The 143,637-nt window shown below is 36.0% G+C and overlaps 11 protein-coding genes and 2 pseudogenes across 18 annotated transcripts; 9 read left to right on the plus strand and 4 right to left on the minus strand.

Moving 5' to 3' along the window:
• The first annotated feature begins 2,745 nt into the window (after positions 1–2,745).
• Positions 2,746–5,840, plus strand: LOC132060408 (putative disease resistance protein RGA3). Its single transcript, XM_059453449.1, has one exon. It carries the CDS (start codon positions 3,175–3,177, stop codon positions 5,650–5,652), a length of 2,478 nt encoding a protein of 825 aa, XP_059309432.1. The 5' UTR covers positions 2,746–3,174; the 3' UTR covers positions 5,653–5,840.
• A 160-nt stretch (positions 5,841–6,000) lies between these two features.
• Positions 6,001–10,547, minus strand: LOC132060409 (sodium/calcium exchanger NCL-like). 4 transcript variants are annotated; one of them, XM_059453452.1, is made up of 10 exons: positions 10,008–10,547; positions 9,104–9,307; positions 8,827–9,008; positions 8,546–8,688; positions 8,146–8,389; positions 7,754–7,905; positions 7,064–7,301; positions 6,788–6,845; positions 6,522–6,697; positions 6,001–6,406 (listed from the first exon to the last, which is right to left on the minus strand). In XM_059453452.1, the coding sequence occupies exons 1-10, from the start codon at positions 10,411–10,413 to the stop codon at positions 6,176–6,178; spliced, it is 2,034 nt and encodes a 677-aa protein (XP_059309435.1). In that variant the 5' UTR covers positions 10,414–10,547; the 3' UTR covers positions 6,001–6,175. The 4 variants fall into 4 exon arrangements, with proteins under 4 accessions (XP_059309435.1, XP_059309437.1, XP_059309434.1 ...); XM_059453454.1 differs by having other exon boundaries at positions 6,522–6,845; positions 10,008–10,140; positions 10,215–10,353; XM_059453451.1 differs by having other exon boundaries at positions 6,522–6,845.
• Positions 10,548–25,893: 15,346 nt separating this feature from the next.
• Positions 25,894–30,534, plus strand: LOC132060412 (isoleucine N-monooxygenase 1-like; annotated as a pseudogene).
• A 6,403-nt stretch (positions 30,535–36,937) lies between these two features.
• LOC132060410 (mediator of RNA polymerase II transcription subunit 13) lies at positions 36,938–63,407 on the plus strand. 5 transcript variants are annotated; one of them, XM_059453458.1, is made up of 24 exons: positions 44,151–44,282; positions 44,603–44,715; positions 45,200–45,273; positions 45,364–45,503; positions 45,578–45,664; positions 46,312–46,399; positions 46,482–46,565; positions 47,117–47,194; positions 47,316–47,395; positions 49,123–49,201; positions 49,356–49,670; positions 50,438–50,497; positions 50,590–50,848; positions 51,745–51,993; positions 53,236–54,645; positions 55,387–55,660; positions 55,734–55,866; positions 57,001–57,088; positions 57,203–57,281; positions 58,185–58,480; positions 59,941–61,039; positions 61,390–61,521; positions 61,603–61,764; positions 62,453–63,407. In XM_059453458.1, the coding sequence occupies exons 2-24, from the start codon at positions 44,692–44,694 to the stop codon at positions 63,061–63,063; spliced, it is 5,901 nt and encodes a 1,966-aa protein (XP_059309441.1). In that variant the 5' UTR covers positions 44,151–44,282; positions 44,603–44,691; the 3' UTR covers positions 63,064–63,407. The 5 variants fall into 5 exon arrangements, with proteins under 5 accessions (XP_059309439.1, XP_059309441.1, XP_059309438.1 ...); XM_059453456.1 differs by lacking the exon at positions 44,151–44,282 and adding an exon at positions 36,938–37,023 and having other exon boundaries at positions 61,390–61,764; XM_059453455.1 differs by having other exon boundaries at positions 61,390–61,764.
• On the plus strand, positions 38,639–44,035 carry LOC132061647 (isoleucine N-monooxygenase 1-like). Its single transcript, XM_059454417.1, has 3 exons — positions 38,639–38,919; positions 42,194–42,236; positions 43,140–44,035. Exons 1-3 carry the CDS (start codon positions 38,639–38,641, stop codon positions 43,800–43,802), a joined length of 987 nt encoding a protein of 328 aa, XP_059310400.1. The 3' UTR covers positions 43,803–44,035.
• Positions 63,408–64,365: 958 nt separating the features above from the next.
• On the plus strand, positions 64,366–66,555 carry LOC132060413 (pentatricopeptide repeat-containing protein At2g35030, mitochondrial-like). Its single transcript, XM_059453460.1, has one exon. It carries the CDS (start codon positions 64,390–64,392, stop codon positions 66,292–66,294), a length of 1,905 nt encoding a protein of 634 aa, XP_059309443.1. The 5' UTR covers positions 64,366–64,389; the 3' UTR covers positions 66,295–66,555.
• A 2,930-nt stretch (positions 66,556–69,485) lies between these two features.
• Positions 69,486–72,062, plus strand: LOC132060414 (12-oxophytodienoate reductase-like protein). The gene is made up of 5 exons (XM_059453461.1): positions 69,486–69,590; positions 69,925–70,065; positions 70,159–70,322; positions 70,918–71,028; positions 71,107–72,062. Exons 1-5 carry the CDS (start codon positions 69,520–69,522, stop codon positions 71,673–71,675), a joined length of 1,056 nt encoding a protein of 351 aa, XP_059309444.1. The 5' UTR covers positions 69,486–69,519; the 3' UTR covers positions 71,676–72,062.
• Positions 72,063–72,219: 157 nt separating this feature from the next.
• LOC132061033 (uncharacterized protein At5g39865-like) lies at positions 72,220–74,287 on the plus strand. Its single transcript, XM_059453916.1, has one exon. It carries the CDS (start codon positions 73,170–73,172, stop codon positions 74,247–74,249), a length of 1,080 nt encoding a protein of 359 aa, XP_059309899.1. The 5' UTR covers positions 72,220–73,169; the 3' UTR covers positions 74,250–74,287.
• Positions 74,288–75,804: 1,517 nt separating this feature from the next.
• On the minus strand, positions 75,805–81,325 carry LOC132060415 (flavonoid 8-hydroxylase 2, chloroplastic-like). The gene is made up of 7 exons (XM_059453462.1): positions 80,724–81,325; positions 79,696–79,892; positions 78,818–78,907; positions 78,533–78,713; positions 77,156–77,353; positions 76,378–76,565; positions 75,805–76,140 (listed from the first exon to the last, which is right to left on the minus strand). Exons 1-7 carry the CDS (start codon positions 81,252–81,254, stop codon positions 75,885–75,887), a joined length of 1,641 nt encoding a protein of 546 aa, XP_059309445.1. The 5' UTR covers positions 81,255–81,325; the 3' UTR covers positions 75,805–75,884.
• A 3,399-nt stretch (positions 81,326–84,724) lies between these two features.
• On the minus strand, positions 84,725–91,275 carry LOC132060416 (protochlorophyllide-dependent translocon component 52, chloroplastic-like). Its single transcript, XM_059453463.1, has 7 exons — positions 90,701–91,275; positions 88,507–88,694; positions 87,949–88,038; positions 87,666–87,852; positions 87,389–87,586; positions 85,570–85,757; positions 84,725–85,069 (listed from the first exon to the last, which is right to left on the minus strand). The coding sequence occupies exons 1-7, from the start codon at positions 91,235–91,237 to the stop codon at positions 84,814–84,816; spliced, it is 1,644 nt and encodes a 547-aa protein (XP_059309446.1). The 5' UTR covers positions 91,238–91,275; the 3' UTR covers positions 84,725–84,813.
• Positions 91,276–93,089: 1,814 nt separating this feature from the next.
• On the plus strand, positions 93,090–107,000 carry LOC132060417 (DNA-directed RNA polymerase V subunit 5A-like; annotated as a pseudogene).
• Positions 107,001–111,148: 4,148 nt separating this feature from the next.
• LOC132061648 (AUGMIN subunit 1-like) lies at positions 111,149–111,848 on the plus strand. Its single transcript, XM_059454418.1, has 3 exons — positions 111,149–111,395; positions 111,491–111,626; positions 111,710–111,848. Exons 1-3 carry the CDS (start codon positions 111,149–111,151, stop codon positions 111,846–111,848), a joined length of 522 nt encoding a protein of 173 aa, XP_059310401.1.
• A 3,247-nt stretch (positions 111,849–115,095) lies between these two features.
• On the minus strand, positions 115,096–117,256 carry LOC132061649 (isoleucine N-monooxygenase 1-like). The gene is made up of 2 exons (XM_059454419.1): positions 116,300–117,256; positions 115,096–115,728 (listed from the first exon to the last, which is right to left on the minus strand). The coding sequence occupies exons 1-2, from the start codon at positions 117,254–117,256 to the stop codon at positions 115,096–115,098; spliced, it is 1,590 nt and encodes a 529-aa protein (XP_059310402.1).
• Positions 117,257–143,637: the final 26,381 nt, after the last annotated feature.

The following is a 143,637-nucleotide window of genomic DNA, read 5'->3' on the forward strand; positions in this document are numbered from 1 at the left end:
CTTATCACAGCTGCACTCTGATCTAGACAGTGCTGGGATCTTTTTCTGAGTATCTGTGGTATCTCTTTGGTATTACCTAATAGCATAAGGGGCCTATTGGAGTGCTGTCAAGGGCAGAGGATTTTGAACGGGGTGAAGCAGATCTGTAATACCATTCCTATATGCATCTTTTGGATTCTGTGGTTAGAGAGGAATAGAGCTTGTTTTGAAGGTCAAAGAGACCATATTTGTACAATTAAGGATAAGTGCTTACAAAATCTTATCTTATGGTGCAAGGGTAGTCCTATTGGTAGTATAAATCAATATATGGAGTTTTTTGGATTTGCTCGGGGGCTGTCAGTAGGAGCAGTTTTGTTGTTTTTTATGATCTGATTTGCCTTTCTTTTGTTCTTGTATCTGCTGTACCATCATGGTACAACAATAATATACCCAGTGTAATCTCACAAGTGGAGTCTAGGGAGGGTAGTGTGTACACTGACCTTTCTTGGGTTTCTCAGACTTGTAACTGTACATAAAACAGAAGACTGCATTGATTGAAGTTCTAACTAAAAAATCTAAAAATAGACTAGATCAGAATCAGCGCTCATTCCCCTTATGCTCATAACAACTTTAATTCAAGGCAGGGAAATTTCATGGCAACTTGAGGAAGATAGTACAGTAACAAAGAAAGTTGTAAACTCATAGTAAAATCTTTTTCCTTAATTTACATGCTATTCGACCACTTAGGCCAACAAATAATGCAAATATTTAATAAACATACCTGAACAACTCTTCATTCTGTGAAAATGGACGGTATTTTGTAAATACATCTCCAAATTAGTAATAGCGGTCTCTGATACTTATTGGCGGCATTCTGGTTTCACTGGGGATTGGAGTGCAGCCTTGAGTAACTGATTGGCTAGGCTCGTTATTGTTTGGGTTCTACTCTGTGCTAAGAAGGCTCACAAGTTTATTACAACTACATACCTAGAGTTTTTTCTAGTATAGTGAGACACTCGTATGTTAGTGTAGGGATAAGTTGTAAGATTTAGGGAACTTCTACTTTATAGTTGCCTTAAGTCCAAAGTATTTATAAGCAAAGTAGTATCGGAATGATTTGGGCCTGAACAGAGCAGAATAGTTGCATAGAATTCATGTAGCCGACCTTAACTTTGGTTGGAATTGGGTCATAGTTGCTTTGACTGATCTTAGGAGTGTCAAGTATGTTATCTTTGCATTCTAATGTGAATGCATTTGTTATATTGAGATTATAAAAGTGTTAAAATGGAATCGAAAGAAGGTTACTTGTTCCCCATTCCTATGATTTGTATTGGTTTATATCTGTTAGATGCCATTTTCAGGGTCTAAATGAGCTAGTCAGATTTGCTGCTCTAGTATGAAAATCTTTGTGTTATGATGTTCGGTGGTTGCCATAGCCGATGGAAAAACTGGCGACTGACTTGTTTCTACATTACTCTCTTCTTCAATTTTGGCGTTGCTGGCTACCAATCTATATCTGGTATTTTCCTGCTCAATCAGGAATTCATGATGGTATGATGGTTCTAAGTTAGAGGCGGCTTTTATTCTTGTCGCATCTGCAGTCCTTATCATTCCGTCTGATTTTTGCTTGCCTGAATTACGATTGCATTGCAATTAGGAGCACATGTTAAAGCTACATCTTTGGGAACTCATGATACTTTAGGAACCTCATTAACAAGAGACGAGACATGTGATTTGACTCGATTTGAAGGATCACTTGGCAAAAATCCAGGTCTCATGTTATGTCCTTTTTCCAATGATGTTGGCAATAGTTTGTTGAACTATATACAGCAGAAACAGTTGCTATACCAATTAAGACTGTTGGAGGAAAAAAGCCTGAGAGAGGCAATTTGAGTTATTTTATAAATCCGTGAGTCTAAAGGAATGGGAGACAACCTTAACACTATGGGTGCGTTTGGTGTGGATGAAAACATTTTCGTCATCATTTTCTGAAAATGTTTTCCATTTTTCCCCATGTTTGGTTGGCCAAAATATTTTGGAAAACATTTTCTCTAGGAAAATAAGGGTAACCCGGTACAGATGTTTCCCTCAAGCGATGCACGGGATCCTGGGCCGACCACAAGATCTATAAGACGCGTGCCTTTACCCCGCATTTCAAATGGTAGAGGTTGTTTCTTTAAGAAAATAAGCTCCTTAAAAGTGAGAAAAATTACTTCCCTTCTAATGAAAGTAGGAAAAACAAGTTTCACATGTGACATCTCAAGTTCATTGTCTTGACCATCCCAACCCTCACCAATCAACCCCCACCCTATCATACCCTTATAGTATTTTGCTGGATTACTTACCAAACACTAAACATTTTCTGCGAAAAAAATTTCAATGGAAAACATTTTCCCTCATAGCAAACACACCCATAATTTAAACTTTTCAATAGGAAAACGTAACTCAAATATATCATCAGCAATGCAGAGCTCTAAAGAGTAATCTTGAAATATGACTGTCATTAATCAGTAGTCTCCCAGCTGGTGTGAAACTACTATGGAGCAAGGAAAATAGGCATGTCCAATAAATCCATATTGATGTCTTTTCTAGTTAGCTCTCTTGCTACTTTTGTGGGCCAAATAATGTGTGGAAATGGTAGGAACGTGACAGTGAAATTGTCTCTTTCTCCATCAATGGGTCCTACTTGTTTTGATTAATTCTTGATTCTTCCAAGACTAATAGAATATTAATTGATGACTGAAGTCTACTAACACGCTCATATCCTGTAGGTGTAACTAACTTATCCTAGATGACACATAAAGCTATTTAATGTGTATTTACAAGAGTGGAGGGCGCGACTTTCTGATCAATAAATTTCTGAGCTAGTAGCTAACCTTTGTTTACTTCCACATATTTTCCTTGGTTGAATTATACCCTCATTTGGCTCAGACTAGGACTACCCTATAGTCCACCCACGGAGTTGATCAAATCTCCAAACCAATCTGGATTTCTTTCTTTTTTCTTATTATTCCTACTGAATATCACCTCTAGCTTTCTTATTCCCAGACACTGTACAGTTGCACAAAATAAAAATGGTAGTCCAAAAATGTTGTCTCTGTTAGTTGTTTGTGGTTCAGGATCCTTTTGTCAAAACCTGCATGACTTTTCAAAGAGCTGTTGACTTGGAGGATGTAGATCCTGCTCTTAGCATCCATGGCCGAATCTTTCTTGTTCAATATCATTGAAAGAGTTTTGGTTAAAGTTTCTTCAGTTGCTGTATATGAGATCAGTCTAGCTTGGAATGTTAAGAAAGAGCTAAGAAAACTCCAAAGCACTCTATCCACCATCAAAGCTGTACTTCTAGATGCAAATGAGCAGCAGACAAAGAACCATGAAGTGAGAGATTGGCTGGAAAAGCTCAGAGACGTTGTTTATGATGTCGATGATTTGCTGGATGATTTGGCAACACAGCTGTTACTGCAAATCCATTTCCAGAAAAGCTTTAGGAAGAAGGTAAGAAAATTCTTTTCAAGTTCAAATCCAATTTTATATCGATTCAAAATTGGCAGAAAGGTGAAGGAGATTAGGGAACTACTCAATGAGATTGCAGATGATAGGAAAAATTTCCACTTCACTGAACGTACTTGTCTAAATCCAGTTGAGAATACTAGTAGAGAACAAACACACTCCTTTGTAAGGGCCTCAGATATCATTGGTAGAGATGTTGATCAAGAAAACATTGTAAAACAGCTGATAGATTCTTGTGATGAGGAAAATATTTCTGTGATTCCTATTGTAGGACTTGGAGGGCTTGGGAAAACCACACTTGTTAAGTTGGTCTATAACAATAATAGGGTAGTTCAGAATTTTGACCTCAGAATGTGGGTTAGTATTTCCGAAGATTTTAGTCTGAGCAAGGTAATTGAGAAAATTCTGAGGTCGGCAACTGGAAAGAGTTTTGGCCACCTAGATATGGACCAATTACAAAGTTGTCTGGGCGAGGTGTTGCAATTGAAAAGGTATTTACTTGTGCTGGATGATGTGTGGAATGAAGATCAAAACAAGTGGACGGATCTGAGGGAGTTGCTAATGAATTGTTCTAGAGGTAGTAAAATTGTAGTCACTACACGCAGTAGGACGGTTGCTTTGATTACTGGAACAGTTCCGCCTTACTATTTGAGAGGACTCGCTAATGATGACTGCTTATCTTTATTTTTGAAATGTGCATTTGGTGGGCTGGAAACTTTGTTTCCTAATCTAGTGGAAATAGGAAAAGAAATCGTGAAAAAGTGTGGAGGAGTGCCTTTGGCTGTGAAAACCTTAGGAAGGTTATTGTATATGAAAACAGACGAGAAGGATTGGCTGCGGATAAGAGATAATGAGATATGGGAGATCGAACAGAAAAAATCAGACATTTTACCAATACTGAGATTGAGCTATGAACAGATGCCATCACATCTAAGACAGTGTTTTGCCTATTGCTCCATGTTATCCAAAGGTCAAGAGATTCCAAGGGAGGACTTTGTCAACCGCTGGATTGCTCAAGGATTTATACAGAGTTCAAACAGAAACAGGAAGTTGGAAGATATCGGTAATCAGTACTTTGATGAGTTACTATCAAGGTTTTGCTTCCTAGATGTGGTACAAGCTTTTGATGGAGAAATATTGGCTTGTAAGATACACAATCTCGTGCATGATCTTGCACAGTCAGTGGCTGGTGCAGAATGCTTAAATGTGAAACACAATGCTTTTGTGGTTTCTGAAAGAGTTCGCCACTTATTTTTCCATGCAGAAGATATGTCTACGGAACACTTCCCAAGATTTTTGCTACGTTTGCGAAAGTTGAGATCTTTCTCTTATTCCTTTAACGTTGGACCTGTAAACAAGTTCTTTGTCAAGACAATGTTGTCAAATTTCAAATGCCTTCGGGTGTTAGCCTTGAACAATCTAGACCTTGAGGCGTTGCCATCTTCGATAGGTCACTTGAAGGAATTAAGATACCTTAACCTTAGTGACAATGGTAACATCAAGTTTCTTCCGTGTTCTATGAGTAGATTAGTAAATCTTCAGACTCTTAACCTCATTAACTGTGAACAGCTTAAGGAGTTACCAAGAGACTTTGCAAAGTTAATCAGCCTGAAGACCTTGTATTTGACTACATATCAGATATCAGCAGGGATCAACAATCAAGATTCTTTCACTTCTCTTCAATTTCTGCTTCTATTCAAATGTTGTTTCCCAAAATTGAAGCCAGAACTGGTGCAACATTTTACTGCACTTCGAGTTCTGCGTATCTATGAGTGCCCAAGTTTATGTGCTCTTCCCAGCAGTATTAGATATCTCACTTCACTTGAAAAGCTATGGATCTGGAACTGTGAAGAACTTGAATTGATGGATGGAGAGGGAATGTCAGGCCTAACGAGTCTTCGATCTTTGCTTCTAATGGGGCTACCTAAGTTGGTTACTCTACCATTGGAACTCAAAGATACTGCTCCTGCAACATTGAAGTACTTCAGAATAGCCGATTGTCCCAATCTGGTGGTGCTTCCAGAGTGGCTGCAGAATTGCTCTTCACTTCAGAGGCTGTATATAGAAGATTGCCCTGTGTTGGCTTCAATACCTCAAGGAATCTACAACCATAATGTTGATGTCCATATAATCGACTGCCCATTGTTAAGTGGAGGATGCTAATGACACAGGTGCAAGATTTGTCCAAACATGTTTAACAAATTGAAAGTTGTGCCTATAGGAAGACTGTCAACAAAGTTTCTTGTTTTCAAGTCATATTTTCCTCTTTAGATTTCTTCAAAGCATGATAAATTCTAGGATCATTGTTCATTCCCTTGCTTATATATTGCAATTAAGTAACAAGTCTTTCCGACTGCAAGCATTTTCTTGCTTCTCTTGTTTTGATTATACATTTATACTAACAAGAACTAGCTGCATTAGTTTGTTCTCTTTTGCTCACTTGTTGCTCTCTTATGAGTTAGTGTGGACAAAAGCTTAAAGAACAATAACTTAAAAATGATAAATACTAAAGAGGCATAAAAGGATTTTGAAATTAGTGGATCTAAATTACAGCATCAAGCAGTTGTTGCTGAAGAATGGAGAATATTGTAAAGCAGTAACAGCACCACCATCTATATGCAACACTTCATGGGTAGAATAACTTTGAGACTAGAGGATTCTAATTGCGACAACAATTAGATTGTAACTATTGGAAAATATAAAGTAGTGCAAGTGCAATAGGATAAAACAAGAAAGCTACGATACAAGTCCAAAGTGGATAAGTGGTACGGATGAATGCAAAAAAGCCAGTTACAGCACAGATCACCATAGATACCAACACTTCAGCTGAATACTCCCATCTCAAGTCCTTCGCATACAATACAGTTAACACCGTTGACATCCCCATAATGTTGTTCAAGATCACCCCCACATAGATCTGCTTGTAAATAAATTAAAGAACAGAGTTGTCAACAGTCGAGACAAACTTCCAAAGAAAAAAGGAAGTACTTTTGGAGGTTTCGCGAGAAAATGAAGGGAAAAAAGATGTAGACCTCAGAAAATGTCAAAGAAGAAGTTGTGGAAGTCTGCTGGTTTGCTGAAGATAATAAAGTTATTGCTGTTATTGCAGTTCTTGCATTGATAGCAAGAGGAACTATCACAAATGATAGGAAGAAAGAAGGCACGCCAATTGCACGTGCTAGTCGGATAATATTATCCATGATTGGATCTGCACACAATGTTAATATAGCAATGCCTAAAATCACTTGCAATACAGACTTGCAGAATTCCCATTTTAACACCAAAGAGTAGTCGAAACCTTTATTGTTTTCTCTTTCTGCCTCATCCAAGAACTTGTCGACTTCCCCCCACATCACCTGCAGAAAACAAATTCCAATAAACCTTATCTGTCAAAATTTCTAGTTCTGCTAAAAGGTTCGGTAGCTTTATATGTAGTAATAATTTATCCAGAACCCAGTAAGCTTCCTTTTCTAGGGTCCAAAACCCATAAACTCAAAATTCTAGTTCCACCTCTGCAAGAGCATACATCACACGCAAGATAGGAGCATTTAGCTAGTGCCTAATATATGTTTACCTTATCATGATGTTCTTTGGTAGTTTGCTTGGCATTATGAAGCCAATATGTCACACCACGAAGAAACTCATTTTCATCAATCATATGATCATCATTTTGATCGAAATCCTTCATAATTTCCTTTACAGAGGTTTTGCGATTTAAGCGTGCCTCTCTGAATTTGACATTTTCTGTTAGCTTCTCCAGTTCTGATGGAATTAAATAACTGTTGTGATCACCATCTAACTTACGGAAGAGCCTGTAACACAAGCAGATGACAAGGATTAATGAGATAATGATCCTTAGGAACTTGTGAAATTTCTCATTTGGGGCAGACTTAAGCTGAGATGTACAGATCAAGATTCTGAGTTCTTTGAAAATATGGGTTCAAAACTTAATACTACTTTTCAGAATCTTTCACGTATAGATATATACATGTCAGAAATGACCGGTTTTCAAGTTTAACTTACTCCCTACTCCTTCCATCCCAATTTATGTGAAGGTGTTTGATTGGGCACGAAGTTTAAAAATAAAAGAAAGACTTGTGAGACTTGTGGTCTAAAACGGTCTAAAACAAGCCATAGATATTTATATGACTGTAAATCATCTCATTAAAGGTAAAATAGGAAGCTTGAAGTCAACTATTAATATAGAAAGTTGTTATTCTTTTGGGGACTGAGGGGACTGACTAAATTGGGACCGAGCGAGTACCTTTTAATGGATTCAATCTTGGGGCTGCCATCATCTTTTAGAAGGTTCTCGGATTCAATTGCCTGGTTCTGAATTTGCTTCAAGACTCTTGGCACGAGCTCCTGAATCTTAACCATCTCTTTTCGTTGCCCCTCCGTGTATGCTTTAATTACCTGCATATATATATATATATATATATATATATATATATATATATATATATATATATGGAGTTGCAAAAATGAAATCCATCGGTTCGATTCATTTACTAGCTCATAGTTATGATCATATTCCACCTTCTTTCTATCAACATGCTTTTATTTTGACTATGTAAAAGTGATCCTTTTTGTTATGAAATGAGCCTCTAGTGTGTATATCAGTGAAAGAGAGCAAAAGGAGATGATAATATTTGCCTCATCAAGAAGTTTCTTTGAGGTGGAATCGTCCTTAGCTTCCTGTAACAACTTCTTGCATCCCTCAATGAACTCTTCTTCGTTTATCCTTTCATCTTTGTTTTTGTCGAATATTCTTGACAGTGTTGACAAGGCAAAGTTACCATCCACTTTAACCTTTCCAGATTCAAGTTGTTTTACCAGTTCTTCTAGTTCAGTGACTGTTATTGAGTGGCTCCTATCTTTGTCTGTTTTGGCAAATAATCTGCAAAGTGAAATTTTCTCGACTTATTATTTCCTTAGTTAAGCATTAAATGGATCTCAATACTGTAAAAATGCAAATGAATCAAGAGTCACTTCCATATCACTTAAAAGTAAGAGTGGAAAATTTAACTCATTATAAGGGTGTCAACAAATCTACCTTTTAAGCGCGTTAATGTCAGGACAGCCTCCTTTAAAGAGATTTCCTCTTGCTTGCCTTTGGATATGCTGCACAAAAACTTGCACCAGTTGTTCGTGTTTTATGTACTCTAAACTCTTTTGTTGAATCAATGGATTCCACATCTACAATATCAAAAACATAAACTTGGTGTTATTACCAATTGGTGCATATTTTGGTTTCACTAATTCTGTGGACAAACTTTATTATTCTATCACTTTGGCAGAAATGAACATCAAAGGAATCAAGATTTTGTTGATCACCTGATACGAGAAATATGACAGCAAAAATGTGACTGATACAATAAGAGCAACAAGTATGGTGATGCGCTTTCCTACTGATGAGCTGATGATATCGCCGAATAGCATTATTGTGAATGGGGCAAGCGATAGAAACATGATTCCAGCTATATAACCAGTAAGATTGTTTGTTATGATTCCTTTACCTGTAAGTACAAAAAAAGACAAAAAGTTCTGATTCTTATGAGGCTGAAATTTTTCTTTTTCCAAACTTCAAATTATGAAAAGGAAATTAACACACTCTTCAAGTCCTCCAATTTCAAAGTAGAAGAAGGAGGTTCCGCACTACTTTGTGTATTTGAATTCCCTGAGATATTTTGTCTCCCAAGTATTACACATATGCCCCAGAGCACAGTAAGATTCAAGACACTAGAACCAACATTAGAACCAAGTGCAGAAGATACTGATACTTGAGCTTGCTCTCTACTAACCAGTAATCCAGATACTACAAAAAGAAAAAGGGTAGTTAGAATTTTCCTACAAAGAAAGAATTGGCTAAATCCCCTATTGGATTTAGAGATTGTAGGTATCTTGCTCCAATGCTTAAGGGAATTTAGGGGGGATTAATTCACAACTCTTTGATGACAGTAAATGAATAAGAGTTCATGTTTATGCATTGACAGCGCCATCAGGTTAGTAATAGCAAACTTCATATGCTACTTTTGAAAAGACAAAAAGGGTCAAATTTGCCCTTGTACTATTCAAAATTGAGTAACTTTGTCATCCGTTAAACTTTTGGTCTAATTTTACCGTTGCCGTATATTAAAGTCTTATTTTCACCTTTGACATCCAAAGGAGCTCCAACCTGAGGATAATTTAAAACAATAGTCAAAAGTCCTTTTTTCAAAGAATTTAGACATACGGAGTCCACCCATTTCATGTTGGAATTTTGTTAATGGTTAAGGTCAAATACGAGACGATTTGCTAACGACATTGGTATGAATGGACCAAATGTCCGACAAATGGCAAACTCAAGCAATTTTGGATAGTACAATGACAAATTTGGACCTATTTTACCCTTTGAAAAGTAGGGTAATACCCTGCTATAGCAATGACAGTGCATATAACTTAAATTCTATGAATAAATGTGGTACTTAGACATTTCCTTTGGAGAATGAAAAGGTAATTAAGTACCAGATACTTACCAAAGGCCATAACAATTCTTGGCCAAGTTATGAGTGTTGGAAATACACTTGCACCAAAAATTCCAGTGTCAAGAATACTAAAAAGCCTGTTGCTTCCAATGGCCAGTACTTTCTCACCAAGAATCAACAAGTACTGAAATGTGACAATCATAAATAAGTACCCTCCAATATTCTCTGCACATGGAAAAAAACCATATATATGTATACATTTATCCCCTGTAGAAAGTTCCTTTGAGCTGCCTAGACTTAGATAATTTGATTGATTCTTGAATTTGTCTTCAACAACTCCATCTGAGATCCATTGAGTACTGATTTCTGAACCTTCAAGTTTAAGAACACGACCTTCAACTTTGGTGAAAACCAAGATCAAAATTGTGATAAAGAAGAAAGAAAATCTAGCAACCATTCTTAAGAAAAAATGAATTCGAAAAGATTAATAATTATAGTAGACCGGAGAAAATCAAGTTGCAGAACAGCTCACCATGCTCACATCAGGCAGGAAGTTGCATTCTTCAATTTTATATTAAAAAAAAATTGAAGACTTAGGGTAGTTTTCTAGTTTCCATGCTCGTTTGGTCAAAAAATTTGAAAAATATTTTTAATAGGAAAACAAACTCCTCAAAAATAAAGAAAATGGCTTCTCTAATAAAAATAAAAAAATAGGAAAAATAAGTTCCACCAACCACGCAGCTCACCCCCCAATCACTCCCATCACCCCACGCAACCCCATGCCTACGCCACCCCCTGGCACAAAAAAAAAATTGTTTTGAAAAAAAAGTTTTAAATTTTTTTTGATTTTTTGTACCAATCCACCCCACCCCAGGGGTGGGTTAAAAAATTTAATAATAATAATGAAGTACAATTTAATATTGATAGCATGGTTGCTACTTGCCAATGTAGATTAATAACATGGTTAGGTGAAGTGGTCCATAGAATATTCACTTAGGGTGTGTTCGGTATTCCTGGAAAATGTGTTCTTGGAAAATAAGTGAATTTCTTCTTATTTTCTCATGTTCATTTGCGTAGCGAAAAATAAGTGAATTTCTTACTTATTTTCTCATGTTCGTTTGGTTGGTAGAAAATATTTTCAGGAAAATACCTACCTAAGCCCCACAACTCCACCCCAATCCCACCCCCCACCCCTAATTTTTTTTTGGATTTTCTAAACCATCACATGCCCCCTTCCCCCCCCCCAGTGTGGACCCATACCACACCAACCCCCACAACCACCCACGCCCACCCCCACCCTCAATTTTTTTTGGAGGGGCTGGTGGCGTGTCGGTAAAGGGGTGGGTGGGGTGGTGCAAAAAACCAAAAAAAAAAGTCAAAACTTTTTTTTTCAAAACAAAATTAAATTTTTTTTTTTTTTTTTGGGAAGGGGCAGGGTGGGTGGGGTGGAGTGGTGCAAAAAACCAAAAAAAAAAATCAAAACTTTTTTTTAAAACAAAATTAATTTTGGGGTGGGGGTGTGGGTGGGGGGTGGTGCAAAAAACAATAAAAAAAATTAATTTTGTTTTGAAAAAAAAATTTTGAATTTTTTTTTTTTTTTGGTTTTTTGCCCCATCCCCACCCCCCCTTTACCGACACCCCACCACCCCCTCCAAAAAAAATTGAGGGTGGGGGGTGGGCGTGGGTGGTTGTGGAGGTTGGTGTGGTATGGGTCCACACTGGGCGGGGGAGGAGGATGTGGTGGTTTAGAAAATCCAAAAAAAAAAAAAAATTGGGGGTGGGGGTGGGGTTGGCGTGGAGTTGTGGGGCTTGGGTGGGTATTTTCCTGAAAATGTTTTCTACCAACCAAACGAATATGAGAAAATAAGTAAGAAATTCACTTATTTTCTGCTACGCAAACGAACATGAGAAAATAAGTAGAAATTCACTTATTTTCCAAGAACACATTTTCTAGGAATACCGAACACACCCTAAGTGAATATTCTATGGACCACTTCACCTAACCATGTTACTGATCTACATTGGCAAGTAGCAACCATGCTATCAATATTAAATTGTACTTCATTATTATTATTAAACTTTTTCACCGTCACTGTAAAGAACTTTTTCCAATTATCAGGTAAGATAAGTTATCTGCTGCTGAAATAAATGGAACATGATAGTATAAGAATTCTTATAATCACTGAGGGTATAAATAACTTAAACTTTTTCTTTCTGTAATCGAGATATTCATGAAGGAACAGTGGCTCATCATGGTTAAAATTCATTGATAATGGGCTGCTCCTTTTTTCTTTTCTTTTCCCTTTTTTTTTTTTTTTTTTTTTTTTTTTTTTTTTTGTCAACGTTTTCACTAATTGGAAAGTAGTGCAATATCTTGACTATAATATAGACAAATGGGGTTTTTCAATATGAGGTAGTTTATGTTTATACGTATTTTATCTTTAATAAAAAATTGTAAAACGACCTCATGGGTTTGGAGAATGTCACTTAACCCCTTTTGGTTTTGGTAAATGGAAGATGCGGCCCTTTTCATGAAAACGTCAAATTAAAGGAAGGCCACTTTCTAATAATTTCATTTCCTAGAGAAAAAGAAAAATTAAAAAAAAAAATACGTAATGATATCCATATATTCTTGTACTTAATAGATTGTATCAAAACCCAGTCGTACGAGGAAATACTGAATGCCCTTTATATTTTATGCTACTAATCATGTTGTTAGGAAAAACTTATCATTTCATTATCTGTTCTTTAGTTGTTGTAAACTAATCTTGTAGTTGGTGTCTGTAAAACTTTCCTCCCTTGCTTAACTCTTATTAAAAGGGCAGTTCAGTACACTAAACTTCAGTTAGTACGGGTTAGTAGTGGAAGGGCCGGATAATATTAGATAATTATATCTTTAATTTGCATTTATACAAGAGGCTCCACAGTTTGAACTCGCGACCCTTGATCGCATAGTGATGTTATTGCGCTAACATAATCTTTGTTATCGCTAGTAAATCTGATCAAATCCTGAACTCTGGAGAGCCTAACCTACTAACTTAATGGAAGATAGTGTCGATTAAAAAAAATAAAAAGAAAAATAGATTGTTATATTATATAGGTAATATCTTCTTACGAGAGAAAAAAAGTTAATGTTCTTTTCCTAAATTAGATCACCTTTGTGGTGCAAAATCATGTGATGGCGCATGTTCCAGAACATTAATAATCTTTAGATCGGTGATTAGATCTAATGCCTCCAAAAATATTCAAAGAACAAAGTTTAGTAGCTATTTTAAATAATAAGCTAGATTGCGCATATTAGATTAATCACTAATTTGTCTTTGTCATTGCATTTGCTGTAAAACAGATTGGGAGATATAAAACTAAAATTAAAAAGACTCTTAGATTGGTATACATTTTTAATCTTGGGGCAAAAAGTACCAAAACAATTAAATATATAACGGAGAAAAGCAGAGGCTTCACAGGAAGGTTGATCCCAACTTATAGATACTTTTCTCTTTAACCATACCTGACTAACTCGGATTAATCGAGTAGGCCATTAAGGAATTGAAACATTTCTTATCAAGAAATTTTCTTTTCAGGCTAGAATTCAAGACTTTTGATTAACGGTGAGATAATCCAACAATTTCACTATATGTCACGGTAGTCATCAACTAACTTATTTTAACTTATTCGAGTATTCTACTTCATGATATGTACACATGGAAAATGTAAAGCACTTCAATTTGCCTTTTACACCTTACATGGTACAAAGAAGGGATAATCCTTCTTTCCTTTAAAATCAAAATCCACTTCACGAACTCAAATGTGATATAACAATTAAGCTTTAAAAGTAGGTAGGTTAGGGAAGGATTAGGTCTTTTTGAAATTAGCTTAATGACCCGCAATAATAAGTTTTGTGATTGATTTGTTTGAGCCAGCTTCTTTTCTGTGCGTGATGGAGCACAAGGTTCTAGAGTGATGACTGATGAGATATAGCGTACAACCCATGCACTAAGCAAGCAACAAGCATTTTATACTTCACCAACTTCTACTTAGCTGTTTTGTCTTTTAAAACAAACTGAAAACTGTAATTAAATGCTTCTAATTACTTGAATCTTTTTTAGATTAAAGTATTTATAGGTCACTTTTGTCAATTGCGATCTAAAACTCTCGTTTATCTTTATATAACTCACGCATATGATTGCAATTTATCGTTATTATGAGATACGATTTATGAGTTGCATTCATAATTTTTGTTTTAAGTCCCGTTTGTCAATTGCGATTTATAGCTTGCATTCATATTTATAGAGTTTCTCAACTGCGATTATAAGTCGCGTTTATCATATGTGATTTATAATCCGCGTTTATCAATTGTGATATATTTATTATTCCTGTTTAGAGTCCAGATGTGATTTATTTATCAATTGTAATTTATAAGTTTGATTATAAATCGTGATTTATACTTTACGTTTATAGCTGCGATTTATAAGTCGTATGCCTGGATCAGACGTGATGTATAAGTCGCGTTTATATATATGGTACTACATCAACACGTCCTAGTTGTAGAATTCATCACATGTACATGCTTGGATTTTACTTCTCATTTGTTTATTCATAATATAGTTACTAGTTTATTTTAACGGAAAAGGGCCAAAATACCCCTGAACTTTGGAAAATGATTTATGTATGCCCTTCGTTATACTTTTGGGTTACTAGTGCCCTTAACGTTATACTTTGGGACAAATATACCCTTATGTATAACGGCGTGCCGCGTGTCAAACTCACAGTCGCCAACCCATTTCCCCCTTATATTTCATCCAGATAAAATAAAATCGGATCCGACCCAGCCAAATTAAATCACCAAACCCGTTAATATGTTTTCAAACCCACGTAACCCTAAATCAATCCTACACTCTCTCTCTCTAAAATACACCGCCTCTGACCGCAATAACAAACAACAGCAACAGTCTTTATAATATTTTGGAATGTCGATGAGATCAGTGTCGAGTCCCCCCACCAATAATTGCTGAATAATACGATAAGGGGTACTAGCTATACTACACTAGTAGTGGGAAAAAACCTTTAATCTTAGTTTTGATGATTTTGGCTCTACTCAAACCACCAGCTTTTTGACTTGGTCTGTTTTTTTTGTTCTACCTTATAGTAGGAGTACTTGTTATTGTTTCATAAATTACTATAAGACTATAAGACTATAAAATTACTATAAGACTTAATTATTAAACTGAACATAAATAACAGTTGTATATAGTTCATGCATAACCAGTACTCCTATTTAACTAGTATGTGGAACAAAGTCAGGCAAAAATCTCTCCACACTATAAAAGTAAAAGTAAAAACAAACCTTCCTTCTCATTGGCTTAATTTCCCTATTCCACATACTTTTTTTTGCTTACAGCTGTAAAGGTAGAAAATATAGCATAATTAAGGGACCCATTCTATGATCATCTTCCTTTACGAAGAAAAAAAAAAGAAAGAAAAAAGAATGTGCAAATTTGACCATTAACGTGAATTCTTATGATATCTACTGCTCATGTGGAAAAGGTAATTCTAATTTGACCTTTGGAGGGAATTTGTAATACTAACAACTCTTTTGTCCATGTCTACGTAATATATGAGACTCAACAGTTAGTGAAAACAATCCAAGTGAAAAGAATGATCAAGTCTTACTGTTACCTTTTTCCAGAAGACAAAAAAAAAACAGTGAGCATTATGGGGACTGCTAAGGCTGATGTTGCTGCAATTTTATCAGTCTTTATAGTTCAGAAATCCAGTGAACATTATGGGAATAATGGGTATTGTGCAATCTTTAACTACAAGCTCAAGTTTTAAAACTGCAATCTTTAACTATCAAGCACCCATGAGAAGTTTAAACTTAAATCAGGCACCAAAGATACATAAAGAAAGCTACAAACAGAACACATAAAGGGTTAAGTATTCAGCACCCATGAGAAGTTTAAACTTAAATCCAGCACCAAAAAAACATAAAAAAAATATCTTGAAACAGATTAAAAAAACAGTGTAGTTTATCTTCTGCATGTCTGATATGAAGGTTATTCCTTCACCCAGAGGCGTATGTAGCCTGCAAGGTTGGGGTTCAACTGAACCCCACACTTTGGACGCGGAGTCTAAATTTATGTGTAAAAAATTATTAAAATTATAATAAATAGTAGATATGAACCCCTAACTTTAAAAATATAATGGGTTCAATGCTAAAAATCTATAAATTGAACCCATAAAATTTAAATCCTGGATCCGCCTCTGCCTTCACCATTCTGGAGTTCAAGTGAGTGTTGCAAATGCTGTACAAACCAGGTCCAAGTCCTCTTTGTCTCTTTATCAACAACTGCCGATGCAAGAGGGTAAAATTGGTTCATACTGTCTTGACCAACAACAATCAATACTTGAAACTTGGCTTGTCCTTTAAGGAATGTACCATCTAACCCAATTGATGGTCTTAATCCTTCCTTAAAACCCATTTTCAATGCCTTGAAACAAATATACATGCATTCTCAGAAATTTCCTTTTACCTTGACCTGGTGCCTCCTTAGACAAAGTAATCACAACATCACTTCCTGGATTTGATTCTCTCAATTCATTTGCATAAGCCTCCAAGTTTTTTGTAATTATCTATAAAACTACCTTCCAGAATTTCCAGATCCATTCTTTTGGCTCTTTTGCATTTTCCTTCACTTGCATTTAACTCAAAAACTCTCTGTAAGTCAGCTCTCATCTCTTTAACCTTGTATTTTGGGTTATCTTGTAACTTACCCTTAAAATATTGAGCGATGGTGCTATGATCAATCAGTGGGTTATCAAATACTTTAGCACATTCATTATGAGGAGTTAAAGTCTTAACAATCACCCCAACAGTGGTACCATCATCAGATATGAGGCATATAAATGGGCAGCCTACAGCAGCACGTGAATATCTCACCCTATGAGTATCACTTTTTTGAACAACTAACTCTATCTTGTTTGCCATCGCATAAAGTCTACAAAATTTCCTTGCTTCTGGTGTGTCCTTGAATGTCATACCCTTAACTAACTCCCTAAAATCATTCAAATTTTCAGTGATAGTCTTTCTCTTATGGGTAGCAAGTGTCACGTCCTTAGTCTTCAACTAAGCACACGTGCGGCACTTGACAACTCGCTCACGTTCTTGCACAACTTGCTCACGATCTTGCTATGCCAAGTCAGCCTAGTTTACTATACTCAAGATCGCTAAGGGAATAGTAATTGAGAAAGACAAGAGAAATTTGCTAGAAGGAAGCTTTTTATTATATAAGAGTTGGTTGATTTTTGCTTGATGGTTTTTTACAAATGTATGCCCCTCTATTTATACTACTCACCTAGGGACTAATATGTAAATAATAATTATTATACAAATCCCTACATATTTACTAATAAGCCCCTATTCTAGAAATCTCTATACAACTAGAGTATTCCAAGGACCTTCCATGAAAATCCATGAAATTCTAGGTCTTCCAAGGGAAACCTCCCTATATCTCTAAATCTTCCCATAATATCTACTCTTCCTCTTATGTAATCATTCCACATGGCAAATATATGTGCCAAGTGGCACCTATGTGGCATGATGACATGGTGGGTCCTCACACTCTCCCCCACCTGATGGTGCGACGACCGCGGCGCACTGCTGCTGTGTAAACTCTCGAATCTTGTCTTTAAACTGCCACAAGTCTTCATACCGCCCCCATGCGGCCTCCTCCGATGAATTCCCCTTCCAATATATGAGGAACATGGCAGTGCCTTTTTGCCCTTGTTTCCACCTGGCCTAGTAGTCAATGATAGCTTCAATCTCCCTATCGTGTGAGGCGGTGATAGTAATCGATGCATGACTTGACCCTTTCCCGGTTCATGCTCCAACTCAATCTTGTGATCCTGCTCACGCCTAAGAGGCAAGCTCTTAGGTAGCTCTTCGGAAATACCATCTTTGTTTTCTTCGAGCAAACTATCTATCCAAGGCGGCGGTGTCTCTTGGGTACCATTATCTTCCTTCAAACTTGTAATGGTTGCCATGAATGTTGGCTCCTCTTTCTTGAGCCCCTCGACAAGCTGCATAGCTGAAAGTTGTGCATGGCCCTGTTCATGCGACATAGTCACTGTAGGCACCATGCAAGCGCCTTCTCGCTCCATGACCAAGAGACGTTGGAGGTAGGGATCGATCATCGCGTGGCAATGTCTAAAGAATTCTTGCCCCAAAACAATGTCAAAGATATCCATATTAGTGGCGGTAAAATTTGTCGTACCTTTCCAATCGCCCAATTTGACACTAACGCCATTAGCTACACCACGAGCATTTTCTGGCTTAGCATTCACGGTCTTGACCAAGGCGTTATTGGAGTGAGCTTCAATTCTAGTCTCTTCGCTGCAGCCTCGGTCACAAAATTATGAGTTGCCCCAGTGTCTACCAGTGCACGAGCGGGCTTGTTATTGATGGTGAGATCCACGTACTGGTTTTTATTATCATTGGTTTGACTATCTTGCTTCGCGACAGCGCCACATAGTCTAATCGTCCCCCGACTGTGCGATTCCCATACTCGGTGTTTGCGTCTGCTCATGACTCGCGCGTACCATAGCGCTAATGCTCTTCAGGTCAGGGCAATTTTTGAAGCTGTGCGGCTCTCCGCATAAGTAGCATCCCTTCTACTGGTTCTGCGCCTTTTTTTCGACATAGCCCTGACGACCACTTGACTTCTTGCCGTCGAACTTATTCACATTTTGAATCTTGGAGTATTGTTGTTGCGACTCCTTGCTCTCGCCACGGTCTCCCCCACCTTTGGCATCACTACACGTTGACTCATTGCCTTGGCCTTTGTCATGCTTGTCATGCTTGAAGTCCATCAAAGACTCGGCCTCCACTATGGCTTGGTCTATGTCTGCGACTTGACGGCGTTGTAACTCCTGCTTAGCCCAATTTTGCAACCCGTCTATAAAGTGAAACAATAAGTCATCATTGGTAAGGTTGGGAATTTGAAGCGTAAGGGTGGTGAATTCCTTGACATAGTCTCGTATGCTCCCCGTTTGCTTCAACTCCCTTAGTTTGCGCCTTGCCTCATACAAGACATTACTTGGTAAGAACTGCCGCTTGAAGTCATTCTTGAACTGATCCCACGTGTTGATTGTGCAGGCATGACCTCCGTCAAAGACGGCGACCTTTCTTCTCCACCAAAGCATGGCAGTCTCTGTTAGGTACAACACAGCGGTGTTGATCTTGGCCTCATCGTCCCTCACTTTGCCATGCCTGAAATAGTTCTCCAAGTGCCAAAGAAAGTTCTCCACCTCTTGTGCATCACGAACCCCTTTGAACACTGGTGGCTTGGGAGCCTCGATCTTAGCCTCCCTCGTCATGACAACATTGTTGGCTGCCTCGGTCACACCAACGTTGACCTGCTCTTCGAGTGCCACTATCTTTGCCTTCATGGCATCGATAGTACTCAACGCCTCCATGAGTCTGCACTCTAAGGCAGTGATGGTTTGCTTTACCTCAATCTCAGCCTGCATACGCCCCTCCAAGTCATTTCGGATGCTTTCAATTTCTTCAAGAGTATGCCCCTCAAGAATGCTAAGAGTGCCCTCCACCTTCCCAAGACGTTGGCCAAATATGTCGATGGCGTCTATCCCCACATTAACCTTCATAACCCACTCTTTACCGAGCGAGACGTCCTCGGACAGGACCTCCACGTCATCCTCGCTCCCCTCAGTGGTAGATGGTTCTTGGGATGTAAGCTCTTCATTTGGCACAACCTCTGGCGGCACCTCCTGGCTCTTGTTGGCGTCATTCCTCTTTCTGTTATGGCCCTTCTTGCCAGCAGCATCCTGGATAACGTTGGCTTGGGTTTTAGCAGCGTTGATTTCTCCGTCGTTTGCCATTCCCTCAGTCGTAACCTTCGCTCTGATACCACGTTGTCACGTCCTTAGTCTTCAACTAAGCACACGTGCGGCACTTGACAACTCGCTCACGTTCTTGCACAACTTGCTCACGATCTTGCTATGCCAAGTCAGCCTAGTTTACTATACTCAAGATCGCTAAGGGAATAGTAATTGAGAAAGACAAGAGAAATTTGCTGAAGGAAGCTTTTTTATTATATAAGAGTTGGTTGATTTATGCTTGATGGTTTTTTACAAATGTATGCCCCTCTATTTATACTACTTACCTAGGGACTAATATGTAAATAATAATTATTATACAAATCCCTACATATTTACTAATAAGCCCCTATTCTAGAAATCTCTATACAACTAGAGTATTCCAAGGACCTTCCATGAAAATCCATGAAATTCTAGGGTCTTCCAAGGGAAACCTCCTATATCTCTAGAATCTTCCCATAATATCTACTCTTCCTCTTATGTAATCATTCCACATGGCAAATATATGTGCCAAGTGGCACCTATGTGGCATGATGACATGGTGGGTCCTCACACAAGTCTCTCTAATTCCTCACTATCATAATCTGGACAATCAAACACCATACCATTCTCATCCTCCTTGTCACTATCACTACAGTCTGTCCCAACTTCATTAACCAAATTAGGTACTAAGAAAAATGTTTCATCATTAAGTAGAATATTTGGAACATGCACAGCTATTTCACATTCATCAGTAGCAAAGAAATGAATGACATGGTATTCTTCAGACACAAATGACAATAGTTTCCTAATACCTTCATCATCTTCTAATTCGAAGTACTTTCCAAATGGTCCAACAACAATTAATTGCTGGACACCTAAAAATCCTAACTTGGAAGTCTACTCATTTACAATGTCAAAATAAGATAGGAGATCGGGATCATACCCTCTCCAATTGTCAACCCATTTCTTTTCATACAATACATGTGGTTCTCTAATCCAATCACCACCATGATGGAAGAATAAATTGACTTTTATTTCTATTATATATAAGAGCGGTGGAGGGACGAACACGGCTGTCCCTCCTTGTACCAACCGCTTCAAAAATTGTACACTTAATGAATTCTTATACTAAAAGCTATATAACTTGTACTCTTTAACCAACTACTTTTTTATCCCACATAGACATATGTCATAGTACTTAATATTTATTTTCTTTTTATGCATACACGTATGCACTTATTTATTTTCTCGTGCACATTTACTTGTTCACTTTTGACTTTTCACGGCCAACCGCCTCAAAAATTGTACACTTAATGAATTCTTATACTAAAAGCTATATAACTTGTACTCTTTAAACAACTAATTTTTTATCCCACATAGACATATGTCATAATATTTAATATTTTTTTTTTTTTATGTATACACGTATGCACTTATTTATTTCCTCGTGCACATTTACTTGTTCACTTTTGACTTTTCACGTTCTTTAGGAATTAATAAATCCCACGTAGACATATGTTATAGTGTTGAATAATTATTCTCTTCTCATGTATAGACGTATGCACTTCAATTTTAATTCTTCGACACATATTTATTTCCTCCGTGCACTTTTACTTGTTCACTTTTGACTTTTCACGTTTTTGCTGAATATTTATTTTCTTCTCATGTATACATGTATGCACTTCAATTTTAATTTTTTGACACATATTTATTTTCTCCATACACTTTTACTTGTTTAATTTAGACTTTTCACGGTCTTTAAGAACTAATAAATAAAGTACTCCCTCCGTCCCATATTACTTGGCCAATTTACTTGACTTTTCACGTTCTTTAAGAATTAATAAATGAAGTACTCCCTTCGTCCCATATTACTTGGCCACATTATTATACTCGACTTTTCACATTCTTTAAGAATTAATAAATGAAGTACTCCCTTCGTCCCATATTACTTGGCTACATTACTAAAAATATATGTCTATTTTTCGATTCTATATTTTTCTTTTTTTCTATCTATTATATATAAGTGTGGTGAGTGGACGAAAATAGCATAAAATGCTTGTACCACAAGCTTTACAAATTGTACATGCAATGAATGCTTGTATCAAGAGCTATATGAATTGTACACTTCAATCAACTACTTTTAATTCCATGTGGACAATAAATTGTACACTTAACATCAATTAAACAAATACGCATAATGAATGGACTATGAATTCGGATACGCAATTTCTAAATTTTATGAAAAGTAATTTATATATATAAAAAAACATAAAAAATAATATAATATAAATTATAATAATTGAGAATTTTAAAAAAACAAATAGATAGCGGTCAAAAAAATTCTTGCTTGACTCTCAAAATTCAAACTGTATCACATAAATCGAATAAAGAAAGTATTAATTAATATAGTACATATTTTCAGTGTATTAAATTATTTAATTAATATATTGAGTTAATTTAGTGTAAATATATATAAATATTTACTCATGTGACCCCTTAGAGGATGTACTTTTCCAGAAAATACGAGCGTCCCCTAATTAGGATTAGTTAGGATGATAAGAGCAATAGGTAAACACATATCACACGCTGAGTGTTTAAACTAAATCAATGTACTGCCTCTCTTCTCCCTCTTATTACGTTCTTTAAGAATTAATAAATGAAGTAAAATCAGTAATTAATGTGAAGGGTAAAATAAGAAGAAGAAAATTTCTTTGTCTTGATATGTTAACATGGACAATTACTTTTATCCCCAGTTTCCTTCTTTGTCAATACTTTACTTATCTTACTCTTCTTTGTATTCTCTGATTATTGTTTCTTTACATTTATAAAAATGGATAATTTCATATTTTCATTTCGGAATTAAAATTTGGTGATTTACGATATATATCTTTCTAATTTTGATTTCTCTGTAACAATTCATTTTATCTATAATTGTTAATATAAAAAATTATAATGTAACTAATTTTTTTGATTAATTTAATAAAAATATTTTATTAGTTTTGCTTTTAAAAAATTCAATATATACAACACAATGGTTCTTATGTTTGGATCTCGAAAGCTAATTAATTGAGATAGATATTAACTTGTTTGTATACATATATAACATATTAAACAATTTAAAAGAAAAAAATCTAATCAAAATATTAATTTTCCCTCACCTTCATAATAATTTTATTTTTCACATCAACGAACAACTTTCATTGTCATGACAATGAGAAATTTTTAAAAATTATTTACAAATAAACCTTAAAGACTAGTTAATTAAAGCGAATAAATATGTTCGCTACAGATCACACGGGCATATATGACTAGTCATCTTAATAACCTGTTAGCAGGTAAAGCAGTTAATTAATAAGGGACCACATACAATAGTATAAAAATGAAAAAAGAATTCAACTACTTTGGGATCACACGCAATAATTTAATGCTTTTGTTTGTATTGTCCAAGGACCACAAACTGAAAACATGGAATTGTTTATAAACTGAACAATATAAAATTCTGGACAAAGTATAAAAAAATATGGAATTGTTTATCCCAAAACACACACACTCAGAAGCGTATGTAGGCTTAAACGTGGGGGTTCAATTGAACCCCTAATTCTCGACGCGAAGTATAAATTTATATGTAAAAATTATTAAAATTATAATAAATAGTAGGTATCAACCCGTAACTTTTAAAATACAATGGGTTCAACTAAGAATCTTAAAAGGTTGAACCCCTAAAATTTAAATCCTGAATCCGCCTCTGCATACAGTTAACATGGAATTGGGTTCATTTTTTAACATAAAACAGCCCAAACCCTTACGAATATGACAAAAAAGATAAAAACCACCTTTCAATATCAGCACACAAGCTGGAACCAACCCTAAAACAACTAAAACAAAACCCCCTAAAGCAAACCTTATATTTAACCGTACCCACTTTTCAATATAACCACCAACCCCACATTAATATCAGGTCCACAAGCCTACAAAAGCTGAAACCAACACTAAAATCACTAAAACATAACTCCAAAAGCAAAGCTGACGATTTAACCATATCCACCCATTTCGGGACCACGTTAAAAATTGTATGCAAACACATTAAAAACGAAAAAAACAACTAAGAAAACAGAGAATCTAAGGAAAAAGTTGTAATGGGAACCCATAATTCAATGAAAATGTAACAAATAAAAGAACTTAAAAACAGAAAGGGACAATATTTTAATGATGAAAAACGTACCTTCAAGCCTTCAATTCACAGAAATCATGACAAATGAAGTTAGGTTTACTGTAGAGAGAGGTGGGTGGCGATTTACTGTAGAGAGAGGTGTCGGCCTTTTTTTTTAGAGAGAGAGATAGTTGGGTTTGATTTAGGGCTACGTGGGTTTGAAAACATATTTATGGGTTTGGTGATTTAATTTGGCTGGGTCGGATTCGATTTTATTTTATCCGGATGAAATATAAGGGGGAAATGGGTTGGCCATTGTGAGTTTGACACGTGGCACGCCGTTATACATAAGATATTTGCCCCAAAAGATAACGTTAAAAGCAATGAATTCAAAAGATAACGAAGCAAGATACATGAACCATTTTTCAAAGTTCAGGGGTAATTTTGGCCCTTTTCTGTTATTTTAATGACATATCGTACAGACCACAATGATGATGCTAAGAGCCGCCACGATCGATGACGATGAACTTATGAAGTATACTATGGGACTATGGGGTGCGTACTGGTAAGTATATACAGTATATACTTGTAAAGGAAATGGTGAAAATTTAGCAGCAGTTTATTTTATTTTAGATTTTTGCTATAAACAATATACAGGCAGCAAATCCATCCGTCAGGCCAAGCAAGAAGAACTGAGTTAGCTAAAAAAGATACTACTACTAATTTCGTAATCAATATAAACTTCGATTGTGATCTTCGAATTTTTGGTTTCGAATTTTCAGTTGCAAGCCTATAAATTAAGCCTTTTTTTTTTCTCATAAAAATGAACATCCAAAAAAACGTATTCATGTAAAATTATCTTAATAATCCCTTATTCGCACTAAACTCTTAACCGCAATTTTTTTATTTTTATAAAAACAATATACTACTGAGTAAGTTATATTAAACGGAAAACCCAATTAATGACACCATAGCTTCCACAATATGAATAAATTTACATAAGGAGATACTTGAGTCATGAGGTTCTTAATATATCTTCCAATATATTATTCTGCAAAATGTTAGATCATGTGTTTCTCAACCATTATCTAATTAATATAAACAACGTCATCTTATGTAAACAACAACGTTGTAATAACAAGACGTTGATGCGTTACCTAGTGATAACGTAGATCTGCATCGGGAAACATGACTTACACCTGAGTTAGTTGATGATGATCATCATCTTGATTTATTATTCAATTAAATTAAAATAACTTGTTGTGAACACTAAACTAACTCAAGGGAAGTGGAGTTAATACGTAAACGTTCCCGACAGGCTGTAAACCGTTGACAATTATTATCCAAAATAAAGTAACAGTAAAGTCGTCTTCTTCTCTCTCTCTCTCTTTTTTTCTTTTTTTTTTGTGCGACTAAGTCTTTTCAAATTACATTTTCCACGTCCGCTTTGTGTTTGCCGTTATCCAAACGGTTTTTCGTCGGGAATATGTTTTGGAATTCCAGCCTTTTTTCTGTAAAAAATATGTGTAGTACCTGGGGCTGAGCAAGAAATCTGGATATGCGTTCAACGGAACTTAGTAATATTTATTCATACAATTTGTTTGTGCTAGAAATTCATTAAATATGTAGAAATATTAAATTTAATCACGAATTGTTACAATGTAAAGTCATTGTTCTAAAATTCAAAACCCATAAATTAGAAATAATTGCCCCATATGTACATATCATGAAATTAAACTAACATCCGCATAGTTGAGAGCACTGTTTGTGTTCAATTATAGCCTATCATTTTCCTGTCCCTATGTACTACAAAATACTGAAAGCTCGTGGGGTTGTCGGGGGTGGGGATATATATATATATATATATATATATATATATATATATATATATGGCAAGGAGTCTATATGTTGCAAGCTATATATAGAGGAATCCTACAGACACCAAATATATCTGCATGCCGAAAATACTTAGCTTATCATTGATCTTATATTCTAGTTGTAACATGACAACATCGATGACAAAGTCCTTAAATTCCTTTGCTTTTCTCATACTACTGCTCACTTTCTTCTGGCTATTTCCCATTCTCATATCAAAATATCTCCAAAATAGAAAGTTCAATAATTCATCATCATCATTCCCACAACTTCCTCCTGGTCCAAAACCATGGCCAATTCTTGGATGCCTCCCACAAATGATTCTAACAAACATGTCGAGGTCTCGATGGATACACAAAGTTATGGACGATATGAACACTGATATTGCATGTATCCGTCTAGGAAATAATGTCCATATTATTCCTGTTACTTCCCCTGAACTTGCTTGTGAATTCTTGATTAAACAAGACTCAATTTTCTCATCAAGACCACAATGCATGGCGGCTAGTCGTCTTATAACTAGTGGCTACTTGACAACAATTTTAACAAATGGTGATCAATGGAAGAAAATGAAAAGGGTTATCACTAATCACATCCTTTCGGCCACCGCTCATCAGCGGCTTCATGATAAAAGGTATCAGGTTAAAAAATATGGATAAAATTGTAAAAAAGTACTCGTGTCAAAGTTCGCTTTGGATTTTACCTTCTTTTTTTTTTTTTGAGAAAAGACATCATTTGACCCCTGAACTTGCGACGAAACTTAGTTTAAGAACTAAACTTAAGTTGTATTTATTTACCCCCCTAACAACTTTCAAGTTAATTAAATACCCCCTTAGCGGGTGACGCGTAAGCAAGAAAGTGTACCAATCTCTGCTAAAAGCGCGTGGGAGGAAAAAATAACACTAAAAAAGTCACCAACTCCTGGCCCCAACTGTAGATATGTCATCTTCTAATTGGATGATATATTAAGATTTTCTTAATATTTTATTTTCCATTTTAAATTAACTTTTTCCTTTTCTTTCTTATTCTTTTCCCTTTCTCCTTCTTCCAACCCCCCCCCCCCTCGCAAACCCGCCCTCCGTCTCCTTCTTTCTTCTTCTTTTTTCCCAGATGTCTTTTCCCCAAATTGCAATATTTCTTCTTATTCTTTTTCCATTTTCCTTGGTCGTTTTTTCTCCCTCTTTCATGTTTGTCTTCTTCCCAAATGTCTTTTCTCCATTAAACACATAGCCTCTTTTAGGTATTAAATGAGCAAAAGAGAAAAAATGCAAATGAGATTAAAGGTTGAGAAAAAAAAATTCAATTGGCAGGAAAGATTAAAGTTCGCCGGCACCATTTTTTCCGATGGGGTGATTTTTTATTATCTTAATCTCAATGGGTGTCCGCTGGATTATTTTATCACTGCTTCCTCTTGTTTTTCTGTAATTAAGAATGTTATTGATAGTTTTGGAGTTCCATGGTTGTTGATTTTTCCTGATTTTTGGAGTTCCATGGTTGTTGATGGAAAAAGAAAGGTAGCCATTGTTGTTGATGGAGCGTTGATGATAATGGAGGTAAATGACAATGAATTTGAGTTTTCTTTTTCGTTGCGGGCAGGGTGGGAGTGGAGGGCGGAAGAAGGTGGGTTTGGTTGTTTGGTTGGGGGTGGGGGTTGGCGTGGTGGTGGCGGCGGTGGTGGTGTGGTGGAGGCGGCGGTGGTGGTGGCGTGGTGGTCACGGTGGGGTCCATTTTTAATAAAATAATAAAATAGGGAAAGAATGAAGAAGAAAGAGAAAAACTAAATAAATAAAAATAATTAAAAAATATTTAATGACGTGGACCAATCACAAAGGCGAGTGGTGAACAAAACACTAGATCTCAATCGTCCAGGGGCTAAGTATTTAATTAACTTGAAAGTTGTTAAGGGGAGTAAATAAATACAACTTAAGTTCTTCAAAACCCAAGTTTTCGTCTGAGAGTTCGGGGGGTCAAATGATGTCTTTTCTCTTTTTTTTTTCCCCTTTCTAAAAAAGACAAATAGTTTATCATAGTTAATTTTTACTTTGTAAAAAAAATTAAAATATAAATTTTCCATATTTGGCTAACATTTTTCTTGGAAGAAAAGGTTTTGCGCTTTTATTGATTGAAGATCATTTTTACACAATAACATCCATAATATAATCATTAAAAAGTCTCGTTTGAAGGAATAGATTATTCACTCGATAGTTTTTACGTTTTTTTTTTTTTTTTTTGGTAATATTAGTTGTCTCATATAAAAGTATGAGTTTAAGTTTTATACACTATCAACGTAAATAATTATTTACACTATCAAGGTCATCCAAAAGATATCTACAAGGTGAACCTTCTTAAAATGTGAGATTTGAAATTTTTAAAATAACAAGAAGTAAAGACTAAAGATGACCTGAATCCTGATGGTTAAAAATTATTGACACTGACAGTGCATATTACTTAAACTCTTAAAGTATTATGCCTCTTTTACTATACTTCTTTTTGTTGTCTGATTTATCATCATTCAAGGTTTGTTTTCTTAGCTTCTGTATGACGTCTCGTTATTTTGATCCCAACAGAATGGAGGAATCTGACTATCTTATTAGACATGTATATGATCAATGTGCTTGGCCAAGGCTTGTAAATGTAAGAAGTGTTGCGAGACACTTTTGTGGAAATGTAATGAGGAAAAATATTGTTCAACAAGAGGTTTTTGGGAAATGGAAATGAAGAAGAGCAAGTGAATGCATGTTTTACGGTTCTTGATCATATATTTGGGTTTTCAGTCTACATTACTTGCCATCATGGATAAGTAAATTGGATTTAGATGGCGTGAAAAGATATTAAGAGAAGCATTGAGGTGTGTGAAAAAGTATCAAGATTCAGAAATTGATGCAAGGATTAATATGTGGAAGGATGATATTAAGACCAAAGAAGAAGATGTTCTTGATGTTCTTATTCAACTTAAGGATAGTGAAGGGAACCCTCTATTGACTGTTGAAGAGATCAAAGCAGAAGTTATTGTAAGCATCTCAAACCTTAAACTACACTACTCTAGTGATTAATATGCCTATAGCTGATTACTACTATACATAATAAATGTCATTCTAAATATATTTAAACGTAAACCTATACCAACTATAATCTTCATGAGCCAACAACTATAATATCTTTAGTTGAATCATATATATGTTATCTTGTTATAAAGAGGCCGCGTTTAGAAACTTTTAGATGAAATTGAGACGTTTACAAAGATGGAAACAATATCTCAACTCGCTTATTGAATGTTCTGATTATTTTTTCTAACTTGTAGTATGTCAATTTTAAAAATAATTATTATGCCTCAACTTTGAGTACTCAGGCATATAAATCTTCAATATCTGATTGGGTCCATAATATTTCAGTATATATGTACCCAAGAATTATCTAACATCAAGAGTTCTCTTGTATACTCTCTTACTTATGTAAATTTCTAAAATATACTAATTGTCTTCTTATTGGTATCACCTATACAGATTTTCAACTTCTATTTTTTTAAAAATCTCTTGCTAGATCCGTCTAAATTCCAGGATATTCTAAATCTTTTGTGATATGTAATCCATTACAAATGTTATTCTAGTTATATGATCATGTTGACTAAAGATTAATAAGAAAAATAACACATAAGATTAGTAAGGTAATAGATTTTTGTAGTCAATTTCTTTTGCTACATTATAACTAGTCATAAAAGATCATCATATCATGTAGCATGTTAATAGTAATTTAACGTAATAGAAATAACTCTCATACTAAAAGAAAAAGATATCATAATTAGCCACATGATATATCATGTCTTCTTTTTTCATGCATTTTAATCGATTAGCTAATCATCTAAAATTTTATTGCACAATTACTAAAATTGTGTGTGCATGCACATATATAGGAGGTAATGCTAGCAGTAATGGATAATCCATCAAATGCAGTTGAGTGGGCACTAGCGGAAATGCTGAATCAACCAAAAACTCTTGAAAAAGCTAAACAAGAACTCGACACCATTGTTGGAAGGGACAAATTGGTCCAAGAATCTCATTTCCCAAAGTTGAACTATGTCAAGGCATGTCTAAAGGAGGCATTTCGGCTCCATCCAGTTGCACTCTTCAACATTCCTCATGTCGCTATTTCAGACACTATTGTTGACAACTACTTTATTCCTAAAGGTAGTCATGTGTTAATAAGTCGTTTAGGCCTTGGTCGAAATCCTAGAATTTGGCCTGAAGATCCTCTTATGTTTAAACCCGAACGACACCTCATTCTCAAGAACAATACCTACAATGAAGTGATTTTTCAAGATCCAACTTTAAGAATGTTCACGTTTAGTGTGGGAAGAAGAGGATGCCCAGGAGTTTTACTAGGTTCTGATATCACAACCATGATGTTTGCTAGGTTGCTTCAAGGATTCAATTGGAGTTTGCCGCCCAATCATGTGCAACGAATTGACCCGATTGAGTCCCCCAATAACATGTATCTTGCTCAACCTCTTATGGCTCTGGCTGAACCAAGATTGACTGAAAATATGTACCCATTGGTATGAGGTGTTGTTTTAAACCAGTCGAGTTTTATCCAAATAAGTTGGTCAAGAACAAAAATTATGTAATGATGTTATACTTTCTACTACCTATTGATTTTCCAATTATATATTTGGATTTTGATTAATTAACGGATAATGTTTTCTAGAGAGTCTTGGTCATTGTTTAGTTTTTTAAACAATTAACTTGACATGTGTATTCGCGTATCTCAAACCGGATGAACCGCTCCAATTCAATTCAAGGACAAATCTATATATAATATAAAGCTAGGCATAGACAAGGTGATGTGGCACCTCTCTATGATCAGCATTGACATTTATCATTTTTCTCCTTTGTTTTGCCATTTTCTCCATAAATTTATTTAACACAATGAAATGATAATAAAGATAAAAAACTGATCCGTTTGCTGACTATGCCTAATAAAAGCCCAAATAACCAATAAAGGCTGCTAACTTAAATAGGGAATCCGTTTCTTTAAAACAGAGCCCACGTACTCATCACGTAGTATAGCTCCCATTTGGTACTCGATTTAGTGTGTCTGTTATAAAACCCAATTAAGTTACACTTAATACCCATTCAATTATCATCACTCAAATATACGTTAGTTTTCATTTCATGTTATGTTATAATTCTATTGGATACTATAAATACTAAGCAAATATTATCCGATGCATGCATAACACTCTTCATTTTCATTCCATTATTTTGTTCTCAATTCTTCGTTATTATTGTTTCGTTCCTTTTCATTTGAAACTCTTTCCACAAAGAAGTTTCTTCTTTTTTCTCATTATTGGTGTTTTTGCCAAAATTATTGATTTCATATATAATTCTGATGCATATTTTTTGTCTGTTAGAAAGTGGCGGAGAATGACATATGACTTTATTTGTAAGCAGAGGCGGATCTAGGATTTAAATTCTAGGGGTTTAACATTTTAAATTTTTAGCCCTAAATCATTATATTTCTAAAGTTATGGGTTCATATCTACTATTTATTGTAATTTTAGTAAATTTTTACACATAAATTTATGCTCCGCATCAAAAGTTTGGGGTTCAATTGAACCCCAAGTTATAGTGCTCCACCCGCCTCTGTTTGTGAGAAGTATTCGTCAAATTCAAGCTTGAAGAATACGCTATCATTATAGATATATCATTATCGAATTCAAATGTAATAATTTTATCTTTACTCTCGTAAATATCTTATTTTAAATTTTAGAAATAACTGTACTAATTACATATTGGAGTTTGGTTGTTTTTTCATTATTTATAAATCTATATATAATATAAAGCTAGGCAATAAAAGAGTGATGCGGCACCTCTCTTTGGCCAAGAATCATATTTATCTTTTTTCTTCTTATTTTGACTTTTCTCTATTTTTTTATTATTCTCTCCTAATTTTTAATGTATCTTATTGTTACAACATTAAATAGCTCAATAATTAATACTCCACTCTCCCAATACCTTTTAGTAACAGAAGAACTTAAAAGCCTCGATTTACTAATTCAACTTTTTGTATTCCCGCGTTACTATTTCATTAACTACCAAGATTAATTTAAAATCTAGATAACATGACACAAAAGGTGGACATTTGAAGTTGAATATTAAAAAACCCAAAAAACTCTACAATTCACGGGTTCACAATTCTATTGCTCTACGATTCACGGGGTTACAATTCCCTATATCAAAACCCAAATATAAACAAACTTTCATATAAATCAATTTGGAGGTTGCTCTTTGGATTGTGACAAATACTATCGCTGCAAGTTTGCGGAAGTCCGAGGGTGATGGTCATCACTTACGTGGTATTCTGCTTTAAATAAAATATTTGAAACCTATCAAGTTATTTTCTTGCTATTTTGTTGGTGTAATTCTTGACATGTTGAGAGTATTTTATTTTACCCTTCAGTATATTTGTTTGGGTATGTTTGGTTCACTAAGTAACATGGGGACGTACTACTAGATATTACTGTGGTACACATTGCCAAATACGCGTAGTCATGAGATAAATACTGAGTCGCATTCTTGATGATCCAAGTGGTTTGAAGCTTGTATGACAAAGACTTGAGAATTTATTCCTCTAAATCAAGTTAATTTCATAAGTTCTTACTCGAAGAAAATGTACTAATCACTACTAAAAAAGGGGCATTTTCGACCACAATTTTGGTCGGAAAAAAATCGACCACAGGTGGTCGAAATTTGCAGAATTTAATTTTTGTTAAACTTTTTATAGGATTTCGACCACACTGGGTCGATTTTTTAACTGGAAAAGTGAATTTCGACCACATGTGGTCGAAATTAATTTTTGTACAAATAATAAATGAGAAAAAAATATTTTATACATAATTAAATTATATAAATATAAAACAATTAATTTAAAAAAAAAAAAAAAAAAACTAATTTCGACTGCAAGTGGTCGAAATAATTAAGTCAAATTTGGTCAAATATGACTTAATTATTTTCGACCACATGTGGTCGAAAATTCAAACAGATTTAGACCCCATCGGGTCACTTTCTTTTTATTTTTCTCCTTCTCTTTCTCTCTCCTTAATTCCTCCTCCCTCTCCTCTCTACGCAGCCCACCACCCCACCTCCTTAGACGCTCAACGCCGCACGCCACCGCCGTTTCCGACCAGCAGTCGAAAATCCCAACCAGACGCCACCGCCGTTTTCGACAAGCTCAGGTATTTTTTTTTCTTTTTCAATCTTATGAACACAAGCCCCAAATTGAACTAGTTCTCAAGCATGTATTTCAATACCATGTTGTTAGTTGCATTACCTTCTATATTTAGTAGATTCCCTTCTCGATCTCAGTTAAATGTTTCAGTCTTTATTCCATTGTAGAATCAATCCAATTGTTTGTTGATTTTGTGGAATCGAATTTTTATTTATTCATCAAGTAGAGTATTTGAGGTTGATGTGTTGAAATTTTGATTTTCTCCTTTGGTTAATTGTTTAAGTGGGGTTTATGTTTTGTGGATTTTTCTATGATTCTCATATTTGATTTTCATTTATCACTTCCCAAAGTTTGAGATATGTGGTCAATGACTTTAGGGTTTTAATTAACAGATGCGTCTGATCAGAGTTTGGAATTAATTCATGTTTTCTTTTCGATGCCATTTTGATGGATTTTCTCTTTCGATTAGTCCATCAAGGTGTTGAAGTTTGCTTCTTTTCTTACTGTAGGTTTATTCAGATCCTACTGTCGTGTGAATATTCTTGGAGGGAGTTATCAGAGAATCATGGCTTAGGGGTAATTAATTAATGCTTCTTCACGCTTTTGCTTCTTTACCAAAACTCTCTTTCTATGTTTATCTTTATTATCTGTTTCTTTCTTGTGTTTTTTATTCCTGCAGTTGGTGTATTCCTTGATTTAGATTGTGAGTAATTTGACTGTAGTAGCTCGACACCATTTGAATAAGGTAAGCTAAGCCTACTTCTCAGATAAAATTGTCATTTAGACATTTTATTTCCAGTGTTCTGGAAATAAGAGTGCTAATGTTGTCTCTACATTAGAATATGTAGTGTCATAAAAGAATAAAACAAGTGAAGGACTGCTTGTATATAGATTCGCCAAACTGGTAGAACTAAAGATAGCAGCCTATATATGAATTCTCTTAATCTATTCCTAGTACTTGAGGGAAGGAGTTTCCATTTCATGGCTGTCTAAAATTCAAGCAATTTAATATTGGCCATTAGCTTCTTATCATCGAGTACTCTGTAAATTTGTTGACCATACATGCACTAAGACCAATCCCTTAGATATTCTGTGTCAGGGATGATTCTTAGAGTGCTTAGTTACAGTTATTTTTTAATGAATTTAAAAAGATCGATTAATGAATAGACATGCTATGAATAGTTGGAAATGGAGAGGGAATACGAATAGATGCTGTGCTCTCTGACTAAGAAGATAGTCAATAAACTCTTTATAAATATTCTTTGATAATATTTTTGCATCTAGATTCTTGCCCTTAAGCCCTTCAACTATAGCCCTGCTTGAAGGAACTTGTTCATTGTTACACTGTGATACAAGGATCTCTTTTCATTACTTTTTTAAGAACTGAAATGAACCAAGGACCAAAATAAACAACTATAAGGACCAAAATATTTATACCGGCAAACGAAGGGCTTTTATATTTCCTAGCATTTATACGTGTTGATCTCATTTCCTTCATGTTTGTATTAGCGGAATGTAATTAGCAAACCACATGGTAATACTTCGATAATGAATTACTTATCCTCTTCATGTACACTAATTTTTTAAGGTGTTCCTTTTTTCTCTTTTGGGTTTCTTGTGGACGGGTTTGTTTTCCTTTCTCTGAAGTTTGTTATGGAGACATTCTAGGTGTTTCAATAGATCAATGCTTGAAGAATCCTCATAGAGATGACAATTGGTCCAGACTTCTAATTTTGTAATAGTTGTATTTTTGCAAATTGGATCATGTTGATTAAATGCCAATGAGATCGCATAAAGTTAGCTTTGTTGTGTTCTTAATAATAAGAGGTTGTATTGGTAGTCTTTAGTGAGAATTTTTGTTTATTTTCCTCTCATCTTCAAGTTATCCTTTTCTCAATTAACAGTAAATCCTTCTTCTTTGGATAATTTACAATAAGTATCTGGAAAAGAAGTTCCATATTCATCTTGTAGTCACTTATCACATCCTTTCTTTTTTCCTGTTAATAGATTATTTTCATTCTTGATCAATGATAAAACTCTGCTATATTATTTTCATTCTTGATCAAAATTAAATTGGTCTGGATGTCACCTTTATACCCGTTGGCCCTTGAAGGCATAGATGCTGCTGATGATGGCGCAGTTGATCCTAAGGAGTATGAAGCTATGAAGCATCAAGTTGCTCAGCTAACAAGAACACTTAATTCCTCGGAGGCTAGGATGTTGGGTATGCAAGCCCAAATTAATAGATTATGATGGATATGTTTAAATGGATATGTATATTATCTTTAAGGGTTTGAATGTAGTTTTAGTTCGAATTAGAAGTACTTTTAAGTTTATAATGTTTAAGTGTTTGAATGATGTTTATGATGTTTAAGTGTTTGAATGTAGTTTATGATGTTTAAGTGTTTGCATGTAGTTTTAATTTTAAGTACTTTGAGGTTGAATTTGATTGTTTATAAGTGTTTGAATGGACAATGTTTAAGTGTTCAAGTGTTTGAACATTGTTTATGGTTGTTGTGTTGCATTGTTGATGAATTGGATGGCTGTTTTGGTTGATGAATTTGGTTATTTGGAAATTGGCAGGTAGGCTGCCAAAAGCAGGCAAATGCTGGAAAAAATATTCCAGATTCATAATTTCGATCACATGAGGTCGAAATTGTACCCAAAAAAATTCAATTTCGACCACATGTGGTCGAAATTGAATTTTTATTTTCTTTTTATATTTAAATATAAATAATGTTTTTGACCACACGTAGTCGAAAAAGTTAAATATAATTTAATATAAAAATAATTTTTTCGACCACATGTGGTCGAAAACAAATTTTCCCTTAATTTCGGTAGAATGTGATTTCGACCACGTGTGGTCGAAAAAAATTTCGACTAAGCTGTTATCGACCTACGCGTGTGGTCGAAAAATTGGTCGAAATAAAGGCTTTTTCGACCTTGTGTGGTCGAAATTTTTTGTCGAAAATCCCTGTTTTTTTAGTAGTGAATTTCAATGTTTAAACAGTTTTCTTTTTTCTATAGCCTCCTAACATACAAAAAATCAACAAATTATGTTGACTAGAGAAATTTTATTAATTGGTTACGGTTAATATATAAGTACCTAATTTCTTCAATTTTCTATATATTCAAGCCAGACGAGTGTTCTTTATATTATTTTTAAAATATCAAAAGTCCCTAATACATTCTCTAATAAATATTATTTACATTAATTAATATTATTTATGAATAATATTTAAATAATAATTAAAGATGAAAGGAGCTGCATATATAAGACCAAAGGTCTTCAATAAAAATTATTTCTTTTAGTTTTACAATAATTAATAATATTGATGAATAATATTTAAATTACAATGAAAGGTGCGAGGAGTCACACAAGTGATAAGACCAAAGGTCTTAAATAAACATTAGTAATTTTATGATAATTAATGAAGTTTTTTTTTTAAATGGTAATATATAGTACATCTACGTATTATGAAGAGGACTGCACCTCGAATACTCTACAAGCTACAAATTTTGTGATGCTTTAATTCAGATCTGTTTCTCTATTTTAATTTTTCATATGTATTTGGGTATACAATTGTGCTTAGATTGTCGTGTTATGCATATCTTACATTACATATTTATTTATTTTTTGTACTATGGATTTTTTTACACTTCGCGCGGATAAGTTAACTAGTTTATATTATTCAAGATCATTTTTTCCTTTATTATTCTTGTCAAGATTTCAGTAACTAAAGAAAATCGATATTATTAAATAATAAAATAATACCACTGGGTGGGGGTAGGAGAAAAATGTACGTATAATCATCACACTACTAGTAACAAGTGAATAGGAATAGGGATATTTAGGTAAATTCGTGATAGAGAGGCCTAAGTGTTATTCTTCTTCTACTACGCGAGGCGAGGCTAGGGTTTTAACATCATTTCCCTCTTCTAAAGGTTAGATCTGTCGAATTGCTGGTTGAGATTGATTCATCATTTTATATTTATTTTTTCAAATTCGTTTCCGCTTGCTAAAAAAACACTTAACTTTGAGCCTTGAATACTCAATTTCTCTCCTTGTTTACTTGTAATTAACTTAATTATTATTCATCTCGAAATCAATATACTATGATGCAAAAGTGTATTTTGCTTTTGTTTGATTACTGGAATTTTGGGAGACACTGATGCATACTTTTACATGGAATATTGCTCAAAAAGAGTTTTGAATTGTGTTCTCACGCCTAATTTGTTCTACCCCAGAAAGACAGAAAATTACCCTTTTTTCTTGTTGATATTCCTTTATTGTTGCCTTACAAACACTAATCTTTTGCTTCATGTTTTTTCAGCCCTTTTTGTGGGTCAGGCGTGGGGGCAGAATGGGTGGGGTGGTGCAAAAAAACCAAAAAAAAAAAAAAAAAAATCAAAACTTTTTTTCAAGAAAAGTTAATTTTTTTTGGGGGGAGGGGGGGGGGGTGGTGCAAAAAATAAAAAAAAAAATCAAAACTTTTTTTTCAAAACAAAATTAATTTGGAGGGGGGGGGGGGGTTGGGGTGGTGCAAAAAACAAAAAGAAAAAAATTCAAAACAAAATTAATTTTTTTTTGGGAGGGGGGTGGAGTGGGGGCAGGGGTGGGTGGGGTGGTGCAAAAAACAAAAAAAAAATTCAAAACTTTTTTTTTCAAAATAAAATTAATTTTTTTTTGGGAGGGGGTTGGGGTGGTGCAAAAAACCAAAAAAAAATTTAAAACTTTTTTTTCAAAACAACTTTTTTTTTTTTGCTAGAGGGGTGGGGCAGGGGTGCGTGGGGTGGGGTAGGCATGAGGGAAGGGGTGGGGTGGTGGGAGTGGTTGGGGGGTGGGTTGGGGGGTTGGTGGAATGCACTTATAGACTTGTTTTCCCTATTTTTATTAGGGAAGTCATTTTCTCCATTTTTGAGGAACTTGTTTTCCTAAAGAAAATATTTTCCAAAATTTTTGACCAAACGAACATGGGAAAATTGGAAATTCCTCCATATCGAACACACCCTTAATTGGAAAGTAGTGCAATATCTTGACTAAAATATAGACAAATGGGGTTTTTCAATAACGTATTTTATCTTTAATAAAAAATTGTAAAACGACCTCATGGGTTTGGAGAATGTCACTTAACCCCTTTTGGTTTTGGTAAATGGAAGATACGGCCCTTTTCATGAATTTAAGTTTTAATACGTTGGCAAATGTTTGTACGAATTTTTTTTTGTAATATTAGTTGTCTCGTATAAAAGTATGAGTTTAAGTTTTATACACTCTCAACGTAAAAAATTATTTACACGATCAAGGTCGTCCAAAAGATATCTACAAGGTGAACCTTCTTAAAATGTGAGATTTGAAAATTTTAAAATAACAAGAAGTAAAGACTAAAGATGACCTGAATCCTGATGGTGTAAAAATTATTGACACTGACAGTGCATATTACTTAAACTTTTAAAGTATCATGCCTCTTTTAGTATACTTCTTTTGTTGTCTGATTTATCATCATTCAAGGTTTGTTTTCTTAGCTTTTGTATGACGTCTCGTTATTTTGATCCCAACAGAATGGAGGAATCTGACTATCTTATTAGAAATGTATATGATCAATGTGCTGGCCAAAGGCTTGTAAATGTAAGAAGTGTTGCGAGACACTTTTGTGGAAATGTAATGAGGAAAATATTGTTCAACAAGAGGTTTTTGGGAAATGGAAATGAAGAAGAGCAAGTGAATGCATGTTTTACGGTTCTTGATCATATATTTGGGTTTTCAGTCTCTGATTACTTGCCATCATGGATAAGTAAATTGGATTTAGATGGCCATGAAAAGATATTAAGAGAAGCATTGAGGTGTGTGAAAAAGTATCAAGATTCAGAAATTGATGCAAGGATTAATATGTGGAAGGATGATATTAAGACCAAAGAAGAAGATGTTCTTGATGTTCTTATTCAACTTAAGGATAGTGAAGGGAACTGTCACACCCTAATTTCCGATAGGGCATGACGGGCACCCGACCCTTACTTAGGGCCGAGCGAACCCGCAGACTCTCGAATACACACAATCATACTGGGCCCGCAAAACATGTAAACATGTGTAAGGAAAATTTTTTCGGAAAACAAACATGCCTCTCATCTTTTTCAAATCAAATAAAACACGTACCCACATGAAATTCATAACACATACATAATGATACATGAATATAGCGCTTACAAACGTACATTCATACACACGACAGCATGCTCGCAAAGTCTCTACCATAACTCCGGATACGATACAAAAGTACCGACTCGACAAAGACTGGTCGGAAGCTGCTCGCCAATCGGTAGCATCTTCTCTGGCATCACCTACTCATCGGTGGGTGACTGCACGTGGCATGAAACACAAACGAAGAAAGGGGGTCGATGCGTAAATATGTATCGAGTACGTAAAGCATAGCATACATCAAACGAGGTCTTAACCGAAGTAAGAAATACGTAAAGTGAGCACAATAACCGAATACCATGGCTTATATATCCGAAACACAAATCGTATCCGCCCCGTAACGGACCGAAGACACACGCAAATAATCATCATACTCATACCGTACACGTCATATCCTGTCATACGAGATAACATTAACCGATGTGGGATTTGCCTAAACCAGTGTGGGATTTGCCTAAACCAATGTGGAATTTTGCCTCATCATTGGGTTTGCCCCACCACCAATTTGCCCCATTGGGTTTGCCCACCATCTCGGTAAACGGACTCGTCATATCATCATACATCATCACATATCATATGCGGTCCATAGTGGGACCGGCGGACGAACGTGGTCGCCGCCCTATCCGGCGCCACAACACGGATAACACCGAAGTTTCAAATCTCCGTATCCCCGTCACACATCATAACGCCAAACACAAGATAACACCAAATATAAATGGAACCCGGCCTACAGTGAGAGGCTCGGTGAACCGTAACACAACATAACACGGAGTATATCATAGTGCGCACGATCACATACTGGTTCCGGATCCGGTGAAAGAGGTAACAACGAACGCACGAGCGGATCGTAAGTATCCATAATCATACAAATCATCATTTCAAACTCAACCGAATAACCAAAGCGAACTATTAGTTCAAACCAAAACGATGAGTCAAATCAGGTTTTTTCTTAGAATCTCTCTTGAAGCATATCAAAAACCGAACTTCAAAAACCATAGTTGCGTATCAAAATCATAGGCATAAAATCCTTATTTCCAACTCGACGGACAAATAAATAATCATGCTTGGGATAGGAAAAGTGGTCGTATTAAGTCCCTTTTTAAAAAAAATAGGTCATTTAAAACCAACATAGAAAAGTCGCGGGACCCACGGACGAGCGTCAACCCAATCCGGGCCCGCCTATAAAAATTTAAGTCCTTACTCGTCATGAAAACCTTTGCGAAGAAATCGAAGCGATCCGAGCTCTCTCTTGAAAGTTACGGTCGTTCGTAGTTTCGAAATCGTTTAGGAACATATCTCTTTTGAAAACAAAACTCTTTTGAAACAAAATTCTTTTGAAAATATAACTCTTTTGCAACCTTAGAATTTTAATCATACAAAAGACGTAAGGATCATAACTCGACCGCATTAAGGATACAAATAACAAGGAACATATAAGAATCGTTTACACAACATTTCAAACTCAATCATATCAAAGACATACGAACCATAGCCCGACCATACTAAGGATACCAACATCAAAAGCAAATACGAATCACAAACATACTCGAAACTTAAGAATGGAGTTACCCCGAGGCACAAATCATGTCATACCTTAATCCCGTCTAAGACATGCCAAAAGAAAAGAAGGATAAGCTTCACATACCTCACTTGCTTCCTAAGCTAATCCAAACGTAAGTCTCGTCTTCTCAAAATCTACAACAACATCAATAGGCATCGAACATTAGCCATAAGCATCGAAAAATTCAATTCCAAGCCATTACTTTTATCTACAGAAATTTGGGCAGCACTTCCCCTATAAATTCAACAACCCCGAGAATTCAACTCGGCCAAATCATCAACAACAATACCAACAACCAAACTACAACATCAACAATCAATTCAAAATGCATTTCTAACATTAGTAGCTCTTTACATAACTTCACAAACATTCATAATATTCCGACATACTTACTTCCCTCACTCACATTCAAACCAATATCAACGTTTATACATTCGATTACTAATCCAAAACAATACGGACAATATTCAAGAACGCTTTAAACAATTCACACGATTTTTTCAAACAACCAAAACCATATCCCAACCACTTTCGAAATTGTCTCCAACCCGAGAACAACACCAAACACATTCTTCTCTTCCAAATTCATAATTTACACCAACAACAATTCCAACGATACCAACATTAACCATAATATTTCCAATTTCAAAATACATCATAAACATTCCATATGGTATTTGTCCCATATTTCCATCACAGAACCATTTTATAACGATTTTACGACTCATTCTCCGTAAATAAACCAATATTAACACAAATAGAAAGAGATTCATACCTTCCCCTCGATAATAATGCTATATATTTACTCCTCCACCTTGAACTTAAGCCACAAAGCCTCACTCACGCTTAGTTTTTGAGCCGCAACTATACTGTTGTACGGACCGGAATTTGAGAATTATACCCGGTTTCGGGCTAAAAGTTAGTGGTGAAAGGTTGGGGAATTTTCTAGAATATTTGGAATGTTTTTGGTCTGATTTTTTTGGTGAAAATGAGGGTTAAACCCTTTATAAAGTCGCCCCAAGTCACCGTAGCATTAATGTAGCGATCTTGTGCTTATTGACCTCTTATGCTTCGATCCTTGTTCATCGCGGAAATTATTTCGAGACCTAAAACTTTTATATACCGATCTCTTTATTTGCATACCTGGATATGTCCAAAACTTCATACAATCTGTATAACTTATTCAACATTCCAAACTTTTCCTTATTCACAATTTACCCTTAACACTCCATACCAATGAAAAGATGAATATGCAACTTGTGCATTAAAACAAAAATAAAATCGGAAATTAAAAGTCTTATCCACAACTTGTCGCAATCCAACTTAAAATATTCCAACGTGCAAAATACGGGATATAACAGGAACCCTCTATTGACTGTTGAAGAGATCAAAGCAGAAGTTATTGTAAGCATCTCAAACCTTAAACTACACTACTCTAGTGATTAATATGCTTGTAACTGATTACTACTATACATAATAAATGTCATTCTAAATATATTTAAACGTAAACCTGTACCAACTATAATCTTCATGAGCCAACAAGTATAATCTTTGTAGTTGAATCCTATATATGTTATCTTGTTTTACAGAGGCCGCGTTTAGGAACTTTTAGATGAAATTGAGACGTTTACAAAGAAGGAAACAAAATCTTAACTCGCTTATTGAATTATCTGATTGGTTTTTCTAACTTGTAGTATGTCAATGTTAACAATAACTATTATGCCTCAACTTTGAGGACTCAGGCATATAAGTCTTCAATATACTCTGATTGGGTCCATAATATTTCAATATATATGTACTCAAGAATTATCTAACACCAAGAGTTCTCTTGTATACTCTCGTGGTTATGTAAATTTCTAAAATATACTAATTGTCTTCTAGTTGGTATCACCTATACAGATTTTCAACTTCTATTTTTTTTTTAAATCTCTTGCTAGATCCGTCTAAATTCCGGGATATTCTAGATATTTTTGGATAGGTAATCCATTACAAATGTTATTCTAGTTATATGATCATGTTGACTAAAAATTAATAAGAAAAATAACACATAAGATTAGTAAGGTAATAGATTTTTGTAGTCAATTTCTTTTGCTACATTATAACTAGTCATAAAAGATCGTCATATCATGTAGCATGTTAATAGTAATTTAACGTAATAGAAATAACTCTCCTACTAAAAGAAAAAGATATGATAATTAGCCACATGATAAGTCATGTCTTCTTTTTTCATGCATTTTAGTCGATTAGCTAATCATCTAAAATTTTATCGCACAATTTCTAAAATTGTGTGTGCGTGCACATATATAGGAGGTAATGCTAGCAGTAGTGGATAATCCATCAAATGCAGTTGAGTGGGCACTAGCGGAAATGCTGAATCAACCAAAAACTCTTGAAAAGGCTAAACAAGAACTCGACACCATTGTTGGAAGGGGCAAATTGGTCCAAGAATCTCATTTCCCAAAGTTGAACTATGTCAAGGCATGTCTAAAGGAGGCATTTCGGCTCCATCCAGTTGCACTCTTCAATATTCCTCATGTCGCTATTTCAGACACTATTGTTGACAACTACTTTATACCTAAAGGTAGTCATGTGTTAATAAGTTGTTTAAGCCTTGGTCGAAATCCTAGAATTTGGCCCGAAGATCCTCTTATGTTTAAACCCGAACGACACCTCATTCTCAAGGACAATACCTACGATGAAGTGATTTTTCAAGATCCAACTTTAAGAATGTTCGCGTTTAGTGCAGGAAGAAGAGGATGCCCAGGAGTTTTACTAGATTTTGATATCACAACCATGATGTTTGCTAGGTTGCTTCAAGGATTCAATTGGAGTTTGCCGCCCAATCATGTGCAACGAATTGACCCGATTGAGTCCCCCAATAATATGTATATTGCTCAACCTCTTACTTTGACTCCGTTGAACCAAGATTGGATCAAAATATGTACCCATTGGTATGAGGTGTTGTTTTAAACCAGTCGAGTTTTATCCAAATAAGTTGGTCAAGAATAAAAATTATGTAATGATGTTATACTTTCTACTACCTATTGATTTTCCAATTATATATTCGGATTTTGATTAATTACGGATAATGTTTTCTAGACAGAGTCTTGGTCATTGTTTAGTTTTCCGGAACAATTAACTTGACATGTGTATTCGCGTATCTCAAACTGGATGAACCGCTCCAATTCAATTCAAGGACAAATTTATATTATTCAAGATCATTTTTTTCTTTATTATTCTTGTCAAGATTTCAGTAACTAAAGAAAATCGACATTATTAAATAATAAAATAATACCACTGGGTGGGGGTAGGAGAAAAATGTACATATAATCATCAGCGAATAGGACTAGGGATATTTAGGTAAATTGGTGATAGAAAAGCCTAAGTGTTATTCTTCTTCTATTGCGCGAGGCGAGGCTAGGGTTTTAACATCATTTCCCTCTTCTAAAGGTTAGATCTGTCGAATTGCTGGTTCAGATTCATTCAGCATTTTATGTTTATTTTTTTCAAATTCGTTTCCGCTTGCTCAATTTCTCTCCTTGTTTACTTTTAATTATTATTCATCTCGAAATCAATACACTATGATGCAAAAGTGTATTTTGCTTTTGTTTGATTACTGGAATTTTCATGGACTATATATTTGTTGCATATTGTGTTCTCACGCCTAATTTGTTCTAGTTCAGTTGTCCTAGAAAATTACCCTTTTTTCTTGTTGATATTCCTTTATTGTTGCCTTACAAACACTAATCTTTTGCTTCATGTTTTTTCAGCCCTTTTCGTGTGCAAGGAAATGCTTCATGCCTTGGATACACGTCATCTACACTAAATTACACTCGTCGGCCCTCAATATTATCTAGTCATGTGGACAAATGTGTTCAAGATCGTACGTTTCATATACTTCTATCACTCATTACACTTGCCTTTGCCTGTCATATTAGAATTTCTAAATTCAAAGTTTTTATTGTTGATTTCTCATTCTACTTGCTAAATTTTACAAGTGAGTAACCCATTTTTATGGATTTCAAATAGTTAAATTAACATGCCTACCACTCCTACTAGAGTATAATATTTTTTTGGGTAGAAGCCCACAATTGTACTAACCATCCCTCCCAAAATAAATAAGAAAAAAGAAAAGAAGAGAAAGAGCAAAGTGGTGATGCTTATTATGATTGGATATTCCTTTCCTGTTGGGGAAATTTATCAGTCCTCCAGATTTTGAGGAACTCTCTGCTGCTTTGATGGTATATCCTAACAAATATGTGGTTCTTAATGCCATTTGTACTGATTGGAGTTATTGTACTCTACCTGAAGTTGTGATGCTTATTATGATTGCATATTTCCCCCTAAACTCATCTATCATTTTGCAGGGTGGCTTACATCAAATATCTTGGTTTCAGTTTCTTCCTCACGAAGCCGATGTTAACTCTCTAGTGGACAAGAGGTTTGATATTTGAGCAGTTTAAAGTCTATCTCCGTTGAAGCAACAACCTGTAGATCATAATTAATTGTGTGTTTTTCCATCTGTTTAAAGTGTGAAGCTGGATAAGAAAGAAGCTGCCACATGGCTCGTACTCTCGTCGCATCTACAACTGCAGAAGGAAGGGTTTCTCAGCACATGGACCAATTCCTTTGTTGGACCTTGGGACCCATCTCAGGGTCTTTACAACCCTGGTATAGATGGTCAGCAAAGTAAATTGTAAATCCCTTTCTTAGTTTTCTAACTTCTGCTTGCTTTTAGTTTTCAGATGAGAAGATCAAGCTCTGGCTTTTTCTCCCTGGGAAGCATTCATCCGTTGTTGAAAAGGCACACTCAGCTGTATCCAAATTAAGAGGTATGTTGAAGGTTCTAAAGAGGGCGAGGTAGACCTAAAATTATATAAAGAAAGTGCCTACAATCTCTGGGAATCAATGCGGGCTTGGCCAAGAGTAGCAAGCAAAGGATCCATGTAGGCAAAGAATATAGTTATTGTTGTTACACTTGTGACTTGACTTAGGTCATGCCAGGACAAGTGTAAAATTTGGTAGGAATTGCACCGGGCATCCGCTTTGAGCACCCCTATTTAAAGCCTTGCCAGTTTTTCTAAAAGCATCTAAACTTTAGCCCAAAAGAGAAATTTTTTGACAAACTGCTGCTGCTGCTTCTTTATTATAACGGGTTGTGTTAGAGAGTGTCTCAAGGGTCAAACATCAAGACAATCAGCTGTGATAGTCCTACTACAACAAGGCTATCTGCTGTGAGTCTAAAACTTAGGAATTCAAGATGAACCCGAATACAATTTCTCATCTTTTTTCTATTATGTAGTTGAATGAATTTAAACAGCTCAAACTCTCCTCTAATATTAGGTTTTCTTTGTGTTAAGGATCTTTTACTTCATCTTTTTGGCATAACTCTCCTCTAATTAATGGTTTGTTTGTGGAAAGGATCTTTCACTTCATCGTTTTTGCGTAACTCTCCTCTAATTAGTGGTGTATGTTACAGTTTTGGCATCTGGTCTCTGGGTGGCTCCTGGAGATTCAGAAGAGGTTGCTGCTGCGCTATCTCAGGCCTTAAGGAATTGCATGGAAAGGTAATGATTATTATTTCACGTTCTTAGAGTTATCCGTGATCTATTGATTATTTACCTGTAAATATGCTACTTGATATGACAGAACGCTCAGAGGACTTTCATATGTTAGATATGGAGATGTATTTACAAAACACCGTCCATTTTCTCAGAATGAAGAGTTATTCAGGTATGTTATTTTTACCTACATTATTTGTTGTCCTAAGTGGTTGAAATGATTTTACGATGAGTTTACAACTTTCTTTTTAACTGTACTATCTTCCTTATGTTGCCATGAAATTTCCGTCCTTGACTTAAAGTTGTTATGAGCATAAGGCGACTGTGCGCTGATTCTGATCTAGTCTGTTGTTTAAATTTTTTAGTTAGAACTTCAACCGATGCAGTCATTCTGGTTTATGTACAATTACAAGTCTGAGAAACTGCAATTCTTTGTCTGGCTTTTCTGGGTGTGGCACTTGTAGCAGCTATATCTTTTTTCTTTGCCTACTACTTTTTCATAGCTTCGCTGTACCTGGAATTCTTTTTTTGGATTGGGTACTTATCATAGTCTAAGTGTTATTTGTGGTATTACTGGTGTCCTCAGTGTAAGCTTGTTGCTGAAGGTATTCTTCTGGCTTTCCAAAAGGAAGATTGTATCTTGTGTTGAATAAGCCAGGGGTCCAGTTTTATTATGATTAGCTCCTATGTATGTCTGATATTTAATTGGTTCTTTTCTTGAAGAAAGGGACAGCCAGTGGTTGAGTTCATATTTGCTGCTACGGAAGAGGCTATCTTTGTCCATGTTATTATATCTGCAAAGTAAGTTTGATTAGCCCTTGATTACATTCTAAATTTGAGGGAGGAGGCTGAAATCTGTCCTTCTGCTTGACAATCTGTTATTGGCCCCTGTAATAAGTTTTTTCTTCATTTTTTTCTCTAGGCATATACGAGCACTTTCAAGTGGTGACATTGATAAAATATCAGAGAATACATCTAATGTCTCCGGTGAGGGGCTTCCAGGTTGGTTTCTTTGCAGAACTGAATGCAACAATTAAAGGCTTGGATGTTGGATGTACATTCAGATACTGAATTTTGTTAATCACCCAATAGGTTCTTCCAGAACCTGTGCTAATGGAATCTAAGAGGAGCTGAAGAAACACATTGATCCTAGAGATTGATTCTTGTAGTTCTAAAAACTAGGAAATTGGGCATAAACCCAGTGGCAAAACATGCACATTATTGTTGCAACCCATTACGTGATCTTATATAAAAATCAGTTTTAACGCCTTCAGCATTTTGGAGAGTTACACATTCTTGACTATTTAATTTGTTATTTGTGATTACGTTAATTTGCAAAGTTTGCATTTTGGGATTGGAGTAATGCCTTGTTTTCTCTTGGTTTTTAGTCATTTGTAGACTCGACAGTAATGACATCCTGATGTTCCGAAGGCTCTACAAATTTCTAAAAATTGATTCATGACGTGCAAAAAGGAGTGGGGTGGGGTTGTGACTTTTCTCTACTGTGAAGGTTGTGAAGGTTGTGGCACAGATCGTTTAGGACTTTTATGATCAACTCTTCAGTTTTGCTATATGGGATGTACTTTTCTGGCGGTGGCACAGCTTTTATGGCTTATGAAAAGTGGTAGAAACCTTTCAAGATAGATATCATCTGTATGCCAGATTGTCAATTGCTTAAAATGGTATAACAACAACAAGAAGAAGCCCAGTAGAATCCCACCATGTGGGGTCTGGGGAGGGTAGAGTGTACGCAAACCTAACCCCCACCTTGAAAGGTAGGGCGGCTCTTTCCAAAAGACCCTCGGCTCAAGAGAGGAAAAACAAGACAAAAGGTCAGATAGGGCCAAGCATATCAAAAACAATATGAAAACAAGGAATAACAAAAGCGAGAAAGTCATGGTAGAACAGTCCGGAAAGAAAGGAGCATTAACTACTATAGATAAATAAGATAATCAAAGTACAAAGGCCCAACAAATATAAGCAGAAATCAAATGGCAATAAACGAATGAGCAAAACTACAACTACTATGGTGAAAGGGTAAGCAACCTAGCCTTCTATTCTAATCTGAGTCCTCCACAACCTCCTATCTAAGGTTATGTCCTCGGTAAGCTGAAACTGTGCCATATCCTGTCTAATCACCTCTCCCCAATACTTCTTCGGCCTCCCTTTACCTCTCCTGAAACCGTCCAATAGCCAACCTCTCCCACCTCTGCATTGGAGCATCTGTGCCTCTCCTCTTCACATGCCCAAACCATCTCAGCCTCGCTTCCCGCATCTTGTCCTCCACCGATGCCATTCCCACCTTGTCCCGGATATCTTCATTCCTAATCATGTTAAAATGATATAACATGATTTATTTATAAATTCAGTCCTCTCAAGAATGGTTTTTTTTTTTTTTTTTTTTTTTTTTTGGTTTTGATCAAGAATGTTTGTTAACCCTCCTGAAATTGTTGAGCTGTTCTTGGCAACACGGTCAGCAACATGTTCCTTATTAGCACATAAAAAAGATGGGTTAAAGAAAATCCACATTATTAATTAGTTTACTTATTGTTTAACTAACTCAACCAAAAGTATGAGCTTACTCATGCATCAAATTTCAACTTAGTTTCAACCAATTAAAAGCCTTTTGGCACGCATTGCTATGCTCCTTAATGGTTTGGTATAAGTTTTAATACGCGATAGTCATGGTATGCTGGTATTTTCATTTATCCCGTTTTTCCCTTTTCCAGTTATTGTCTCACCTCATGGAATGCGTGGGAGGCTTACTGGATGTTGCCCAGCTGATCTTGTGAAGCAAGTGTATCTCAGGTCAAATTTGCCCCTCTAGTTCCTTCTTTTTTGGCTTGTTCTTAACCCATCCTTCTCTCTCCCTCTTGTTTGTGAACAAAATTCTTTCAAAGTGATAGAGGTCATGTCTTAATGTGGTTGCCTTACTTTGATTCATATTTGACTTGCCAAGCAGTTCTAGCAAGCTTAGTGCTTCAAACGGCGTTGTTGGGCTACCATGCAATGCTTCTCAATCTGCTTATCAGCTTAAGGGCCAGAATTGCTATGTTGAAGTTAGCCTTGGTTGCACTGCACCGGAAAACAACAATATACAAGAAAGTTCAAATGTACAGAATAATTCATCCAGGCCTACCATAACTGAAGCCTCTGCAATGGCCAATGTTGTTCAGAGTAAAATACCAGATAACTGTGGAAAAATGCTTATTTACCCCCCCGAGGCTGTTCTTGTCCCAGTGGTGCAAACAGCATGTGCGAGATCATCTCTAAAAAGGTAAATCTGATAAATTCTGCTAAGTTTTTTTCTCTCCTTTTTCTTATTTCCAATTTCAAAAAAAAAAAAAAAAACAAAAAAAGCTAAAGAGATTACACTTACTAAAAAAAGATCACAGTAAACTTGTTCTCCTCTCGATCTTGTTGAAGGTCCGTCAATGGAGTGCTGGAAGATAAGTCACAAATCTGCTATCTTCCACATCAATGACAGGAACACTACAATAATTAATCTTTGATCTTTTCACTATAATGGCCAGATATCCATTCCATCCCTACATGGTTATAGAAATAGTGTGGTCTTCAGTCGTTTGAGGTTTCTGTAATAGGCTCCGTCTCTTATATCTTTTTTTGAGAGTCAGTTCGAGTGGCTGATGGATTATGGTTAATAAGTTCTTTGAGGGAAGTCTTTGTCTGAGGCTTCCACTATGTTAGGATATAGTGAAGCCCAAGTTTCTATACTGACTTCTCTTCCGTGGATCTAATTGGTAAATACTGGGATTGGAATTATTGCTCAAACTGAAACTTGGCTGATTATTTTTAGTGTTTGTTTTGTTTAGTTTCTTTGTCCTTGATCCCTTACTGAGGATCAAGCTAACAAATTAATATATACTTGCTTAACATCCATGCATGTCAATATTTACTCAAAAGTGCATGTTAGTGTTTGTGTTGACTAGGGTGCTTTTCTTGTTCAAACTTGCTTGAGAATTAATATCCATTCCTTTTTCTAAGAGTTCTGGAAAAATAAATATTTTTATGTTTTATTCACAGATTCTGGCTGCAGAACTGGATTGGGCCCTCATTGTCCTTTACATCCTCCTTTATGCATTGGTACTCTCAGCTTATTCTTACTGGCAGTTCATTCCGTATCTTTCTTTTTTGGTTAAACTTGCATCTCATACGTCTAATCCACAATATTGCAGTTTTGATTTTCATAGTGATGCCAAAGTCAATTCGTTGGATGGTTCTTGGCTTGAAGCAAATGTCATACGCTCTAATCGGCGTTATAACAGTAGTAGTAATAGCAATAGTAGTAGTGTTAGCAGCATAAGTACTTCGTCTAGTGATAGCGATTACAAGACCTCAGGAACTGGTGATCTTGAAGCAGACGCTGATTCTTTGATGTGTAGACAGTCTGGATTATCCTCTTTGGATCGGTCTCAAAATGACAATCTTAAGACGGTATGCTTCCTATATAAATTTTGAGTTCTCTCTATAATTTGCATCTGTATGGTATGGACTGTATGCATTATCTTATATTTGAATGCGTAGTCCTTGATCGATCTTAACCTTATTTAACTTGCAATGACTTGCTATATCCTCATTTTAAAACATTTTCAAAGAGGTATGTATGTAAGTCTTGTCTATCATTTAAGAGTCCATCATATAGGCTTTGCTTTCTCAGATGATAGCGTGTAAAGAGGGACCTAGATCTCTAGCTAATTGTAGCAAGTAAATTAAGAACTTCTGGTTAGCTTTCTTCTATTTTCACTTTTATTTTATTTAGTATGATGATGATATGAAATGAGCTTAAATGAAGAAGTGGGGATTCATATAGCCGACTCCAACTTGTTTGGGACTGAGTTATAGTTGTTGATATGGTTAGCTTCCTTTTGATTTCCCATGCTGTTGAAACTGGACTTGACTATAAAGTACAAATAATAGAGTTTGAATCCAGTAAGTTTGGCTCAGACCCTATATATGTGTTAGAAAATCCATAAAGTGCAAATAATAGAGTTCGAATCCATTAAATCAAATGGGCCATGGTAGAACCCCGAACACGACCCCATAATGTTCATATCTGGGTCTGCCTCTTATAATTTTTGGCATGATTTTTTTGAAAGGAAAAAAGGAAAGTTTAAAATAGGAAGCTATTTTCTTTAAGTTTCCTACTTGCAGGTTAAAGGAAAGTCTCTTGCAGGAAAGTTTTGCATTGCTTAGTGCTTCTTTTCTTGCATGCGGTTATCCATAATGATAGCATGTGCTAAGTGTTCTTCTGTTCTTTTCCACTCGATTCTTATTGTGTGTGTTTTTGTTTAAAGGAATTGGCGAATATGACATTTCAAGTTTCTTTGCAGGGCTTTAAGAGGTCGAGAACTGGGATTTCAGAGTCATTTAGTCAGGGAGGAGCAGTGATAAATTCATCAACAAGTGACTATGCCTCAATGGAAGTAAATAATTCTGCAATTACTGGAGGAAATGATCAGAGCGGGCTTGAGTGGGGTTGGGATGATGATGATAGAGTAGGCATGGATATTCAGGCACTTCTGTCAGAGTTTGGAGATTTTGGTGACTTCTTTGAGAATGATGCTTTGCCATTTGGAGAGGTAGTTATATTATCCATAGATGACAAATTGCGGTCACATCATCTCCATCATCATATATGTTAAAAGTATTGTTAAGACCCTGATTATTCCTCGACTTTGAAACAAGTTAAATATCAAAATCTGAGAATTATCGGAGTTTAATGTAATGCAATTGATTGACTTATTTTTGTGAAACTGTCAACCTTCTTGTATCAGATGGAAGGCTTTGCTAATCTATGAAACTGTGCAAACCAAAATACTTTTCTCAGGTTTATGAATGATCCAGTAATTTCATCGCAAAAAACTCAACTAATTGATTCCTCAGTTGATATTCAAATACAAGACTATGAATTAAATGGTAGAAATAAAACACAGTGGATCCTTAGAAGGATAACACGGTCAGGATAGTCAGAAGGGTTGTCTTATTTTAAAAAAAATTCTAGTGGAAGGTCAATCAAACCTACCTCACGTAGAGAGCTCATTTATTTTATTTGCATCCTGAGGAAAGTGGTTTCTCATTTTCTCCAATTGTGGGGGGGGGGGGGGGGGGGGCATCCCTCTTGGATCTGATAAAACAGACTATGAGTCTGATGATTGTACGCAATTGTATCTGGCTACCGTAGGAGCACAGTTTCATTTTGACTAGGAATTGCTTCTCTTATTTTTTCCTTCGTCTGATATAATGTCCATAAGATTAATCACATACCTTATTTCTTGCCATCAGTTACTTTGTCTTGGGTCCCAGACCCCACATGGTGGGATTATACTGGGCTTCTTGTTGTTGTTGTTGTTGTTGTAGTTACTTTGTCTTTGGTCCTGAACTAAATATATCAGTCAATCTCAAGTATACGGGCTGCACACAGGGTGTTAATCTTGTTCAAGAACTATCTATATATGATTCATTTTGTTTTTGTTTTCGTTGAGTAGTAGTCATGCCCCCATGGGAGATAGTAATTCTACATACGACTTGTATGCAGTTTTGAAAATGTTGAACTGCATCAAATTATTTGAACGCACTGCTGTTTGTGTATAACTTATTAATTGGAGGTACGGAAGTTTACTCAATGCATTTAAGAGATGAATGGGCTGTTTTACTGGATGATATGGAACTATGAATAAATTGCTTTTAAGAGGACACCATTGGTGGCTAATAGATGCCTGCATCTTGCAAGATGAATACGAGTTACCTCGTTGCAGTAGATATTCTTCTTCTTTTGCTTTCCTCATCAGGAAATAAGCTAATTTCACCTTTTATTCTTGAAGCCTCCAGGAACTGCAGAGTCTCAGGCTCTTATGTTTCCTGCAGCAGATAGTGTGGATGTTGGTAGCAGCTCTGGTCCTTCGATGATGGATGTGCAAGATCAGATGCTTTTACCAGTAGGTTTTCCATCGTTTGATAGCTTTAATCAACCACCACCGCCAGCAATTCTGGATGATTCACTGAGCAAACATCAAGAAGTTATAAAAAGCGCCACAGTTGCTAATCAAGTAAACAGTGCTTCCGCATCTATTGCTGGTGAATTCGATCACTTAATTAAAGCTGAAGCTCTGATATCATTCGCTCCAGAGTATGGAGCAGTTGAAACCCCTACAGGTGAGAACACCCATTCGATTTTCAGGAATCCCTATGTTCCGAAGTCCCGGGAAGTGGAGACTGCAAATTCAAGCTCAAATAGCTATGTCTATTCAGCAACCCCACCTTTGTCGCCTTGCTTTGATGCATCTGAGGAGAAGTCTGGTGTGACTGTAAACCTCAAAACAGGCACTGGAAGGCATGATACAAGCTCCATTCTTCAATCAAAGAAATATTACACTCATGTTGAAAGTGGAAAAGAGAAAAACGATGATAAGTTGTCTGGCTCTGTACATAGTGGCGCTACACATGAGGCTCAAGTAGGACAATCTCCGTTTTCTGGTTTTAATTCGACAAATTCTGTTAAATGTATCCACAATAAAACCGAGAAAGCCAATGAAGGGCTACTAAAAGCAGGCAGCTCCGGTCAATCAATGAAAACTGTGCTAGCGACAGAAGTTGAATGCCTTATGTGCCAAGCATTTATGTGTAAGATACGGCATACTCTATTATCTTCAAGCAGCTACCTTCCTGTTGGCATGAGCAGGATGTCAGGGTGTACCGTTATAAATCAGTCACAAGGTGAAGCAGTGGTTACAATGGACAATATGTCAAGCAAATCTGAGATGAGGAAGAAAGAATTAATACCAGTTAGGATAGCGGGTGATATTGATGGAGGATTACTGGATGGAACCCTTAATGCACCAGTTGCCGCCACTAATTCACCAGTTGGCGTTTGGCGCTCTGTTGGAGTTTCCAAGGGAATGAAGCAACCATCAGCTGGTTTAGAACCTGGCCACTCAATTCAGCATAATTCTTTCATTGAGGAAAGTATGCTAGCTTATGGGCTACGTCAACCGCTTCAAGAACTTCTTGATGGGATGGCTTTACTTGTGCAGCAAGCTACATCTCTTGTTGATGTTGCACTAGATGCCGATAGCAATGATGGTTCTTATGGTTGGCTCGCACTGCAGGAGCAGTGGAGGCGTGGCTTTTCATGTCGACCATCCATGGTTCATGCAGGTTGTGGGGGAGTATTGGCTTCCTGTCATTCGCTGGATGTTGCTGGTGTGGAGCTTATTGATCCACTTTCAGCTGATGTAAGCTTTTGTTTTTAAGTAGAGAGCTTTTTGTATGAGTTTCAGATTTGATAGAACATAGCCTTCCTCAAAAAAGAACATAGCCCTCCTCTCCCCTTTCAGCTGAGGCACCTCTGGCATACTCTTAGCCTGCTTTGTGTACTATCCTAGGCTACAGTGGCTTGTTTATGCTGGTGGTGTGAAGTCTCGTAAAAATGCAACAATACCACAGATGACCTGTTACTCATCATTGTGATACTGTGGATAGATTGGGTAGTGCTCTCTGATAATCTTTAGGAAAATAATAGTTAAATGAGATTTTCATAAACATCCATGAGTGTAGCTGCATGGGGATGAATGACTTGCAGTCTGCTATCTGTGTATTGTCACCTCAGTGCTCTCCTCTTGATGAGGGTGATTGTTTTTTATTAAAGATATATGGTGTAGAATTTGTAAAGATATATAGTGTAGAATTTGTTGTTTTCTTTAATAGTTTTATCTCCCCAATGTATACTTTTCTTTTTTATTAAATTTAGGCGTCACATTTGTTACCATCTGAGTCAAAGGGCAGTTATTTCTCAGTTGTGTTTTGTCATGTGACTGCCCTTATTGTAGCTTCCATGGGTAAACACCTGAAACAATTTTGTAGTTTGAATGGGTAGAAGATGCATATTAACATGTTGCTAAGTCTTGCACATTACATATCTTCGGGTTGCTCTCTGCTTTCACAATTATACTTAATATGGGAACCTGTTCGTTCAGGTTCAGGCATCATTTACCCTCACTCTGCTGCAGAATGATATAAAAACAGCTCTGAAATCTGCTTTCGGTACTATGGAAGGTCCTTTATCTGTTGTTGATTGGTGCAAAGGTCGCAGTCAATCAAATGATGGGGGAATATCTGGTGATGGTTTTTCTGCAGAGTCCACTGCAAGTGCAAGTGAGTGTCGAGATTCTTCAAGTACCATATCATTGTCTGTTGGAGAACCTATAAGTCCATCTCAGTCCTCCGCTGGTGGATCATCTAGTTTGAGGGGTATGAATTATCATGGTCATACTGTCATTATCCTACCACGGGTGTATTTGATAAATTTCTTTTCTCTTCTCAGATGGAATTAGGGTGGATGAGGCAAGTGAGCGCAGATTAAGCCAAGACACTTGTCTATCAGAGTCAGAGCAGCTACCAGGCTCAAGGCTTAGGCCAACATTGGCTGCAGTACCGTATCCTGCTATACTTGTTGGGTAGGTTTTTCATTCTCAAGTTGGTTGATCCTTGTCAGTTCCTCTTTTTGAATTAGTGAGCATTAGAGGTTGCCTTTACCCCATATATCTTAAGATGGGAAATTTCTTTATTTTTCATTTGCTGGTCTATTTAACCCTGCTTTGCTATTCACAATTATAAGAAAGGCATCCCTTTTTCGTTGTGAGATAACTTTTTATGCTGTGATTTTTAAAATTGACTTCCGTGGAATGATTGCTTATTTATCAACCACATACCTTGTTGTGCTGCAACTTATGAAAGGACTTTAATACAAAATTCCATATGTCCTTTGGGATTGCTTTTCCCAGAATCAATATTATACTTTGTGCCTTAGAAGTTTCTTAATTAACACCTTCCAGTTCTGTAGTTTTCTCTTATCTGCCTTATGATATAAATTCATAAATCACTGTTTGTTATTTGCCTTTTAATATCAAATAGGCTCAGAACAACAGATGGAACCCCTTGGTATTTGTCTCAAGCATTTGTAATCATCAATTAGAGTGTTTACAAAATGCAGGGCTTCACTGCCTTGACATGAACTGTTTCCACTTTATTCTCTTTTTTGATTGACATACTAGGTTGATATGAAGTCAGCTTCACAACAAGCAGGCTCAACTTGTTCATCGCATTAATCAACTAATTTGATGGAAACTCCTCACTTCTTTCTTGTATATTTTATTATTACTCCATATTTCGTATTCGCTGTGTGTTTTAGGACTGAGGCATAGTTGTTACTGTTGTATTTCGTATTCACAATGGGGGGTGAGTGGCATATAGCTCTACAATTGGCTGAAGCCTTAATATGTGATGGTGCTAGTTGAATTATTAAGTTGCAATTTGTCACTACTTACTAGTTCTAGAACTTTTTCCATTTGGATTACTTTTAATACTTCAACCTTGATAACTTAATTAAATAAAAGCATGCTGGAGCTGCATTTGGTTCTTCTATTCACTTTTAAGTGAAAGGGGCTCACTGATCAAAACAACAAGAAGTGTCGAGGACTCGCATGGACATCGTAACGTTGTATTTGTGACCACTCAGTTTGCTTGGACTACTTTTTCTGGCCTTAATTTTGCTACTTTAGGGTAGGAAATAAAGTCTTTTGACAATGCAGATACCAAGACGATTGGCTTAAGACATCACCTAGTTCTCTTCAGCTCTGGGAAAAGGCACCTTTTGAGCCTTATGCAATGCCCAAGCATGTAAGTTTAAGATAGATAACACAAGTAGCAGGTTTTAAATATCTTCAGGCTGTTGTTTTGCCTATCTCCTTAACTGTTTTTTTGCCCTAACCATTTTTCCCCAACATTTTTCAGATGACATATCATGTTGTCTGCCCAGACATCAATGCTCTAACAACAGCTGCAACTGATTTTTTTCAACAGCTTGGAACTGGTTAGTATTCTTAAGTGTCATGACTAATCTGCAGATAGTATATTGGTTCTGTCTATGTTACAGAAAATAATACAATAGCTGCTTTGGTTTTAAGAAGATAAGGATTCAGGTATTTTGTAAATCCGCATTAATTTTACAATTTCGCTGGTTCATTTTTAATGTTGCTGCATCTAGTGTTATCAAAAGCGAAAAGCGCAAAAAAGCTCTAAGGTCAGCTGGGGCTTTAAGCGCGAAGCGCAAATAAAGCATGGGCTTTAATGAAAAAAAAGTGCAATAGTGCAAAAAAACAAATATATATATGTTTAGTCCAATATTAATAATAATAAGCATGAATAACAAATATATGACAAAGAAATTGTAAAAATATTACGATAAAGTGAATTATCAATCATCTAGTGTCACCTCCTCGAGAGGCTCATTGGCAAGGAAAAGTATGTCTTAGAGCCTTGATGACGACGCTGAAGCGCACATAAAGCGAGGCGAAGCGCTCAACATGTTTTGAGCCTCGCTTCAGGGCTTAAGCGTGCTTAGCGCGCGCCTTTGATAACACTGGCTGCATCTTTAAACTGAATCAGCATGTCTCTTCCATTCTGAAGATGTGGATAAGTGACTAATCTGAAATCATAAATTTTTTTAATGCACGAAAAGATGAAATCAAAATTAGAAAGATTATGTTAGTAATTAGAAAAAGATTAAATTACGGCTTGCTTCTCCTATACTCCTGCTTTGTAACTGTCCTTGACTTGGATATTTGTAATGTAAATATGACCACCTCTATGTTTGGGGCATGAAATTTTGTTAGATGATGTTTTTCGAATGATTTATCTATTGTCCAATAAACTGCCAGTTCCGTGTTTTTTTTTGCCCCCTCTCTATCTGATTGATTATGCTTTTATCTTTTAGTTTATGAGACATGCAAACTTGGAACTCATTCACCTCAATGTATGGGAAATGAGATGGAGATAGATTCCGGCAAGAATGCATCTTCTGGTTTTGTTCTGATTGATTGCCCTCAGTCAATGAAGATAGACAGCAGTGGTGCATCTATGCTGGGATCAATCAGTGATTATTTCCTATCCCTTTCCAATGGATGGGATTTAGAAAGCTATTTGAAGTCTCTCTCAAAAGTTCTCAGAAATTTGAAGCTTACTTCATGCATGACCATGAATCCGAAAGAAGGAAGTACTGGTCCATGTACAGTAAGTTGTGACTCTTTGTTTGTCTTTTTTATTCCTCTTCTATTTTGTCCTCTCTATAACGCTTTTGTTTTCTCTTTTTCCATTTTTTTTTCTCTATTGCACTATAACTGGAAGATGCATCATTAAAGTGAATTTCGTTGAGTCCATTATGGATTGGTGGAGATAATGTACCCTGTTGATTTATTTTAGATGTTAGGACAGTCCACCCTATAATGACATTTTTATATACTTAACCTTCTTTGGCAAAGCAAAAGGGGAAGAATATATTGAGAAAAGAGTCATCCCATGTTAATTCATTGGTACATGTAGTTCGTAAGTAATTTTTTCCTGGATAAGAGAACGCGAAAGGAAAAATGGAAAGTACTGTCAAAGTAGAACTTTTCCCACTGCCTCTGGTGCCTTCACTACATAGCGTTTGTTTTACTATGATTGGGCTTACCAACAGTGTTTATGATGCTAAACCTTGGGTTGGGGAACTGTCAAGTTGATAGTGAAAGAATGACTTGCACAATGACCTGTTGTCTGGTCTTCTATGATATAGTTACCCCAATGTGTATTTTCTTTCCTGCTGGTCGAGTAGTTCTCAGTTGCTTGAGGCTAGTTAAATGGTCACTAGTTGGATAAGCAAATAGAATAAAGACATTTATAAATGTTTCGTCTTAGACAGGGATCAATATTTTATAGTAAAATACATCTGTTAAAAGGGATTAGTCTACTTTAAAAGTGATAAAAATCTAAAGTAGAGCAATATTTTATACTAAAATACATCTGTTAAAAGGGATTAGTCAACTTTAAAAGTGATAAAAATCTATAGTAGAGCAGCCGAAGAAGTGATTGGATTCACTAGACATGCCCATGGCTCAGAAGTTTTCTCTATACAAAGAATTTATTCTGACCAGTTCAAAGTTTGAGATGCTTAAGTAGTACGGGAGAGTTTTACTTGGAAAACTGAGAAAGGTAACTTTGGCTAATGCTAAATGGCTCATATACTCCTGAACTCCTGGTTGCATTTCTGAAACAATAATTACGGATGGTTTTCTTTTTTCTTAGTTGAGGATATCTACTTATTTCATTATTTTTGTCTTTGAAATCCCCTGATATCCTTACTATAACCCTGTCAACTTTTATGCGGAATCAGTGCAACATTGCCTTGAATGAGAATTTGAGATTCTGTTCTGTTGGATCCAAATGGGTGGAAAGAGATAATGAGAATTCATATAGCCGACCTAAGTAGTTTGGGATTGAGTGGGTAGGTGCTCTTGTGTTATTTTGCTGCTCTCCAATTGTTGCAGATTTCCATAGTCATAAAACCTTAGAATATCCGATTGTAAAAAGAAAATTAATTCTCAAAAAAAAAAAAAAAAGAAAACTTAGAATATCTGATTTAAGCAAGAGTATTTATATGGATATGGTATTTCAGAGAAGCTGATATCTTATTGTATACTTGAATGTCAAATCAGGTGATATACGTGGTTTGCCCTTTCCCTGAGCCTCTTTCAGTTCTACAGACAGTGATCGAATCTTCTATTGCTGTTGGATCAGTGGTTCTTTCTTCAGACAAAGAGAGGCGATCTACGCTGCACAATCAAGTCGGGAAGGCCTTAAGTTACTCAGCAGCTGTGGATGAGGCACTCTCAAATGTTTTAACACTTTCTGGGTTTTGTATCCCTAAGTTGGTATTGCAGATTGTCACTGTGGATGCAATTTTTAGGGTTACAAGCCCTGCTCTGAGTGAGCTTGTCATACTGAAGGAAATTGCTTTCACAGTTTATAACAAAGCCCGCAGAATATCTCGAGGGTCCTCCAGTGACATGGTTCAGTCGTCATCCATGTCTGGTAGATCTCATCCCGGCCTGATGCAAATGACTTCCCCAGTTCCAGGGATGTGGAAGGACTGTCCTCGAAGCATAGGAACCTCCCTTCAGAGAGAGGCTGACCTTGATGCAAGCCTAAGGCCTGGTAGTTGGGACAACTGGCAAACATCTAGAGGGGGAGGTCTCGGATGTGAGCCAAACAGAATTGGGGATTTTTCTTGTCAAGATGAAACTCGTTATTTGTTTGAGCCCCTTTACATTCTTTCTGAACCAGGTTCGTTGGATCGTGGGCTTTCATTCCCGATGTCGGGTAATCCAATGGCTGAATCTTCAAAGCTTTTATTGGATGATGGTACAAGTGGAAGTTTTATGCAGAGTTCAGCTTCTTCAGGTGGTGGTGACACTGGACTAAACACTCAGTCTGAAACATCTGAACCAGATGGCTTTGGATCTGCACATCAGAAATCACTTCCAAGCTTGCATTGTTGTTATGGATGGACTGAGGATTGGCGCTGGCTGGTGTGTATATGGACAGATTCCAGGGGAGAACTGCTTGATAATCATATATATCCATTTGGCGGAATAAGTAGTAGGCAGGATACTAAAGGTCTGCAATCTTTGTTTGTGCAAATTTTGCAACAAGGATGCCAGATACTTCAGGCATGTCCTCCTGAGGCTGCCATTGCCAAGCCTAGGGATTTTGTCATTGCTCGTATTGGATGCTTCCTTGAGCTTGAATGCCAGGGTAAACATTTGTTATTGATATCTTGTGCTTATTGTTTACTTCTGTTACATCTTGATCCTCAATGGTGTTAAATTTTGATGAAACTGACTTGCTGGCTCTGTACCTTTAATTGCAACAGATTTTCAGCTGATCTCGTTGTTATTCTTTTTTGTTTGTCTGTGTGCCACAAACAATTTAATTCTAATGTATCTGTGTGGGATAAGATTATATGACACTTTGAACGTCTTGATATATTGCAGCATTTATTGGTTTTATTTGGCGGGACTAGAATGAAGTTTCTTCTTGAGTTATCATTCATCTGTAATGTTGCTGAAGTTGCTTATCTTATTAATGCAATTTTCTGGATGCAGAATGGCAGAAAGCCCTGTATTCAGTTGGGGGATCTGAGGTGAAGAAATGGTCTCTGCAGCTAAGGCGATCTGTGCCTGATGGAATGACTACTGCAAGTAGTAATGGTACATCCTTGCAGCAACAGGAAATAGGTCTGATTCAAGAAAGAGCACTTCCTTCCTCCCCTAGTCCATTGTACAGTACTCACTCAAAGGCTTCCTCTTTTATGAAAGGTGGCTTAGGTCAACCATCAACAAGGAAGCAGTTAATTGGTGGACAGGGTATAGCGGACAACTCCAGGGGCTTACTCCAATGGGTGCAAAGCATTAGTTTTGTCTCTCTTTCTATTGATCATTCCTTACAGCTTATGTTCCAAGCGGATTCAATGAGTCATGGTAGGATTCCTCTTTTCCCTCTTGTTTTTTGGGTTTTCAGATTCCCTGTTCTCTGATTGAGTTGACTCTCCTTTGGCTTTCTTTTGGACCACATGGACTGTAAAGGAGATGCTATTTCTAAATACTTGACCAATCAGAGATTAAGAGGCTGTTTGGATTGCCTTTTTTTTAAGTAGCTTAAAAGCTAAAATGCCAGGAGTTGGGGTTAGCCAACTTTAGCTTATTTTTGTTACTTTTTTGGCCTAAAAGGAAGTGCTTAAAAACACTTTTTACATTTCCCAAACACCACAAAAGAGTTTAAAAGCTGTTTTGGTCAAAAAGCACTTAAAAAGGCAATCCAAACACCCTCTAAATGCATTAGGCCACTTGTAAGCATAAAGTTCTTCTAAGATTAAGATACACTCCGGAGGAATTGCTTCTCTAGTTGGAGGTGTTGAAACTATATTTTGAGAAAGTCAAGGGAGGAATTGCCTAGTTTTAAGGAACTGTGGTTGGGGTACGGGTTACCAAGGGAGCTTCTGTGTTGGTTTCTTTGGGGGTGGTGGGGGTGATGTCAGGGTTTTTAATATGAAAACATATCCTATGAAAAATATTCTCTATGGATCCTGTCATCAGTTCACATTTTTATCTCTGGTTATTTCTGTTTCATACTTGTCTATGGTCGTATATGATTATGTAAATTTTGCAGGGACAAGTCAAAGTAGTGGCATTATGAGCCAGCCAGGTTATCTTGAAGGTTATACTCCAGTTAAGTCCCTTGGTTCTACGTCCACCTCCTACATTCTAATCCCGTCACCCAGTATGAGATTCCTACCTCCTGTCAGTCTTCAGCTTCCCACTTGCCTGACTGCTGAATCACCACCACTTGCCCATCTTCTCCACAGCAAGGGATGTGCCATTCCCCTTTCAACAGGTTTTGTCGTTTCAAAAGCAGTACCTACTATGAGGAGAGATGCAAGGAGCATCTCAAAAGAAGAATGGCCCTCAGTTCTTTCTGTCAGCCTCGTTGATTACTATGGTGGCAGTAACATCATCCAAGAAAAGTTTTTGAAGGGTGTCAGTAAGGTTGGGGGAAGGGGTACAGGCTCGGAAACAAGAGACGTTGAAATAGCGACTCACTTGATTCTTGAGAACATAGCTGCAGAGCTCCATGCTTTATCATGGATGACTGTAAGTCCGGCATACTTGGAGAGACGATCTGCTTTGCCTTTTCATTGTGAGATGGTATTAAGGCTTCGAAGGCTGCTTCACTTTGCCGATAAGGAAGTTTCTCGGCAACCTGAGAAAAGCCAAGTTTAGGATATGTGAAAATTGCAGCATACGCACAAAACTTGTTCAAGCCGTCCATCTTGTGAGCTTGGATCTTTGTTTCACTGTAGAAACGACTGTAAACACGAAATACATATACTAGTTTGCTGTTAGAAGACATTCTTTTTGAGAAGTGTAACCTTAGGAAAAATTAGTAGTTGTAGGATAGTAGAAGATTGTTAATTTGTACATAATGTTGTGTAAACTATCACGGGGATCCAAAGAGAGTTGAGTACACAATTCTTTTGCCCTTGTTTAAAAATTATTTTGAAGTGATTGAGATCTCATTATCTTTACAACATTCTAAGGCAGTTGATGACAGGATGTTTTTACTAGATAGCAGACTTGACTGTTTATTGATTCTCTTTTCTTCGTTAATAGCAGTGTTAGTGAACGAGAAATGTGATCTGAAGCTAGTATTGGTGCTTTATTCAAATTCAGACATTTCATTGGCATAAGCTAATTGTTAAGTTATTTGTTTGGAGAAATTGTCGTGCGTCCTCTGTATTGTAAATCCTTAAAAATGGCAATGTATTGCCTTCTCTTTTCTCTCGTCTTGTTTTTCAAGTTTTGTTGCCAAATATGAACAAAGGAAGGCAGGCAAGAAGACTACCAATTCCATACAAATGCGTTGTATGGGAAAGTATCTGCTACTCCTTCCCTTTCATTTTATTTGGCATTAATTTTTTATTATTCTATTGTAAAAAGAATGATACGTTCCTATATATTATGATTTACGTATTTTAATAGCCATTCACATGCTTTTTCATATTGTAGATCACAACTTTTAAAGTTGTATAACAACAAATATTTAAGATCGCAAGTCTGAAATGTCTTCATTCTTTGTTAACTTTTTTGTCAAGTCAAATTACGACAAACAAAGTGAATATAGCAGGAGTATATATATATATTACTAGTGGATTAAAGTATATGTTTCGTTTATCTAAAAAGATCATATTTTACATGAGGTTATTTGGGTCATTTTAGTTGTTTTAATTCATTCATATACTAACCCGACATTTTTACTCCTCATGTTATCCCCACAAAAAATACATCAATTATGCAAGTATCAATAAGGTAACCAACAACAACATTACTAATGCTAGATTTTATCAAAGGAAATTATAGTGCCTTATACATACAAACAAACAAGCCCTCACTTATCAATAAGCTTATATTTTTTATTTCGGTTTATCACTTGTTGTCCATATCATTATTGAGTTTTTTATTAAATTTGGAGGGATCCATAAAAGGGACTTTATAGTTTATACCAAAGGCTTCTTTACTATAATAATTTCCAATGTTCCAAAACTTGAGATGCTGAAACTATTCCTAGCTCCAGTAAAGCTCAGGCCTTTCTGCAACTCAGCTATTATTAAGCTTCAAACTAAACTTCACTTGATCAATCAACCCATAAAGCATTATTCTTTACTTCCCAGAATAGATTACACATGTAACCAACATGTTTCCAGGTCAAATAAGATTATTTCCAAGCTAAGTAAAGAGGGTCAGGTTGATGAAGCGAGGAAGTTGTTTGACAAAATGCCTGAACCAGATGTCGTATCATGGACAGCGATGATTTCGGGTTATATAAGATGTGGGAACATTGATAAAGCAAGGGAATTGTTTGACAGGACTGATGCAATGAGAGATGTTGTTACTTGGACAGCTATGCTTGCTGCTTATGCGAAGGCGAATCGGATTCTTGAGGCTGAGATGCTTTTCAATGAAATGCCTGAGAAGAATGTTGTTTCTTGGAATAGTATGATTGATGGGTATGCAAGAAATGGTAGAATCGATGAGGGTTTGGAATTGTTTAGGAAAATGGGAGAGAAAAATGTGGTTTCTTGGAACATGGTTATAGCAGGATTGGTTCGGAACGGGCGGATCAACGAGGCAAGAGAGTATTTTTATCAGATGCCTGAGAAGAATGTGGTGTCTTTTACTACAATGATAGTAGGGTTGTCGAGAAATGGGAAAGTCGATGAGGCTAGAGTACTTTTTGATAGGATTCCCGAGCGGAATGTGGTTTCCTGGAACGCGATGATTACTGGGTATACACAAAACTTGAGACTTGATGAAGCGTTTGAACTGTTTGAGATGATGCCAGAGAAGACTGTGTCTTCGTGGAATACAATGATCATGGGCTTGATAAAAAATGGGGAACTAAGCAAGGCTAGAATATTGTTTGATAAAATGAGGCAGAGAGATGTCATTTCTTGGTCAACGATGATTAGTGGCTATGTGTTAGAGGGGAGAAGTGAAGAAGCGCTGAGAAATTTCTGCGATATGCAAATGGATGGTTGGGTGACACCAAACGAAGGGACTTTTGTGAGTGTTTTGGGTGCTTGCAGTGACTTAGCTGGTCTTAGTGAAGGAATGCAAATTCACCAAGTAATTAACAAAACAATTTATCAGGAGAATGAAGTGGTTATATCAGCACTTATAAATATGTATTCAAAATGTGGAGATGTAGTAACTGCAAGGAAAATATTTGATGATGGCTTGAGAGGCCAGAGAGATTTGATCTCTTGGAACGTTATGATTGCAGCTTACGCTCACCATGGGTGTGGAAGAGAGGCAATCAATCTCCTCAAAGAAATGCTGCAAATGGAATTTAAACCAAATGATGTGACTTATGTCGGATTGCTTGCTGCCTGCAGCCACTCGGGCTTGGTGGAGGAAGGGTTAAAGTACTTTGATGAGCTTTCTAGAGATGATTCGATAAAATTGAGAGAAGACCATTATACATGCCTTGTAGATCTATGCGGTCGAGCAGGGAGACTCAAAGAGGCATTGGAAGTTATCGAACGACTTCCAAGAACAGAATCAGCATTCATTTGGGGTGCTCTTCTTTCGGGTTGTAATCTTCATGGTGATTCAGAAACAGGAAAATTGGCTGCAATTAAACTGTTAGGGGTCGAAGCAAAAAGTTCGGGGACCTATTTGTCGTTATCGAAATTGTTTGCTTCGAAAAGGAAGTGGAAAGAAGCTGCAACAGTGAGGACACAAATGAAGGACAGAGGATTGAAGAAGCAACCAGGCTGTAGCTGGATTGAAGTTGGGAACAGAGTTAATGTATTTTTAGTTGGTGATACATCTCATTATGAAACTGAGGTTATTCGCTCAGTACTTGGAATCCTTCATATGAAAATGAAAAGGAGGGGTTGTGCACCAATAGATGATTTTGCAATGGAAGAAGAATGTCCTATCATCTACTAAGTTTTTGTTTCCTCCTCTTCTTTCACTGTTCAAGTTTTGAATATCACTACTAGTATTTTTCTCCTAAGATAGACTGTCTTTTACAAATGTTTTTTTAGTTATATGATTCCCTATATTGTAATGGTAGGTACACTGGTACCCCATTTTTGGTTCATCCAGGGCACAAAGAGGGACGTGTTGGGCATTGCTCATTGTAAGAAAGCACTGATGACTTTTTGTAAGTGATCAATAACACAAGAAATTTGTAGATAAAACAAAGAAGATTTTTGTAGAGTCAATTTCCTCTATTTGTTTTTTTATTTCCTTCTATTCAAATTTTAAGGATGTATAGGAGATCATTTACTTGTTATTTGTTAAGACAACTAGAAAACTGTGACTAACAATATTAATGAAACAAATCAAATAAGGAGAAGGAGAAACGTGTATAACATCCTTGAAAGAGACCTGACTGATCAAGTGTCACAACTTTGTAAAAGTTTGTTTGCTGACTGGTTTTTATATTTGCTGCCACTTGTTGGTCTTTGTTTTGGCAATATAATGTGTATCTTTGTTGGTTTTTAACAAAGAAACATAGGAAATAACAGAGAAAAAAATATTGAGAGAAAAATATACTCAATGCAATTAAAGGGAATTATATTATATAGCTATGTTTAGCTTTGCATTTATAGGAAAAAACAATAAAAAGATAATCATAAACTAGTCTAGAATATCTCTGCAGAGTATATCTTTAACTAATCTGGCCTAAAATATCTCTGCAGAATGTATTTCTAACTAATTAATTACTAACAGTAAAACAAAGTTATTCAAAAGCAGTAAAACAAAGTTACTGCAGTCCAAAAGCAAATATTCTAACACTCTTCCTTGGTTTTGGATCTGCAAACTCTAGACTTGGCTGAAATTGACTTCATGAACAAATCTGCCAATTCATCTTTGGTCTTGCAGTTTTCTGGCATGTGTTCATCTTCTATTGGATTAAATGAGAAGTTTTTACTCCTTATTTTAACTCGTAAAATCTCCTGCTTAGTGGCATCAAAGGTTCGACAGTACTTGTCATCGAATCACAATTTAAATCCTTTTTCCACTAGCTGGCCAACACTTGACAGATTTTGATCAATATCAGGCACGTAAAGAACATCTGAAATTATTTTTGTACCTAAACGAGTTTTGATTGCAATAGTCCTTTTTCCTATTGCAAGAACATAGTCACCATTCCCGATTCTGACTTTCTTGTTTTCCATTGACATAAATTCTTTAAAAATATTTCTGTCATATGTCATGTGATTTGTACAACCATTGTCAATCATCTAAAAATCAGATTTCTTGGTTGAAAAATATGTTGCCACAAACAAGTGGTCTTCTTCTTCTTCTTCTTCATTGGCGACTTGTGCATCTACTTCATAATTTAGAGATTTGTTTTTACAAATCACTGCTTTATGATCAAGTTGGTTGCAGATCTTGCACTGTGCATTTGGCCTCTTCCAACATTTAAATGGATGATGACCTTTTTTGCCACAATGCTAGCAAGGTGGATAATTTTTCTTTGAGTTATCGTCCTTGCTTTGAGTCTTGTGGTTGGCTATCAAGGCTCCTTCAGCCATACCATCTTGCCTCATAAGCCTCCTTTGCACTCGTGCCTGCAATGTATTTAGCAGTTCTGCCAAAGTAATCTTGGACAAATCTTTTATATTTTCCAAGGTACATAAGGATATTTCGTATCTTTCAGGTTCCGTAACAAGAATTTTTTCAATGATTCTTGAATCCTTAAACTTAGTGCCAAGCAACCTTACCTTGTTAACAATGCCCAGAAGCTAGTCGGAGTACTCTCTGACGGTCTCAGATTTCTTCATCTTTTGCAATTCGAATTCCCTTAGTAAATTCAAAACCTGCATGCCTCGTATTCTTTCATGTCCTGTGTATTCTTCCTTCTGATAATCCCAAATTTCTTTTGCTGTTTTGAGAGCCATAACTCTCGCGAAAATTGTTGCAGACACACCAACAAACAAAGTTGCTTTCGCCTTTTGATTTTTTGATTTTCTTTTCCTTTTGACTTTTGATCCGGGCCACGGTGGGACTATTTGGGAGCGAAAGAACATCTTAATCCTCTTCCACGGCCTCCCAAAGATCTAAAGCCTCAAGATAAGTCTCCATTCTTACTACCCATATATGATAATTTTCACCATCAAAGACAGGAGGAGCTATTTGAGAAAAACTATTTTCAGAATCAATCTCACTCACAGGTCCCCCAAGAAAATGGCTCTGATACCAATTGTTGGTTTTTAACAAAGAAACGTAGGAAATAGTAAAGAAAAAAATACTGAGAGAGAAATATACTGCAATACAATCAAAGGGAATTATATTATTTAGTTATGTTTAGCTCTGCATTTATAGGAAAAAAATAATCATAAACTAGCCTAGAATATCTTTGCAGAATATATTTCTAACTAACTAATTACTTACAGTAAAATAAAGTTATTCAAAAGCAAGAAACAAAATTACTGCAGTCCAAAAGCAAATATTATAACATATCTTCCCATTGAAGAGACGACAAATTAAGAATTAATTAATGATGATGAAGACACTTTGCTTGCTTAAGATTTTGTTAGTATACTACAAACTGATTCAGCTATTTTTACTCTTCATATTAACTCAATTATGTAGTGGGAGTCTTTCAATTTTATAATCAACCGCCCCTCATGCATGTTAATCAATATAGAATATAATATTGCACGGGCAAAGACCAAATATGACCATGAAGCACACTAGGGCTGCTAATTGAAAAAAATTAAGGTTTGCTCTTATCCACTTGAATATGGATTTTTTTTTTCTCTCTTTAACATATATGAGTTTACGTTCCCAGTGAGTTTATGTTCCCAGTACGGACACAAAAAGAAACAGAAAATAAGTTGGATTTCACAATAGGGCGCTTTATTTGATCCATTCTTGAAATGGTAAAACGCACTTAAAAATCAAGCATCTTTAAACCATTCCGCAGTGTTACCAAGTTGTCATACAAAGTCTTTTTAAAATCCAAGTTGTAGAAGTCATTATACAACTTTATATTAAAAATACCATTAGAAATAGTACTAATATTGTTAGTTGCCACAGCCCACATGAAGTTAGCATAATTATAAGAGATACACATTTAAATATTGATCAAGCTTGTCTATAAATTTGGATATTTGCTAGTTTTATGAAGCAAACAAGAAAAGAAAATCATATTGAGAGATGGCAGCAAACTCAACCCCATTTCCTCTCCTTACTCCTTACAAAATGGGGAGTTTTGAGCTCTCTCATAGGTACTGTGTAAAAAGCATTTTCTGGTGTTTTCCTTGCAAATCATTTTGGTAACCAAACACACGAAAATAACTTTTTCATGAAAAATGATTTTCGTCGTATCAAACCCGCCAGACTAGACTAAGAAGTAAATACTGTGTAAATATTCATCTATTTACATGAATTTACTTCTTAGTCTAGTCTGGCGGGTTTGATACGATGAAAATCATTTTTCATGAAAAAGTTATTTTCGTGTGTTTGGTTACCAAAAAATGATTTGCAAGGAAAACAACAGAAAATGCTTTTCATTTTATGTGTTTGAGCTGTTGAAGAATATTGTGTATTTGCATTATGCAGAGTAGTGATGCCACCAATGACAAGGAACAGATCATACCATAATACTCCACAGCCACATGCTATTGAATATTATGCACAAAGAGCCACTAAAGGGGGATTTCTCATTTCTGAATCAACTAGTGCTTCTGACATCTCCAATGGGTAAAAGACTGCAATATTTCCTGTGTATGTTTTTCTGTTTATGAAAACCTTCAAATCTTGGGATTGAGATTTTGATTGTTGTTGTACCTGAAGGTCCCCAAATATGCCTGGAATTTGGACAGAAGATCAAAAGGAGGCTTGGAAACCCATTGTTGACTCGGTTCATAGCAAAGGTGGTATCTTTTTTTGTCAGCTTTGGCATCCAGGGCGACTATCGAACTCGAGCCTCAACAATTTCCTTATAGCTTGGAATGCAGGTAATAAATTCATTAAATGAAATTGGATTTGATATATTTCTTGCTAGATTCTCATGTTTACACGGTATTAGACAATCCTTATTATCTCTCGAGCTAGCATTTACGTTTGAGCTAGGCACAAACTCAAAGTTTTAGACATTTCCGATAATAAGTTACCCAATGTTGGACCTTTATCACGCTCTTGAGCCTCAATCGTGGCGAGGAAGGGTGGGAAGACGTGCTAGAATGTAACATTAGTTGAGGGTATGGTGTTGGACAATTTTCACCTCTTGAACTACTACAGGGGTAGATTTGGCGTTTGGACACCGGACTTACCCGAACCCAGTATTTTCGATGCCCAACACATATTTATAAATAAAAGTTCACTAAAATTGCCACAAATATTGTATTTTGAACCCATAATTTTAAAAGTAAAATAAGACCAATGATAAGAACCTTTATCTTAATTTTGTGATTGAATTACTATACTAATATCTACTTTCTTAGCACATATTATTAATGGATAAAACATAATAAATGCTCTTGTTCATGTATTGTTTTATTTTTTTCTTACTGATGGTATCTATTTCCAATTACTTGTCTTCACTATGTGTAGTACCTGATGATGGTGAGTACTTCAGACCAACATCAAAACAACTAGGAGCTAATGATCTCCCTCTCATTGTCAACGATTTTAGAATTGCAGTCCACAATGCCATTGAAGCTGGTGAGTTTTCCATTAATTTGACAACTTTTACTTGATAAATGGTCATTTATTAAGATGTTGATAATCCTCAAACTGAAGGATTTGATGGAGTCGAGATCAACTCTGCAAACAGCTACATAATTGATCAATTCTTGAACGATCAAGTCAACGATAGGACAGACGAATATGGTGGAACCATCGAGAACCGTTGTAGACTTGCTCTCGAAATTATAGGAGCAGTTGTGGAAGAAATCGGAGCAGACAGAGTTGGCGTAAAGCTCTCTTTGTTTTCCGAAGTGTACTTGAAAAAGGACTCTAACCCAGAAGCTCTGTCGACTTATTTGGCTAGTGAACTTACTAAGCTCGGAGTTTTATATCTTCATGTGTTCGAGCCAAGGGATGAACCTGGTTGCCTCAAATCAATTAGGAAGGCTTTTGAAGGGACACTTATTGCTTCTGGTGGATACAATAAAACTGAGGGAGATGAAGCTATAGCTGAAAGTTATGCTGATTTGGTCTCATTTGGACGTTTGTTTTTGGCAAATCCTGATTTGCCTAAGCGTTTTGAAGTGAATGCACCATTGAACAAGCATGGTAGGAGCACTTTCTATAAGACTGATCCAGTTTTGGGTTACACTGATTATCCATCTCTTGAAGTTGCTTGTTAGGTTTTAATCTTTGTGAAAAATAATGGAGTTTGCAGCTTCTAGTTGATAAAGGGGGTATTGTTTTCTAAACAATGGGAAACTTACTTTGTATGATGTGTTCAAGAAGTTGTGTAATGTTATCCTATGTTGTTCTGGGAAGCTTACTTTGTATGATGTGTTCAAGAAGTTGTGTAATGTTATCCTTATGTTGTTCAGACTCTTTAAAATGGTCTACGAGTGCATGCCGAATCCTCCAAAAATAGTACATTTTTTAAGGATACGACATGAGTGTGGCAATATTTTTGAAGAATCCGAACAACATAGCTTTTATCTTCTAGTTTTGGTAAGATAAATGATGATGATTTACAAGCTAGCTTCTTGGATTCGGAATGTGTCAAATTATGATGTAATTTATATGAAACAGTTAAATGTGCCCACTCATATTTGCTTATAATCTTGACCATTGTCGAGCATTTATATTATGTTTTTTTCGTCCCGGACTAGCATTGGAGTTTTGACTAATCCGAGCTGCGTCCCATTAAAAGGGAACACTCCCTATCATAATTTTTTTTATATATCCACAGAGTGAAGAGATCCTATGTATCCACTACCTAAGAACCAAGTCTTCTATTCAGAGGAACAACAAAAAGATAATGGTCATGTATATTTCTATTGAAGTATTCTTAGCACAAGTGGTAGGCCTTCACCCTTGCATTTTCCAAGTATACAAATCAGCTTTTCTGACTTCCAACCGCTGCATTTGTTTCATTTTTCTTCTGTACTTAAGATCGTCTTCTCCCAACTGTAATTGACAAATGACAACCCCTTCCTCACCAACCTCACTATATGTATATACACAAACGTATACATACATACATACAGTGGGAGAGCTAGAATTTTCACTAATGGGATCAAATTATAAAGAGGTAAATGCAGGAAAAAGCCAACGGGTGTCAATATGTGTGTCAATATGTATATATATACATAAAAAAAAATTATTTACCTAGCTACGCAGTTGTGAAATTTTTCGACGAAGGGGTTGTCGGTTGACACCCCTTAAGTACATGTGGCTTCGCCACTGTATACATACCCACGTTGTTCGTTTCAACATAAACTTATGTCCTTATTATACAATCCTATATTTATAAATTAATAATTAGTTCGGAGTACGTGTAGTCTATTGACTAGATACACATATGTGCTTCGGTTACACTGACTATATATAAAGAGCTAGATCTTCAATATCTTTACTAATTCTCAAAAAAAGAAAAAAAAATCCAAAACAAAACTCATAACTTGATCTTCGTTCCATATTAGCAGTTTTATCAAACACGTCAACTGTTTAGTGCTAGCTTGTAGCACTAATATTCAAATGTGCATCGGTTTTATTACTTGTACTTCTCAGCTCATCAGCAACTTTCAGTCCATTAAAGACTAGATTTTTCTTGGTGTATTTGCACAAAGATTCAATTTTTTTTTTTTTTTTTTTGTTGGTATTTTTCTGTGTTTCCATTCATGGGTTGTTCTGTTTCTCGTTCTTATGACATTGTTACCAGAGATCTACAAAACCAATCAAACTCATTTTCATCTACAACTTCACAGTCCCCATATTCCTTCTCTGATTCTTCTTCAACTCCAATTTCAAGAACACTCTTCCTACCGACACCTCTAATTCACCATCCACCTCTTTGTAAAGGTGACACCAATCACTTAGTTTCACTTACTTCCTCTACCTATGGATCACTTGTGCTCGATGATCAACAAGACCCTTTATCTCCTGATTCAGCAATCAACACTTGGGAGCTCATGGAAGGCCTTGATGACTTAGATTTTCATATGGTTCAGTCCCCTGTGGAAGAGTCCCCTAGAAAGTCCAAGTGTAAAGTTCATGATAATCAAGAATTAGACACAGAGTTTGTTAAGTCGTATGAGATTGTTGAGCATTCAGATATGAAGCCGTTGTGGAAGCATTTGTCTGAGGCAAAAATGGATCCTAATGTAGCTTTAAGTTATAGAAAAGCATTGTCTACCAAACAATTTGAGCATCAAGTATCGGAAACAGTTATGTCTGTGGAGTCATCGAATGATAGTTCGAGTTCTTTGAGCTCGTTGTTGCCTAATAGTGATATCTACTTAAGTGGTATTGAAGATAGGATTGTTCTGTATTTTACTAGTTTGAGGGGAATCAGGAAGACTTATGAAGATTGCTGCTCCGTGCGTATGATCTTTAAAGGATGTCGGGTAGGTGTAGACGAAAGGGATATCTCAATGGATTCATCATATAAAAAGGAGTTACAAGATGTTTTGGAAGGTAAAGCAATGAGCTTGCCTCGAGTGTTTATAAGAGGGAAGGACATTGGTGGTGTAGAAGAGATTAAGCAACTTCATGAGACTGGTGAATTGGTTAAGCTTTTGGAAGGTTTTCCGGTTATGGATGATGGATTTACTTGTGAAAGTTGTGGTGAGGCGAGGTTTATACCGTGTCTTGGTTGCAATGGAAGCCGGAAATTGTTTGAAGAGGAGGAAGGGAAGTCACTTAGGTGTCCGCATTGCAACGAAAATGGATTAATTCGTTGCCCTGGATGTTGTCCTTGAATGCGGCTCTTGATTGATCAAGTGCATGATTCACTGATTTATTTATCTGAGGTTTCTTAGTTATTACTGGTGTATAGTATATGGATATGTGTAGGTGCAAAATTATACCTTTTTGTTTCAACTGTCTATATTATGTAGCTCTGGAGCAATTCATGTTCATTTTCTCTTTGAGCGGCTCATAAGTAATAAAATCCATATATGCTACTTGTTTGCTTACCCTCAAACAAGTCTAGTTTGTAAGTGTTCTCCCTCTTTGAGTTAGTGTGACTGCTCTTTCCTTACTATTGATATACAGATCGAAATTTACGAATATACAGATCGTGAGACTCACGATTCAATTATTCTTTTTGTTTACTCATCTTTTATAGTCTCAGCATGAATGTGCTAGAAAACGCTACGTATATGTAATTTAAGCTAGCAAAAAGGAATTGATGTGTTTTATATGCCATAAGAAATTATGATTCCTCTGGCTGCTGTCATGAAAGTAAGTGGCTCTGGCTTCAACTATGATGCCTTGGAGTGAACTTTATTATTGTTAAGTTTTCCTTAAGTGAATGCTTCACTGGTTTAATACCTTATGCAACATGAAAGTTCACTTGACATGATGAGTTGCTTGGGGCATTACCATATTCTTAGTAGGTACATGTTTAAGTAAGTTCTGTACTCTCATGTTGCTCGGATTCTACAATAATATCGACAGGTGGGTGTTGAGTCCTTCAAAAGTAGTGCAAGGATCCGATACGAGTGTGACAACATTTTTTGGTTAGCTTAAAAAGTCACCTAGATGGAGATGATTTTTATTTAGTGTAACAATATAATAAGCTGGCAGAACTAGTCTGCATCATTCACTGTCGGTGGCTGCTAATCGTCTTGCCTTACAATGAACCAAGTGGCAAATGCAAAATGTCAAATCACAAAAGAAATATTTAGTTATGGTCCATTCCTTAATAATGATAAGGATGTTAGCCGGTGGTTATGCCCCAACTTTTCCATTTTTTGACAAGAGTGACATTATTAAGTAGAGATGTTGAAAGAAGCCCATGGATAGTTACAACACAGTATTGGGGCATCTTAATAGCAGAAATTTTCGTCGGTTGCCTCATTTTGAAATAGCTATTTAGTAAATGATACTTTTTTAAAGTTTTCTTGTAATTTATGGACTTTTTAGATAACAGTTTAAAGATCCTTTTGGAGCAAATTTTTTTTTTTTTTATAAGAAAACAATGGACAATGATCTAAAATTTTATAGACTGATGTTTTGTCAGTTTCAAGAGCTATATTTGCACATCTTTTAGAAAATGGGACAAAATCTAAATGGTGACCAAAAAAGAACATTTACGTAAATCCCCCTTAATCAGTTATCTTGAGCCAAAAAGAAAGTACTAGTATTTACTTATTTATTTAGTTAATCATCCAATTTTCTGTATTACTGATTCGACTAATCTGAATTGGCCGCATAGGGTCCATGAAAGGGGGGAGTTCTTCAATTTCTCCATTTCCAGGACTCAAACACGAAGCTTTTTTGATTAGGAACGGAGGAATCTCGTCCACCATATCCTTAGTAATACAAGTATCTCATTATCCAAATACATATTGTTTACAAGCTCCAATACAACTTATATTTATATACACCATTTAACGAAAGGCATGATCATAATCATGGTAATGGAAACTTTTGTATATAAATTTAGATAACCATCTTGAACCCACGAAGCATAGTAATGCAAAGAATACCAAAAAATACCTTGCACCTATTGATATCACACTCCCTTTTGCTGCAGCAGCAATTCCAATTGAAGCAAAGGAGATAATTTGCAGAATGATTTCAAGTGCATTCAAACTTTTATATGCTTTGCTGCAACTGGTGCATTGCACTGTATGTGTCCAGTACCTGTCAAAAGAGGTATTCGTGCACTTAAGTATTATGTTACGGAGTTTGGCTGGAATACCGAAATTTAAAAAAGAAAAATAATATTTTTTGAATGTGTGGTGTTAAACATGTCACGAGGTTTCTATGGCGGTAAAAAAATGTCACTAGAGGTAAATTGAGAAGTTTAAAGATAAATTGTTTCCCTATGATTTAAACTTTTGAATGAAACGATTTACATAAATACTACGGAAAACATACCTGTCAAGAAGTTGTTCCCTAAAAGGAGTTGGTGGGAGGTCACCAGTGAACTTTGTGGCCCAATCAACTTGGCCACCTCCATATTTGCTCAACCACTTTCTAAAACCAACCACAAGTGCATCTGCCTTTGTTGGCACATAACAGGCTTTTTGCCAATTGTGTGCACCCTTTTCCTTTAGCTTGTGCTCCTTCAAAAAGAGAAAAAAATGGATTAATTAAAGATTACAAAATTGTAAAATAAATTTTTATATGTCATATTATTCAATTTGACATTCAAAAATAAATTTTAAAAATATTGATCAGAGACAAATTATTTCTTTAACTGACAAAAGCGCTTTCCGATCATATTGGTTAAACAAATCTAAAAAGTAAGTGGTTCATTTTATTTTTCTTGAAAAAAAAATTGTTTCTCTGAAATGCCACTTTTGACAAAAGTACATCTCAATATAGCAACTTTTTTAAAAAAAGTTTGGCTAAACGAACTCTAAATTTATTGTCGTTAACATTTACTCTCTCCGTGCCATTTTATGCGATGTGTTGGATTGTATACATAGTTTAAGAAAGAAAGAAAGATCTTTGAAATTTGCGTCCTAATTAAAACAGGTCATGGAATCATCTCATTAAAGGGTAAAACAAGAAGTTTAAAGTTAAATAGTTTCTAAATACAAAACAATATCATTCTTAAGATTAACGTCACATAAAATGGAACAAAGAGAGCGATAATCAATTTCAACGGAGAAACAACAATTTATGTTAACAAAATTGTAAGAGGATTTACCTGAAGATGAAGTAAAAATAAATCAGAATCAATGATTAGGTTAACTTCGAGGTGAAATATCCATGGAGGAATTATTTTATGCTCCCAAACAGCAAAGTTTCTGACCGTTGTTATTATCAATCTGCTTTTACCTGGACTAACTGGAACACATATAAATACTAGAAATAGTCTCTTTATCTTATCTGATGATGATTGTTCCTGCATCAAATATTCACATAAAATATAAGCTATAAATATATACAGACGAACATTAAATTGTTTTTTGGAATGTAAATGCACTTTTGGCTACTCAATTATTGGTGAATTTTGATTTTTTACTCTTATTATATTTCACTAATATAAGCATATTTAACCTTGAACAAATTTAAACGGGTACATTTTGTCCCTTTAAATGGACTCTGCTATATGCATTATTCTCCAAACTATATTATCCTCAAGTAATAGTACAAAACTACAAATTTGTAGCATAATGAGAAATTAAATAGCTGAACCGTAAATAATTCTTTAAGTTTGTGAAGATTTACGAGCAGAGCGATAAAAATGTACGTTTCAATTAATTGAAGGTTATATATGCTAAACTATATATTACAAGGACCATAATTAAAATTAATTGATATTTCAAGGACTAAAATTGTAAACTTCTCTCTTTTCTAAAATTCAATAGGGCAAAGGTGCAAAAATATATCTCCTAACTTTGCGATTTAGAGCAGATATCTTTATCATTAAAAAAGAGGTGCATATATACCCTGTCGTTACACAAATGGTGCAAATATACCCTTTTTGCTAACAATTTTTTTTAAAAAATTATTTAGCTTATTTTTTAACTAAGAAAATATTACGTGGCTTTAAAAAAATTTACAAAATAAGTCTACACATTTTTTTAGTAGACTTATTTTTTTAAAACCATGAGGCAATTTTTTTCTAATTGGTTGTCTGGTTCGTTTAAAAAATATATCTCCTTGGCTTTACAAAAAATAAGTCTACTCATTTTTATAATCGAACCAGACCCTACCCATCAGGAAAAAAATTACTACGTGGCCTTAAAAAAATAAGTCTACTTAAAAAAAGGGTAGATTTTTTTTTTTTAAAGTCACGTGGCATTTTATTTTATTAAAAAATAAGCTAAATGATTGTAAAACAATTATGTTAGCGAAAAGGATATATTTGCACTATTTGTGTAATGGCAGGAGTATATATGCATCACTTTTTAACGAGGGGTATATCTACTCTAAATACGAAGTTGAGAGGTATATTTGCATCTTTTCTCAATTCAATATAATTAAAGGGTTACCTATAATTGCCTTTTAAATGACGATATAAATATTGTTTAAATACAACTTAATTAATTTTTTTTTTTTTTTAAAAGAAGATAATTACCTCTGATTCTGAAGATTCCTTATCGAAATTGTCTTCAACTGCAAGACCAAATGGACCATAGTACACACAAGGGGCTATAAATTTGTGGTCACCAGTCCCTTGCTTTGCAGTAAATCCATTTAAATCTAATTTTGCAGGGCTTATATCAAATGGCATTCCTCCTTCTCTATCAGCCTTTACAGTGCACATTATATGTATGTTGTTAGTTGGGTATATAAAATATAGATACAAATAAATATCACAAATAACCATCGTATATATAAGGGTTTTGTAATAGTTTCTTATCTGTCTGGCAGTTCTGGAACTTTCATTATGCGATAATGTGCATAGTTGATATGAGAAGGGTCCATGAGGTTTTCAATCAGAATTTCATACCTGAAAAAATGGTTAGTTTGCCACATTACATTTCAAAGACGGCTAAATATTAATATGCGAACTAATTTTTATGAAGTTATAACAATAGGTTGATATCACTTGTTAAAAAGAAAAAAAAAAACAACTTATACAACTTATCATAAACAAGATTAACATTCGAACTTTTCCTTAAATACTAGCCAAATATCTAATGTTTAGAATTGAAATAACTGTGTAGGAAAATGTTTTCCGCCGAAAAGTGAGGAAATTCATTTTTCCTCTTTTGGTGGAAAGTATCACTATTTCTTAAGAGTATGATCATAGAGTATCATGTTCTTATTTGTTACATTCTTGCTAGTAATAGTAGAGGTGCTTGACCTATTTGTAAGGTAATGCTTACCCCCTTACTTGTACTTATTCTTTTTTTGAGGTTCTTTTATTTTTAATAAAAAGATTATTCCGGGTGAATACCTGAGTGGTCCAGTACTCACAAAAAATAAATAAAATATTTCTCTCAAAAATACTTTTTGATAACCAAACATTAGAAAATAAGTTTCCTTTTTTTTTTTTTTTTTTTTTTTTTTACAACAACAACATATCCAGTTAAATTCCACATGTAGGGTCTGAAAAGGATACTGTACGTAAACCTTACCCCTATCTCCTAGAGGTAGGTAGAGCTGATGTTAAGATCCATTTTTTTTTTTGTAGAATTAAAATGACTTATTTTCTTACAAAAGATTTTTTTTTGGTCATACTAAATACACCAAAAAAATCTTCACAAGGATATATGTGTGTGTGTGTTTGCTTACCCATATGGGATATCTCTAACTAATGTGGATTTAGCATTCAAACTATATGAAGTATCATCAATAAGTGGAATATAAGGTGGCCTTTTTGTTAAGTGTATGTCCTTGTGTAAAGGATCAGAGTTGGGCCAAAACCAAAGAATGTAACTTTGCACAACACTTGGATACACTGCTAAACATGCTCTTTTGGAAGTGTGAACCTGCAAAAACAATACAGAAACAAAATAAAGAACTGTTAAAAAATACTAAGGTCTTGAATTTAGGCAATATGGAGGGCAACAAAAAGCATAATCTTCACAGTTAAACAAAAAAAAAGTTGCATTTTTACAGATAGATCTACTGCCAGTTCCTTAATTATGCTCTCTCATCCACTTCTTTTTATCTGTTACTTTAGCAAAAAGAAAAAATATTTAGTCCAACTTTAGCAAAAAGAAAAAAATATTTAGTCCAAATATTTCTTACTTTGAAAAACCAAGAGAGGATAACTTCTATATATATATATATATATATATATATATATATATATATATTTTTTTTTTTTTTTTTTTGTTTTTTGTTTTTTTGAAGCTTGCAGTTTTTTGATATGCGTTGACATTTCTATGACTATAAAATAAATAATATTGTCACTAAGTGTAAAATGACAAGTTTAAAGTTAAATTATTTTTTTAATATAGAAATGCATCATTCTTTTTTAAATAGACTAATAAAAAGAAAACAACGCAAATAAAATGGAAATAGAGATAGTAATAATGCTATCAAATGATTTTCTTAACAGATGGATATACCAGAAACTTAAACAAGAGACAAAAATGACACCAGTAAAGATTTTGGTGGAGTAGTACGTAAGCATTCCTTAATTCTTAATCAGATCATGCTCGTGTTCAAGCATCGAGAATAGATTGGAGTCGTTTTGGTAGGAAGCGTTTTACGCTCAAAGTGAGATTTTTCAACGAGAATTCAGATTGATCGAGCCCCAAAAAAGATATCGAACACTGAGGGGAGAAACTAAAATAACAAAACAGATTAATTACCGGAGGCTTATCCCTAGGAGCTTGGGGAATGAACTTGCAATCACCAGAGCCACCAAAACACCAGCCATGATACACACACTGTAATCTTCCCCATTGATCAATTCTTCCTTCAGAAAGTGGAGCCAATCTATGAGGACAAGAATCATCCATCACTTTCCATTCTTTCTCATTTTTATCCCACCACACAACCACATCAATTCCCATCACTTTTTTTCCACGTGGCCTCCTCTTATCAAGTTCACTAATTGGCATTATGGGGTACCATTGTGCATACCAGTCAAATTTCTCTTCTTGATTTTGAAGTAGTTGTGGTTCATTAGTTGAGATAGTTGAATTAGAAATATTGGATGTGAAAAGATTGAATCTTGCATTTTGGTGTGGCTGATTTGAGGAGAAATATGACTTGTCGGGTTGTTGTTGATTTAGAGGAAAATAAAGTTTTGGTTTCTCACATGTGATTCTTGAAAATCTAGATGTGCTCAAGTTGAAGTGAAATGGTGCAAAACAAGTAGAAATTGTGAGAGCTTCCATAGCTAGTCTTAAAAGTATATGATATCCTCTATTTCTATATCAATCATTTATATTCTTCAAAGTAGATGAGTACTACTCCCTCTTTTTCGGTTGATGTGGCAGTAATTTATTTTTAGTTCGTTTAGAAAAGAATCACAAATTTAAATTTAGAGACAATTGGAATTAAATATTTTATTTTATAACTATACAAAGGTCATGATATATTTAAAACCACAATTAAATTTAGAGACAATTCGAGTTGAATTTTTTATTTTATAACTATACAAAGATCATAAAATATTTAAGACCACAATTTCAGAAGTATTATAGTTAGACAGATAAATGTTATGTCATATTTAATAACACAACTTTTGAAAGTCTTTTTTATTTTTTAAAACTCGATGCTAAATCAAACTTTACCACATAAGTTGAAAAGTAAGGGGTAAATTAATAAAAAGAAAGAAAGAAAGGTAGAAGAAAGAAAAGCAAGCAATTTAGTTTCTTGATTTCGTATGGCAAAAAAAAAAAAAAATGGTGAATGGGTCACCATGTTAATTCTATAATGGCAACAAATGATGATGTTTCATGTTATTCCATGAATATCGCAATTATGTTTAGTGAAAATTACAAATTTGCCAACTATCTGCCAGCAAATATCGTCAACAAGGGTTTAGGTTTGAAAATGCCAGTGCGAAAACTTTTCCTATTTTAATAATCTTGCATTATAGACAAATGAGATGACTGTGATAATCTTGAAGTAGACACAAAAGATAAGTATATATACTGTAATCACGTGAGAGCGCCCCCCCACCCCCAAAAAAAAAAAAAAAAAACCTCCAAACGATAACAACCCGTCAATCAAATTAAAAAATTCACACCTGAATGGTTAAATATTATTTGTACCTATTCACATCAAATATAAATACATGGCGTATTAAGTATTTGTTTAGTTAAAATCTTAGATATTTCGCGCGAGTTCAATTTGTCAAAACGTACGACAAACATTGAGATAACGGGAAATAAATATATTGTGTATGCTAAACTTTAAATTGAAACTAGAGGGTCCGTTTTAATTTTCCAAGAAAACTATTGTTTTGGCAAGAGATTAGCAGAATTGTTGATTGAACAATACTTTAAAACAACATCATATAGTTGATTGATCAGGTGGCCGGTGAGCGTACGTAGGGTTAGAGACGAACAAAGTGGTGGAGTAGTAAGTACTCTTTCATCTTTAACAAAAGGTTTCGAGTTCGAGCTTTTAAATATAGAGTCATCTTTGCTAGAGAACACTTTACTTCAAACTTCCTGATGTGAATTTGGTTTAGTCAGGCTTCAAAACAACTACTAGACACCGAATAGAGAACACTAGAACCACCAAAGCACCAGGCATGATGATCTGCGTATATCCTGTTTTCCCCAGACCCCACTTGTGGATTACACTGAATCTGTATATTGTTGTTGTTGTTGTTGTTGTATTGTGCATATGTACCACTCAAATTTCTCTTCTTGGTTTTCATTCTTGGTTCTAATTTGTTCATCATCATTTGGAAGTAGTTGTTGTGGTATTGGTAGTGAAGAAATTGAATCTTGACTTATGGGATTGTTGATGATTTAAAGGAAAACGAAAGTTGGGTTTCTCACATATGATTCTTGAAAATCTAGGTGTACTCAAGCTGAACTGAAATGGTGCAAAACAAGTAGAAATTGTGAGAGCTTCCACAGCTAGTTTTGAAGTATATATATGCTCTTCTTGATTTCTTTTCCTTGTATCAATCATTTATATTGTTCAAAGTACATGAGTATTACTCCCTCAGATTCAGTTTATGTGACAATATTTTATTTTAGTTTGTCTCAAAAGCATCGCTGATTTAAATTTAAATTTAAAGACAATTCGAGTTAAACTTTTCATTTTATCCTTAATAGTAAGTTCTTAATAATTGCACAAATATCATTACGAGTTTAAAATCATAGTTTCAAAAGTCTTATAGGTCGCAGAAATGGTATGACTTATTTAATAGCACAAGTGTAAGAACTCATTTTATAAAAATATTCATGCTCAGTCAAATTTTGTCATATAAATTGAAACGTAAAGAGTACATTAATAAGAAATAAACTAAAGAAAGAAAGAGGAAAGAAAAGAAGCAATTTAGTTTCTTGATTTCGTACGACAAAAGGTGGTGAGTTGGTTCACTATGTTTGTTTTATAATGGCAACATATGATGATGTTTTGTTTGATTCCACGAATATCGCAATTATGTTCATTGAATATTACAACTTTTGCAACTAATTGACTGCAAAAATAGTCATCAACGGTTTGAAAATGCTAGGGCAACAAAAACTTTTTCCCATTTTAATAATCTTGTATTATAGCCAAATGAGATGACATTAACAACGATATTATTTAGTACTGGCGTCTAATGTATCACGCCAGTAGTGGACACAACCACCAAATGATAACAACCCGTCAACCACATAAATTTTTTTACACTTGAACGTTTAAAAATTATTTGTACCTAATATTTACACCAAATATAAATGCATAGCGTACTAATTATTTGTTTTGTTAAAACCGCAGATATTTCGCAAGAGTTCAATATGTCAAACGACTAATACTGAGACTGGAAATAATTATATTGTATATACTAAACTTTAAATTGAAACTGGAGGGTCCGTTTCAGTTTTCCAAGAAAACTAATTGTTGTGGCAAGAGATTAGTAGAATTGTTGATTGAACAATACTTTAAAACAACAATATATAGTTGATTGATAAGGTGGTGTGCGTATGTAGGTTTAGAAACGATCAAAGGTTGTAGTGGAATGGTAATTTATGTAACTACTCCTTCATCTTTAATAAGAAATCTCAAGTTCGAGCTTTGGATATGGAGTCGCCTTTGGCAAAGAACGCTTTACCTCAGATTTCCTGATGTGAATCTGATTTAATCAGGCTCCAAAACAACTACTAAACACCGAAAAGAAACCGAAAAGAAAACAAAAAAAGAAAGAAAGATCGATCATGGAGAAAGCAAACCCACTAAGCACTAAAAATTGTAAGGTAAATGGAGGAAATCATGGAGAATCATTGATGGATCTTCCAGCTTTATTCTACACGTGGTTCATTCTTGTTTCGGATTCAACAAGAGTTATAGTCCTCAAACTTTTTAAAGATTTCAGTTATAACTTTAAAAGGGTAGAAGGTGCCAGGCGATATCACTTGTTTTACAAATTCAACAGTAAAAAGAATGGGAAGTAGCATGATTAGAGTCCAAAGGGACCAAAGCTAAGCAAGAAACTGATAGTTTAAAGAATTAGAATCTTATATGACGTGTATATACTGATAATGTAAATTTCTTTCGTATCATCTGTATAATTTACCTATTTGTAGCAAATTACAGCTGACTTGAGGTGAAATGGTAAGGAAGAAACTTTAGGAGCCCTTTCAAGCAAAATCTTTAATTGTTACACTCTTTCAACAAGCAACCATAATACTCATGTATGGACCTTTTTCTGCAAAATTTCAACTATAAGTAATTTGTTTATACAGTGAGTATTCAGCTCCGAGTCATTCTGACAGTACTGAAGTGTCAACGGAAGGCGTGGTCATAGTCGTGGAAATGGAAATTTTTGTATATAAAGTGAGATAACCACCTTGAGGCCATGAAGCATAGTAATGCAACGGAGACCAGAGAATATCTCGCGACCACAGACAACGTACCCTGCTTTGCTGCTGCAACAATTCCGATCACACCAATGGAGGCGATCTGTAGTATAACTTCAAGAGCATTGAGACCTTTATATGCAAGATTGCAACTTGTGCAGTTCACCGTATGAGTCCAGTATCTGAGACCAAGCATAAACATATTACTATTAATGTTGATTCAAAGTCTTTGTCTCTAAAAGGTTTTCTCAAGAGTCTGTACGAACAATCTACCGAAAGCTTTCAGAAGGTAGTTTTCAAGACTATTTAAGGTATTAGCCTGTTTGTCCAAGCTTTTAGGAAGCCAAAAGTGCCTTTAAAAAAAATATGCTGATTTTAGAGAGTTGAGGCGTTTGGCCAAGCTTTTAAGAAAAAAAAACAAGTGCTTTTGAGTAGTAGCAGAATCACTTTTGGTACCTTGTCAAGAATAAATTGCTGCTCTAATATTAGTCAAATTAATTAACCAAACACAACCTGCTTCCTCCAAGAGTACTTTTCAAAAGCACATCTAACAAAAAGCACTTTTCAAAGTAAGTAGATTCTGAAAGTTTGGCCCAACAGATCTAGCGAATGTCCTTACAGCTCCACAACTTCTTTAAACTAGAATCAAGAATCTATATTAGAAGTGTGGAAGCAAACAAACCTGTCCAGCAACTGTTCCCTTGGGGGAGTTGGCGGGAGATCTCCGTTGTACTTTCCGCGCCAATCAACTTCGCCGCCTGCATATTTGTTCAACCACCTTCTAAAAGCAACAACAATGGCATCTGCCTTTGTTGGCACATAGCAAGCTTTATGCCAATTGTAGGAGCCAACTTCCTTTAGCTTTTGCTCCTTCATAACGGAAAACGAATTGAATGAGAAAGGAAGAATCATCATATTGTACAAGGCAACGTTTCACCTAAAAGCACAACGGCTTCACCTGGGTCTAATACAAATATCCTCACCTTTTAACAAGTGTTTCAATACATTGAATACAACTCGAGACAAGTTAGAGGAGTCGTGTCAGCAAAAAGAGGTTATATCACATGTCTAGAGCTATTTCAATCTCTCTAACATTTAACAGTGTGGTTAGTATACAAGGCAGTGAAAACAGCGAAATCACAATATCTCCTAAAAGTAACAGTTTGTATATAAAAGTTCCTACTTATAATTCCAGCTCCAAAAGCTACTATTTGACAAAATTTAGATGGAAAAATGGGGCTTTCCATGGTTGGTCTTGTCCATAAATCTGGTAACCAAGGGATTTCAACAAATTTAGTTCCAAGGATATGATTATTTTCCTTTTAGTTGGACGGGTTTCATTAAATTTAGTTCAATGGAAATGATTATTTTCCTTTTCAGCGGACATGAAAGGGTCCTTTCCTCTTGGGATGCATAAACTGACGATATTAACGAAGACAGTTAAGGTCTGAATTGAGATAGTCCAGATGTGATAGAAACAAGTAGCATAGCCAAAGTAAAGTGTACTTCCCAAATTCCTACAACAAACCAAGGAGTCCTGTGTGAAGTTTGCTAGTGCAGATTCACGTAAAACCATAAAACAACTTAAATTTGTGAACTTATCTTTTAATTCTTCTTCCTTCTTTCTATATTTGGGAAACAGGCTGGGCCCATTAATAGGAGGATGGGGAAGGATGAAGAGGAGAAAGACCCTTGCCGACCATTGCACCCTAAAGTTGCAACATAATGCCAATATTTACGGAGAACTTGTCTTTCCTTCTATTTAGTAGTTAGTTGAGTACTCTCCCACTTACTCTTCCATACTAGTAGTCGTAGTAGTACTCCTGTAGTTTCTTGCCTTATGATAACTGTTGTTGTTGTTGTTGCTTGTTCTTTGGTTATTGCATTACTCTGTTTACATGTTTATTCGTTGTTTCTTTTGCATCCTGCTTTGATTTGCTTCTTCTTATGCCGAGGGTCTACCGGAAACAGCCTCTCTACCTTCTCAAGGTAGAGGTAAGGTCTGCGTACATTCTACCCTCCCCAAACCCCACGTTGTGGGATTTCACTGGGTATGTTGTTGTTATTGTTGTTAAATAATCAATCGTAATAGTTCACCTATCTATCTCGCATCAATTAGTTTATAATCCACTATGAACAAGTGTTTAGCTTTGACTTCATCTAATTTCCAGAAATTGATATAGACATAGTATGCATCTTTAAGAACAAGCATGAATATATCACCAGTCTTAACCCCTAATCTGAAATTACATACTGTCTGCTTCAAATGGAGCTTAAAAGTCACAAATACTGATAGCAGTACAGGTGGAATCCAATATTGGTTTATCTAAGCACTTATAGATACCCACAAATTCATATAAGTAAATCCTTAAATTCTTTTAGACATTCCTCCTAATCTGATGAAGCTAGAACTTCTCTGTTTTTTTTTATAAATTTATCAACTCCTAGATTTAACAAGAACACAACAAAATTGAAAAGATACAATTAAGCAACTGGATTACCTCCACATGAAGAAGATATGTGTCTGAATCCAAAATTAGGTTTTGCCCCAGGTGAAATATCCAACGTGGAATTATTCGATCTGCCCAAACGGCAAAGTTTCTTGGAGTTGAAAATATAATTCTGCTATGACCTGGACTAACTGGAATGCAGATGAAAACTAAAATTGCTTTTTTCTTCTTCTCAGCTGAAGGTTTTTCCTGCATGGAATATATAAATTTAAATGGCTGCAAAGAGAACCAAATAAATGCTGAAAAAGACTTGGTATAAAGTAAATACCTGTACAACTCCAGATGATTCAGCAGGTGTTTTACCTTGAGGCCCTCCGAAGGCAAAAGAACTATAATACATACAAGGTGGAACAAATGTGTTCTGTCCAGGTCCCTGGTTTGCAGTAATGCCATTTACATCCAATTTTGTGACAGTTATATCGAGTGGTCTTCCTCCTTCCCTATCAGCCTTCACAGTGCAAAAACAATGCTGTCAGTCGGGTAAAATTACTTACACATGCAAAGAAAAGAATATAGAATAAAATATGTAAGGGATCGTATATGTTTCTTATCTTTTGGGGGGTGTTGGAACATTCATTATGCCATAATGTGAATATTGGACATGAGCTGGGTCCATAAGGTTTTCAACCAGAAGCTCATACCTGAAATTTATCAGAGTCGTCACAAATTTTTACTCAAAAAGGAAGTAGCTGAGCATTGAGACATTATTGGCCTATGCTTAGAAATTAATTGAAATAAGCAAGAATGCAGTTGCATAGGCATGTCAAATAGGCGGGTCGGGCGGGTCATGCTATCTTGGGATAATTTGCCACCCCTAGTTGCGACCATACAATTTTACCTGATGGTTTCATAATACATTCCTCGCAACGATTTATTCACGAATACAATTATGGTGTTGAAACTACATTTTTACATCTTTTGCTTGTTTAGATGATAACATTTGGGTTTCTTCTGCTTTCCTCCACTGCTCAATTCTTAGATTCCATATGTTTCATTAACAAAAAACCTTCCCCTCTTTGGAAAAAAAAAAGTTTTTTCTGTTCTGAAAAAGTGCAACAATTTCTGCAGAGTTTCTCCACAAAGATAGTTGGATGTTTGCGCCTGCTTACCCATATGATATATCTCTGACTAGGAAGGATTTCGAAAACGAACTGTCATCAAGTTCAGGGATATAAGGAGGCCTTTTCGTCAAATATATGTCTTTGTATAAAGGATCAGAATTTGGCCAGAACCAAAGAATGTCATTTTGCACACAACTTGGATAAACAGTTGCACAAGCTCTTTTGGACGTGTGAACCTGCATGGTTTATACAAAAATGTCATTCCCAGCTACCTTGAGTAAAGCAAATGCAGAAACTGTAGTAAAATTGCTGTCAAAAACTTCACGTGTTTGAGAAATGAAGAATATCAAAGACGATGACCTGCGAAAGTTCTCATCATCTTTCATCAGACAATAAAAATAGAAAGCCTTCACCAGAGGCCACACAGGTAATGGTGATAAGCTAAGATCAGAAGGGTATTATCCTTTTAAATGTAAACCCAATTGCATAAGTCTTCAAACAGATGTCATGGTAAATTGTACATAATGTAGGATGTCAAAATGAAAAATACTTGATTTCTTTACCAATGGATTTCCTAGGAAAACTTTCGGAATAGCAGAAAGAGAAAATCAAATGGTTGATCTATACCTTGATTATGATAACAATAGTAAATTATGTGCTCTACTCTTTGAATTGGAATTGATATTTGACCATATTGACATAATTATTTCATTGACATCCTGTCTAGTTACTTTGTTTTATTTTCATGGAATCTCCAACAAAAGTCACTGCTAGGCAACAAGACAGTCTCTGTTATTCAAGTTCTTGAACCCATGGGCTGAAGAACTGCCAATCAATTACATCTCGATCCCGAGTTAATTGTTGTCAGCTATATGAATCCTCTTACTCATTCCACTGCATTCAGGTCTGCTTCAATCTAATGATAAATAGTTTCTCTTTTGAGGCAATTTAGAGATCACTCTAAAACTGGAGGTTTAGTAGCTTTCAAACTTCTCCCTACCTACGCGGACATACAAGGGGTTTGAAGAACTGTAAATAGAAAGAAAAAAAAAAAAAAGATCACGAGAAGCAAAGAAGCAAGCCTAAAATCTGAAATTAATCTTTGTAGTATTATCATGAGAACTAATTTCTCATTCTAGGAAGTCTTTAGAAATGGGTGCATGTTTTTCATTCCGCAGAGAAGCGCATCATCAATTAACTTTTAAGTAACAGAAAACTACTTCTTTAAGCAAAATTGTATCTAGAGGCGAACTAAATATGGTTTTCCTTCCTAACTTTCAGACAATTCCAGAATGAAAAGATCTTCTGGTAGTTGATCTTCAGAAAGTCACAAGAACCTTAATGCTCAATAGTCTATCTCTATAGACAGACAATAAATATTTCCATTCCTCCTTACCAGGAGCCTTGGCAGAACTAGAATAGCCAATAAACTCAATTCTTCAACATGCGCATAAGCATATCAGAGTATGCACTGGAATGTTTTTTCCTTTCTTCATGTATTACCTACCGTTCAATAGATGCTCACAACTTCTAAAAAAGAACAACTACTTTTGCACCGTTTAACACATCCTGCACAGACTTTTCCTGATTAATTAAAGATTAGCAACTGCTTCCGAGAAACCAAACACAAGTATTTTTTACCTCTCCCATTCTAGCTTCCTAAACAGAACACTCAAAATGGATAACCAAACCCTTCAGCAAAAACCAGCATTCAGTTAAATTTTCTTGATCACACTACTCGTACCATAATATGAAGCTATGCGGACATGTTCCCTCAAGCATAAATACCACAATCTGGGTAACGAGATTGAACATTATAAAATTAAAACGTCAATGTCTTGTTACCTGCGCAAAAGTTGTCGACGAGCAACATTAGGATCTCTATTAACCTTCTCACTATCTAGCCAACTTAATCAACACCAAAATGCTTTGTTTTGCAAAAACTTTCAAGTGATGTTATCAAGGGCCGACCTAGTTCGCCTATGGGTTGAGCTGAGCCTTTAAAAATCCACTTAATATGTATAAATAATTTATCAAGAACCCTGTAAGCTGCATTTTCTAGAATACAGAACCCATAAACTAAAAATTCTAGCTCCGCCTCTAATATGATATGATCATTACCACTTGAAGACAGTCTATAAAGGACATAACAGAGGACAAATAAACAAGCAAACTTTACAAGATATGAAAGGATAACTGTGTAAATTAAAGGGACTAATCACTGTTTTATTAGATTAATTACCGGAGGCCCATCCCTAGGAGCTTGAGGAATAAACTTGCAATCACCAGAGCCATTAAAACACCAGCCATGATACACACACTGTAATCTTCCCCATTGATCAATTCTTCCTTCAGAAAGTGGAGCCAATCTATGAGGACAAGAATCATCCATCACTTTCCATTCTTTCTCATTTTTATCCCACCACACAACCACATCAATCCCCACAACTTTCTTCCCATGTGGCCTTCTCTTATCAAGATCACAAATTGGCATTATTGGATACCACTGAGCATACCAATCAAATTTCTCTTCTTGGTTTTCATTTTCAGTATCTTCATCAAATGGGGTTCTTGATTCAGTTGTCACACTTGAGGAAATGGCAGTGAAAAGCTTGAATTTTGCATTTTGAGACTGAATTGAAGCAAAACAAGAAATGGGGTGTTCATTATTTGGATGAATATACAAGTTGGGTTTTTCACATATGGTTTTGGGAAATGAAGTGGTTGAGTTCAAGTTGAGGTGAAATGGTGAAAAGGAAGAAGCTTTGATAGCTTGCATGGCTGAATTTTTAATTTGTTTAATAAAAAAATCAGTCCTTTTTAAAATCTTGTAACCCCATTAATTTGCAAATGCAGAACAAAGGGGTGACTGAAAGAAGTAGAAAAGTTGTTTGTGGCTTTCAGCAAAACAACACCATTGAATGTGTCATCTTCTGCTATTAATCTATGGCCAGAAGTTAAAGCCTAAAAAAAAAAAAAAAATGTTAGCCAAAACATGAAAAAAGAATGGATCACACACTTGTCCTCGTCAGGCCATGCCGGCACGCCCAGCTTGTTGGATGGTTGTTACATGTGTTTCATAATGTAGTTTATCTTATGGTATTACTCCCTCTGTTTTAATTTACGGGAGACTATTTCTTTTTTAATCCGTGCCAAAATGAATGACCTTTTTTCTAATTGGGAAATAAATTCACTTTATGAAATGATTTACAGCCACACAAATATTCAAGACTTATTTTGAACCACAAATTTCAAAAGTCTTAACTCTTTTTTAAATGTGATACCCAGTCAAATGGGTTTACATAAATTGAAATGGAGGGAGTAAACATATTGTATTTGCTTTAACAATATACTAATATTTAGATAATTGTGTTTTTTTGTGGTTCTATTATATCACGCATCAATAATATGAGGGACAAAAATTTACAATATTACAAATAAAATTGTGAATGGGAAAATAAAATTATTAAACAATTAGTAAGGGAAAGATAAAAAAAAATAAAAAAATAGAGCAATGAATCTATCTTACATAAAATAACACTTTTTATTTTTATATATTAAGCTAATTAAACATTACAATACAATAAAATCTAGGTAACAATCAAAATAAGTCTTATAATTAAAATAACAATACAATACAATTTATAACAACCATCCAAACAAGCTGAGGAGAAAACATTGAGGAGAACCAAGAATTTCCATGAGAGCGGGTGATACAAAATACTACTAGTAAAATATAGAATAAATTTTAATAAGATTAAACAGCTGTACGTTAAGCCCTATTTTGTATTTTGTTTTGCTTCTTTTATAAACTTTTAAATTCATTTAATAATATGACATTTTCTTCTGAATGACAAGGTGGATTTCTATTATGCTCTTTTATATTTATACCTTGTTCTATCAAAGGAAAATTGCAGCAATTTTTGGTAATTAATCTCTGAAAAGAAATGTTAATCAGAAGTTAAGACCTCTTGAGCTTGCTTAAATGTGCACGAACATGGAAACATATTACCATATTTATCATAGTCACAATTGTCTCGCACTTTCCATAATACCTTAGTTATGTCTATGTCTTGTGGTATGCTAATCCATTTTTGTTTTTTATTTCTCATATCGTCGATTTCTTTTCTGAGATTCATAATATTTCTCCTTTATTAAAAAAATAATCTCATTAGTTATCCGAGTTATGAAAGATAAATACCTTAATTATAAATTAACTTACGAACTAAGACAAAATCTAGAACAATTGTGAATATGAAGGTGCGTGGCGAGTACCATATTATAGTATTTATAGCTTAAAATCCACTAACATTAGTAAAATTATTATTTTTTCTCCTAAAAAGCTACTTTTTTTTTTGGTCCAAAAAAAAAAAAAAACTACACCGAGGAATGGTCAATTTCTAAATAATTTTTGAGAAAGTTCCATTCTTTAGATAACATAACTTTTTAACCTTAAATAGTAACTGCTTCATGAAGTAACTGAACTTGTAATTTGTAAAGAGAAGTTTTGATAATTTGAACTAGAAGATTACATAGATGATAGATAGGCCACACATTAAATGAGCCAATCACCCATGGTCCCAACTCATAATAAAGAGAAGGTTCACTCCCTATTTATTCATTTCAAAACGTACAAACCCCCTTTTAGTAATTTTAACAACTTTCAACTAAAAAGCACACACGCAAAACAACATTGTTTTCCTCAGTGTCAGCAATTCCAAATTAGCTTAACAAAAATAGCACAAATTTAATACAATGGACCTTAATGGGTCAGCTATGGAAGTTGATGGGGACAATTTAAGCACATGTTTAACCAGCTTTTTTAATGATGGTACTGTTGAGAGTCAGCGTTACTTTGTTGCACGTAAAACAATTCTTGAAATGCTTAAAGATCGTGGTTTTGCAATACCCAATTCTGAAATTGACGCGACACTTCAAGAATTTAGAGATAAATATGGTCAAAGTCCTGATGTTGACCGCCTAAGAATCTCAGCCATGCATAGGACTGACCTTACTAATAAGGTTAGTGGAGTATAGTTAAATCACTTTTTTTTTTTTTTAGCTTCTTGTAGTGAAAAATTGTCTAAAGTTTCAATTTTTTGCCTCATTAAAGGAAGTTTATCTGGTGTTTAGGAGCTTTGAATACATTTCTTTCTTAAATATCCTTTTTTTAGCTGCTTGTAGTGATAATTTGTCTAAAGTTCAATCTTTTTGCTTCATTAAAGGAAGAATAACTTGTATTAGGGAGCTTTGAGTTCGTTTCTTTCTTAAATCACCTTTTTTTAGCTGCTTGTAGTGATAATTTATCTAAAGTTCAATTTTTTTGCCTCATTAAAGGTATAATAGCTTGTATTAAGGAGCTTTGAGTTCTTTACTTTTGGTAGTGAGTGAAACTTTGGGAATGATTAAGCTTGTTGTGTTTGGTTTATGATAACTTGAAAGCAAGTTCCTCCCATACGGCTAAGCCTTACTCGGCTGGTGGGAGCTAGTAGGTACCCGATGTAGTAGTCGAGGTTAAGAAAGACCTGCCTAAGCCTTTGTGGGAAAAATTATGTGGTACTTGTGTTGGTGGGAGGTAGCATGTACCTGGTGTAGTAGTCGAGGTTCAAAAAATCCTGTCTAAGCCTTGGTGGGCAAAATTAATCTGTATCTGTATAAACCACTCCTCTGATGTTGTTCTGTGATTGTCTTTTTTATAAGCTTCAACTCTTATTTTGCTGTGTTCTTCTCTGTGTTATTTATTTATTCAAAAGTAGCCTTAGCGTCTATGGACAATTAAGCTATGCTACATTTTGTAGGTGTGGATGTTATTTTTTCTTTTGGTTGAAGAAAGTAGATGAATGGAACTTTTTTTTTTTTTTTTTGGTCACCCAATTTTTTATTTTTTAATTAGGGCAAAGGCCGTGTGTCGTCCTTCCATTCTTTCATTATCCATGTCACACGCGAGTGATTCTCACGCATTTTGTTTGTTTTGCTGATTGTGAATTGAGTGTTTAATTGACACGCTTTAGCTGAAGTTGTAGTGTTAAATCGGTAAAGATCTCAGTTAAAGTGGCTAAATGACTATTTGTGGAACTTTAAGGGGCTATCTATGTATTTTGTCTTCTAAAAATGTGTTCAAATCTTGGATAAAAAAGGGTAGAATGCGAAGATTAGTTGACTCACAACTTCTCTAAATTATTAACATATTTCTTCAGTGCATTGAGTCGGCCTAGCTAGTAGTATTGCAACCTACTATTTCGCATTTGGATGCCTTAAGTATAATGCGTACAAGTTGTTGTTCCCCCGTGTTCAGAACTGTAGAAAACCACAACCAGAAATTGGAAAAACCAGTAAGTAGAAAACGAAAAACAGAAACTGTGTAACGTTGTAAAAATTGCGTAAATGAAGAAATATCCGAGACCACGAATTCACCGTGTGTCCTTAAAGAATTTAACCCCCTCCGTACCCGAGGTTATGGATTATTTCCTCCCGGGATATAACGGATATACTGTCGTAGGAGTGGCGGTACCTCAAACGCCTACGACTTCGACGAACTCAAATTCGGGAACGAAACACAGTAAGACTCGATAGTTTTTATTTGTGGAAAAAGAATGAAGAATTTGCAATGCAAGAAAATTTTTTCAGTAGTCGAAAAATGAGGCAATGCCTCAGTTTATATAGCCTAGAACATGCCTGTTTAGAATAGGCTTGGTGGCTGTTCGGAAAGGCCATGCCTTTTCCGAAAAAAATAAGAACGTTGGGAAGTTGGGATTTAAATTTAATTAATTACTAATAATATTTTTCCGCTAAAATAAAAATATAATTTCAGAAAATGAAGATAGAATTTTAAATAAATTTGTTCCAAAAAGATTATCAATCAAATCCAAAGCCGAGCCGAGCGACGACAGCGCGAGGGGAGTCCCTCTTCTCAACCCTTTAAGAGCTAGAAGAAGTGCTTTCTAATATAAGCACATAACTTTCCCTTTCTACCACCAATGTGGTACAAAGCTCCTTTTCAAAGGAACTTTGCTCTAAACTTCATTTTCCTTCCATTGTCTTTTTCCCTCCATTTCTCATTCACACCAACTTAGCTAGCTTCAATCCTTAACTAGCTTTAACACAAGTTACTTTCTCTGTGTCACTTTATATGTTAGATGCAATACTTCTGTGATAACTATAAGTAGCCCTAAAGTAAAAGCGTGATTGGCAAATTTTTATGACTGCTATTTTGTTTTAGAAACTTGCGCACCAATTCTAGGGAGCATAATATTTGAAATTCTAAGATATCCGAGGTGAGGGTACTGTGTCTATGATAAAGGTGATTGCACTAGAAGGTGGTTAAGCCAATTTTAGTGGAGTATGAACTTTGATGTAGTGGAAACTGAGATGTAGGATTATGGTTTACTTTTTGGCTTTCAAGCATGGAAAAGAAATTCTAAAATGTATAGTATTGAACTTTTTGCATGCTTTTTTGAGTGATTGTTTCTAGGCTCATCTCCGAGCTCCATATTCAAATCTCTCCTTTTGGGTTCATATGTCTTCAAATTTCTTGTTGATTATGAAAGTGCAAGAGGGGGGGGGGGGGGGGGTGAATTTTTAAAATTTTCGCTCGTTAGTCGACTAGGTCAAGACGATAGTCGACTACCTACTCGGTGAATATTTAGGCAAGTGCGAAAAATAAATGACACATATAATTTATCTTGGTTCAGATTCAACGTGAATCCTAGTCCAGTCCCCTTGGGTTGCAAGGGTGATCTCTGCAGCTCTTTTATAAGGTTTGGTACAATGGAGGTTTTGAATGAAGTTCCTACGTCTACACTCAAAACACTCTTATTCTTTTTGATACAAAGCCTCACAAACTATGACTCTCCTTTCTCTCTTATTACACTATGAATCACACGGACCGACAATGTTTGTTTGAAAGTAAAGCGAGCAATGGAGGTAATGAGACAATTGCATAATTCTTCGTTTGTGAGGCGGCCCGTTTATATAGCTTTAGGCACTTCACGCGAGAGTTCAACCCAAGGGATTTGATCCTTGGAAATGGAATCGAGAGATCCTATTTCCAAGAATAAGATCGAGCCGTTCTTTGCTTTCCTTGTGCGTTGAAGGCGAGAGATTTCTTGCACCTCATGAGATATGCCTTTGATATTTTTTCCTTCTTGAAATGATTTGATGCCGAAATAATTCCTCTTTAAAAACTTGTCGCTTCCTTGTGCGTTGAGGCGGCGAGAGATTCCTTACACCTCATGAGATATGCCTTTGATATTTTTCCTTCTTGAAATGATTTGATGTCGCTTTGAAATAATTCCTCTTTAAATTGCGGATGTGATTTCCTTTTTTTTTTTTTTGAAAGATATGCGGTGGGAGTTACGGTACTGTTGCCCTAACCACGTTTGGGCTAGGAAGCCATATGTCGAGTGAGCCCAGCTCGTTGGGGCTACTCTGTGGGCTTCCAAGTTGTTGGGGCTGTTTTGTGGGCTCACATATATTCCTTATGTGATTTAATTTCTATACCTGCACAAGTAAAATTGTCATCATAAAAACTTGACACTAACAATCTCCCCCTTTTTGAGGATGACAATTTTGGACAAAGTGTAGTCAACTTCCCTGTAACGGAAGTTAGAATAGGTGGAGGCTCCCCCTGACTAGTTGACTAGTCCTTATAGGCTCCCCCGAGCGATTGACCGTCATTCTCCCCTTTGGCATCACTCAAAAACAACACAACAATAAAAGCAAGAGGCAAAATAAAAGCGAGAGGCAAAGAACCATCAAATAAACAACACAACAAACAGGCAAAACCAAGGGACAAATAGCAAATAACATAAGGCAATTAACAGTACTGCCAAGCATAAGGACCACAAAAAACATTGTTTAAACAGTTAAAAAAAAACTAAAAACTATTCTTGACGACGGAAGACTGGACGACGAAGAAAGTAGGCTAATGTATTCACAATAGCATCCTTCATTTCCGTCAGCGGTGTAGTAAGACGTTCAGGCATAGCAGCAACACTAGCTTGAAGCTTGGTGGACAGTTGATGCTTCCTTAATAACCGCATCCGGCGTAGCCTTAGCTTAGAGACATCGGCTTTGTTTCTCTAGTCACATCACGAATCTTCTCCACTTGAAATAACGTGGATGCCATTAAGTCTTTAATGGACTCAATTTTTTAATCCATAGCGAAAAGTTTGGCGAGAAGTTCTTCATAGCATTCGGAGAGGAGACAGCAGGGGGATCTGATTTTTTCCCTTTGGTAGAGGGACCAAGTTGAGAGGCCTCATGGACATCTTTTAACAACCAGGAATCATCGCTCAAAACATATCCCATGCTACCGAAAGCCCTAGAGTTGTAGCATTGCTTGACTGGAGTGATGGGATAGTCAACCAAGTCGATTTTGTGGACCTCTAGGATGCGGGAGATAAGCATACCATATGGGAGACTAGAGGGATTGAAGCGCACTCAATCATATAATTGATAACAATGGAGGACAAATTTATTTTTTTCTTGGACGGAGGCAAAAGGCAAAAATAGCATCACGGCGGGAGATGGTAGAGTATGACCCGGACGAGGAACAATGGTAGTAGCAACCATATGAGCAAGCACACGGGCCTCAAACGAGATATTGGACGGACCAAGTTGAGCAGAACGAGAGGAGGAATTTGAGAGAGACTTTTTAACATCGTCAAAAGACACTTCAAGAGATTCGAGCCAAAATTTTTTGGGTAATTCCGAAAAGCCGCGAGGTGCAACCAAAAATAGAGTCAAGAACAGAGCAAATTAGCACAATATGAGTTCCAAGAACCAATGTTTCAAGTTCATTAGCTTTAGAAGACTTAAGATTGGCATAGAACATGCGAACAGGAATTTCATAGACATGAGGAGGGGTTTTAAAAAAATTTTCCATCCTTGATAGACAAACAAATGTTTAACTTTACAACTGAGAGAGAGCATAAGGTTAAGATCGACATTCCTACCAGGAACGATGGTTTTGTCCTCAAGAGACGAGAACAGTGCCTGATGATGGTCATCCCAAAATTTCTTCCGAAGATCAAGAGGTTTATCACAGAGCGTCTTGAGTTTCTTGGAGGAGGTGGAGCAAGCAGCCTCAGGAAGGGTTCGCTTCCCAAGATGACTAATGGGAACTAAATCGGAGTCGTCGGAGGAGGCAGGGTCATCGGAGACGACGAAGTCATGAGGAGGCGAGGGGAGATTTTGACCCATTTCCCGTAGCCTTGAGCTTTGACGGGTGGAGGGGGTAGGAGTTTTCGCGTTCTTCGCCATTGAAGAGAGGAGAAGATGAACGGAGCTTTGGAAGAGAAAGGTGAGGAGAAAGACGAAAAAGGGTTTATGGGGATACGGGTAAAAGGGTGTGGGGAAAAGCAAAAGGTTTTATGGAAAAGGTAAAAAGTAAATATGGGAAGATGGGAATGTCATAAATATGATGGGAATACCATTTATGGCAAAGATTTGAGTACCCGAAAATCTTGGCACGGTTTGTTAGAAATTTAGATAGATTTATCAATAATTCCCAAAGAGCTTCTTAGCATGCGAAACGTTCCTCGAAGGGGTTTAGTAAAAATATCGACCACCGGTTTTTTCGGTGTTAACAAAAACAATTTCAAAATCTCCCGAGCAACATGATTTCGATAAAATGATGCTTAATATCTATATGCTTGGCCCTAGAATGATGCACGGATTTTTAGATAGACGTATAGCACTCGAATTATCACGAAAAATTTTTACGGTTTAAAAAACAAGTCATAATCACTTAGTTGGTAAGACATCCAAATTAGCTTTGTGCGGCATTGACCAACAGACTATATATTCACCTCGGTAGTAGATAAAGAGATCGATCCCTCGTTTTTTGCTATTCCAGGAAATAAGAGATTTTCCTAGAAGCTGGCAAGTACCACTGGTACTTTTTCTATCATCTTTATCACCTGCAAAGTCTGCGTCTGAAAAACCTTCAAGCGTAAAATCAGTGGTGTTAGGATACCATAAACCATAGTTAGTTGTTCCATGAAGATATCTAATGATTCATTTAACTGCAGTAAGATGGGATTCCTTTGGAGCACTTGGAATCTAGCACACACGCACACACTAAACATAATATCCGGTCGACTAGCAGCTTAAATAAAGCAATGATCCAATCATACCGCGATACTTAGTTTCATCAACGGTTTTCCTTGTTCATCCTTATCAAGAGAGCAAGTAGGACTCATTGGAGTTCCCATAGCTTTTGAGTCAGACATCCCAAATTTTTGGACGAGTTCTTTAGCATACTTAGCTTGACATATAAATATTCCAGTGTCAGTTTGATGAATTTGTAGTCCCAAGAAGAATTTTAATTCTCCCATCATACTCATTTCGAACTCGCTTTGCATAAGATCAGAGAATTCCTTGCACATAGAGGGGTTAGAGCTTCCAAAAATAATATCATCAACATATATTTGTATGATAAGATTTCCTAAGGAGGATCGTTTAATGAAAAGAGTTGTATCGATCTTTCCTCGAAAAAATCCATGGCTTACCAAGAAGGAGCTTAAGCGATCATACCAAGCCCTGGGTGCTTGTTTAAGACCGTATAGAGCTTTACTTAATTTAAAAACGTGATAAGGAAATTTTAGGTTTTCAAAACACGCGGTACATTTCACGTATACCTCTTCTTCAATGAACCCATTTAAGAAAGCGCTTTTAACATCCATTTGAAAAAGTTTGAATTTTTTAAAAGAAGCATATGCAAGCAAAATTCTTATGGATTCCAACTTTGGCAACAAAGGGCAAAAGTTTCATCATAGTCAACACCTTCCTGTTGTGAATATCCTTGAGCAACTAGCCGGGCTTTGTTTCTGACTACTTCTCCAGCCTCATTTAGCTTGTTTCTGTACACCCATTTTGTGCCAATGATTGAAGCGTTCTCAGGTTTGGGAACTAGATTCCACACTTTGTTCTTTTCGAATTGATCAAGTTCCTCTTCCATAGCCTTGACCCGATTCATCTTTTAAGGCATCACCAACTTTCTTTGGTTCGCATTGAGAAATAAGAGCAAGATTTACGTTATTTTTAGTAGATGCTCTAGTTTTTCTCCCTTCATAGATGTCTCCAATAACAAATTTCTTTGGATAGTCAGGTTCACTTCTCCATTCGTTTGGAACTGCTCCCAACAAGAACCCTCGCCGATCGAGGTTCATCAGAAGTCGACTCACAGGGTGCCTTTTCTTCAGTGGGTTTTGTAACCACTGCGGTAAGTACTTGACTGTCTTCTTCATCTGCAATTTTCCTTTTCTCGGTCAGGTTATTAGTATCATCAAATACAACATGAATAGACTCTTCAATAGATAAAGTACGTTTGTTATAAATTCTATAAGATCTACTAGTAGGAGAGTAACCAAGAAATATACCTTCATCACTTCGAGGATCAAACTTACCAAGATTTTCTTTCCCATTATTGTGAACAAAACACTTACATCCAAAAGGATGAAAGTAGCTAATATTTGGTTTCTTACCCGTCCATAGCTCATACGGAGTTTTCTTAAGAATTGGTCTAATCAGGCATCTATTCAAAATATGACACGCAGTACTTACCGCTTCTGCCCAAAAGTGATGTGGTAGGCCTGTTTCTATGATCATTGTTCTTGCCATATCTTGAAGAGTTCTATTTTTTCGTTCAACTACACCGTTCGTCATTGCGGAGATCGAGGTGAGGAGAAATTGTGTGTGTATCCTTGATCATTACAGAATTCCTCAAAGGCTTTATTTTCAAATTCTCCTCCATGATCACTTCTAATGGAAGTGATGTAATATCCCTTCTCACGCTGAATTTTCTCACAAAAAAACTTAAAGTTCTTTAAAGTATCATCTTTATGAGCAAGAAATATTACCCAAGTAAAACGAGAGAAGTCATCTATTATAACAAATGCGTACCTTTTTCCTCCAATGCTAGCAGTTCTAGTAGGACCGACTAAATCCATATGAAGTAATTGCGGGGGCTTTGATGTAGACACAATATCTTTAGAACTAAAGAGTTTCTAGTTTGTTTACCTTTTTGACACGAATCGCACAAGTGATCTTTTGTGTAGTTGAGTTTTGGCAATCCTATTACAAGATCATGTCTTGCTAGTTTTTCAATTAATCGCATACTAGCATGCCCAAGCTTCTTGTGCCACATCCACGGATCTTCTCCCATTGATGCCAAGCATATATGACCTTTAGCATTTTTGATAGAGTCCAGAGTGTATACATTTTTATTTCTGCTTCCAGGAAGAATCTTTGTTCCAGAGGAGTCTTCTATGACACAACCTGATTTACTGAATCTGATCTCAAGATCTGAATCACATAGCTGACTTACACTTAACAAGTTATACTTAAGTCCCTTCACCAACCAAACATTTGAAATGTCACAGGATTATTGAAGGCAATAGTACCAATACCAATTACCGTTCCGTTGAATTGTCTCCAAAAGTTACCAATCCTCCATCAAAGTCGCCGACGATTTGAATAGATTTTTGTCGCCCGTCATATGTCTTGAACACGCACTTTGTCTAGATACCATTTTCCCTTTTTCTTTTTCTTGTGGTGTTCCTGCAAGACAAAAATTTTACTCTTGTTTAGGTACCCAAGAGTTCTTGGGTCCTTGATGGTTAGTTTCAAAATATTTGATTTTCTTGGGTTTCCATATCCAACCAGGTGCAGTTGTAAAGCGAAATCTGCAGTTATAATAATTATGCCCAAGTTTTCCACAGCAAAAACATGTTTGAAAAGATTTTCTTTCCACAATATGGGAATCGGCTGAACTGTGCACTCCAGTTCTTCTAGTTGACTTATCAGTGTTCAAATAGCCAGTTTTCTTTCCTTTAAAATTTCTGGTTATTTGCACAACCTTTTTTTCAGTAAACTTGGGTGTATTTGATTGGTTTGACTTGTCATGGTTATGGTTGGAAGGTTTTAATAAGACATCTAATCTAGATTGAAGATTATAAACTTCATTTTGGATTGAATTTTTTTTCTTTTTCACAAATTTCTAATCTTGATTCCCATTCCTTTTTATCCCTCTTGAGCTTTCTATATTCATCAAAGACATTATTTAGATCTATAAGAGTTTGATCTAATAATTCTTGGGTTTCTTCACATTTAGCACAGGAATGAGAACTTACCTTGCTGCCTTCTTCGAGAGCCATGAAACATATATTTTCACCTTCTTCAGATTCTTCATCTGAGATCCCATCTTCACTCCAACTGCTGAAAGCTCTTTGTTTTTGATAGCCTCTGGTTGGTTTCTTTCTTATCTCAGGACATTCAGACGCAATATGGCCATATTTTCCACATTCAAAACATTTTCCGTCATTCTTTGGTCGTCCAAATGGGTGCCTTGCCTTTTCTAAAGTTTGAGCTTCCTTTCCTGTTACTTCTTGATCTTCTCATAGCTTCTATCACATGCCTCGAAATCATGGCTACTTCTTCTTCTTTAAAATCATCATCATCAGATTCCTCAACTTGAGCCTTGAATGCGACCACTTTCTTCTTTTCGTCCTTCTGGTATCTTTGGATATGATTCTTTTCAAAAGCTATAAGATTTCCTCTTAATTCATCATAAGTGAATTTATCCAGTTTCCGTCTTCAAGAACAATGGCTTTGGTTTCCCAAGTCTTTGTGTACTTCGACAAGCTTTCTAACTTGTTGAGAGTTGGTATAGGTTACTCCAAGCGACTTGAGTTCTCCAATAATCTTCTTGAATCTTGTGAACATTGATTCGATGTTCTCATCATCTTTCATCATGAAAGCTTCATAGTCGTGTCTTAGAGCATCAATTTTTGTTTCTCTTACTTTTGATGTTCCTTCATAAGTGACCTCAAGTTTATCCCACATTTCCTTGGCAGTATCACAATTTGAAATTTTTGCATACTCTTCTCCACTTACTGCACAGTAGAGCAAAGCTATTGCCCTTGCATTTATTTGTAGAGTCTCTTGTTGTTCTTTAGTAATGTCGTGTGACTCTAGATCAATTGTCGAAACTTCGCATCTTCTTTGCTTTCGGTGTTCGCTCCGGGAATGGGTTTAGGTCCTTTTTTGATCACGACCCGGGCTTGATAATCAGTTGATTGCACAAATATTTTAAACCTTTCCTTCCAGTGGCCATAATGCTCACCATTAAAATATGGTGGTCTTGTTGTGGAGTGCCCATCTTGCAATATTGCTCCAGGAATCTGATATCCAGCCATTTGATCTTTTCTCACGTGCGGTTAAGCACTGAAAGTGAGACCTTGCTCTGATACCAATTGAAAGTGCAAGAGGGGGGGGGGGGTGAATTGTTAAAATTTTCGCTCTGTTAGTCGACTAGGTCAAGACGATAGTCGACTACCTACTCAGTGAATATTTAGGCAAGTGCAGAAAATAAATGACACATATAATTTATACTGGTTCAGATTCAATGTGAATCCTAGTCCAGTCCCCTTGGGTTGCAAGGGTGATCTCTGCAACTCTTTTATAAGGTTTGGTACAATGGAGGTTTTGAATGAAGTTCCTACGTCTACACTCAAAACACTCTTATTCTTTTTGATACAAAGCCTCACAAACTATGACTCTCCTTTCTCTCTTATTACACTATGAATCACACGGACTCGACAATGTTTGTTTGAAAGTAAAAAGCGAGCAATGGAGGTAATGAGACAATTGCATAATTCTTCGTTTGTGAGGCAGCCCGTTTATATAGCTTTAGGCACTTCACGCAGAGAGTTCAACCCAAGGGATTTGATCCTTGGAAATGGAATCAGAGATCCTATTTCCAAGAATAAGACTGAGCTGTTGCTGCTTTCCTTGTGCGTTGAAGGCAGCAGTAGATTTCTTGCACCTCATGAGATATGCCTTTGATATTTTTTCCTTCTTGAAATGATTTGATGCTGCTGAAATAATTCCTCTTTAAAAACTTGCTGCTTTCCTTGTGCGTTGAGGCAACGAGATTCTTACACCTCATGAGATATGCCTTTGATATTTTTCCTTCTTGAAATGATTTGATCTTTCTTTGAAATAATTCCTCTTTAAATTGCAGATGTGATTTCCTTCTTTTGAAAGATATGCGGCTGAGAGTTACAGCTGGTTGCCCTAACCACGTTTGGGCTAGGAAGCCATATGTCGAGTGAGCCCAGCTCGTTGGGGCTACTCTGTGGGCTTCCAAGTTGTTGGGGCTGTTTTGTGGGCTCACATATATTCCTTATGTGATTTAATTTCTATACCTGCACAAGTAAAATTGTCATCATAAAAACTTGACACTGACAGATTAGTGCTGGAAGTGCATCAATTCTGTAATGTCTAATGGATTTTATATGAAGAGGATGTGTTCTAGGTATAATTCGTCTTCTGGAAATATGGAGGCTCGGATGAGCTCAATAAAACATATAGAAAAAATTAAGTAGCTAAGAAAGTCGTTTTTGCCTTAACTTCATATGCATGTGCTGCATACATTTATTAACGTCTTACATAGTTGAACTGGTCGCAGGTTTTGGTCATCTTTTGTGGGCCAAATGCTGTGAAAGTGAATGTAATTCGCAGCATTTTAACTCAAATAATGAACAAGGAATCTTTGAGTCGGCTGATATTAGTCATTCAAAATCAAATGACTAATCCAGCTATGAAAGTTGTGGAAGAGCTCCCATTCAAAGCTGAGATTTTCCAGGTAAAGTATGTATTCCTGTTTGTGATTTTGTTGAACAGTTCTGTTGCCGTGACTAAAACAGGGTACTTATTACCAATGAAGTTATTAATTAAGATGTGTTCTGAATTTGCTTGACAAGTGAGGTTAGATCTCAGAATGAATAAAGATTTGTTATCATTGGCATTTATTAAGAAGGTACAAAGAAAACCCTGATAGATGTACGTTCAAAATGGGTTTTCCAATTCGAAGTCTCTTTTAGTTGCTTGGATCATTTAAAAGTTTTCTCCTTAATGAAGGAAAGAATGGATTTTTCATCCTAATGATTAATGCATACAGTGATACAGCACGTAAAGTGTTTCTGATTTTCTGTGAACTTCCAAATGTTTCTACTGTTACCTATAACATGGAGAAAAAATTGTAAATGTCTTCCCAGTCTGGCTTAAAAGGAGCTACATTTATTTGGTTATTCGTTCCCCCTTAATATATGTTTCTGCCGAGACAAGTTCCATGCTCCATATTTTCCATTTGATGAAGGTTCTGTGGTAGTTGGTCAAAGTTTATTTTCCTTATTTGGCTCTCATTAATTTCTGAAAGGACTAAAAATGCTTTACTTCAAGAATCGAAGTAAATTTATGCAAACAATTAATATTATGTCTCAGCAATATGCTAAAAGTGTCCGGCTCCTATTTGCAAATTCTTGCAGATCACAGACTTGCTTGTCAACATCACAAAACATATTTTAAAGCCAAAGCATGAGTTGTTGAACGATGCAGAGAAAGAGAAGCTGTTGAAGAAGTTCAACTTGGAAGAGAAGCAGGTTTGCCTTTGAATTTGCAAAACATTCCTTTATATCCGTACAACTGTGCATCTCCTTAGTGTATCTGTTTAACTTAAGCTTTCTATTAAAGCTTTGATTCCCAGCTTCCTCAGTTGACTTTACCCAGATAAACGATTTTCTATCATCTTCTTCTCTGATGACTTCACTCAAAAAGGGACTTGCTGTTAAATTCCCGGAAGGCAAAGATCGTTTTCTCATACACTTTACAGTCCATAATCTGGTAGAATTAATATCTCCGTGATGTGGTCAGAGTAGTTGCTGCCATCTAGGCTCCACAGTTGGTAAAAGTCGGTCAGTTTTTGTCCCCAGGGGGATGGTTGGGACGTTGAGTTGTTCTCACAGCTAGGCAGGATCCTAGATAATATGACCTTTTGAGCCAAGACCTAGAATTCTTTTGCATTAACAGACGCCTTCTAATATGTATCTTTCTTGAAGAGTGCCTTCTAATACTTATCTTTTCATGAAATTTTCATGAAAAGATCGTTAGTTTAATGTAGAGCGGTATTAGTGATTTCTGCATTACTTTTTTAGAAGAACTTTATCTTTGTCATTATCCCTTAACTGCAAGGGTGAAATGATCCAGATGCTGTTCTACAGCTTTTAGTTTATGTATTTGTAGACTGCTGCCTTTTCATTCTCAATTTTTTTTTTATCTACTCTTGCCTTTTTCTATGACTGGGAGGCGGTACTTTCCCTGTCTCTCAATTGAAACTACACTACCTATCAGAAGTTAATAGGTGTAGGGGCGGGATACTGCCTTTTCATCTTATGCAGAACAATGGTATTGTTGCTGTGCACTCTAATGATATTTCGCAGTTCATATGGCTCTATATGGACTTCAGTCTACCTCTTTTTTCCTTCTAACATTATCAATATAGTTTCGTTTATCTAAATATTTCTGAGTATTGTTCTTGTATTGATGCTTTCCAGCTACCGCGGATGTCTCAAAAGGACGCAATTGCTCGGTACTATGGACTGGAGAAGGGGGCAAGTGGTGAAGGTCACATACAGCAGTGAAATCATCGAGACTCTTGTTACTTATAGCTGTGTCTGGTGATACCATATCTTGTCCTGTTAACATGTTTTTGACTATCTCCACTTTTTAACTCAAATGTAGAGCTTGTAGCAGTATTTTAGTACACTATCATTGTTGCTCTGCTTTTTGTGGTATGCCAAGGTTGTCTTAACTTCATAGTGTTGTGCTAGTAGGAGTGGTGGTGAGCTACTGTAATTTGCAAACTTTGATCATGTTGCAATGTTAATAGGAGTTTTAACAGCTAGTTTTAACTTTTCCATTTGTGTATCCTCACTAACTTATATATTATGGTAGAGTAAAATTTCGATACAACTTCTGGTGTTAAAGAGCTTTTTCATGGATCAGTTAAACAATATAGTAAATATTACTCTCAAGTTATTGGGAGAGATTTTTGTCTTAACGTAGGACAGGAGATAAAAGTTGTGCATGCCTTTACTACATGTGAATGCTTATAGACTGCAAGGTTATCAATTATCATGTTGTTTTATGGTTTATTACTTTTCAAGTAACGCTACTCCGAATAGATCTCAACTCAACACATTCGATAAAATAAAGGGAAAGGGTCAAAAATGGCCCTCTACTTTGGGAAAAAGAGCTAAAAATATCCTTCATTATAAATTTGGATAAAAAATATCCGCTATTAAAGTTTTCAAATATACTCCTGTCTAATGGAAATCCCCAACATAATCTGATTTTATTTTTAAACTCGCTCCATTTAAACTCGATCCAACTACGTAAAAAATTCATATGCCACCAACTTGTTCCCGAGTACTACATCTGAAGCCACTAGTCACAGGAGCGGGTAACCCATATGGGTTTTTTATTTAGTTGGGTCGGATTTAAAAATAAAATCAGGTTATGTTGAGGATTTCCGTTAAGACAGGGGTATATTTGAAAACTTTAATGACGGGAGGGGTATTTTTGACCCAAATTTGTTTGGAGGATATTTTTAGCCCTTTTCTCAAAGTAGAGGGGTATTTTTGACCCTTTTCCTAAAATAAAAGATGATAAATTAGCTTGTTCATATTTAAATGATAAATCAGCTTGTTCATATTTACTTATTTCCTACTTTAATTAGTCAAAATTTCAAATCTTGCACCAGTTAATTACAACGGCTTAGTTAACTGAAAGATACTGTATAAAAAATATTATAAGTCACAATATTTATAATAAAAAGCTTTTTCCCAAAAAGTACCTTGTCAAAGAAATTTTTTGACTCTTCAAAAATAAAAAAATAGCAGATTAAAGAAAAAAATATTTGGGGCCTAAGCTCTTTCCCACAATTTCTTTGTGCGGAGTGCCCTTCAAATGCACTGATCTTTAATTTTTGCCCCTCAAATTGGTGGTCTTTAATTGTTGGCCCTTTCGCCTAATACCATGAGATTTGGAGTTCGATCCCCGGCTCAATAAAAAAAAAAAAAAAAAAGACAATTTTGCAAAGCAGAATTTGTAGTAAAGTTAGGCCTTAAGGCAGAGTTTTGCCTTTAGGTATAAGGCAAAACTCTGCCTTCAGGTATAAGGCAAAATTTTGGCATGCCTAGTAGAGTTTTGCCTTAAAACTCTACCTGATCAGGCAGAGTTTGACTTCAGGTAGAGTTTCAAACTCTACCTGAAGGTAGCAAAATTCTGCTTGCAGGCAAATCTCTGCCTTGCGAATCCAACTCTATCTTGTGAACTTTTTATTTTTTATTTTTGACTGATCGGGGGTTCGAACCCGAAACTAAGGGGTTCTAGCGAAGGACAAAAATTAAAGACCACCAATTTAATGGGTAAAAATTAAAGAAAACCAATTTAACGGGGGAAAATTAGAGGTGAAACTTACACAAATAGCTACCTCTTAATGGCTTCTAACTAGTTATAGCTACAAGTTGAAGATTTACAATTCGTAGCTGCTTTTTGCTGTATTTCAGTTGTATTTCGCATTTTTGAAATACAGTGAAATATAGCGAAATACAGAGAAATACAAAACACGTTAGAGTAAATTTAGGCTCTATTTTTGGAACAGATTTTTAAAAAAATTCTAAGAGAAAAAATAAGCTATATTTTTGGAACATAATATTCTTTTCCTTTTTAAATAGTAAGCAAATTAAATCAACCATATTTCACACAAATCACTGAAGAGTAAAATCAGGCCCTATTTATGGAACAGTTTTTTATTAAAAAAAATTATGGGATTCAATTTAAAACTTCCCATAAATCACGCAAAACAGTTATTCTTCCATAAAAGCTCACAAATCTCTCTCAACTTTTATCACAATCAAAACTTTTTGAATTAAAAAATCACTAAAGATCCAAAAACTTCCAAATACAGAAAAATATACACTGAAATATAATGAAATATGGTTAATTGTTTAAGAAATATAAAGTTGTAGTATGCGTATAGACAATGGAATACAATGAAATATATCAGAAATTGTTTCATAAATTAGAAATACAAAATGCAGAAATACATTGAAATACAACGAAATACAAAAGTCGTGAAAACAAAGTGTAGTAAAAATAGGCTCTATATTTGGAACATTCACTATATTTACAACAAAAAAAAGATAAATACATTGAAATATAGCGAAATAATATGCTGAAATACACTGAAATATACGGAAAATTAAATATACTGTTTGTTAATACACAGAAATACACTGAAATATACTAAAACATTTTATCAAACACTTGATAGGCATGAAGCTCCACAACTCTCATCAATGGTGTTCTAATGGGAAAGAAGCGAGTCATCTCAGATTGCTACAAAAAGAACGTTATCCGGAGATAAAGACTTTCAATTGGACTAGTTAATAAACTTCACTCTGTCGTCCTTCCCCGTTGTTAGAGCTCTTTTTTCACTCCTTCGTCGACCATGGCTTCACTACCACCGGTAGTTGTGCTCATTAGTCTTTCTCCATTTCTCTCGCAAAACCATAGTGTATTCTTAAACAAGATTGAATCAAAAATAAAACTTTTTTTCTTTTTCCCATTTGTTGCCAGTTGCTTTTCTTGTAAACCACTCATTTTTCCTTATATCAACTTCATCTTTTTACAACTTCCATGTTGTTTCCATTAAAGCTTTCGCGTATCCCATTTTAGCCATTTTCCACGAGAACTCTTTTTTTCTCACAGAAAAGCAATACCCAAACGTCGACCATGGCTTCACTTCAGTCGTCGACCATGGTCACTTTACTCTCGTAGGATTCTTCGATTTGTAAGAGAAAATAAGATCTAGGGTAGGTGATGGAACAAAGAGAGAAAGAGGGGTGAGGGAGAAAATAAATTTGGTAGGTGAAAGAAAATCAATTTAAAGGATTAGGAGATGGAACGGAGAGAGAAAGAGGGGTGAGGGAGAAAAAAGATTTGATAGGTGAGAGAAAAATATTTGAAAAAAAAGATTGTGGGTAAGTAGGAGAGAGATACCTTATTTTTAGGGAAATACACTGCAGTTACAAAAACAAGCTATAGATGGTAATTTGATAAATAATTAAGCTACCAAATATAATTAAAAATAAAGGTAGCTATTACTAATAAATAAGTCTTAGAGGTAGTTATAGGAGGTAAATTTTCCAAATTAGAGACCACCCCAAAATAAGGGTATTCTGGGAATTGCCCCTTTAGCTAATCAAATTTGAAAAGCCCAATAAACAAAACACCATACCTCTTGGCATTCCAAATTTGGACTTACAATGCCTCCGATCACTCTCTCAAGCGAAATCAAACAGAAATCCCTTTTTCCTGTATTTTTTATAGATGATTTTTTAAAATTTTATTTTATATTTACAAGTTAATTATCATTTTTATTTGCCTTCCATGATGAATAATGTTCCCTAGAATTCAATAGTGTCCTAATTTGCCTTTGAGTATCAGTATTAACAACATTTCTGTTTAATACGGCCCCCCCCCCCCCCCCCCCCCCCAAAAAAAAAAAAAAACTAAAAGAAGGTAGAAGAGGTCCTAAAAGATGGAATTTTTAAGTTGTTGCAATGGAAAGTCATAAACTTGAGTGATATATGAATTATCTGAATAATGGGGTCTTGAAATTAGTTGTTTTACTATTCTCCCTTTTAATTCAGTTCAGTTTAATGTTCTTGTATAGCTCCAATAACGTACAACTTTTTGTCTAACAATTATTAAGGTAGTTGTTTAACTTTTTCCTGTTTTTCTTCAGATTATAATTGAGTAGGTTGTTTGAAGAAACGAGATGGACGAGTTATTTGGTGGAGAATCACTGGAAACTACTTGTTTCGATGCTACTCGAATTTGTGAAGTAAATACATGGCTTGCTTCTCAATTTGATGCTGTTGGTAAAGATGTCCCTGATTTTGAGTACACTCCTCGAAGCATTGCCGAATTACGCAAAATCGCCACCCTGTCCCATGCCAAAACTCTAGCTGCGACAATTCTTGTCAACGATTTTCTTGAAAAAGCAGCAGAGTACAGATCACAAGGTCCTTATTATTCTGTTGTCCTTATTCAATCTAAAATATGGTTAAGATTTAAGGTGCATGTTGACCTAAAATGACTCGAGTGTTTGTGGTTGCAGCTGCAAGGCTAAGAGAGATACTAGAGAATGTAGGATTATTGGCGCAAGAAAATATACCACCTAGTGTGATTTCATCTTCACGTGTCCTTGCAAATATAGCGAATTTGTTAGATATTAGGGATATTGAATTAAGTAGGTAAGTAACTTCACTTACAATTTAACTTCTTTTGCATCTTTCTTTCTGATTTTTTTTGTTCTTACTAGAGAAAAACATTGTAGTTTTCTTGTTGCAGTCGCAGATCTTTCTCTACGAAAAACTACTGTAGAAGAGAGGAAAGCTAAATTTCAGCAGGAATCAAAAGTCCTTCTTGACTTCACTCGGAAGGCTATAGCTAGATTGACTTATTTAAAAAGGTGAATTAATTCGGTTTATCATTTTGCTCTAATGTTTCTTTTGATGCAACTCTTGTGAATTCTAGTCTTCCATCTTTTGTTATGTCCTTAATATAGTTAACTTTCTATTTCTTGCGTAGTCCCTCAATATTCAGAAACAAAAACGTTTTCACAAGAATAAAAATTTACAACCAAATATCATATCTTTTGAATTATGACAGGTCAAGTATAAGGTGCTCTTAGCTATCCATTCATGGCTGCCTGAATATTCTGAACATAAAGGAAAACATTTCGTCAAACTGATAGCGGAGTTGTATAGCATGCTACAAATCCTCACATAGTTACATCTAATACTCTATGGAGGCGAGACACGATAATCATGTACAACTTAATCATATCATTGTTTGAAGAAATTAAATCTGAATATATATCACATTATAATATTATTTAATCTATATAAAAATTATAATCTATCGCTAAAGTAAACTAAAGGAAAAACATAAAGAGAGAGATTTGCTAATCACTCAACATACATCAACAATTGTGTGAAGAAAACCTATGACCAGCCAGTTGATTCTTTGCAATTCTCATATATTATAAACTAGTGAATCTATCAGTGCTTCGCGCTGCCAACACATATATTTTTGAAATGATCGTTTCTTTGCAATTCTCATCTATTATAAACTAGTGAATCTATCAGTGCTTTGCGCGGTCAAACAAATCTTATTGAAATGATCGATAGGCCAATAATGAATTCACATTATATAAAAAGAAAACACTTATAAACATAGTAGTTTTGGGACACGTGCTCTGCACGTGTATACTTAGGATTCATCGTTACTTGACTTGTAGCAAAAACAATTATTACATAAACTGCAAAAATATTCTTAAATATTTGAGTTTAAAACAATATTTATAGCATACAAAAAGTTGATTATTATATCTCATTTTAATATATTTAATTTTTTAACTTCCTTTCCGGGGATATGCAGTAGTAATCATTTTTTTGAGTTGGTACAAATAACTTTTTGTTTGTAAACACTATACGAAGAGAAAGAGGAAAATACAGTTATCCCAGCTATAAAAACTTTCAGGATTTTTTTGAAAGTTTAAGTGTTTTAGCAACAATTTCAATTATTTTTATTTTCTTTTGATACAATCATCTATCCACTGTTAAAAATATCACCATTCTAATTTTGCAATATTCACGCTCATAATAAAACTAAAGATCTTTTGAAATTGGCAAGGAACGAAATTTTTAAAATAGCTAAATCAAAATAACTAAAACGATCAAGATATATATCATTTGATACTCCCTCCAAATATACAAATAAAAAATATCACTTCTTTGGTCATACATAATTATATGTTGAATCTTATATATTGTCTTTATATCTAAATAAAATTGTAATCATAACACATTACAAGAAATGAATCAGTTAGTGAAAATTGTAAAACCAGCCTTCCGGAGAAACCAACTCCCTCCCATCCATATTTCACAAATCTGCGCTAGTGCCATAAGCTGAGTCGTGGAGATGGTGGTTTGCATCATCCGTGAATTTTGAAGATAATGAGAGTTGATGACAATATTCAATTTTGACATCCATCAACTTTACATATTTTCCATCTTTTGGTTTCTTTTATTTCTAACAGATTTTTCTTTAAGGGAAAAGAATTGAGAGGAAAAAAGAAAGAACATGAAATTGAAAGATTTTAAAAGGAAATCTGCTCAACCAAAAAACATCCCTGAGGGAAATGTAAATCATTTGTTACCCTCATATAGTTATTTCTTAATGTTCGTTGGGCTTCCCATTTACATATTTATTATAATTGAATTAGCTTATATTTAATTACCTGACGGACTCTTAAAATTCTATTTTATATTTACGAAAAGGTTGGCTGAGTTACTCATTAAGATGCACAATTACTATATAGACACACTGTCTCTTCATTTGCTCTAACAGTGTGGTTATTAACTGCATTATCAGATGAGTTTGTTCCAGAATACAAAAAGATTTGACAAGTGCTAATATGCATTGTATATCTTATATTTTCGTATAAAGAGGAGTAGAAAATTAATGACTCAATTAATTATAGAAGTAGTGAAGCGAGGTGCTTTAATGTGTCTACTTTAATATGCTGTTTTTTTTTTTCTCTTATCTTCTTCTTTATTAGAATGTGTAATCCCGTTTTGGTACAAAAAATTTCTTGTGGTGATTTTTGCTTGAAGGGTAAAAAAGGTCGTTTAACTTTTAATGGACAATAAGGTAATTCAACTTTTCCCTAAAAAAGCTTCCCACTTTTAGTATAATATGATACAATAAAGATGATTCAAGGAGCTCAAAAAAATAAAAAGATAAAACTAAAACTACATAACTTGAATCTTATATATTAATTAGCGCAAGAAAACAGTAAGTTTTTATTAACTTTTCAAAATAGTGGTGCTTGAGTCCAGCTGCTTCTCTGTAGCACCAGAAATTCGGGATCACAAACAGCTTCTCAAATTCTCTATATAGATGTGACTCATAAATCTGTTAGTCTCAATTTTGTGATTTCTCTTTTGAACTCTTCGAAGGTTTTGAATCACCATTTTAAATCCTTTCATGGTTATAACTAGCGCTTGTTAATTATTACTCTTATAATACAATTAGATTTTATATAATTTAACTAATAGTTAGTTTGTTCAACTGACAGACGAATGAACTCGTGATTTTGAATCAAACAAAGGGTACATATATATGTAATTAAGATTTATGAACATCAATTAAATATTTCAGCTATTGTTATCTCTATCATAAATAACTATAATTTTTATACAAGTGTACACCATGAAATTGACAATGATCTACTATCCACCATAAGAAAGGCATATGTTGATCGAGTTTATGTACAACTTCTACAAAACATTACTTTCATTTGATAACAACTTCTTGATATGTATGTGCCTGTAAAAAGGAGTAGGCTGCAATTTTAAGAAATAAGACAAAATCTTTAAGACATGAAAAGACAAGTTATTGTTAAATTGAATACTTCATATAACAAATTTGCAAAATTGAAGTAGTTTCATTCGATAGCAACTTTCAGTATGATTATTCTTAAATATCGCCGAATAAGCTCACCATTCATCAATTTGAGCGTGCATTTCTCCCTTTTAATTTTTGTGCAACTCATCAAACACTTAATATAATAGTTATAAAATGTTTATTCTAATTAGCATAGGATACACGTGCAACGCACGTGTCCTAAAACTAATATTGCATAAAATTGTGGGCTTAAAGATACATGGTCTTAGTTAATCTTGGTTTTGCTTGAGCAAGAAGTGGTAAGGTACAAAAGAAATCACTCTTAGACGACTCAATCAACTCATTGCATGGTGAATTTGATGGTGAACTCCAAGTAAACCCTTGAAGAAGCCTAGCAAGTAACATAATAGTAATTGTAGAACCAAGTTTCACAGCTGGACAACCTCGCCTTCCAATACTAAATGACAATAACCGCAACTCTGAATCATTGAGAACTACTTCGCTGCCTTCCTCTTTGAGGTGGCGCTCCGGCTTGAACTTCAATGGCTCCTCCCAAGCTCTAGGATTCCGGCCAAGTCCAAGACGACTTAAAAGCACTACGCTCCCTTTAGGGATGAAGTATTTTTCACCGACGATAGTATCGGAGACAGACACATGAGGAACATTAAAAGGGGACATGGGGTGGAGTCGAAACGCCTCTTTTATGCAGGCTTTGACATAATTTAGCCCCGGCAAGTCTGATTCTTGAACCAATCTATTGCCTCCAATGACATTGTTGAGTTCTTCTATGGCCCTTTGCATTAATTTTGGTTGGTTCAACATTTCCTCTAGTGTCCATTCAACTACATTTGAGGGATTATCCACTGTTGCCAACATGAGTTCCTGAACATTAAGGAGTCGTTTGGTTGCTGGTTAGAGTTATGCAGGTATAGTTATGCATCTTTTAGTTATTTCATCTTCTATTCTAAATAAAATAATACATGAATTGACTAATAACTTATACACGTTTTAGTTATGTGGGATTGTAAAATAATAACCAAACACCGTACTCGGTGTGCTGAATTTTATATAAAGCAACCAAAAAGCTACCAAACATGATATTAATTATGCTAGTTTTAATGCATGAATAATTCTCCTTCTAATTAACATGCAACCAAACAACCCCAAATTGTTTGTAACCAATCATGCATGTCAGCACTATCTGACAAGCTGAACCTTAAATATTTTTTTATTAATCATGCATGTGCATAATTTGTCTTGAACTTTGAATAGTAATAATTTAATGGATCCAAATGATGATTCAATCAGAAAAGCCTGCAGCGTAAAACACTAACGATTTTAAAATAAAGATATCTACTCTCTTAGCAGTTTCAACTTTTTAATTAAACGAGACAGTACTCACACAATTCAACAATGCCGTTCACATGGTTTACGGGATTGAAAGTAAACTTACAAGGACTTGTGCTTTAATCTCTTTAACATTCATCAATGGATTCCCATTTGTATCTTTGAGCGTGATAAGAACATCAAGGATGTCTTCTTCCACAGTTTTGTTGCCATCCTTCCAAATCTGAATCCTCTGATCAACTTCAATATCAATGTGTTTTATTGCTGTGGCATAGGCTTTCTTGATAATTGCCTTGTGACCATCCAAATCAAGGAAACTTAACCATGGTAAGTAATCTGATATACTAAAAGAATGAAGATATTCAATAAGTGTGAAAAGTGCATCAACTTGTTCATCAGCTTCTTTTCCGAATAATCTCTTGGTGAATATCATATTCCTAATAACATTCCCACAATAATATCTTGTCACTTTTCTCAAGTTCATGACAGGTTGGTTGCTCATGCATTGATTGTACACGAATCGAAGAAGATGGTCAGCTTCTTCATCCCTTTTACGACGAAGCCATTGAAATGATGTTGCTGATAGCACATGGGAAGCAAGAATTCTTCTCATTTTCATCCAGTGGTCCCCACTGGGGAGAAAAACAGAGGTCAAGTAGCCATTGCTAACGAGGTCCGTTGACATGTAAATAGGCCTGGAAGAGAAGTTAGAGTCCTGAATCTTCAAGAACTCGCGAGCAAGGTCAGGAGAAGTTACAGGAATGACATGGACATTACCAAGACGAATGCAAGCGATTTCAGTGTTCATTTCCTCCATAATTTTGTGCATCCAATAAAATGGTGGCTTCTTGTGTAGGAGCATTTCAGGAAGGCTGCCAAATATAGGCCATGGTTTTGGACCTGGAGGGAATGACTTATTGGTTTTATTGTTTCTTACAGTAATATTCCATTTGCTTGTGATTTTAAGAATAGTAGAAATGAAGATTCTCCATAGAATAGTACTTTTAATGGATTGTAAGAAAGTGGAGATCACCATATGAAGAAGATCAACAAGGTTTGGCATTTTCAGAAATTTTATCATAGATCAAACCTTGTGATTACTGAATTGGGCTCAGGTTAAAAATTGAGATGCATCCTATCCACTATTTATAGCTGTGCATGAACTTGCAGAGTGGTGTTAGGGGTGTACATATGTTGGTTTCGATTGGTTCGAGGTGCACATATGTCGACTTTTTTTTTTATTATTAAAACCAAGCCAAATCAATTATGACAGAGGTTTGTTTTTCTTCAATACCAAATCACTAATCGTTTTTTTTTTTCTATTTGACTCGATTCGTCTGTTCGGTGTTGTTTGTCAGTTTTCTTTGAACCCCCTAAGTAGTATTAAAAAACGGTATGATAAGTAATAGTATACTTTGTATCATTGGCGGAGCCTAGATTACCACCCAGATGCTTCAAAATATAAAGAAATAAACATACCAAGAAGTCAAAGGGGTTTCAACATCTACTATATATACATATAAAATAAGATAGCTCATACAACTGTATTTTTCGGCGAAGGAGATTCGGATGAACCCTCTTGCACCCCTAGCTCCGCCCCTGCTATTTATCATTTATTGTCTTTGTTTATCGCACACGAAATTTAGAATAATGTAAATAAGACTTTTGAGTATGATTTTAAACTAAAAGTGTGTATATCATATCGAAAATATCCTTTGAATCTTGTAATTTTAAACATGTCAAATCATTTCTATAAAATATTGTCATTATTTAAAACTTATTAAATAGTAAAAGATGGCATTCTTTTTAGAATGAATAAAATATTACTTTTTCAGAAAATAACATCTATTTCGAAACAAATACTATTGTTCTTGATTCAAAATAGGGATAATATCTCAGATGATCACTCAACTGATTCGTGTTTCACTCAAAAATTTACTCAACTTTGTTTTTAATCAGAAAGTCACTCAACGAGGGGTTTGGTTTTTCACTTAGAAAGTCACTCAACTTTGTTTTCTAACCAGAAAGTCACTCAACTTGATTTTCAAACCAGAAAGTCACTTAACTATAGTGTTTCACTCAGAAAGTCACTCAACTTAATTAACCAGAAAGTCACTCAACTATTGGTGTTTTGTTTTCGAAAGTCACTCGACCTATTTAAGTGATTTTTAATTACATTTTGCTGATTTTTATCTAAAGCTAAAATTGTAAGAAATAAACAAGTACCTATTTTAACCATTTTATTGACCACAACTTTGAAGATCAACTCTATTTCACACAACTCACAACTCTATTTCACACAACTCACCAGTGACCAAAACGCTGATCCATTAGAGTTGCTGAAACTTTCTAGTTAAGAAGTGTAAAGGACTTATATAATTGGAAAGAATCAGGAAACAATTAATTTGCCACTGATTAGCGTTTTCGACTCTATGAATTACACTAGTGTAGCTTAATTGGACAAACATAGGGAGGTTTATGCGATAGATTGGGAGACTTATCTAACCTTGCTAATTGCAGCTGTTGTGTTTCCAGCTGCATCCAAAGTATCGGGTCAAGTGGGTGAGTTAATAAAATGAATACTGATTTATTTCTTATAATTTTGGCTTTAAATAAAAATTAGCAAATGTAATTAAAAAATCACTAAAATAAGTAAAGTGACTTTCTGAGTTATAATTGAGTGACTTTTTGAATGAAATATTCAATCTACGATATTATCTCATTCAAAATACTACTACTGTATGGCGTTATTTGACCGACCACGTGCATGTTACAGATATTTCTATGAAAACAAAATTATTTAGATATGCATGTAGTCACGTTGTTAAACCCCAATACAATATGCACGTTTTCTCTTTCCTGTTTATTTTTCCTTTCATTTACGTGATTATCATAGGACTTTACTACTCCTAGGTAGCTGTGTCGGGCATTCAAGTGGCCTGAGAGAGGCCACGAAACCTCGAAACTAAAACTTACTGATTGATGGATATTATAGTTAGGTCCCTTTTATTTTCATAAGACTTTAGGATTCTTATTGAATTGAATATGTGCTGGCCACTCAAGTTTTTTAAGTGGATGAAAATATCATTGAAATCGGTCGGTGGTGTCCGTTGAAAAATGATCTTGTACGATCTTTATTGATTGAAAATTAATTATATGACCTGAGAAAGGCCAATAATCCTCGAAATAGTAAGTTAGGTTCCCTTTTTTTTCATAAAACTTTAAAAGTCGGCAAGTGGTCTCAGATGAAGATGGAAATTGCAAGTCTTTATGAATTGAACTATACAACTCAGATATTTTTATTAGACAAGTAGCAGGGGCAAAAATTAAAGACTAGTGCATTTGAAGGAAAATCCATGCAAAAACTTCCTCATTTTTTTAGCTCGAGCCGTTTTAGCCCAACTCATTCCAAATCATTAAAAGATGGTGATATATAGCCCAAATTGACTCATTCGAAATGGCCTGGTGAGCAATACGCGTTGTTGCATCATGACTTATGTTTCTGTTTTTGGCATTTCGGGGACGCGAAACAAGATTTTGGGATCATTTAAGCTTTTCATGTGTGTTAGTCCATGGATCTTAAGGAATTTTTTCGACTGACCCCGTTCGTTTGGACCCAAACTTGCCTGTTCCATCTGAAACGCCCCCTCAACCATACTTGTTACTTCATCATCATTGATATAAGTTTTTTGACATTTTGGGGCCCTCGAAATCGAAATTCGGGATCACCTAAACATTTCGTGTGTGTTAGCCCATGGATCTTGCGGAATTTTTCGACTGACTCCGTTTAGAGCCAAACTTTGTGGGTCCATTTTAAATGGCCTAAGACCAATACTAGTTGATCCATTATGACACACGTCACATTTTTTGACGCTTTGGGGTCATGAAACAGGAATAACGAATCACCTCAGCTTTTCGTATGTGTTAGCTCATGGATCTTGCGGATTTTTTTGATCGAATCCGTTTGGACCCAATCTTGTATGGACTATTTGAAACGGCTTGGTGACCAATATGAGTTGCAGCTTCATGACTGACGTTTTTTTTTTTTTTTTGTAAGTATTCTGGGCCACGAAATAATATTTCTAGATCACTTCAGCTTTTCGTGTGTGTTAGTCCATGGATCTTGAGGAAATTTTTTGACCGACTCCGCTTGGACTTAAACTTTCCTGGTCCATCTGAAAGGTTCCCCCGACCATACTTGTTACTTCATCAGGATTGACATCAGTTTTTTTGGCATTTATGGGCCCTCGAAATTGAAATTCGGGGTCACCTAAGCTTTTCGTGTGTGTTAGCCCATGAATCTTGTGGAATTTTTTCGACCGACTCCGTTTGGACCCAATCTTGTCTGGACCCTTCGAAATGGCCTGGTGACAAATACGCCTTGCTGCATCATGACTGATGTGGCTTGTTTTGACGTTTCAAGGCCACGAAATAAGATTTTGGGATCACCTCATCTTTACATTTTGCTGACGTTTTAATTACATTTTGCTGATTTTTATCTAAAGCTAAAATTGTAAGAAATAAACAAGTACCTATTTTAACCATTTTATTGACCACAACTTTGAAGATCAACTCTATTTCACACAACTCACAACTCTATTTCACACAACTCACCAGTGACCAAAACGCTGATCCATTAGAGTTGCTGAAACTTTCTAGTTAAGAAGTGTAAAAGACTTATATAATTGGAAAGAATCAGGAAACAATTAATTTGCCACTGATTAGCGTTTTCGACTCTATGAATTACACTAGTGTAGCTTAATTGGACAAACATAGGGAGGTTTATGCGATAGATTAGGAGACTTATCTAACCTTGCTAATTGCAGCTGTTGTGTTTCCAGCTGCATCCAAAGTATCGGGTCAAGTGGGTGAGTCAATAAAATGGATACTTATTTATTTCTTATAATTTTGGCTTTAAATAAAAATCAGCAAATGTAATTAAAAAATCACTAAAATAAGTAAAGTGACTTTCTGAATTATAATTGAGTGACTTTTTGAATGAAATATTCAATCTACGATATTATCTCATTCAAAATACTACTACTGTATGGCGTTATTTGACCGACCACGTGCATGTTACAGATATTTCTATGGCCACAAAATTATTTAGATATGCATGTAGTCACGTTGTTAAACCCCAATACAATATGCATGTTTTCTCTTTCCTGTTTCTTTTTCCTTTCATTTACGTGATTATCATAGGACTTTACTACTCCTAGGTATTTGTGTCGGGCATTCAAGTGGCCTGAGAGAGGGCACGAAACCTCGAAATTAAAACTTACTGATTGATGGATATTATAGTTAGGTCCCCTTTATTTTCATAAGACTTTAGGATTCTTATTGAATTGAATATGTGCTGGCCACTCAAGTTTTTTAAGTGGATGAAAATATCATTGAAATCGGTCGGTGGTGTCCGTTGAAAAATGATCTTGTACGATCTTTATTGATTGAAAATTAATTATATGGCCTGAGAAAGGCCAATAATCCTCGAAATAGTAAGTTAGGTTCCCTTTTTTTTGATAAAACTTTAAAAGTCGGCAAGTGGTCTCAGATGAAGATGGAAATTGCAAGTCTTTATGAATTGAACTATACAACTCAGATATTTTTATTAGATAAGTAGCAGGGGCAAAAATTAAAGACTAGTGCATTTGAAGGAAAATCCATGCAAAAACTTCCTCATTTTTTTAGCTCGGGCCGTTTTAGCCCAACTCATTCCAGTCCAACTAAAAGATGAGCTGATATATAGCCCAAATTGACTCATTTGAAATGGCCTGGTGAGCAATACGCGTTGTTGCATCATGACTTATGTTTCTGTTTTTGGCGTTTCGGGGACGTGAAACAATATTTTGTGATCATTCAAGCTTTTCGTGTGTGTTAGTCCATGGATCTTAAGGAATTTTTTCGACCGACCCCGTTCGTTTGGACCCAAACTTGCCTGGTCCATCTGAAACGCCCCCCCCCCCCCCCCCCCCCACAACCCCCAACCATACTTGTTACTTCATCATGATTGATATAAGTTTTTTGACATTTTGGGGCCCTCGAAATCGAAATTCGGGATCACCTAAACATTTGGCATGTGTTAGCCCATGGATCTTGCGGAATTTTTCGACTGACTCCGTTTAGAGCCAAACTTGGTGGGTCCATTTTAAATGGCCTGAGACCAATACTAGTTGATCCATTATGACACACGTCACATTTTTTGACGCTTTGGGGTCATGAAACAGGAATAACGAATCACCTCAGCTTTTCGTATGTGTTAGCTCATGGATCTTGCGGATTTTTTTGACCGACTCCGTTTGGACCCAATCTTGTATGGACTATTCGAAGCGGCTTGGTGACCAATACGAGTTGCAGCTTCATGACTGATGTTTTTTTTTTTTTAAGTATTCTGGGCCACGAAATAATATTTTGAGATCACTTCAGCTTTTCGTGTGTGTTAGTCCATGGATCTTGAGGAAATTTTTTGATCGACTCCGCTTGGACTTAAACTTTCCTGGTCCATCTGAAACGTTCCCCCGACCATACTCGTTACTTCATCGGATTGACATCAGTTTTTTTGGCATTTATGGGCCCTCGAAAACGAAATTCGGGATCACCTAAGCTTTTCGTGTGTGTTAGCCCATGAATCTTGCGGAATTTTTTCGACCGACTCCGTTTGGACCCAATCTTGTCTGGACCATTCGAAATGGCCTGGTGACAAATACGCCTTGCTGCATCATGACTGATGTGGCCTGTTTTGACGTTTCAGGGCCACGAAATAAGACTTTGGGATCACCTCAGCTTTCGTGTGCATTAGTCCATGGATCTTGAGGAAATTTTTCGACCGACTCCATTTGGACTTAAACTTTACTGGTCCATCTGAAACGTCCCCCGACCATACTCGTTACTTCATCACGATTGACATTATTTTTTTGCATTTTTGGGCCCTCAAAATCAAAATTCGGGCCATGGATCTTGCGGAATTTTTCGACCGGCTAAGTTTCGAGCCTAACTTGGTGGGTCAATCTTAAACGTCTTGGGACATATAATAGTTGTTTCATTATGACACACATCACTTTTTGGACGCATTGGGTCATGAAACAAGAATAAGGAATCACCTGGACGAATGGCCTGGTGACCAATACGCCTCATTTCATCATGACTGATGTGGCTTGTCTTGGCGTTTTGGGGCCACAAAATAAGATTTTTAAATCACCTCAGCTTTTCGTGTGTCCATGGATCTTGAGGAAATTTTTTGACCGACTCCGTTTGGACTTAAACTTCCCTGGTCCATCTGAAACGTCCCCCCGACCATACTCGTTACTTCATCATGATTGACATCAGTTTTTGGCATTTCTGAGTCCTCAAAATTGAAATTCGGGATCACCTAAGCTTTTCGTGTGTGTTAGCCCATGGATCTTGCGGAGTTTATCAACCAAATATGTTTCGAGCCTAAATTGGTGGGTCTATCTTAAATGGCCTGGGACCAATACTAGTTGCTTCATTATGACACACGTCACTTTTGGTGACACTTTGGGGTTATGAAATAAGAATAAGGAATCACCTTAGCTTTTCGTATGTGTTAGCCCATGGATTTTACGGATTTTTTTCGACCGACTCCATTTGGACCAAATCTTTTCTGGACTATTCGAAACAACCTGGTTACCAATACGCCTCGCCGCTTCGTGACTGATGTGGCTAGTTTTGGCATTTCATGGCCACAAAATAAGACTTTGGAATAACCTCAGCTTTTCGTGTGTGTTAGTCCATGGATCTTGAGGAAATTTTTAGACCGACTCCGTTTGGACTTAAACTTTCCTAGTCCATCTGAAACGTCCCCCCGACCATACTCGTTACTTCATCATGATTGACATCAGTTTTTTGGCATTTCTGTACCGTCGAAATCAAAATTCAGGATCACCTAAGCTTTTCGTGTGTGTTAGCCCATGGATCTTGCGGAATTTTTTGACCCACTAAGTTTCGAGCCTAACTTGGTGGGTCCATCTTAAACGTTTTGGGACCAATACTAGTTGCTTCATTATAACACACGTCAGTTTTTATGACGCTTTGAGGTCATGAAACAAGAATAAGGAATCACCTCAGCTTTTTGTATGTGTTAGCCCGATCTTGCAGAATTTTTTTGACTGACCCCGTTTGGACCCAATCTTGTCCGAACCATTCGAAACGGCCTGGTGACCAATACCCCTCGCTGCATCATGACTGATGTGGCTTGTTTTGGCGTTTCGAGGCCACAAAATATAATTTTAGGATCACCTCAGCTTTTCGTGTGTGTTAGTCCATAGATCTTGAGGAAAATTTTCGATCGACTTCATTTGGACTTAAACTATCCTGGTCAATTTGAAACGTCCCCCCGACCATACTCGTTACTTCATCACTATTGATATCAGTTTTTTGGCATTTTTGGGCCCTCGAAATCGAAATTCGGGATCACTAAAGCATTTCGTGTATGTTAGCCCATGGATCTTGCGGAATTTTTTGACCTACTACGTTTTGAGCCTAACTTGGTGGGTCTATCTTAAACGTCCTGGGACCAATACTAGTTGTTTCATTATTACACACATCACTTTTTGTGACACTTTGAGGTCATGAAACAAGAATAAAGAATCACCTCAGCTTTCGTACGTGTTAGCCCATGAATCTCGCGAAATTTTTTCGACCGACTCCGTTTGGACCCATCTTGTCTGGACCATTCGAAATAGCCTGGTGACCAATACGCCTCGCTAAATCATGATTGATGTGGCTTGTTTTGGCGTTTCGAGGCCACAAAATACAATTTTGGGATCACCTCATCTTTTTGTGTGTTTTAGTCCATGGATCTTGAGGAATTTTTTCTACCGAATCCGTTCGGACTTAAACTATCCTGGTCCATTTGAAATGTCCCCCCGACCATACTCGTTACTTCATCATGATTGACATCAGGTTTTTGGCATTTTTGGGCCCTCGAAATCAAAATTCGGGATCACCTATGCTTTTCGTGAGTGTTAGCCCATGGATCTTGCAGAATTTTTCGATCGACTACGTTTTGATCCTAACTTATTGGGTTCATCTTAAGTGTCCTGGGACCAATACTAGTTTCTTCACTATGACACACGTCACTTTTTGTGACGCTTTGGGTCATGATACAAGAATGAGGAATCACTTCAGCTTTAGTACGTGTCAGCCCATGAATCTTGCGAAATTTTTTTGACCGACTCTATTTGGACCCAATCATGTCTGGACCATTTGAAACGGCCTGGTGACTAATACGCCTCACTGTATCATGACTGATGTGGCTTGTTTTGGCTTTTCAGGGCCACGAAATAAGATTTTGGGATCACTTCAGTTTTTCGTGTGTGTTTGTCCATGGATCTTGAGGAAATTTTTTGACCGATTCCGTTTGGGCTTAAAATTTCCTAGTCCATTTGAAATTTCCCCCAACCATACTCGTTACTTCATCACGATGGATATTAGATTTTTGGCATTTTTGGACCCTCGAAATCGAAATTCGAGATCACTTCAGCTTTTCGTGTGTGTTAACCCATGGATCTTACGAAATTTTTTGACCTACTACGTTCCGAGCCTAACTTGGTGGGTCTATCTTAAAAGTCCTAGGACCAATACTAGTTGCTTCATTATAACACACGTCACTTTTTGTGACACTTTGAGGTCATGAAACAAGAATAAGGAATCACATCAACTTTCGTACGTGTTAGCCCATGAATCTTGCGAAATTGTTTTGACCTACTCCGTTTGAACCCAATCTTGTCTGGATCATTCAAAACTACCAAATGACCGATACGCCTCACTGCATCATAACTGATGTGGCCTGTTTTGGCATTGCGGGGCCACAAAATAAGATTTTGGGATCACTTCAGCTTTTCGTGTGTGTTAGTCCATGGATCTTGAGAAAAATTTATCGACCGACTCTGTTTGGACTTAAACTTTCCTGGTTCAATTGAAACGTCCCCCCGACCATGCTTGTTACTTCATCATAATTAACATCATATTTTTGGCATTTTTGGGCCCTCACAATCGAAATGTGGGATCACCTAAGCTTTTCGTGTGTGTTAGCCCATGGATCTTGTGGAATTTAACGACCGAATACGTTTCGAGCCTAACTTAGTGGGTTTATCTTAAACGGCCTGTGACTAATACTAGTAGCTTCATTATGACACACGTCACTTTTTGTGAGGCTTTGGGGTCATGGAACAAGAATAAGGAATCACCTCAGCTTTTCATATGTGTTAGCCCATGAATCTTACGGAATTTATCGACCGAATACGTTTCTATCCTAACTTGGTGGGTTTATCTTAAATGGCCTGGGACCAATACTAGTTGCTTCATTGACACACGTCATTTTTGGTGACGCTTCGGGGTCATGAAACAAGAATAAGGAATCACTTTAGCTTTCGTACGTGTTAATTCATGAATCTGGCGAAATTTTTTCGACCGACTCCGTTTGGATCCAATCTTGTTTGGACCATTTGAAACAGCCCGGTGACCAATACGCCTCACTGCATCATGACTGATGTGGCTTGTTTTAGCATTTCGGGGCCATAAAATAAGATTTTGGGATAACCTTAGCTTTTCGTGTGTGTTAGTACATAGATCTCGAGGAAATTTATAGACCCACTCCGTTTGGACTTAAAGTTTTCTGGTCCATCTGAAATGTCCCCCCTACCATACTCGTTACTTCATCACGATTGACCTCAGACTGTTGGCATTTTTGGGCCCTTGGAATCGAAATTCGGGATCACCTAAGCTTTTCGTGTGTGTTAGCCCATGGATCTTGTAGAATTTAACGACCGAAAACATTTCAAGCCTAACTTGGTGGATCTATATTAAACGGCCTGGGACCAATACTAGTTGCTTCATTATGACACACGTCACTTTTGGTGATGCTTTGGGGTCATGAAACAAGAATAAGGAATCACCTCAGCTTTTCGTATGTGTTAGCCCATGGATCTTGCGAAATTTTTTCGACCGACTCCGTTTGACCCAATCTTGTCTGGACCATTCAAACGGCCTGGTGACCAATACGCCTCGCTGCATCATGACTGATGTAACATGTTTTGGCATTTTGGGGCCACAAAATAAGATTTTAGGATAACCTCAGCTTTTCGTGTGCGTTAGTCCAAGGATCTTGAGGAAATTTTTAGACCGACTCCATTTGGAATTAAACTTTCTCGATCTATTTGAAATGCCCCCCAACCTTACTCGTTACTTTATCATGATTAACATTAGTTTTTTGGCATTTCTGTGCCCATGAAATTGAAATTCGGGATTACCTAAGCTTTTCGTGTGTGTTAGCCTATGGATCTTGCGGAATTTATCGACCGAATACGTTTCGAGCCTAACTTGGTGGGTCTATCTTAAATGGCTTGGGACCAATACTAGTTGCTTCATTATGACACACGTCACTTTTTGTAACGCTTTGGGGTCATGAAACACAAATAAGGAATCACCTAAGCTCTTCGTATGTGTTAGCCCATGGATCTTGCAGAATCTTTTCGACCACCTCCATTTGGACCCAATCTTGTCTGCACCATTCGAAATGGCCTGGTGACCGATACGTCTCGCTGCATCATGACTATGTGGCTTGTTTTGGCGTTTTGGGGCCACAAAATAAGAATTTGGGATCACCTCAGCTTTTCGTGTCCATGGATCTTGAGGAAATTTTTTGACCGACTCCGTTTGGACTTAAACTTTCCTGATCCATCTGAAACGTTCCCCCGAGCATACTCGTTACTTCATCATGATTGACATCAGTTTTTTTGGCATTTCTGTGCCTTGGAAATCAAAATTCGGGATCACCTAAGCTTTTCGTGTGTCTTAGCCAATGGATCTTGCGAAATTTTTTGACCGACTACGTTTCGAGCCTAACTTGGTGGGTCCATCCTAAATGGCCTGGGACCAATACTAGTTGCTTCATTATGACTCACATCACTTTTTGTGATGCTTTGGGTCATGAAACAAGAATAAGGAATCACCTCAGCTCTTTGTATGTGTTAGACCATGGATCTTGCATAATTTTTTCGACCGACCCCGTTTGGACCCAATCTTGACTGGATCATTCGAAACGGCCTGGTGACCAATACGCCTTGCGGAATTATGACAGATGTGGCTTGTTTTGGTGTTTCGGGGGCACGAAATAAGATTTTGGGATCACAAAACTTTTCGTGTCCATAGATCTTGAGGAAATTTTTTGACCGACTTCGTTTGGACTTAAACTATCCTAGTCCATCTGAAATGTCCCCCCGACCATACTCGTTACTTCATCACGATTGACATCAATTTTTTGGCATTTTGGGCCCTCGAAATTAAAATTCAGGATCACCTAAGCTTTTCTTGTGTGTTAGCCCATGGATCTTGCAAAAAATTTTAACCGACTACATTTCGAGCCTAACTTGGTAGGTCCATCTTAAACGTCCTGGGACCAATACTAGTTGCTTCATTATGAGACACGTCATTTTTGTGACGCTTTGGGTTCATGAAACACGAATAAGGAATCACCTCAGCTTTTGTACGTGATAGCCCATGAATCTTTCGGAATTTTTTCGACCGACTCTGTTTGGACCCAATCTTGTCTGGACCATTCGAAAAGGCTTGGTGACCTATACGCCCCGCTCAATCATGACTGATGTGGCCTGTTTTGGCGCTTCGGGGCCATGGAATAAGATTTTGGGATCACCTCAGCTTTTCGTGTGTGTTAGTCTATGGATCTTGTGGAAATTTTTTGACCGACTCCGTTTGGACTTAAACTATCATGGTCCATCTAAAATGTCCCCCCGACCATACTCGTTACTTCATCACGATTGACATCAGTTTTTTGGCATTTTTGGGCCCTCGAGATCAAAATTCGTGATCACCTAAGCTTTTCGTATGTGTTAGCCCATGGATCTTGCTGAATTTTTTCGATCGACTACGTTTCGAACCTAACTTGCTGGGTCAATCTTACTCATCCTGTGATAAATACTAGTTGCTTAATTATGACACATGTCATTTTTTGTGACGCTTTGGGGTCATGAAACAAGAATAAGGAATCACCTCAGTTTTCGTACGTGTTATCCCATGAATCTTGCTGAATTTTTTCGACTGACTCTATTCGGACTTAATCTTGTCTGGACCATTCGAAACGGCCTAGTGACCAATACAACTCGCTGCATCATGACTGATGTGGCCTGTTGCGGCGTTTCGGGGCCACGAAATAGGATTTTGAGATCACCTCAGCTTTTCGTGTGGGTTAGTACCCTAGATCTTAACGAAAAAATTTCGACCGACTCCATTTGGATTTAAACTTTCCTGGTCCATCGGAAATGTCCCCCCGACTGTATTCACTTCATCACGATTGATATTAGATTTTTGGCATTTTTGGGCCCTCCAAATCGAAATTTGGGATCACCTAAGCTTTTCGTGTGTGTTAGCCCATGGAGCTTGCAGAATTTTTCAACCTATGATAACGTCCAAATCCACTTCTCAAAGAGAAAGTGTACACGGTCGTATGCAATATAATTTACCCAACTATGAGTCGGGGTTGATCCGACAGGGAACAATATACTAGGCGATTTAAACAAGTAAGGACTTATCACCAACTATGCTAAGCCAAACACTTTTTCAATATTTGGATTTTTTATTTAAAATCTAACAAAGACAAAACTAACCTAGAAAGCAAGTAAAATGATCAATGGCCTCACAAGAAAAGGAAAACAAGAGAAATTACTCTCAAGTAATGATCCAATGTATTTTACAATTTTACAACTATGAGCGGGTTTATGTTAATAGAAAATGATTGCTAAAATCTCATTGAAAATCTCTCAACCAAATCAATGAATTTCACTCTAAGCTTTCTCAAGCCTTAGAGTGATGCTAAATACAATCAATTCAACCTCAAGTTAACTATCCTATCTCTAGCTCAAGTTATTAGATGGATTTAATGACCCAAATCCTTGCTATCTAACTATTTTCCTAACTTTCACTTTCTTTCTCAAGCAAAGTAAAAGTACTTAGGCACAAATAATGTTTGCAACCATTAAGAGACATTAAAGCATGAAGAGTTGATAGAAAAACACTAACCCACTTCATTAGAAATAAAAATTGTTCAATACATAAGCAAAACAAGAGATTTAATTCAACACTTGATAATGGATATTCTCATAAACAAGATGCAAGTGAGAGAATAAAATACAACACACTTAAATATTCAATACATAACAAGGAATTGAAGAAAGAGTTAAGAGTTTGCTCATTAAAGTGCTCCAATCTTCTCTTCCAAAGTGTTGGTTGAAGAACCCTAGCTTCCAAAACTTGTGTTGAAAATGGCCAAAGATCATGATTTTTTCCTTCAAGTGTTGCTTTTGTAGCTCCCCAATATTTCCACATCAAAATATGACCAAAACAGCCTCATATTTTCAGATTTTAAAAACTGTCCAGTTTTAGCCATTTTTGTCATTTTCTTCACTTTGACCTCTTTTTGGCTTGTTTTTCACTTGATTTCTTCATGATCACTTCTCAATCAAAAAAACCTATAAAATTGAAGTAAACAACATTAAATGTACTATTTTCTCAATCAAAACATAATAACAATCTAAGATTAAAGAAGAAATAAGTTGGTAAAATACCAACTTATCAACCTACTACGTTTCGAGCCAAACTGTGTGGGTCTATCTTAAACGTCCTGGAACCAATACTAGTTGCTTCATTATAACACACGTCACTTTTTGTGACGCTTTGTGGTCATGAAACAAGAATAAGGAATCACATCAGCTTTCGTATGTGTTAGCCCATGGATGTTACAGAATTTATCGACCGAATACGTTTCGAGCCTAACTTGGTGGGTTTATCTTAATGGCTTGGGACCAATACTAGTTGCTTCATTATGACACACGTCATTTTTGGTGACGATTGGAGGTCATAAAACAAGAATAAGGAATCATCTAAGCTTTTCGTATGTGTTAGCCCATGGATCTTGCAGAATTTTTTTGACCAACTCCCTCTGGACCCAATCTTGTCTGGACCATTCGAAATGGCTTGGTGACCGATACGTCTTGCTACATCATGACTGATGTGGCCTGTTTTGGCGTTTCGGGGCCACGAAATAAGATTTTGGGATCACCTCAGCTTTTCGTGTGTGCTAGTCTATGGATCTTGTGGAAATTTTTTGACCGACTCCGTTTGGACTTAAAATATCATGGTCCATCTGAATTGTCCCTCCGACCATACTCGTTACTTCATCACGATTGACATCAGTTTTTTGGCATTTCTGGGCCCTCGAAATCGAAATTCGGGAACACCTAAGCTTTTCGTGTGTGTTAGCCCATGGATCTTGCAGATTTTTTTGACCTACTATGTTTAGAGCCTAACTTGGTGGATCCATCTTAAACAACCCGGGATCAATACTAGTTGCTTCATTATGACACACATCGCTTTTTGTGACGTGTTGGGTCATGAAACAAGAATAAGGAATCACCTCAGCTTTTCGTATGTGTTAGCCCATAGATCTTGTGGAATTTTTTCGACCGACCCCGTTTGGACCCTTGCGAATGGCCTGGTGACCAATACGCCTTGCTGCATCGTGACTGATATGGATTGCTTTGGCGTTTCGGGCCACAAAATAAACTTTTTTAATAACCTCAGCTTTTCACGTGTGTTAGTCCGTGGATCTCGAGGATATTTTTTGACCGAATCGGTTTGGACTTAAACTTCCCTGGTCTATTTGAAATGTCCCCCAGACAATACTCATTACTTCATCATGATTGACATCAGGTTTTTGGCAATTCTGAGCCCTCGAAGTCGAAATTCGGGATAACCTAAGTTTTTCGTGTGTGTTAGCCCGTGGATCTTGCGAAATTCTTCGATCGACTACATTTCGAGCCTAACTTGGTGGGTCCATCTTAAACGTCCTGGGACCAATACTAGTTGCTTCATTATGACACGCATCACTTATTGTGACGCTTTGGGGTCATGAAACAAGAATAAGGAATCACCTCAGCTTTCACACGTGTTAGCCTATGAATCTTGCAGAATTTTTTCGACCGACTCTGTTTGGACCCAATCTTATCTGGACCATTCGAAATAGCCCCGTGACCAATACGCCGAGCTGCATCATGACTGATATGGCTTGTTCTGGCATTTCGGAGCCACGAAATAAGATTTTGGAATCACCTTAGCTTTTCGTGTGTCTTAGTCCATGGATCTTGAGGAATTTTTTCGACCGACTCCGTTTGGACTTAAACTATCCTGGTCCATCTGAAACGTCCCCCCGACCATAATCGTTACTTCATCACTATTGATATCAGTTTTTTGGCATTTTTGGGCCCTCGAAATCGAAATTCGGGATCACCAAAGCATTTCGTGTATGTCCGCCCATGGATCTTGCAGAATTTTTTGACCTACTACGTTTTGAGCCTAACTTGGTGGGTCTATCTTAAACATCCTGGGACCAATACTAGTTGCTTCATTATTACACACATCACTTTTTGTGACGCTTTGAGGTCATGAAACAAGAATAAGGAATCACCTCAGCTTTCGTACGTGTTAGCCCATGAATCTTGCGGAATTTTTTCGACCGACTCCGTTTGGACCCATCTTGTCTGGACCATTCGAAATAGCCTGGTGACCAATATGCCTCGCTAAATCATGATTGATGTGGCTTGTTTTGGCGTTTCGAGGCCACAAAATACAATTTTGGGATCACCTCATCTTTTTGTGTGTTTTAGTCCATGGATCTTGAGGAATTTTTTCTACCGAATTCGTTCGGACTTAAACTATCCTGGTCTGTCTGAAACTTCCCCCCGACCATACTCATTACTTCATCACGATTGACATAAGTTTTTTGGCATTTTTGGGCCATCAAAATTGAAACTCGGAATCACATAAGCTTTTCGTGTGTGTTGACCCGTGGATTTTGCAGAATTTTTTAACCGACTACGTTTTGAGCCTAACTTTGTGGGTCCATCTTAAACGTCTTGAGACCAATACTAGTTGCTTAATTATGACACACATCACTTTTTGTGATGCTTTGCAGTCATGAAACAAGAATAAGGAATCACCTTAGCTTTCGTATATGTTAGCCCATGCATCTTGCAGAATTTTTTCGACCGACTTCGTTTGGACCCAAACTTCACTGAACCATTCAAAACGGCCTGCTCACTAATACACCTTGCTGTATCATGACTGATTTGGCTTGTTTTAGAATTTCGGGGTAGCGAAATAAGATTTAGGGATAACCTCAACTTGTCGTGTGTGTTAGTCCATAGATCTTGAGGAAATTTTTTGACCGACTCCATCTGGACTTAACTCTCCTAGTCTATCTGAAATGTCCCCCTGACCATACTAGTTACTTCATTTCGATTGACATCAGTTTTTTGGCATTACTAGGCGCTCGAAATCGAAATTCAGGATCACCTAAGCTTTTCGTGTGTGTTAGCCCATGGATTTTGCAGATTTTTTCGACCGACTACATTTAAAGCCTAACTTGGTGGGTCCATATTAAACGACCTGGGACCAATACTAGTTACTTTATTATGACACACGTATCTTTTTGTGATGTTGTGGGGTCATGAAACAAGAATAAGAAATCACTTCAGCTTTTCGTATGTGTTAGCCCATGGATCTTGCAGAATTTTTTCGACCGACTTTGTTTGGACCCAATCTTGTCTGGACCATTCGAAACGGCCTGGTGACTAATACGTCTCACTGCATCATGACTGATGTGGCTCGTTTTGGCGTTGCGAGGCCACGAAATAAGATTTTGGGATCACCTTATCTTTTCGTGTGTGTAAGTCTATGGATCTTGAGGAAAATTTTCGACCTACAACGTTTGGAATTAATCTTTCCTGGTCCATCTGAAATGTCCCATCGACCATGCTCGTTACTACATCATGTTTGACATCAGTTTTTTTGGCATTTCTGAGCCCACAAAATCGAAATTCGGGATCACCTAAGCGTTTCGTGTGTGTTAACCCATGAATATTGCGGAATTTTTCGACCGACTACATTTCGAGCCTCCCTTGGTGGGTCCATCTTAAACTGCCTGGGACCAATACTAGTTGCTTCATTATGACACACGTCACTTTTTTTGACGCATTGGGGTCATGAAACAAGAATAAGGAATCACCTCAGCTTTCATACATGTTAGCTCATGAATTTTGCAAAAAAAATTTGACCGACTCCGTTTGGACCCAATCTTGTCTGGACCATTCCAAATAGCCTGGTGACCAATACGCCTTGCTCCATCATGACTGATGTGTCTTGTTTTGGTGTTTCGGGGCCACGAATAAGATTTTGGGATTACTTCAGCTTTTCGTGTGTGTTAGTCCATCGATTTTGAGGAAATTTATCGACCGACTCCGTTTGGACTTAAACTTTCCTGGTCCATCTAAAACGTCCCACAGACCATACTCGTTACTTCATCACCATTGACATCTATTTTTTTGCCATTTTGGTCCCTCGAAATCGAAATTCGGGATCACCTAAGCTTTTCGTGTGGGTTAGCCCATGGATATTGTAGAATTTTTCGATCGACTACATCTCGAGCCTAACTTGGTGGGTCCGTCTTAAACGGCATGGGACCAATACTAGTTGATTTATTATGACACACGTAACTTTTTGTGACCTTTGGGGTCATGAAACAAGAATAAGGAATCACCTCAGCTTTTCGTATGTGTTAGCCTATGAATCTTGCAGAATTTTTTCGACCGGCTCTGTTTGGACCCAATCTTGTCTGGACCATTCAAAATGGCCCGGTGACCAATACGCCTAGCTGCATCATGATTGATGTAGCCTGTTTTGGCGTTTCGGAGCCACGAAATAAGATTTCGGTATCACTTCAGCTTTTTGTGTCTGTAAGTCCATGGATCTTGAGGAAAATTTTCGACTGACTCCGTTTGGACTTAAACTTTCCTGGTCCATCTGAAACATCCCCCCGACCATACTCGTTACTTCATCATGATTGACATCAGTTTTTTTGGCATTTTTGTGCCCTCGAAATCAAAATCCGGGATCACCTATGCTTTTATGCGTGTAGTTCGAAATGAATAAGGTTTCTAGTATAAGAATTGACAGTTTCACACTTGAATCTGTTTTCCTCTGTTCAATGTTCTTACATGGTCACCCACTATTTCTTTTATTTACTAGATCTTTTATACACTTTCCTAATTTATGTAATGTAGTTTGACTAATCGCGAAGTTTAAGAAATAAATAAAGATTTTTGAATCTTGTGGTCTAAAATAAGTCAAAAATATTTGTGTGGTTATAGATCATCTCGTCAAGCATAAAAGATAAAGTTTAAAGTTAAATTGTTGTCAAATAAGAGAATGTATCATTCCTTGTGAGACCGACTAAAAAGGAAAGTATGTCATATAAATTGGTACAGAGGGAGTGCTACCTAATTTCTTTAAGTACACTCTAATGTGCTTCTTTATGGCTATCTGATAACCATGTGTGTAGGGGGATAATGAGCGATTTTGACCGCAAAGCAATAAAAAAAATCATAGAATATTAAAAATCTCCACATTTATATAATTCTACCTGATTTTTTCAATCAATAGGACAAAATCTATAATTGGCTGCAGTTTAACAAGAAGAAAATCTATCAATTAAGTAATCTACCATCTTAAAATCCTATGAAAATCCGAATCCCTCCCCTTTTTTCTCTCAAATTCTCGTCCACCTCTCATTTCATTCTCTTAACATGCACCAACAATGCACAATTCCCAAATCCTAAAATCTAAAAATATGTAAAACTTCAAATGCATCTATCATTGATAAATCAGGAAAAAAACCCCATTACTCAAAATCATTACACCAGGAGAGAAAAAAAAAGTGATTACTGAATTGGGCTCAGGTTAAAAAGTGACATGAATGCTATTCACTATTTATAGCTTTGCATGAACTTGCAGAGTAGTGACTTAGGGGTGTACATATGTCGGTTTGAATTGGTTCTACATATGTTGGTTTGATTTTTTCAGTTAAAACCCAACCAAATTAATTATGATAGAGGTCCTTTTTTCAATATCAAATCACTAATCGTTTTTTTTTTTTCTTTCGATTTGTCAGCTTGGTGCTGTTTGTTGGTTTTCCTTGAGCACCTCTAAGTAGTATCATACAAAGCGGTATGATAAGTGTTAGCATACTTTGTATCATTGGCGGAGCCAAGATTTCCACTAAGATGATTCAAAATATAAAGAAATAAACATACCAAGAAATCAAAGGGGTTCAACATCTACTATATACACATAAAAAATAATTTGACATGTACATACAATCGTATTTTTCGCCATCTATACCCTCTTGCATCCCCTAGCTCTGCCCCTGCTAGATATCATTTATGTGTCTTTGTTTGATCGCGCACAAAAATTTAGAATAATATAATAAGACTTTTGAGTATATGATTTTACACTAAAAGTATGTGCTATATCACATCAAAATACCCTTTGAATTTTGTAGTTTTACACATGTCAAATAATTTTTATAAAAAAGTGTCATTAAGGGTAAGATGAAAATATCAAAATTTAATACTTATTAAATATTGAAAGATGACATGTTTTTAGAATGAACTAAATACTTATTAAATATTGAAAGATGACATTTTTTTTTTAAAATGAACTAAAGATTACTTTTTCAGAATATAGCATCTGTTTTTAAATAAATACTCCTATCGTTTCAATTTATGTGAACCTATTTAACTAGACAGAGTTTAAAAAAAAAAAAAGAGTAAACTTTTGAACTTGTGGTGTAAAATGAGGCACATATATTTTGTGTCTTAAATCATTGCAAAAAAGTAAATTTTCAAATATGAAAAGGGATCATTCTTTTTTACACATACTAAAAAAAAAAATAGGTTCACATAAATTAAAACGAAGAGAGTATAGTTCTTTGATTTTTTCAAAGTCTATTTCCTTCATTATAGTTTGTACGTAAAAAGGCTAAAAGTACTCTTGGACTATCCAAAAAGGTTTAAATATACCCTTCATCCATCTATTGGTCTAAAAATACCCTTCCATCCATCTTTTTGGCTCACTTATGCCCGTTGACTAACGATCAATAATTGAATTAAGAAAATATTTACTTAAATTCAACGTGGCAATTTCTTATTGGCCAAAATTAAAACACCCAATAAATGAATGGAGGATATTCTAATTGGATAGTTCAAGGGCATTTTTAGCCCTTTTCTGTAGTTTGTATGGCGCTACTTGCCGTTAGTAAGATGGTTATGGATTGAATTATGTGGCCTGAGAAAGGCCAATAATCCTCGAAATTAGAACAGACTTGTCACACCCTAATTTCCGATAGGGTATGATGGGCACCCGACCCTTACCTAGGGCCGAGCGAACCCGCTGGCTATCGTAATACTCATAACCATACTGGGCCCACAAAACATAACATGCGCACGTAATGAAAATTTTTCAGAAAACAAACATGCCTTTCGTTTTTTTCTCAAATCAAATAAAATCTGCAGTCGTATGAAGACTGTAATATAAGGCACAATAGTACTTCGGCTTACTAACACACCGGCTTACTAACACATCGGTAGCGTAATGCATACAAACACACCGGCTTACATAGCCGCTTGCCAAACACACCCGACATATCATACGCTCGACACTGTCTGCAAAGTCTCTACTAACATCTCAGATACCATACAAGCACTCGGACTCGGCAAGATTCCGAAGACATGGAACTCGCCAATCTCAAATGGGAACATCTTCTGCTAACATCACCGACTCATCCGTGGGTACCTGCGTGGCATGAAACGCACCCCCCCCGAAGAAAGGGGGTCAGTACGGAATATGTACTGAGTATGTAAAGCATAGCATGCAGAAAATGAAATCATAACCTAAGTCAGGGGTACAGAAAGTGAGTATAAAAACCCAAATACCAAAGTACTTACATCCGGCACACAAATCATACTTACTCATACCGAACGCATCATAATCTGTCATATGAAATAACATTAACCGATGTGGGATTTGCCTAGACCAATGTGGGATTTGCCTCATCATTGGGTTTGCCCCACCATCGGTGAACAAACTCATCATATCATCATACATCATCACATACCAAATGCGGTCCATAGGACCCGGCGGACAGAACGTGGTCGCCACCTTATCCGGCGCCACAACACAAGATAACACCGTAAGTTTCAAATCTCCGTACAACCCCGAACATAACACACCATCACAACATATCATAAGCCATATCACAAAGATAACTCCATAAAACTTTAACCCGGCCCTATGGCGAGGTCTCGGGAACCGTAACACAAAGATAACACCGAGTATATCATAGCGCGCACGATCATATACCGGCCGGGATCCGGGAAAGAGGTAACACGAACGCACGAGCGGCATCGTAAGTGACCACACGCATATCGACATCATCACGGACTCAACCGAGTGATCAAAACGAACCCTCTTTTTGAAAATCCAAAACCATAGTCAAATCAAGTTTTCTCCCGAATCTCGCTCGGGACATATCAAACCAAACTTCGAAACCGTTGTTACGTATCAAAATCATGGGCATAAAATCCTTATTTCCAACTCGACGGATAAATAAATAATCATGCTTGGGATCGGAAAAGTGGTCGTATTAAATCCCTTTTAAAAAAAATAGGTCATTTAAAACCGACATAGAAAAGTCGCGGGACCCACGGACGAGCGTCAACCCAATCCGGGCCCGCCTATAAAAATTTAAGTCCTTACTCGTCATGAAATCATTTGCGAAGAAATCAAAGCGATCCGAGCTCTCTCTTGAAAGTTACGGTCGTTCGTAGTTTCGAAATCGTTTAGGAACATATCTCTTTTGAAAACAAAACTCTTTTGAAACAAAATTCTTTTGAAAAATATAACTCTTTTGCAACCTTAGAAATTTAATCATACTAAAGACGTAAGGATCATAACTCGACCGCATTAAGGACACGAATATTAAGAAACATATAAGAATCGCTTACACAACATTTCAAACTCAATCATATCAAAGACATACGAACCATAGCCTGATCATACTAAGGATACCAACATCAAAAGCAAATACAAATCACAAACATACTCGAAACTTAAGAATGGAGTTACCCCGAGACACAAATCATGTCATACCTTAATCCCGTCTAAGACATGCCAAAAGAAAAGAAGGGTAAGCTTCACATACCTCGATTGCTTCCTAAGCTAATCCAAACTCAAGTCTCGGCTTCTCAAAATCTACAATAAGGTCATTATGCATTAACCATTAGTCATAAGCATCGAGAGATCCAATTCCAAGTTTGCACTTTATTTACAGAATTTTGGGCAACATTTCCCCTATAAATGCAACAACCCCGAGATTTCAACTCGGCCAAATTCATCAACAACAATACCAACAAACATTCTAACAACATCAACCATTTATTCAAAACGCACTTTATCATCAACAACCTTCTTTCGCACAATGCGACGACATTCCAATTACGTTCAAACCAACATATATAATCAATTCAATATCATTGCTCACGCGTTCAAATACCAACTCAAAACCATTCAAACATGATTCAATAACATTTCCAACAATCCACAAAAATATTCAAACAATCCAAATAATATGCCATAGAACCCGAAACCTTCCCAACTCAACATGAACAACCATAACATATTTCTTCCTTCCAAATTCATAAACTTCACTAACAATCCGCACGTTAACAATATTATTCACGTAAATTCCACAACCATTATTAAAATCACATTATCTTCTCTAACAACTTACAAACGACTCCAACTTCCATTTAAATCATTAAACCATCATTTTCATTATGGAATCCATATCAACAACAACCAAAATATTAAATAAAAATTAGTTCATCACTCCAACATAACCAACACCTACACGGCTTCACTTCAACATACCATATTTCATGAATTTCCACACACCACAACACATATAAACCATCCATAACATGTGAAAAGAGGATTAAAACTTACCTTCTTCAACATTTTCTTGTTCCCATGCTCCTCTAATTCCAAATGAAATTATATTCGTGACTATGCGCCGTTGCGGACTTCGATTGGTACTTCATTACTTGAAATCTCACTCAAAATCCTCAATTGTTGTGATGTATATTTGCTCCCTTTGTTGCTGAATTTTCACGGAAATTTTGGAAGTTTTGGATGAAAAAAAATGAGATTTTAACCCTTAAAACGGACTGCTGAAGTCGGTTTCAATGAAGCTGTATGTAGCTGATCGTAGCAATCGTAGCGGTACCGTAGCGGTGCCGCGGGAATACCGTTTCTGCGTCGATGGATTCAGTTTGTAACGTCTATAATTCTCTACTCCGATGTTCTATCAATGAACGGTTGGTTGCATTACAAACTAGACTCGACGAACTTCATTTTAGGACTTTGAACCACCTTAAAACTCCACATATACTATGAGATATGCGCCTCCAAAGTTAACTAAAATCCGTCCCGCGTTTCTCAAATTTTCGTCGAACTTATTTTCTTCAATTTGCTCAATCCCGAAATATTCCGAAATTCTCCATACATGATATTTATCACTTATTACACTAATAATGGCCATGTTCCCGTGTTTCAAAATATTCTTTCCCGATTACGACTTACGAGATCGTAATTCACCCTTTTTCTTCGTTGTTACGTACTTTCCATGGCTTGTGCCTTTCAAAACATCTCATTACTACGATGAGGTACATGTCAAACTCATGCTCTGAAAACGCGGGGTATAACAAGACTGACTGATGCTTAGGTGCCGTTTGGACATAATTACCAAAAAATATTTCACTTTTTTTTTTTGGAATTTTGGAGTTGGAGTTGGAGTTGTGTTTGGCCATAGTTTTTGAAATTGTAGTTTTTGGTGAAATGTAGATGTAAAAAAATGAAAAAAATTGAAAATTTTTTGAAAGACAAGTTTTTTGAGTTTTTGGTATTCGAGAATACAACTTCAAGTTGTACTCGGAATTTTCATGGCCAAACGCTAATTCCGGAAAAAAGTGAAAAAGTTTTCCCGAAAAAAGTGAATAATTTTTAGGGAAAAGGACACTGTGTGTCCACTCAGCCAAACTAATCCCACATTTAATCACTGTTTGGGCTTAATTCCACTAGGTGTCCGTTCGGCCCAAAATAATGCCAAAAAATGGCCGGTCGGCCCAAAATAATGCCAAGGTCAAGGCCGGCGGCAAACCGTGCGCTTAAAAAAAAAAAAAACCTTAGTTGCCACAAAAAAGCCGCCACTAAAGGGCTGTTACAACATAGATACATATGTTGGAATTATATATACACTTTATATACAAGAATTATACATTTTATATACATATACTGAAATTAATCATACATTTATTATAAATAAATTATACGTTAATTATACATTTATTAGACACATATTATGCAAAAATGATATGATATTTATTTTTAACATATACAACAGTGATACATATTATATACCACAATGATACGGTTTCTATGATACATTTTTTATACGTATGACACACTTTCTATACAAGACTGATATAGTTTATATACATATGCTGGAATTATATATACACTTTCTATACAAAAATGATGCATATTATATACAAAAATGATACAATTTTCTATTCTATAATACACATTATATACACAAATGATACATATTATATACAAAAATGATACATACCATAGTGATTCATATTTTATACAGTTTCTATACATTACAGATAGGTAGTGATACATATTTTTATACACAAACGATACATATTATATATAAAAATCGCCTCAGAGTTTTTTGGGATATTTCTTACTAAATATACACATATTATACATGTTTTGGGATATTTCTTACTAAATATGCACATATTATAAAAAGGCTAATTTTTGGGTTTGGGAATAAATGGGCTAGCGCATGGGATTATTTATGGCCCAGCGGCCATTTGTGTCCTTTCCCCTAATTTTTATGGCCAAACGGGTACTTAGTAAGTTTGGTTCCCATTTATTTTCATATGACGGCAAGTGGTCTCCTAACTTCAGAGGGAACCTAACTTACTATTGTTAGTCTGTTCTGATTTCATGGATTATTGGCCTTGATAGTCAATCAACTTGCCTTTAGAAAGAAAGAAACCTTGATACTTATCCCCTTTATATATGGTTCAGAACCAAGTCAATTGGAATCCATGCGCTCCACACAAGTTGTGCCCTTTTGTGCTACAGTCAACTATATCATTCTTAATATCCATGTCAATTAATTTAGACTCGTACCAATTTTTACCGCTGAATATGTTGCATTCATATTTTACTCTCTAACAGAGTAATTTGGTGGGATTATGCAAGGTAATGAAATTACTACTCCCTCCGCTCCCGATTATTTGAAGGTATTTGACTTGGCACAGAATTTTGAAGACATCGCAATGTTCCAAAAATAGCCTTACTAAAAAAAATTAAATAGAAAAATAAAGCAATTCTGACATGATAAAAGAAATCAATGACTTTCTCTCTCCTATGGTATCAGCTCATTAATGTACTCTAACACCAGAGTCAAAAAAACATTACAATCAGATGTACACTTGACACTCACTTCCTCTCTATCTCCTATTTATTTTTCTCTCATATAGGATGGTCCCCATACTCTACTGCAACGTTTTGACTTCTCCTTGCAATAAAGGAGTAAGTTAGCTTTTACACAAACGGGACCCAACAAGCGTAAAATTGGGAGTGTGTCATTAAATATTAGACAAATAAAAAAATGTGTCATTTTGTTTTGGACTAATTTAAAAAAGAGCGTCGAACAAATTAAAACGGAGGAAATATCTTATAGGCAGAGAGTTTACAGCAAGGTTAAAGGAGTACATGTAACTATTGAAAACAGAAAGGGCTTCCGGAGATGTCAGACGATCAAAGTTGTAATCTCATGACAAATGACCATATTTATGTAGCATAGTGTGAAGGTATCAAAGATGAAAATTAACTGTACCAAATCAAGTTGTATTCCTATAAAAATGCCAATTTAATGAACCATTCCTATGAAAACTATATGTCATTTTGAGGTTACCAATGTGGAGTTAATGCAAGGTCTTTAAATTGTTAGAGTAATGTAACTTCTTTGAATGAACGAATTTTATTCATTCATGACAAACTCCTATCTTTCAATGCGTTTTCTTTGAATGAATGAATGAATAAACTCATTCATGATAACTTATGTTGTTAAACATCAATAACGGATGTATCGATTTTTGTAATAAAGTATTGTCCGTAAACGCTACACAATAGCATTTCCCTATAAATTGAAGACCTTTGAGAACATATCAATACACTAACAAAGAACACCAAAAATATCTTATTCCTCACTTCTTCTCAAGTTAGTTTCTGGGCAATTGTTTTGGGCAACCTCCAACTTCCAGCCACGAGTGCACGTGTTTGGAAGAGCTGTGGAACCTTGGGGAGCGACCGACTGTGAACGATATGCACCGGAGTCGGGCCGAAAATCGCTTTCAAGGCAGTGGCTTGCCACGACAC

This window comes from Lycium ferocissimum, chromosome 6, assembly GCF_029784015.1.
Source record: "Lycium ferocissimum isolate CSIRO_LF1 chromosome 6, AGI_CSIRO_Lferr_CH_V1, whole genome shotgun sequence".
In the NCBI taxonomy this organism is placed as follows: Eukaryota; Viridiplantae; Streptophyta; class Magnoliopsida; order Solanales; family Solanaceae; genus Lycium; species Lycium ferocissimum.

What these genes read in the sequence shown, in the direction of transcription:
- LOC132060408 (XM_059453449.1), top strand. Translation starts at nt 3,175, where the DNA reads ATGGCCGAATCTTTCTTGTTCAATATCATTGAAAGAGTTTTGGTTAAA.
- LOC132060409 (XM_059453451.1), bottom strand. Translation starts at nt 10,413, where the DNA reads ATGGTTGCTAGATTTTCTTTCTTCTTTATCACAATTTTGATCTTGGTT. An exon ending in GACATTAACGCGCTTAAAAG is followed by an intron (nt 8,390 to 8,545) that starts GTAGATTTGTTG and finishes TTCACTTTGCAG; the next exon opens with ATTATTTGCCAAAACAGACA. An exon ending in CCAAAGAACATCATGATAAG is followed by an intron (nt 6,846 to 7,063) that starts GTAAACATATAT and finishes TGTTTTCTGCAG; the next exon opens with GTGATGTGGGGGGAAGTCGA.
- LOC132061647 (XM_059454417.1), top strand. Translation starts at nt 38,639, where the DNA reads ATGGAGGAATCTGACTATCTTATTAGAAATGTATATGATCAATGTGCT. An exon ending in ATATTAAGAGAAGCATTGAG is followed by an intron (nt 38,920 to 42,193) that starts GTGTGTGAAAAA and finishes GGGATATAACAG; the next exon opens with GAACCCTCTATTGACTGTTG. An exon ending in AGATCAAAGCAGAAGTTATT is followed by an intron (nt 42,237 to 43,139) that starts GTAAGCATCTCA and finishes GCACATATATAG; the next exon opens with GAGGTAATGCTAGCAGTAGT.
- LOC132060410 (XM_059453456.1), top strand. Translation starts at nt 44,692, where the DNA reads ATGTGGACAAATGTGTTCAAGATC. An exon ending in TCAGGGTCTTTACAACCCTG is followed by an intron (nt 45,504 to 45,577) that starts GTATAGATGGTC and finishes TTTAGTTTTCAG; the next exon opens with ATGAGAAGATCAAGCTCTGG. An exon ending in TATCCTGCTATACTTGTTGG is followed by an intron (nt 55,867 to 57,000) that starts GTAGGTTTTTCA and finishes TTGACAATGCAG; the next exon opens with ATACCAAGACGATTGGCTTA.
- LOC132060413 (XM_059453460.1), top strand. Translation starts at nt 64,390, where the DNA reads ATGCTGAAACTATTCCTAGCTCCAGTAAAGCTCAGGCCTTTCTGCAAC.
- LOC132060414 (XM_059453461.1), top strand. Translation starts at nt 69,520, where the DNA reads ATGGCAGCAAACTCAACCCCATTTCCTCTCCTTACTCCTTACAAAATG. An exon ending in GCTTCTGACATCTCCAATGG is followed by an intron (nt 70,066 to 70,158) that starts GTAAAAGACTGC and finishes TTGTACCTGAAG; the next exon opens with GTCCCCAAATATGCCTGGAA. An exon ending in CCACAATGCCATTGAAGCTG is followed by an intron (nt 71,029 to 71,106) that starts GTGAGTTTTCCA and finishes CTCAAACTGAAG; the next exon opens with GATTTGATGGAGTCGAGATC.
- LOC132061033 (XM_059453916.1), top strand. Translation starts at nt 73,170, where the DNA reads ATGGGTTGTTCTGTTTCTCGTTCTTATGACATTGTTACCAGAGATCTA.
- LOC132060415 (XM_059453462.1), bottom strand. Translation starts at nt 81,254, where the DNA reads ATGGAAGCTCTCACAATTTCTACTTGTTTTGCACCATTTCACTTCAAC. An exon ending in GTTAGAGATATCCCATATGG is followed by an intron (nt 78,908 to 79,695) that starts GTAAGCAAACAC and finishes CCATTTTTTCAG; the next exon opens with GTATGAAATTCTGATTGAAA. An exon ending in AGGGAACAACTTCTTGACAG is followed by an intron (nt 76,141 to 76,377) that starts GTATGTTTTCCG and finishes CTCTTTTGACAG; the next exon opens with GTACTGGACACATACAGTGC.
- LOC132060416 (XM_059453463.1), bottom strand. Translation starts at nt 91,237, where the DNA reads ATGCAAGCTATCAAAGCTTCTTCCTTTTCACCATTTCACCTCAACTTG. An exon ending in GTTCCAACACCCCCCAAAAG is followed by an intron (nt 87,853 to 87,948) that starts ATAAGAAACATA and finishes TTGTTTTTGCAC; the next exon opens with TGTGAAGGCTGATAGGGAAG. An exon ending in CATATCTTCTTCATGTGGAG is followed by an intron (nt 85,758 to 87,388) that starts GTAATCCAGTTG and finishes TCCGTTATGAAG; the next exon opens with GAGCAAAAGCTAAAGGAAGT.
- LOC132061648 (XM_059454418.1), top strand. Translation starts at nt 111,149, where the DNA reads ATGGACGAGTTATTTGGTGGAGAATCACTGGAAACTACTTGTTTCGAT. An exon ending in AGCAGAGTACAGATCACAAG is followed by an intron (nt 111,396 to 111,490) that starts GTCCTTATTATT and finishes TTGTGGTTGCAG; the next exon opens with CTGCAAGGCTAAGAGAGATA. An exon ending in AGGGATATTGAATTAAGTAG is followed by an intron (nt 111,627 to 111,709) that starts GTAAGTAACTTC and finishes AAAACATTGTAG; the next exon opens with TTTTCTTGTTGCAGTCGCAG.
- LOC132061649 (XM_059454419.1), bottom strand. Translation starts at nt 117,256, where the DNA reads ATGCCAAACCTTGTTGATCTTCTTCATATGGTGATCTCCACTTTCTTA. An exon ending in AGATTAAAGCACAAGTCCTT is followed by an intron (nt 115,729 to 116,299) that starts GTAAGTTTACTT and finishes CTTAATGTTCAG; the next exon opens with GAACTCATGTTGGCAACAGT.